Source organism: Elaeis guineensis, chromosome 6 (genome assembly GCF_000442705.2).
Source record: "Elaeis guineensis isolate ETL-2024a chromosome 6, EG11, whole genome shotgun sequence".
Lineage (NCBI taxonomy): Eukaryota > Viridiplantae > Streptophyta > Magnoliopsida > Arecales > Arecaceae > Elaeis > Elaeis guineensis.
The window spans coordinates 3,320,781-3,454,418 of NC_025998.2; the positions used below are offsets into that span (position 1 = coordinate 3,320,781).

At 38.8% G+C, this 133,638-nt stretch overlaps 7 protein-coding genes and 2 non-coding genes across 39 annotated transcripts; 3 read left to right on the forward strand and 6 right to left on the reverse strand.

Annotated features, from left to right (window-relative positions):
• The first annotated feature begins 17,149 nt into the window (after positions 1 to 17,149).
• LOC105047627 (ras-related protein RIC1) lies at positions 17,150 to 24,313 on the forward strand. 2 transcript variants are annotated; one of them, XM_010926639.4, is made up of 8 exons: positions 17,150 to 17,393; positions 20,887 to 20,959; positions 22,903 to 22,950; positions 23,031 to 23,078; positions 23,163 to 23,234; positions 23,321 to 23,476; positions 23,624 to 23,727; positions 23,965 to 24,313. In XM_010926639.4, the coding sequence occupies exons 1-8, from the start codon at positions 17,380 to 17,382 to the stop codon at positions 24,056 to 24,058; spliced, it is 609 nt and encodes a 202-aa protein (XP_010924941.1). In that variant the 5' UTR covers positions 17,150 to 17,379; the 3' UTR covers positions 24,059 to 24,313. The 2 variants fall into 2 exon arrangements, with proteins under 2 accessions (XP_010924941.1, XP_073115012.1); XM_073258911.1 differs by lacking the exon at positions 23,031 to 23,078.
• Positions 24,314 to 25,303: 990 nt separating this feature from the next.
• Positions 25,304 to 28,890, reverse strand: LOC105047626 (large ribosomal subunit protein eL28y). The gene is made up of 4 exons (XM_010926638.4): positions 28,751 to 28,890; positions 28,014 to 28,166; positions 27,741 to 27,904; positions 25,304 to 25,683 (listed from the first exon to the last, which is right to left on the reverse strand). The coding sequence occupies exons 2-4, from the start codon at positions 28,159 to 28,161 to the stop codon at positions 25,549 to 25,551; spliced, it is 447 nt and encodes a 148-aa protein (XP_010924940.1). The 5' UTR covers positions 28,162 to 28,166; positions 28,751 to 28,890; the 3' UTR covers positions 25,304 to 25,548.
• LOC114914340 (small nucleolar RNA R24) lies at positions 26,225 to 26,315 on the reverse strand. The gene has a single exon (XR_003801232.1). It is a non-coding gene; the product is annotated as a small nucleolar RNA R24 (small nucleolar RNA).
• Positions 26,577 to 26,669, reverse strand: LOC114914339 (small nucleolar RNA R24). Its single transcript, XR_003801231.2, has one exon. It is a non-coding gene; the product is annotated as a small nucleolar RNA R24 (small nucleolar RNA).
• Positions 28,891 to 30,068: 1,178 nt separating the features above from the next.
• Positions 30,069 to 44,406, reverse strand: LOC105047625 (uncharacterized protein At1g51745). Of its 4 annotated transcripts, none has more exons than XR_832479.4 (4): positions 43,377 to 43,569; positions 36,307 to 37,388; positions 31,021 to 32,334; positions 30,069 to 30,461 (listed from the first exon to the last, which is right to left on the reverse strand). XR_832479.4 is itself a non-coding variant. In XM_019851491.3 (4 exons), the coding sequence occupies exons 2-4, from the start codon at positions 43,565 to 43,567 to the stop codon at positions 31,115 to 31,117; spliced, it is 2,493 nt and encodes an 830-aa protein (XP_019707050.1). In that variant the 5' UTR covers positions 43,568 to 43,569; positions 44,023 to 44,406; the 3' UTR covers positions 30,749 to 31,114. The 4 variants fall into 4 exon arrangements, 3 of the variants coding, with proteins under 3 accessions (XP_019707050.1, XP_010924939.1, XP_073115013.1); XM_019851491.3 differs by lacking the exon at positions 30,069 to 30,461 and adding an exon at positions 44,023 to 44,406 and having other exon boundaries at positions 30,749 to 32,334; XM_010926637.4 differs by lacking the exon at positions 30,069 to 30,461 and adding an exon at positions 44,023 to 44,406 and having other exon boundaries at positions 30,749 to 32,334; positions 43,377 to 43,676.
• A 2,282-nt stretch (positions 44,407 to 46,688) lies between these two features.
• On the forward strand, positions 46,689 to 62,012 carry LOC114914306 (retrovirus-related Pol polyprotein from transposon TNT 1-94). 17 transcript variants are annotated; one of them, XM_073258924.1, is made up of 14 exons: positions 46,689 to 46,835; positions 46,947 to 48,007; positions 52,124 to 52,397; positions 52,486 to 52,551; positions 52,703 to 52,770; positions 53,492 to 53,525; positions 53,732 to 53,801; positions 54,031 to 54,088; positions 55,092 to 55,220; positions 59,741 to 59,832; positions 60,255 to 60,339; positions 61,307 to 61,408; positions 61,512 to 61,628; positions 61,769 to 62,012. In XM_073258924.1, exons 3-14 carry the CDS (start codon positions 52,391 to 52,393, stop codon positions 61,805 to 61,807), a joined length of 867 nt encoding a protein of 288 aa, XP_073115025.1. In that variant the 5' UTR covers positions 46,689 to 46,835; positions 46,947 to 48,007; positions 52,124 to 52,390; the 3' UTR covers positions 61,808 to 62,012. The 17 variants fall into 17 exon arrangements, with proteins under 17 accessions (XP_073115025.1, XP_073115022.1, XP_073115026.1 ...); XM_073258921.1 differs by having other exon boundaries at positions 61,774 to 62,012; XM_073258925.1 differs by having other exon boundaries at positions 61,793 to 62,012.
• Positions 62,013 to 63,006: 994 nt separating this feature from the next.
• On the reverse strand, positions 63,007 to 87,090 carry LOC105047622 (uncharacterized). 9 transcript variants are annotated; one of them, XM_010926625.4, is made up of 17 exons: positions 86,942 to 87,090; positions 86,653 to 86,789; positions 85,662 to 86,435; positions 83,642 to 83,771; positions 83,305 to 83,506; positions 81,195 to 81,281; positions 81,041 to 81,100; positions 80,824 to 80,910; positions 80,108 to 80,179; positions 79,704 to 79,759; positions 74,987 to 75,072; positions 74,168 to 74,258; positions 73,918 to 74,075; positions 73,733 to 73,824; positions 68,673 to 68,756; positions 64,262 to 64,335; positions 63,007 to 63,450 (listed from the first exon to the last, which is right to left on the reverse strand). In XM_010926625.4, the coding sequence occupies exons 3-17, from the start codon at positions 86,233 to 86,235 to the stop codon at positions 63,375 to 63,377; spliced, it is 1,929 nt and encodes a 642-aa protein (XP_010924927.1). In that variant the 5' UTR covers positions 86,236 to 86,435; positions 86,653 to 86,789; positions 86,942 to 87,090; the 3' UTR covers positions 63,007 to 63,374. The 9 variants fall into 9 exon arrangements, with proteins under 9 accessions (XP_010924927.1, XP_019706897.1, XP_010924925.1 ...); XM_019851338.3 differs by having other exon boundaries at positions 85,662 to 86,269; positions 86,896 to 87,050; XM_010926623.4 differs by having other exon boundaries at positions 86,896 to 87,050.
• A 4,726-nt stretch (positions 87,091 to 91,816) lies between these two features.
• Positions 91,817 to 99,581, forward strand: LOC105047621 (DEAD-box ATP-dependent RNA helicase 15). Of its 3 annotated transcripts, none has more exons than XM_010926619.4 (12): positions 91,817 to 92,071; positions 92,154 to 92,269; positions 92,954 to 93,054; positions 95,420 to 95,592; positions 95,710 to 95,941; positions 96,074 to 96,192; positions 96,853 to 96,909; positions 96,986 to 97,170; positions 97,926 to 98,070; positions 98,160 to 98,243; positions 98,327 to 98,390; positions 99,250 to 99,581. In XM_010926619.4, the coding sequence occupies exons 2-12, from the start codon at positions 92,154 to 92,156 to the stop codon at positions 99,258 to 99,260; spliced, it is 1,287 nt and encodes a 428-aa protein (XP_010924921.1). In that variant the 5' UTR covers positions 91,817 to 92,071; the 3' UTR covers positions 99,261 to 99,581. The 3 variants fall into 3 exon arrangements, with proteins under 3 accessions (XP_010924921.1, XP_010924922.1, XP_019706945.1); XM_010926620.4 differs by having other exon boundaries at positions 91,821 to 92,071; positions 92,146 to 92,269; XM_019851386.3 differs by lacking the exon at positions 91,817 to 92,071 and having other exon boundaries at positions 92,148 to 92,269; positions 95,295 to 95,592.
• An 11,841-nt stretch (positions 99,582 to 111,422) lies between these two features.
• LOC105047620 (dof zinc finger protein DOF3.1) lies at positions 111,423 to 113,154 on the reverse strand. The gene has a single exon (XM_010926618.3). It carries the CDS (start codon positions 112,322 to 112,324, stop codon positions 111,650 to 111,652), a length of 675 nt encoding a protein of 224 aa, XP_010924920.1. The 5' UTR covers positions 112,325 to 113,154; the 3' UTR covers positions 111,423 to 111,649.
• Between the last annotated feature and the right edge of the window lie 20,484 nt (positions 113,155 to 133,638).

The window sequence follows — 133,638 nt, forward strand, 5'->3', positions numbered from 1 at the left end:
TATAATGACAACGTAATCAAGATTTCATTTGCGGGGAGTTATCCGAGCATTCCTTCACTTCTTTTAGAAAGCAACGGTGCTCTTCCTGAAGAAGAACCCATTTTATCAAATGTGCCGATTTAAATATGCAGTTCAGTGGTTTATAATGCAATATAAAATCCCCACAATCCCCCAAATGCACAAGCACGATTCATCTTCTATGATGTATGTTTGCAATGAGAATTTTTGACCTTGAAGCGCTCGTACTCAAATATTTATGTAACCTCAAGATCTCTGACTACATCAATATATTGAAACGGTGACATAATTTATCAGTATATATGAAAATTATCAATAATTTAGATTTGGTATGCCATTTTATAATTTTTTTGTCGGAATTGATGATCTAATATCAATCAAACATCGTAGAAGTAAAAATCTATCGATGTAATAATTATTACAGCGGCATATGATATATATATATATATATATATATAAAGTAATTATAAGCTTTTTTTTTTTTATTAAAAGACTGACTCCTGCATGCCTCTATCTAACTAGTATTTTGATTTCAAGGCTGTGCTTTGGAGGGTTAAAACATTACCTGGGAATCTTGTAAATATTACTTCTTACTTAACACGGAAGCAAGAACAGAACACTTAAAGTAGCCCTTAGCAGCCCTTCATTCCGGGGCTTTACCAACACAGCATTATAAGGTAGAGAAACTTTCTTGCCTTTTTAAAGTAGAATTGGTTCTGTTTAGATATTGACATTTAAATATCGTAATTAGCTTATAGGTCCTCTTATGGCAAAACTTGGCTTAAAAAAATAAAAAAGAAAGATGAGATGCGGATTTTAGTTGTTCGACAAGACCTGAAGATGGGAGCTGAAAGATTGCTTCTCAATGTGCCCGTAAGACACTAATTAATAAATTTGTCACCATCAATGCCAACATATGCCATTAATTCATTTTAAATATTCTTTTGACCATATTGTTTTTGGCTTTCTTAGTTGAAGGACTAGCTATTGGTGCCCATAATTAATTATCCTAACCTTCCACACTCAGCCATTTTTATTTTCTCGTCCCTCTATAAATTTTAAAACTTTAATTCATTGCTCCCTTTTAATCTAGAGTTATATGCCAGATAACGTGATGCCCGGGGGTAATTACAGCCCTACAAAAATAAAGAACGACCTCTTGCTGCCTCCTCAATTTCCATCAATTTCAAAACTTGTTTCTGTCCTGTTACACCATGGATTCACAGAAAAACGACATGAAATTGAGTCGAATATTGACGCACCAAAATCGAAAAGCATAAAATCCCACGCAGAAGATTTCAACGAAGTTAGGTGCTAAAGGGGTTTTGACCCAAGATGAATGAAATTTTTAAATCGATTGGTCTACTGAAAGCTAGATTAAATTCCAAGATCCAACGGAAGCATGGATTTGATCATGGAGAGAAGAGATGATTCGGGCCTTCACAAAATTAGACTCCTTGTCTCAATCCGAAAATTTAAAAATAAAATTTTTAGTCAGGGTACTTGACCCGGCAAATGCTTCAACAACTTCCGACACAAGAAAGAGAACAAACCTTTTTGATTTGATAATTAGATCCAAATATAATATCAAAACAAAAGATTGATTGGAAAATCCAATATATCTTCCAAATAAAACAGTGTCACATCATCTGAAAAATTTGATCAATGATCCCGAGGAACAAAGCCCGGAAGGATTCAATAAAAGAAGAAAAAAGGGAAATGGTGCAGATTTTTCGCTCCAAGTTACCATCAAAATCATCAATGACCATTGGTTAACAAGCACCTTAGATTAAAAAAAAACGGATCGACGTTGAGAGGAGACAACGGATAGACAAAAATAACAGTAGAGTAAATATACTCTGAATTATATGTTTTCTTCGTTATTTAGTGGGTGAGATACTATGAGGTTGACTCCTTTTGCACCTCTAAATTTTTCATGGAACATGGCCATGATATCCCAATATGTTACTGTCACCTCCTGAACTCAACATTTGGATCGGATACGTGATGGCTGCACATTTTTTAAAGCAAATCCTAAAAAATATGCAAGGTCAAAATTAAATCATTACAATCTTAACATCCATAATATTTAATTCTAATAATAATTAATAAAACTTGTATAATTACAATTAAAATTCCTTCAATCCTCTGATCAGGTATCAATGGCACTCTATCTATGCATCCGCTCACTCACAAATTCATACCATAGCCAACTATGAACATCCTATAACTCCGAGAAGAAAAGAAAGATGGTGGGGGTGTGAGCTTTATAGCCCCGTAAGAATTCTCATATCACACCAATATATTAATATAATCTGAAAAATAAGGATAAGCAATAAAACATAAAATCCGAATGTCCAATGTCCAAAATAATGCAAACATCCACAAATTATCTATCTTATCAAAAAAGATGCATCATCATATGTTAATAAGTGAAACACTTTTGTTCAGTATTAATTTCATGTAAACGATTGTTTCATGTCTTATCTTTCTATTTTCTTCTATTATCACATCATATTTAATTCTTTTCTTTTTGGCTTTGGTTTTGGACTATCAGGATCATGCGACGATTTTTTATCGGATCGATTTCTGTGATCTTTCTCGGATCGAAATATTCACGATCTTTCTCAGATCAAAATAGCCACGATCTTTTTCAGATCAAATTTTTATATACGTAAGCCTGTGGGGGCTGTCTCAGGCATAAGCTCCTGACAAGCTATTCCAGACACAAGCTCCTGACGGGCTATTCCACATGATAAGGCCAGTCCAAACCATATATCTGTTTCTTTTTATTTTCATAAAATTATAATATTTTGACTTCATTAATCAATTCAAATTTTACAATGTAATCAAAACAAATATGTCATACCCATATAATCATGCCATCAATCATTGATACATATATATATATATATATATATATATATTGACATAACATACTCATGCTCAAACATCATATAAGCAAATAACGATGTCTCAAATATAGCAAATTCATCAATCTCAAATTTAACGATGCAAAATCAATGATGCAAGACCAACGATAAAATAGCATATATAATGGTGATTATGTACAAGGATTCTTACCTTTATCGGTGACTGATCCAAGTACAAAAATCAATATTCTTCTTTGATTTATAAATTTCGTAAATAAAATATTCTACTCGACATCTTAAGAAGACAATCATATCGCTTCATAACCCTGATCAAATATAAAAATTATATATAAAAAAATTATCGATAATCGATCCTAATAATACAAATCTAGGATCTCTCCTAGGATTAACCAAAATTAAAATTTGTTTGAGTATCTAGACCCTCCATTGATCCATAAGACTTCTAAAGAGAGAAAATTCATGAAGAGAGAAAAAATTTTAGAGAGAGAAAGTAGAAAGAGAAAATGCAGAGAGAATCTTCATACCTCTCAGATGAGACAATCATGATCGAGATCATCAGAGGTCCTATCAGGATGACTCTTTATGGATTAACCATGATTGATATTATAAATTTTGAATAAGGATCGGATCGGATCCAATTTACTGCATAAATTTTGGAACAACTCAGATCATCATATTTTCATCTCAAGTTTATCCTAAGATTCATGATGTGACTAGAGAGAGAGAATAACCCTAGAGAGATAAAATCCATAAAGAGAGAAAAAAGGTCTAAAGAGAAAAACAGAGAGAGAATCTAGAGAAAAAATTTTTAGAGAGAAAATAAAGAGAAGCCGATAAAGAGAAAAAATAGAGAGAGAAGAGGAAAGAGAGAGAAAACTCTCTCTTATTTTTCTCCCTTATTTTTCTTTTTTTTTCTTTTTTCTTTTCTTTTCTTCTTCTTTCTTTTCTTCTTTCTCTTTCTGACCAAACAGAGGACGGACCGAGGGGAGGCTCAATGGCTCGGCTCCGACGAAGAGCGGCGGCATGGTCGGATGTCTGGCAGCAGGTGGAGGCGTCGGTGGAGCCAAAGATGGCCGGCGGCAAGGTTCGACCGGCAAGAAATCAAGAAGAGATCGAAAAAATAGGAGACCGTCACTTTTTCTTTTGTTTTCTGGTCATTGACCGATCACCGACGGTCAAGACCCTCAAGGAAGAGGGATCGAGAGATGAAGTCCTATCCTATGGGTGAGACGCCACAGACGACGGCACCGGTGGTCCGAAAAGAGGAGGAAAAGGGTTCGGCCAAACAGAGCAAAATAGAGGTTCACCTTTTCATGAATTTTTCGACAATCCTGACAGTCGGTGAGGGTCGACGAAGCCATGGGAAGGAGGAAAAGAAAGAGAGAAAGGAGGGTCGGGGCTTACCTCCAACTTCGGTGAGGTCTCCGACGAGAATTTGAGACGAACACGATGAGAACATTCACAACTTCAATGAAAAATTTGAGAGAAAAATAAGAAGAGAAATCCAGTGCTCGTCGTGGCTAGCCATGAAGGAGGGAAGGAAGATTTTATAGAGGTCTTCCTAAGGTTCCTAGTGGCCCTAGGAGTCCTTTTCCTGATCAGACACGGGAAAGAAGAAGAAGACTCCAACGGGAGTCTTCTGCCAGATTTTTTTTTTTCATATGGGCTTTGATGGTTTGGGCTTGGTCCAGGGCTTAAATGGGTTGGGTAATTACATTCTCCTCTCTTAAAATAATTTCGTCCTCAAAATTAAGTTATGTTATTGAGATACGTACTTAAAAATATACACTCATCATGTCATTCTCATACTTTCGATAATATCTTACATATTATTTATTTCTCATTATCTTGATTTAACAAAATTATATAAAATCTCAAATTTATTTTTTTATATTAATTTCTCATTTTTTTTCGAAGAACAGTAACATTTTGACCTTGTATTAACATACCATAGTTATTTGTCCAATATATTCCACTCGAAATTCATAATTATCTCAGACTACCTATGATAGAAAATAAAGAAAGGCCAAACATTGGGTACTCTTCACAATCATCGATTTTTTTTTTCTCTTGACCTTTCAACAAATTTAACAACTGGACTACCATCTTAGAAAAACCTCAACCTTCTACATCAGTTCGAGTAACAATAATAAATCTAAAAAAAATAAGATTTATGTCAAGATATTCTAGGTTTGAACTAATAAAAGAATTATCAAGCTATTAATAAAAAATTTGAGATGTCTAGAATTCTTCTTGGTATTATCTGCAATGAAATAACCTACTGGCAAAAATTATCCGGCTATGATCAGATTAGGTCAAAATCTGTAGCATTCTTTCATTATCAATAAAATTTTTTCTTATTTGCAATTAATGTATTTCATAATATCTTTTGATTTAAAGGATTAATATTTCTAATCAATTTAAATCACCATGCTTTTGCTGCACACTCTGATCTTAACTTATCAAATTATATAAGTCTATCAAAGATAAAAATATCCTTGTAAGTTAGATCAATCAAAGGTAGATCCAACTTTCAAATTTTATATAAAATTTAGAGCAAAACTTTAAGTTTTTTTGTCATTACTATCTCTTAGACATAGTACATCAAAATTAAATCTTCATCCATCTTCTATGTTTGAACTCATTACATAAGCTTCACCACTTTTCAAAAATTCAATATATCTAGAATTAATTTGAGTTAATCTTCGATTTATCTTACCATCATTTAGATAATTTTCAAATCAATCTTCTTTTTTAAAAAAAATTAACTCCAACTCAAACAAATTAGAAGAACTCAAGCCAACATCCTTGTAAATAGAATCAACTTGATTATTTTTTGCAGAGCTCTCTTCATCACAACCCTTAATATTAATTGATAAATCCATACAAAATCTTATCCCTTGTATAAGTCATTCAAAATTTAACACTAACAAAAATATCTTAGTTCAATTAAGAAATTCGAACTTTGATTTGAATAATTAATATACTTCACCATCTTCAACAATCACAAGAAAAATTAAAGAATCTAATCCAAAAATGATAATACGAATTATTAAAGATTTCATCATAACGTATATACCATATTCTAACAAAACTAATTCTTTTATTCAAATCATCAAAATATCTTAGATTCATTTAGAAAAACAAACTTTTGACTTAAAATTTAATATAATTTAAAAGATCAAAACAATCACATTCAAATATGATACTTTGAATAACCAAAGATTTCACCAAGATGTGTATCTCATATTCTCATAATAAAGTCCAAGTATATTTTTCATCTAAAATTGAGTTTCATATATGACCTCTTATAGGTTCAATGCTCAAAAATATTTCTCTCTCGTATGATGTAATTTCTTTTTAGACCACATCCTAACTAACTTTCTTTTAATAAGTCCAAAATTTATAATGCTCAGACAATTATCATTGAAATTAGGAAAGTTATCAAGATCTTCACCCGTATAAGTTTCGCATTCAAAAATCATCGAGTATACTTAATACAACATATTAATATCTCCCTCTTCATTCTAAGGTCAATACTTCTCATACTTAGGTCAACCCTACTAATTGAAATATAAGAAATAACTCATCAATTTTATTATCATATGCCATTTATGCATAAATTTCATCATAGTAGCTATTGATTCAAAATCCAAATATTGAATCTTTTCTTTTATGTCTATCATGTTCCTCGTGATCATAATCTAAATTCAAATATCTCTAAAGTCATAATTTTAAATAATTATAACCTTAAGATCAAATACCACTTAAGTCATATTCTCTACTGATTATAACCTAAACTTTTCACCTCCTTAATGATTATAACCTTAAACTCTGATATTATATATCATACTCTATTGATTAAAATCTTAAAGTTGTCACAGTCCCTAGTGACTTTAAAGTCTTGATACCATTTCAGTCATATGCTCTGATATCACTCTATCACATCCTATTGATCATACATAAAGCTTTGATATCACTTCATAATTTTTAATGATTTTAAACTTAAGTTCTGATATTATTCTATCATATCTTAATCATTTATATTATAGTCTCTAAATGATCATAACCTAAGCTCTAATATCACTCTGTAATATTCTAATCACTTATATCATAACCCTAATGATCATAACCTATACTCTGATACCATTCTGTCGTGTCCCGAACCCAACACTTAGGTCGGATACGTGATGGCCGCACACTCTTTAGAGCAAGTCCTAAAAAATATGCAAGACCAAAATTAAATCATTACAATCTTAACATCCATAATATTTAATTCTAATAATAATTAATAAAATTTATATAATTACAATTAAAAATTTTTAATCCTCTGATCATGTATCAATGGCACTCTATCTATGCATCCGCTCACTTACAAATCCATACCATAGCCAACTATGAACATCCTGTAACTTTGAGAAGAAAAAAAAGATGGTAGGGTGTGAGCTTTACAATTCTGTAAGAATTTTCATATCATACTAATATATTAATATAATCTAAAAAATAAGGATAAGCAATAAAATATAAAATCTGAATGTCTAATGTCCAATATAATGCAAACATCCATAAATTATCTATCTTGTCAAAAGAGATGCATCATCATATGTTAATAAGTGAAACACTTTTGTTCAGTATTAGTTTCATGTAAATAATTGTTTCATATCTTATCTTTCTATTCTCTTCTATTATCACATAATCTTTAATCTTTTTCTTTTTAGCTTTGACTTTGGACTATCAGGATCATGCGACGATCTTTTATCAGATCGATTTCTGTGATCTTCCTCGGATCGAAATATTTATGATCTTTCTCGAATTAAATTTTTTTACACATAAGTCGGTGGGGGCTGTCCCAGGCATAAGCTCCTGACATGCTATTCCAGACACAAGCTCCTGACGGACTATTCCACATGACAAGACCAGTCCAAACTATATATCTGTTTCTTTTTATTTTCATGAAATTATAATATTTTGACTTCATTAATCAATTCAAATTTTGCAGTGTAATCAAAACAAATATGTTATACCCATATAATTATTCCATCAATCATTGATACATATATATATTGACATAACATACTCATGCTCAAACATCATATAAGCAAATAACAGTGTCTCAGATATAATAAATTCATTGATCTCAAATTCAACGATGCAAAATCAATGATGCAAGACCAACGATAAAATAGCATATATAATGGTGATAATGTATAGGAATTCTTACCTTTATCGATGACTGATCCAAGCACAGAAATCAATATTCTTCTTTGATTTATGAATTTCATAAATAAAATATTTCACTCGATATCTTATGCAAACAATCATATTGCTTCATAACCCTGATCAAAATATAAAAATTATATATGGAGAAATTATCGATAATCGATCCTAATAATACAAATCTAGGATCTCTTCTAGGATTAACCAAAATTAAGATTTGTCTAAGTATCTAAACCCTCTATGGATCCATAAGACTTCTAAAGAGAGAAAATCTAAGAAGAGAGAAAAAATTTTAGAGAGAGAAAGTAGAGAGAAAATTTTCATACCCCCAGATGAGGCAATCATAATCGAGATCATTAGAGGTCCTATCAGGGTGACTCATTATGGATTAACCATGATCGATATTATAAATTTTGAATAAGGATCGGATCGGAATCTAATTTACTATATGAATTTCGGAGCAATTCAGATCATCATATTTTCATCTCAAGTTTATCTTAGAGTCCATGATGTGACTAGAGAGAGAGAATGACCCTAGAGAAATAAAATCTATAAAGAGAGAAAAAAGGTCTAGAGAGAAAAATAGAGAGAGAATCTAAAGAAAAAATTTTTAGAGAGAAAAAAATAAAGAGAAGCTGGCAAAGAGAGAAAATAGAGAGAGAAGAGGAAAGAAAGAGAAAACTCTCTCTTATTTTTCTCCCTTATTTTTTTTTTTTTTTCTTTTCTTCTTCTTTCTTTTCTTCTTTCTCTTCCCAACCGAACAGAGGACGGACCGAGGGGAGGCTCAGTGGCTCAGCTCCGACGAAGGGTGGTGGCATGGCCGGATGTCCAGCAGTAGGTGGAGGTGGCAGTAGAGCCAAAGATGGCCGGCGGCAAGGTTCGGCCGGCGAAAAATCAAGAAGAGATCGGAAAAATAAGGGACCGTCGCTTTTTCTTTTGTTTTCTGGTCATTGGCCGGTCACCAGCGGCTAAGACCCTCAGAAAAGAAGGATAGAGAGATAAAGTCCTATTCTACGGGTGAGACGCCGCAGACGGCGACGCCGGTGGTCAGAAAAGAGGAGGAAAAGGGTTCGGCCAAACAGAGCAAAACAGGGGTTCACCTTTTCATGGATTTTCCGACGATCTCGATGGCCGATGAGGGTCGACGAAGCCATGGAAAGGAGGGGAAGGAAGAGAGAAAGGAGGGCCGGGGCTTATCTCCAACTCCGGTGAGGTCTCCGGCGAGAATTTGAGATGAACACGATGAGGACATCTGCAGCTTCAACGAAAAATTCGAGAGAAAAATAAGAAGAGAAATCTGGTGCTCGTCATGGCTAGCTATGGAGGAGGGAAGGAGGATTTTATAGAGGTCTTTCTAGGGTTTCTAGTGGCTCTAGAAGTCTTTTCCTGATCGGACACGGGAAAGAAGAAGAAGACTCCAACGGAAGTCTTCTTCCAGATTTTTTTTTTTTTTTTCATATGGGCTTTGATGGTTTGGGCTTGGCCCAGGGTTCAAATGGGTCGGGTTATTACAGTTACATTGGTTCACGTTTTGCACCATGGTGCCCAAATCAAAGCAGCTATACAAGAGTAGATTAGACAAAAAATTTTTACATGATACATACTCTGATCGATTCAAAGTAGAACTAAAACAGACAAAGGTGCCGACACACAGAGACAATTGCATAGAGAAAACACCATGCATGTGCTCTTATTTAATGACAGGGGAAACCATGTACGTAGTAGTGCTAGTAGAAGTTGCTGGTCAACAGCAAGTTGAGAACGGTACCAATGATGAAGATGAAGTATGATACCGCCAGTGTAACCCACATGATGCTCTTCACCATCCTGGGGACGACTGGTTTCATGGCGCCGGTCAATAGTGCCAGGAGATGGACCATCAGAACAAAAACAAGGGTGAAATTAATGAAACTGGCCAGCTCGCGGGGCTCTGATTCGGCAGCCGTCCCCAAAGATTTTAGAGCTCCAGCGAGGCACAACTGGAGTATTGATGGCTAGGCCGCTTCGAGGAGGTTCGTTTTGGCAGGAGGGACGTTAGAAGGCGCAGCCAGTAGTTCCGGTGCCTCCATAACAAATTGATCATCTGGTATTGGGGTTCGGGCAAGTACCAGTGACAAGGCCGTTCCCAGGAGGTTCGTTTGGGCAGGAGGGATGTTAGAGGGCACAGCGAGTTGTGGTATGTCTATTGCAAATTGGTTATCTGGCATTCGGATTCGGGCCATTTTCAGCTTCTTTTTCCTACATTGTCATAGTTGGATATTATCATCTATTTATAGATTCGTCAGAGTGGATGACACTTTCATGGATATTACATGGATGATTTATATCTATTTATATGCATTTATATGTCACTTTGATGATATATCACTTTCATATATATCACTTGATGGATGATTCCTATTGTCATCTATTTACTTGTTGGCAAGTGTTGTCGTCTACATTGTTGGCAAGTGTGAAGAGTACATCGTCTAATGGAACGATGGATTCACTTTGACCATGGAACCAGAGTACACTGTTATATTGGCATCTACTTTGACTATGGAACGCGTCAAGAGTACCATGGATTCACTTTGGCTATGGAACCAGAGTTGCATTGCTATATTGGCATCTACTTTACTATGGAATACCTCACTATGGAACCAGAGTATATTGTTATATTGGCATCTACTTTGTTGGCAAGCGTCAGGAGTACCATGGATTCACTTTGACTATGGAACCAAAGTAAGAGTTGGAAAGAGGATTGTCATCTATTTATATATTGGCAAGAGTTGAAAAGAGGATTTACTTTGATGGATTCACTTTGTTGGCAAGCGTCAACAGCACATTGTCATCCATTTATGAGGAAAGGAAAGGAACCAAACCCCAACGGCTCAAACCGCGTGACAGGATGGCGCCCAATCTATAAAACCCATACAGGACCTCTTTTGTTAGTCAACGTGGGACTATAGTGCAAGCCTCCCTTTATCTAACCAAAAAAAAAAAAGTATGATATGCGAGGTCTTTTATACCAAAATAATGTTTTATATTTTATATATTCTTACGTACCTTTAGCATGGGACTAAATCAGTTAATAGCCATGTTTAAACCCCCATTGTCTGTGAAGAGCATACTTCTACTGCACCTGAGGACCAATTTCTATAAAAATACTGCAATTTTTGACCTATGATGCTTCTGCCACTCTCATTATATCTTGGTTAAATATGATGACATGCCCCCTCTTTAGTTTTGATCTTCTTATCTTTTGGAAGTGAATACTTTTAAGTTCTTATATTGAATATTTTTCATGATCTATTGGGCATTTTCTTTGATTAGAGATAATGATGAAAGTATGACAGCATGCTGATTTTTTCATGATCCAGTAGCTGCTGATATGTTTTTGAGATTGGATACTATTTTTTTTGAGTCTTTTCTTAAATTTTGATCTCACTATCTTGTGGAAGAGATTATTTTTGAGCTCTTATATTGAATATTTATGTACTGTCTGTTGGATACTCTATTTTTTATTTTTTCTTTTTATATATTTTTATTTTTTTATGATATTTTTTATTATATTTTTATAATTTTTTTCACCTATATATCTGAATAAAACTTTGAATACTTAGTTGGGTTCACCACTATCTTTTTTTTACTCAAAAAAAAAAAAAATAAGCCCTGATACCAGTGGGATGTTTTAGCGACTTGGGCACATGCATTTGTGGTCAGGATATTATTTTTACAAGAAATTTTTTATGCACCACACGTGGTGCACGGGGCCGGCAAAAAAAAAAAAAAAAAAATTTGTACGCTGCCTAATCCCGTGCGTGACTCAATCCCCTTTCGCACCGCATGTGGTACACAAAGGATCTCTTTTTGTTTGATCTCGACCAGCCACCATCCTTTCCTTCTCTTTTGCCTTTGCTCATCTCAATTCCACGCTCTATTAGATAGATGTCTGACCAAGATATCACTTTTCAAAATTTTTTCAATACTGTATAATACAATAGAAAAAAATAAATAAATAAATAAATAATAATCAAATACATAGATCAGTCAAAAAAAGACTCGTCTCTACGAGACATGCAAACTTCACTGTGAGAAAAAAAAATATTACAAGAAAAGATTTCATCCTCAACCCTAGTACATCCAATTTCTCTCTCATAGAAAGTTCTTCCTCACAAAAGCTCTCTCTAAGAAGACTCCCTTGAACCTCTGAAGCGACCGCTATTCGCTGTCTAGGAGTCCTGCTCCTTCTCTCACAGCGTCACGCGTTTCTCTCTTCCTTCACGGGTGCTCTCAGGCTCTCTGCAGCGAAAAATCGAGCCACAAAACCTTTTATGCACGCATCAGGCCTTTTAAAGGCTTTAAACACTCAATCAGGAAGTGATTAGAAGTCCTAAACAAAGCCAAATAACCTTTCCAATCGTTGGATCAAGACCGCAAGCTACCCACGCCCTCCGATCGTCCGTCGGTCCATGCAATAGTGCCATGGATCGTGCGAAATGCATGAAAAACACCCACGTGGTCCATGCATCGGCCTGTAGACCGCTCGATCCATCATGGACCAGAGAAAATGGGCTTAGCAGCGCACCTGGGCTGGGGCCGCGCGGGGCGCACCCAGGTCGGGGCCGAGCCCGCCCGCTGGGTCACACCAAGCCCACGCGCTGGCTCGCCTGGGCTGCGCCCCACCACGCACTATCGCACCACCATCACTCCGCCGGCCCACCGCTGGCCGTCCTCCGTCATCTCGGGTTCCGTGCCGACTTCAAAAGTGCGTATCTCCTCCGTCCGAGCTCCATTTGGGATAATCTTGATCTCGTTGGACTCCGTTTTTTATTGCGAATCTCGTTGTAGACTCAATATGGACTGAATCTCGAGGCATCAAATCCTAACAATCTCTACCTCGACTCGATATTCGACCTTCTCCTAACTCCGAGAGCTTCTAGATCTCCTCGCCCCCATGCCCTAGGACAATCACCTGTTGATCATGGATGGGCAAACATGAGAGTCGAGCTAGGCCGCTCGATCCCATCTTTGTCATATGCTATACTTCTCCTAACCTGAGACTTACTCGGAGCATCATCCTGTGGCAATAGGAATCTCACCTTGCGACGTCGCCTCTCGTCCTCTCGAGTCTCCTGTCTCGTGCCCGATCCACCTCCACTTTGAGCTCCACCTTGCTCTGGGCTCCACCTGGCTCCTGAAGCTCCACCTCGCATTGGGCCCTCTGTCAGATAATAATGTCTTCTCCTCCTCTTCTTTCCCTCTAAAGCAATCCTATCGTCACGTAGCACCTTCAGGATTTCTCCACCAGCTACCATCACATAGCCTCTAAAATTCAGTATGCTCAGTAAGATAAGATTCCACCTAAAATTGGATATGTATCGGATCTTTCCCAATCTCCTCACTACATCATGTGTCCTCCAACTGGTCATCCCGATGCCTTTGATTATACAACTCGATCCATCCGACAGGTAAACAGTACCCTCACTGTTCTCTAGAGAGTCAAACTACTCCTCTCTGCAACATACATGATAGGTGCATGTAGAATCTAATATCCACTTCTGGGAAGAAGTAGACACCTCGTCAGCTATCTCCAGGACATCTTCCTCTGAATCGCTACTGACCGTTGCCACAACAGCCATCGTCCAATCTTTGAGTTGAGAGCAATCTCTGACTAGATGTCCCAACTCGTCACACCGATAACATCTGCTTTTGCTCAAGTCCCTCCTGGACTTGGACCACCCTCGTCGCGATCTCTAGTCACTCCGTCAACTGTCTCTTGCTTCTCCAGAAGCTATCAAAGCTGAGCTACCGCCACCTGAGCTCGAAGCTGGATTCTTCCTCCTAAGAACCTCATTCTGAAGTATCGCCGCGGTGACTTCGTCCATTTTAATGGTGCTCTTCCCTACTAGAAGAGCGGTCACCAAAGACTCATACGAAGGAAGAAGCGACGCTAGCAAAACCAGCGCCTTGGTCTTCTCCTCAACATTCTCACCAATGCTGAGGAGGTCAGTGAAGATCTTCTGAAAGTGACTTAGATGCTCCTGCACGCTGTCCCTCAACCATCCGTAGTTGGTAAAACTACCTCTAGAGGAAAAGCATATTGGTGAGAGACTTCGTCATGTACAACTCCTCGAGCTTCGACCACAGCACCGTCGGAGAAGTTTCGCTAAGTACATGGATCACTACATCATCCGCTAGGTATATGCGGATGGTACTCACCGCTTGTATCTGTAATCATTTTCAATCCCGCACTTCCATAGTGATCGGCTTCTCCTCGCACAAGAGAGCATCAATCAACCCTTGCTAGATGAGCACGTCCTTCACTCTTGCCTGCCACAAGGAGAAATTGCTCTTTCCATCCAACTTGTTGATCTCCAACTTGATTGATCATGTCTTCTCCATCTTCAGTCTTGCTCACCACGACTACAATCTGCATTCTTGTACCATCTCGCTCTGATACCACTTGTTGGATGAATGTCTAGCCAGGACACCACATCCCAAGACCTTTTCGGTACTGCACGATATAACAAAAAAAAGAAGAAATAAATAGAAAACAATCAAATACGTGGATCAACCAAAAAAGAGCTCGCCTCCACAGGGCATGCAAACTTCACTATGAAAAAAAAAATATTACAAGAGGAGATCTCACCCTCAACCCTCGTACATCCAATTTCTCTCTCACAGAAAGTTTTTCTTCATAAAAGCTCTTTCTCTAGGAAGACCTCCTTAAACCCCTGAAGCGACCGCTGTCCAGGAGTCCTGCTCCTTCTCTCACAGATCATGCATCTCTCTCTTCCTTCACGGGTGCTCACAAGCTCTCTGCGGTGAAAAATCGAGCCACAAAACCTTCTGTGCATGCATCAGGTCTTTTAAAGGTCTTAAACATTCAATCAGGAAGTGATTAGGAGTCCTAAACAAAGCCAAATAACATTCCTAACCGTTGGATCAAGACCGTAAACTAACCACGCCCTCCGATCGCACGTCGGTCTATGGAATAGTACCATGGACCACACAAAATGCATGGAAAACACCCACGCAGTCCATGCGCTAGCCTATGGACCGCTCGGTCAACCGTGGACCAGAGAAAACGAGCTCCAGCAGCACGCCTGGGCCTGGGCCGACCCGCACGCCCGGGCCTGGGTTGGGCCCGCCCGTTGGGTCGCGCCCTGCACACGCCCAGCCTACGCGCTGGCTCGCCTAGGCTGCGCCCCGCCGCACGCGGCCGCATCGCCGCCGGCCGTCCTCCGCCGTCTCGAGTTCCATGCCGACTTCAAAAGCGCGTATCTCCTCCGTCCGAGCTCCGTTTGGGATGATCTGGGTCTCGTTGGACTCCATTTTTTGTCACGGACCTCGTTGTAGGCTCAATGTGGACTGAATCTCAAGACGTCAAATCCTAATACTTTCCATCTCTATTTTGGAGAGCTTTCTCAAGATCACCTTCTCTATCTATGATGGCATATTGCTGCAGGTGCTCCGACTCCAATATACCTTCATTCCCAGCTCTCATTTTTTTCTTGAAGATACTTGGAAAATGCTTAATAGTGAATCCAGAAACGCAATGAAGAATCAGTCTAGAAAGTTTAAGGTGCTTACCATAACTTCTCTGGTCCCCTCATTGAGATCTTCATCAACCGAAATGCTGTGAGGGATCATTTCAACCTGACGGAAGAATGAGGAGATTGAGCTGATGGGCGTCAAACACGGATGGAAAAGAAAAACACCAGGAAAAGAAGAAGAAGGTAGGGGGAAAAGATGTACCGAGCAAGACAAATGGAATGAAAAAGAACTGCTATTTTAACCATCTTGACAGCTGAATCGATCAAGTTCATGATGAAATATCTAAGATTTTGTGAAACAAATTTAGTGTGTGATTGAATAAACAGAGCACTTCCACATTTTACCCACGAACTTGTATTACCAAATCCTACTTGTGTCTTTAGTATCAGAAGCATGGACACTACCATCAATCTATCTTATGAAGTGAAGAATTCGGTAATCTTTGGTTGACCAATGTTCATCCAGGAAAGTTAGTGAAAGGCGTGAATGGAATGTCAGATATGGAGCACTGCAGCTCATGCTCTGACTTAGGAACAATGCAGTTTCAAAACTGACAACATACCACGAAGAACCTTACTAATGTACAAGTAGTTGTGAACATTATAATATTCTCTCGTTGCCCCTTCTCGAAAAATAATGGTTCTCTTAATTTAATCTCTGTAATATGACACAGGGCATGGTTCTCTTGATTTAATCTCTATAATATCATGCAGCACTTTCTATTCACAGGAATTGAAAAAAATAATAATAAAGTTTTGCTTTACAAACTTGCCAGTTGCGAGCAAAAAACCTGCCAGTATAAGACTAAAGTGGGGGAAAATTGATTTGCAGAACATCACATCTTTGATTTTTTTTTTTTTTTTCTTTTAGTAATTTCAATATGACTTGAACCATGAAAAAGCCTGGACTGGTTCTCCTTATCCACCACTACTATGGAGATTTTGGCTGCCTGAGACAAAGGCATATGACTGAGTTGACTTGTTTTCCCCCCAATTCATTGATCAAAACTGCTGTTATCACCTATCAAAAGCATTGTAAGATCATATACAGTAAGGAACATGAGTATTTAATCAGAAAGACCACAATGTTTGGTTTTTTATTTGACCAGTCCTCATTGCCAATGCTTAACTTGCAAGAAAGAGAAAAAGAACAGCGGAAACTTGAGAAGATTTACAACCATTTCAACCAACAGGCAAACAAATTAAACGAGGGTCTGAATTTGGAGAGCCTGTCTTTCTATTCAAAAAAGAAAAAATAAAAAAATAGACAAGGGTCCTTCAAAAACATTTATCGTGTAAATGTAGCAGCTTCCCATTTATTTTGGAGGAAAAAAAAAAAAAAATGGTCCCTTGGAAACTCTATGCTCGTGTCCGGAAGATATTATGACCTGCCGGCTGTCGCCACTGTAAAGTTAGTGTGTGGGCTGGACTCACATGGTTTCCTAATTCCTACCTCGAGGCTCGGGCAAAAGTGCTGGCTCCACCACAAGGTATCGCGTCCGGGGACGAAGCCTCGAGGCGACCGACCGAAGCCGTGACTCCTCTTCTGTTTACAAATACCTCCCAACCCCTATTCCCACTTTCCTCTATTGTATTCCCAGGAGGTGGAAGGAGGGCTCGGCCCCTGGCTTTCGTTCAATTCCTTTCTCCTTGGTCCTCAAAAGAGGCTTTCTAGGGTTTGAACGGTCGATCTTGTTTCCAGCTCCTCCGCCATGAATCCCGAATAGTAAGTTCTTCTCTTCTTAATGAAAGCTCGATCGGGAGATTATGTCTAGGGTTAGCCTTAGCTTGCTGATTTTTACCTGTTTCCTTGTCGTCTTAATCTTTTTCGATTGCTTTCTTGATTCATTTTGTCTTTTTTTTTTACCCCCCCCTGTTTGGTATGTTGTACTGGATAAAATCTTTGGTGATTTTGATTGAGGGTTGGGTTTGATGCGATTCTAATAGCTTCACTTGTACATGCTTGATGTAATGGATTTTTAGAAGGGTGCTTGGTGATTTGATTCCTAAAACTTAATATTGGTATCTAAACGAGCAAAAATTTGCAAAAAGAAAAGAAAGAAAGAAAAGAAAAGATTTTGAAAGGCGTGCTGATGAAAAGGACGCCAATAGTGGCATATGGTTGAATCATGGGTTTGTCTTCCGTTTCTACTTCAAGACTGGGGAGGAGTTAAGCAAGCGGTGGAGGAGGATAACTTTAACTATCATACGTACAAACACACTAGAATTATAGGATTTTGGTGTTTTTATTTGTTCCCATGAAGATTTTATTGGTATACAGAAGTCTTTAGATTACTCTAGTAAGTGTGATTTTATTTGTGACCCTGGTGATATTGCAAGAAACTAATTTATCTAACAAACTTCTTTATGTCAACCCCCACTATATAAATAAGAAGTGGAGAACCTATATATAACACACCTAGCTGTAGTGACATCGAACATGTTTATTTGATCACAAGAAGATGGTTAACTACTTGTACCAGGGTCTCATCATTGACAAGAGGCTTCGTTGACAAGAGGTACCCCAGCCCCAGCACCCCCCCCCCCCCGATCCACACAAACACAAAAAAAAGGGTTAGTTTCTTGCCTACAAAGTTCACATTAGATCTGGAGATGCAAAACAACAGGATTGAGTAATGACAATGCAGACCAGACCACTAGCCACTGACATGGGGTTTCTAATCAGATTTTATGAATCGTACTAGAGCCATAACTTAAGTTGTGGCAATTAGACAAGACGTGATATATTCCTGATTCTTAAATGATGATTATTTGCTTTAAGCAGTTTGAATTTGGACCGGGTTATGGAAAGAAAGTGAGACCTGTTGTATCCGTCAAGTTCACCACCATCACCTCTTTTCCACAATTGTTGCCTCAAGATTTATGCAAGTTCAAACCCTGTTGTATCACATCAACGAGCTTGAAGGATCCTTGATATTGGCAAGGCTCACCATTGCTGCCTCCTCTTTTTCACAATTGCTATCCTGACATTCACATGGTTTGCCACCATAACTAACTTATGGGGAACAGGCAAATCACACATTTTAGTCCTAACTATACAACAAAAGAATTTTGCTTATTAGGCTTAAAAGGTGTCAAAGATGTAAAAATTGGTTTCATTAGTTAATGCAAAGAGTGATGTTCTGATGTCGTCTTTTGATTGCTGGAATAAAGAGGCTCGACAAGCAGTGGAAACAAAGTTTGGGCTGTCTGATTATGCATTCCAGGATGATACAATTCAGGCAATGATAGGTTTCTTGCCAACAGCCTGAAGGAATTGATCATAGCTAAACATGTGTTTTCATATTAGAAAAATGCAGTATCTTTTTTGTATGGATGTTTTAGATGACTTCCTAATCCAAAGTAAGCCAGTAAGGATGGAGATGAGACAATCTAGTAACTAATGAACTGCATAATGGTGTTTTGTAGAGCTCCAACGGTTGCTAGGTTTTCTCTAAACTCCTTATTGCTCTTTCTTTGGATTCTCAAGGAAGAAGAAAGCTAGCACGCACGCATGCACATACACACACGCGCGCACGTACACACACACACACTCTATACGTGGCTATGCATTATGGTTCTCCCTGATGCTCTCAAGGGGACTGACCACTATGCTTCTGAAGGTGAGAACATAGAAAAAGACGCACTGATTCTGTCAGTAAAACCATCTCCAGTTGGAGACCCTTAAGTTTACAAAACAGCCTTAATAAAAAGGCAGGTGGGTTTTTTTTCACCTTTTCCCTTAAAAAAAAAAAGATCACAAAATAGCTAATTGCATGATACAATGCATTTGCATAATGAATATTTCTCTAATCAAGGCAAAGAGCTCCAAAGAATATAGTTATTCACTAGAATGCCATTCCATGTTCACAATTGAATAATTTCCTTGCAGTTTAATTTATCATCTTCACCGAACCATGAACATTTCTGAAAATAGCAATGGTCATACTATCAGATTCATTACTGGTATCTTATGACCTCTATCAGGACTTGGGAGGAATCAAATACTTGATAGCAGACGCAGACAATGTGAAACCATGAGAAAATGAGAAAATCAACTTGGATCTTTAAATTTATGTTCACTTGTGTCACCATCCTAACAGTAACATGAGATGGTGGATTCCTTATTAGAAAACCATTTCCGCTTCTAAGCCAATCTAATTGTTTAGTGAACTATGTGCATATTACTAGATGCAGTGCTCTTATTTGGCACTAGTATGACTACACTAGAACCAAAAGTAGGTGGCCTGAACATATAAATCATGTATTTGATGTCTCTCAACCATCATATTCCCCCCAGCCCCAACCCAACAAAGCATCTTCACAACCTTAGGATCATTATATTTGAAACACACTTGTTTTTATTGAGGGCTTTCACTGTGTTTTGCCTGGTGAAACAGTTGTTCTCCTATTAAGGGATCCCATCTATCATGACAGCCTTTTGACTATAATGCTCAGCTAAGCAACATATCTATTGCAGGAGTAGATGGATTATCCTCTGACTTGACCTTAGCCATCACAGAATATGCAATGTCAAAACTCTCTCTTTGCATAAAGGCCAACGTGTGATAGACGGGAAAATTGTATGAATGCAATGCACGAAAGTGTTCGAAGCATAACTTCAAATACTTTATTATTAAAGTTATTTGGGTTTCAGGGCATACAACTTCAATATCCAAGGGCCTGTGCCTTTAGCTATTCTCTTATCTCACAAAAGGAACTTGCTTAGCTTGTTGAAGTAGTAACTGGAAGTGAACAAAGTGGGGTGCTTCTCAAGAGAAATGGGCATGGTTGTCACAATTGTACTTGCGACAAGAAACTTTGTCTTGCAATTTTTTCTTGTAATTGGATCTCAGGATAAAAATGAATTAAAGATCATTTCCGTTTTTCCTGTTTCTTGGACATTTTGTGAATGATGAATTGTACTCAGCTGGTGTTGATTAAGGGATGCCAGTGCCCCTGTTCTTATGTTCATGTTACTTTCCTTTTATTTTATTTTTTTTTTTCATGTTATTGATGGCAAACACTTTATACATATGGTTGGCTAATCTTAATGAATCTAGAACTTAAAGGTCAGTATTCTTTGAAAATTGGATAGGAAAAATGTAAGTCTTCCCTCTTCTTTTGTCAGGCTTTCAAAGTAAACATACATTACATCTTCTTTCTGTTAGCTAATAATTATATGACGAGCAACTCTAACCAACTTCTATATTTTGCAGTGACTATCTTTTCAAACTTCTGCTTATTGGAGATTCAGGGGTTGGAAAGTCATGCCTTCTATTAAGATTTGCGGTGAAAATCCTTTCTTAGTTTTACCCATACTTATGGCACATGTCATTTATTAAGATTTACAGTAAACATCTTTTCTTATTTTTATCCACCTTTATTATTTTTGAATCTCACTGATTTCATTGCTTTGGAATTCCTGTTTTTCTGTTATCTTTTAGCTTTAGTACCCCTTATCTGCCTAAGAAATTTCAGAATGGTCTAGGAACATCTGTTAACATGTTAAATCAACTAAGCAACTTAAGTGAAAGGTTGATACCCACTGCGAAGTGTGCTTCAGTGATTCAGTTGCGGAAGACAATTTTGAGTATGTGAATTTTTTGATGTTAAGTTGTTGAAATATCTAGAGAATCAGCAAGTCACCAATCATTACCTTAGCAACACCTTTTTATGGTTCTATAATAACTTTAAGAAAATAACATGCTTGGCAAGATTCTCAGGTACTGGCCCTTCGTTCGATATGACTCACCCAGTACCTGGTATTGGTAGTAGCATCACCTTCCCTACCTTGATAGTAGTTGACAGTCTCACCCCGCCTTGATAAGAGTTTAGGGTAGCAAACTTTAGAGTATAACACAGTCCATTTCTGCTTAATCTGACACCTTTTTCTTCTTTTTATAATCTTCATTTTTTTTAAGGGGATTGTTATCCATGTTTATGAAAAGACAAATTTGGGTGCGGCATTTTTATTGGCATATAATTGTATCATCTTTTGCAAAAACTTGAATTATTTTTAAACAACTCTGGAAACTGTATTTGGCAATTCTTTGATAACAAATTGTAGTTTTATCTCCTCTTCAAATCACTACGTTTGGTGTGCATGTTTAAATTTTTCATTAATACACATGATTTGTCCAGGTAAATTTGTTATTGGACATTGGAGTAGGAACTACATTCTCTGTTGATCAAATATTCCCTTGTAAGTTTTGTGCCTGCTGCCAATAAGTACAGGGGTAATTGATGCTAGGAGAAAACATGATTATCCATTGATCAAATCATGATAGAAATACTAAGCAGATATGTAGCGTGCATCAGGATTTTGGTGGTCAAAGCTGTCTTTGATGATGGCAGCATGAGTTTATTTATAGGCCAATTGAAGGTATTTTAAAGCCACATTCAAAGGGCAAAAAACTGAGAAAATGGCATCTTTATAAAATTTTAAGCATATGCCTATTTACATGATAGAGGGCGAGCCTTGTCAGAGTAGTAAGGTTGCTCTATTGTGACTTAGGTGTCATAGGTTCAAAATATAGAAGCAGCCTCTCCTTGTGCGGGGCAAAAGTACGTACATCTGTCCCTCCCCAGACCAAGCAGTGATGGAAGCCTTGTGCACTAGGACAGCCTACTTGTCTTTTTGTGCTTCATTGCATGATTTGGGATCTTGCTCACATGCAACAGGGAAACAAACTGAATTAAGAGAGACATGTGGGTAGAAGGGGGTGCATGTGGTGGTGGTGGTGGGGGTGCCTGCTTATGGTCCTAACCATAGTTGTGCTTCGCTGCTGAGATCTATGTACTAAATGAGCTTGGACTTTGAGTTGTGAATTTTAATTCTAATGTCTATTTATGATGCTTTTGAGGTTGTATGCTCAAATCTACTTACCATAAAATAATTTGGCAATTTTCTTTGTTTTCTTCACTGGTCATAATCTATCAGGTATTAAGGCGACAATATTTGTTTCTTCTATTTATACAATTGAACACATTGTTGCTTCATGTATATTCTCAACATCAAAAGTTGACTAATGTGTTTGTAATTGCATGATGTGTAGTTGTTTAATGTATGACAGGGTGGTTTCATCTGTTGATTTCTGATGGGTATGCATGTCCATGTGAATTCATGAATCATCATCACTTATTTCTTCAAAGTGCTCTTTAATATCTGATTTTAATGACGGTTGCATTAAGTCTGTAGGAAGGAGGTTTACCTTTTTTCTCCTTTTGTGCAGGATGATTCATATTTAGAGAGTTATATCAGTACCATTGGTGTTGATTTTGTAAGTATTGTTTCATGCTGTAATGTCTTACTTTCTCTCTCATTCTATTATTGTAGTTACATTTTCTTCTGTCTCATTAGAAAATTCGCACAGTAGAGCAGGATGGGAAAACCATAAAACTTCAAATTGTAAGTAATACATTTGTTAATATCTCCCATGAAATATTTAGTGTCTTTTCGATCTTTGATTTCTTTTTTCTCTTGGGGGTTTAGTGGGATACAGCTGGACAAGAGCGCTTCAGGACAATCACAAGCAGCTACTATCGCGGTGCCCATGGCATAATTGTGAGCTCTGTCATCATTTATCAATTGTCATGTACTTGCATTTCAATGCACCAGAAACAGTCTGGATTGATGGTCTGTTTTTGCAGGTTGTTTATGATGTAACTGACCAAGAGAGTTTTAATAATGTCAAGCAATGGTTAAGTGAGATAGATAGGTATGCAAGTGACAATGTGAACAAGCTTTTGGTAGGAAACAAATGTGATCTGGATGCCAATAGGGTGGTTTCCTATGAAACCGGGAAGGTATATGTTGCTCAGGTTTTTTTGGCTAATATTCTTTATATATGCACCTTGTTCTAGAGGATCAGGCAAAATCTGCTTGTATCGTCTTGCACAAGATTTCACAAGATTTATTTGCAACTAATACTGTCTCGTGTTGCTGGTTCTAAGGCATTTGCCGATGAGATTGGGATACCATTCTTGGAGACCAGTGCCAAGGATGCTACCAATGTAGAGAAGGCGTTTATGACCATGACAGCGGAGATAAAGAATCGGTGAGCTTCTACCATTTTTTCAGTTTATGTCAGCAACCTCTCCTTCTCTTTTGAATTGGGGTTCTAGATGGTCTTGGGATACTAACACAATCCTGATCCATCTGAATTTGAAGTCAGCTGACCATAAAAAATGCATCATCAATAACAACTCACAAACCTAGTGATGCCCGCGGAATTGTCATGTCCAACTGTAAATACTCGACTGCCTTACGAACCCTGCTGAATTTTTGGATGCAGGATGGCGAGCCAACCAGCTATGGATGCCAGCAGACCTGCTACTGTACAAATGCGAGGTCAACCTGTTGCCCAGAAGAGCAGCTGTTGCTCTTAGATTTAAGTTCGTCCAGCACAAATGTTTGTGCTAATGAACAAGTCCATAAAGTTGCCGCGTGGGCGCAGCAAACGTTGTGGGCTATTGGCTGCTTCCTTTATGTGTACATGTGATAAAAGTTGTTGGAAATCATGCACGGTTTGCAAGTGTGAGCACAAACACGTTTACCATGTCTTTTTTACATATAGAAGGAGCCTGTTCAACATGGAATAATTCTCCTAGATTCCTAAAAATGATTATATGCATTATTATGAAGTGCAAATTGCCTTGTGCTGCCTGCATTGTCAATTTTTTGGACACGTTCAAATCCTTATACCTATTGTGACAGAGCCTGCTCTTTCGAATGCACATAACATGTCGATGGGTCCGCCGGCCTGCATCTTTGTAGCTGTCCTTGGTCGACAAGTGTTATTTAATCTGAACTAATTTCCTAAGATGCTTAAGTTCCTCCTCGAGGTTTTGCACATGATGAACAAGTCTGTCAAGACACAGCAGTGAAACAGTCATAGGGTGTGTGCTTGGTTATCATAAGAGAGATACCGCTTGCAGCAAGCTGTTTTGCCACAGCTTCAAATGTTTTTCTGGAGGGAAATTCTTCAACAGTGATTTCACGGACCAATCACGATGTCCTGTTTGGCAGGGCATGGCCTATCCTATAGGCGTGGTCTTCCTACCCGCAGTTTTCTACGCTCTGGTGATGCCGTTGGCCGCATTTTTCCTGCATTGGAAATTTGTAATCTATGGATTTAAAAAAGAAGAAGAAGAAGAAGAAGAACCCATGGGTTCATTCCTCCCTCCTATCCGAAAAAAGCACCAAATCACCATTGTTCTCCGACCATTGAGTTAACCATGACTAGAAGATTTGACGTATCAACCAAGCGCAGGCATATTGACAAAATGCCCTCTCGGAGGGCTTCGATCAGGTACCAAGACACCTCCCAGTTACTCTTCAGTGGATTTTACTCTTGCTTCCGAGGGAAAAATAAGCCTTCACATACATTACTAGTTCAGGAAAATGCTACCTTCGTAGTTAATAGGAATAAGAAAAAGCTAATAAATTTCCAAGCATATACCAGAAAGCTTTGCATGATAAAATCCAGATGTGCTCCATTCAACATAACGGTTGCTCATACTCTTCACACAGTATAATGCACATCCATTCCTGATACTACCCTACTGAATGCAAGGCGCAACATTCCACTCCATATCTTCACGTTACATAGAATCACCAAGTGATAAGATGGATTACCGATAAAAGAACGGAGGGCTTAAAATCATCTAATCATGAGATTGTTTCCAACTTAAAATGTGCCAAAGCAGATAAGGCGTCTCGAAATTAAACTAATTTCCCAGAAAACGAAAGGTAAAATTGAAAAGGAAGAAAATAGTCTCACGATTCTACTTGAGGAGTCTTCAACAAAACTCTTCAGAACAAAAACATAAATGTTGGAGAACACCCCATCAAGGCAACTGGAACACCATCCAGAAACCTAGTATTTTACTTTAACAGCCTGCCTGTTCCTCTTCTTTGCACCAGACTTGGCAACCTTGAGGCTGCGATGTACAGCACTAAGCCTTGCAAGAGCTGCTTTGGTCAAGTCTGGCCTGTAGTAGTTCTCCGTCACCTAAAGACAAGAATAAAACAAAAAGATTAATAGGCATGTAGTATATGAACACTCAGAACAGGAATCCAATGCCAAAAATAGATCTTTGAATGTGAATAAATGATCAGCCACCAAATGCTCCATGACAACAAGATTAAGGGGAAAACAATAGTGATCACAGTCTACAGGTGGGTGTGTGCGAACATTTTTAAAAAATAATCATCAGAGAAAAAGCGACTAAAAACTAAGACTCATGAACTTATGCAGCTACCCTTATTTTGATTTTACTAATCTTTGCCACAATGATTATAGCAAGGCAAAAGCCAACAAAAATTAGACAACTGTTTGTAAAAACATTGTGTGCATTAGTAAGGCAAATAGAAACTAAGAGTATGAAAAACAAATCCATGTCTAACTAAATTCATAGAAATGCAATAATAACTAAAAGGGAAAGGATGACTACCCCCTAGAAGTTGATTTGATTGCCTACTAGGGATAGAGAACCATGAACTTGTTATCCACTATGACCTATAACAGTAATGCGATTACATGATACAGGGCAAAAGCTCAGAAGCCAGGTATGAAGTATATTTCATTCGAGGGCCGATTAGTTGAAAGGATCTTCTTACGTGTTAGAAGCTTATCATTGCAGTGTTTTATCAATACTGGACTTAAAAGAAAGAAAGAAATTTTGTAATTACACTACTAGCTATAAAAGAAATGGTCCATGGGAAAGAGTGAGTAAAAAGAAAATAAGAAAACAAAAATCCAAACGCTACTAGCTATAAAAGGAAATGGAAAGCTACCCTCTAGAAACAAACCAGATTGCCTAGTAGAAATAAAGAACCATGCACTTAATCTCCACTATCACTTATAATAGCAATGAATTAGAAGGGAGAAAAAAAGGAAAAAAAAAAGCTCAGAAGCCAAGCGTAACAAGTATATTTCATTGAAGACCCAATCAGTTGATCAGATCTTCTTACATGTTAGCAGCTCATCATGGCACTTGAACATAACAATATTGATTCCAGAAAACCCAATAGGTCCACACAGCTAACAGGAAAGAGCAATAAAAAAAGCATGGACATCCAAACCCTATTACTATAGTCTTGCTTACTCCAACAAAGCATTGTCAGAGAGAATTAAAACAAGTACAATAGAAGTGTGACAACAAATGCTTGTTTGACTTTGTGACCATCAGATTTACTTGGACATATGGTTTATGCAGATAAAACCTTGACATTGTCATAGCAGAAATTAACACTGACAGTAGTCATGTCAGAATCCATATTACTAGAACATCATCAAATACAAAACAACTTTTTCATTTAAACTACATAATTAATCAGGCAAAAACAATGAAATATGTTTGCAATGTTCTTTGGAGCCATGAGATCAAAGTTATGGGGTAAGAAAGAAATTTTGCCATTGGTGCTGAAAATACTTCCGTGAAATGGAGGTTTTTAGTTCTGGAATTATAGAATATCCCAAAGCTAAGTTAACGAAAAATCATTTCTGATCAGAACATCGATTTAAAGAAGCTTCCAATAAGTTCTGTTCCAAGATTCCATTTTATGGTAGTTGCTAAGCTGGGAGCTTATAGAGCAACATCTTGCACAAACCAGCATTGGAAACTAATGATTTAAGAAATTTAAGTTCAAGACTAGCAACTGATTTACTGAGCATAATCCCTTAAGAAGTGGACACGTGCTAACAAGGGGCATCATAAACACTAATCATCTCAATATTGCTTTCTAATTTTCTGCTCATTCCCCTCTGGAACACAAAAAAGATAAAAGCTTCACTTCCCAGAGTAACCCAAAAAAAAATAAAAGGGTATCACATGGAGTCCAATGTCCATTGTAAAAAGATGGTAAAGAAGATGACTATAATCGCGCTAAATAAAGTGACATTTGAAAACAACAAAATATGGATGAAATAACTGCAAGAAATAGATGAAACATATATGCATAAAAGAATTTCATGCCCAAAAACCAAACAAGAAAAAACATCACACTAATTAGAAAGGCAATGAGGTAGCATAAAACAATGCTAAAAATTAAAAGAAGAAACTGTACCTGGTTCATGACTGCCTTTGCCATCTTACGGAACTCTTTCTTCATGGCTGACTTGTGGTACAGATTCGCAGGTTTGTTTTGCTTCTTTGTCTTCGTTGTCGCAAGAACGACAGAGAGGTCCTTCCCTCCTGGCTGAATGGAAACCGTTTTCTTGTTCGCCAAACCTATAATTTTTAAGGTGGCATGACCATTATGTGCACTACAGATCCATGAACACCCCGCCCACCCCAACAAAAAGGAAAAAATAATAGAAACAAGATCTGAACTTTTTACCAGAGTGCTTGTAGGAATTCACATTGTAGAGATTGTTGGACTCTTTGCTGAACTGCACGGTGGCATTGCCGTTACCGAACTGCTTGACAAGAAAAGCATTGTTTCTCTTCACAATCTCCCAGACAAGTGGTCCAGGAACCGTAGCCATTTTGACTGCAAGAATTAAAAGAAAAACCAAATTAAACAAAGAAAAACGAAGATAGAAGGATGAACCAGGAGTACCTCAAGCTACTTCAGGTCATAGAAATTTTTTTTTAAAAAAAAAATGAATGGCGAAAAAGATCAAACCCTAAGAGTGCCAAATTTAAAACTTAATAATCATACAAATGTCTCCTTCAAGAATGATCTTAAAGACATGGTTCAGAAAATATAATCTACCGCCAAAGAAGAAGATCAGCTGGGGAAATTTTTAAGTAAGCGTACCAACTCATAAATCCAATTAAAAGTAAACAAAATTCAAACATGGGTCAGAACTCTAAATTTTAAGCAAACTTAATCTACTAAAGAGATTTCTGGTATCATACAAACGGATCAAAAGCAATCAAACAAGTACTTGTTAAATACCTTCAGATATTACAATCGTCGGAACCAACTAATGAAAGATCTGATCAACATACAATGATCAAAACCCTAAACCTTCGAGCATTCGGAAGATAACACTTGACTGCAGACTAAAGAAAGCAAAAAAGAAATGAAACCTCCGCAGATAACGGAGAAGAAAGTGAATTTCTTCTCACCGGAGAGAAGGAAACGACGAAAGGAGTCCCGATCCCGTCTCTCTTCAGCCTCGAAAGGGTTGGCGCGGTGAGAAGACTCGCAAACCCTAGAAAACGTTTTTTATGGCGATCTGAAAACCCCAAGGCCAAATGGGTTCCGTCGAGTGGAATGACCGAAATAGCCTCGAGAAGGCTTCAGTCGGATCCACATTCATCAGTTGGTACTGGCTCGCCGATGCGGACCGTCCGTTTGATAGGACCAATTTGAGACAGAGACGATCCGCACCTCATTCTCACGATCCAGCGCTAACAACATTGAACCACTTTTTACGTGCTAGCATCGTAAGGAAAATTTTCCTTTTTCTTTTTTCTTTTCCAGTTCATTTCCACTAAAAATAGGCCCATTCAAAATCTTCTCTTGTTATTTATGCAAGAACGGCGCTATGATGGCTCGCTCAATTTGTTGCAGTTCTACTTATTTGAGGGGGGAATAAATGTATCGATGTTGAACCATTGGCCATGCTATTCTTTTAATCCGCATGGAGAATAATTTGTTCAAATTTATGTTTATGTTTTACCTAAAAGGAACCTATGCTTTATAATACTAGTGACAGATTTCATAAGCATTTGAATTCCCAATAAAAAAAAAAAGCATTTGATGTCCTCTAGCTTATTTCACACAAAAATATATTTGATTAGAAAAGAACAAAATTATTAAGAAGAATACACCTCATGGTCAATGTGCACAAACACATATAGCCAGGTGAGAATCAGATCGATTTAATTTACATTCAAATCTGATCAGATCAAAATTCTATAATAGAAATTCTACATCAATGATCCAGATCGTTGGATATGATATACTATCTCAAAACTACTTGCACACAAAAAATTATATGATTTAAAAATTTCTAACTTATATATCAAATAATCAAAAATTAAACAGTCTACATAAAATTAAATTAAATATATTTTTTGATCACTTTATGCATAGATTAGAAGCTTACAAATCATATGATTTTTTGTGTGTAAATATTTTTACGATAGTAGATTATATCCAATGATTCGAATCATCGATGTAAGATCTCTATTATCTAGTATTGATCTAATCGAATTTGAGTCCAAATCCGATAAATCTTATCCAAATCTGCCTCCATATATATATATATATATTTAAGATATATCTGTGTGCATTGTTGCCATCCTGTACATGGAACCAGAAACAAAATTACAAATGTATCGTCCTCTGAAATAAAGAAAAAAAAAAATTGAATATGTATCAACCTCTGAAATAAAGAAAAAAAATTGAATCTGATCATTGCTAACAAAATCAACATATTGAATAGATATTTTATGCAAAATCCCATTACATCTCCTTTTGTTCAGCAAGGACAGACATTTGTAGACGTGCCTCTTTTTTTTCTGTCTCTTTACATGACTGCTTATGGGTTATCACTTAACCAAAAAAAGAAAACAAATAAACTAAATATAATTGAAGAGTTGCATTATATAGCCGAATTTGCGTAAAATTCTCGTGTGGTGATCTCTCAACCTTGAAAGAGCTTGGAATAAACAGCATGAAATAACAATTAACCTGCGATGACCTGCAGCAACACAAACACCAAGCGTGAAGCGAACGTGACATGCACGGCGATGGGAGCTCAGCACTGTTGTCCCTTCCCTCGTGGTGTGGCCTGGGAGGGTGCGATCACCATGACATGCAATAGCGCTCCTGCATGAACATTGTTCAATAAGTAGCCTGTTGCCATGCATCATCACAAAATGAAATGACCATTTCCTAAGTATGTTCCGAAGTAATTATAACTTAGCCCGCCATAATCCATACTGAAACCATATCATATCAAAGAGGAACAAAAGCATTAGCAAAGCCTCTAGCCAAAGCCACTCGACTCTTGAAGAAATCAAGCAGAGGATGCGCAAAATCAGCAGTAGGGGGATCAAAGAGGGGAAGAAAAGAAGAATGGACATATTAACAAGCATAATGCAACTTAATACAGGTAAGTCCGTAAAAGTGAACTTAGACACGGTTTTGATTGATTCATGTATTTAAAATGTCAAAATTTGAAGCATCATTTATCATCTTAAGCTACACATATACAGCCACCATAACCTGTGAAAGCCAAAATATCCAATGATGTAATTTTCTAGACTAAATGCTTCAATGCAACTACAGGTGATACCCAACAATTTCCTAATCCAGCGATGGACTGCAAACTAATACAAAGGATATGAACAAGATCTGTATGTCTAATTTCAGGGACAGAATTTACAATGTCAGCAACTGCGGTGTACTGAGCAGGCAATGGCACCAATTCATCACTTCAGCAAGTTTCAAGGAGAAGAGTTGTTATAGTCTACTCAGTGTTAGCTAATATTTGCCGGTCGTGCTGAACAGCTCAATGCTTCATTAATCCTACTGAAAACAAGTCTGAGAGGTACGCATGCAACAGCAGGTCCCTTGATCTTTTCCACCATTGGCTGTCTCTCTTCTTTCTTGTCTTTCCGATCAACAGCAATTGATGATAGCCTGCGAATCTTTCTAGGAGAGAACCCTGACCTCTTATTCTTTGAAGACTTCTTTTTCATCAAAGGAGACTTGACCTTTGTATGATCAGCTTTCTTCCCTTGAATATTGAGATGTGATTCCTTCGGCTGCGATTTACCAATAATATTGATTCTATTCTTGAGTGAATGGTCAATGTTGCTTATAGGTGCGCACCAGACATTTCTAGGCACCAGAGCAGCAGCAGCACCATCTTGAAGAACCTCTACAGAGATAGGGTGACCTACAATGGCCTTACCGTTCAATTTACTCATGAAAGAAACAAGAGGGATGTGTGGACCCTGGTAACTTGCTTGAACATTCAACTCAACATCAAATAGAAGAGAATCCATCGACATGCTTCTACTTGGCTTTGGGACCTGGTGCTTGGAGAAAGCTGGGAGATGAACTTGGTAGTTTGCAAATAATTGTTGGAGTGGAATAGTGGAGATGGGCACATCAACCATGTTCGCTGAACCTCTACCTCTTGCATATGATAATGAGTTGGAGAGCTTGTTTCCAGCTTCAACTGACCGGGCAGCTTCTAGTTCCCTACCAAAACTTGATCCCACATCATTCATGCAAGACAATTTGGTAAATTTGGAAGCTTGAGCTTGAGGAACATCACCTACATCTGAAACTGGCTCGCATTTCACGAACTGCACATGATTCAGGGACTCGCCACAAGAATTGTAGCCAATTTTAGTTTCAGAAAACACAAACAACCTATCCTTGTGCATTGTATCCTTCAAGGAATTCTCGGACCGATCAGCCCTGTCACCAAAACTTTCTGAATCTGTGTTTCTGCTCAGCCTTAGATATTTCAAATTCTTTTTCCCATTTGGATGCCGTTCTGAGATCCTCTTGTCTATCCTCTGTCTGACATGATTAACCTGAGTTCCAGATTCAGTAAAGCCACTTTCACCAAGTCCTTCACTAAACCGTGAAATTACCCTAGCCCGACTGCTTTGATTATATTGCTTATTTGCTGCATGAATTTGAAGGTTTCTGGATCCATAAGATTCAAATGTCTGTCGATAATCTGGAAAGGTGGAAACATTAGGTAGGAATTAGTGAGATATATCTACTACTATGAACAATGCACTAGTAAACATATAAAAAGTAGTTTAAGACATCTTTGATTCCAGATCTCTATATAATATTTCCCACATTTAATAATTGGAATAGACGATGCACAAAGTTGTTCTTTTGAGGCTATTGAGTTTCAATTTGGCATGTGCCTGCACAAAGGCTTTGGGCTCATCTCTCTCTGCACTTACAAAAGATGAATTAATTTCTGAATCTTTATACCCTATGAAGAAGCCCCATATTGCACGCTAGTCACTACTGAGTTATGAGACAAGACAAAGATGAACAGATCTAAAGATGTTATGATCTCATGTTCATGGAAAAAGATCAGTTCAAACCAAAACATAGTAAACGCCATGTAAAATTGGCATATATTCACTAATCAGGTTTCCATCAAGAACAATTGCCAACATAATACCCTAAAATGATTAATTGCATTAGCTTAATTTTATTATATTACAAATAACTAAAAGCATTTCAAGAAAAGGTGATATCTGGCAGATATAGTGAAGGTCATGATTACAATAATGTCATGTGACAACCATATGGAGACTAAAGTTAAAATAAGACATTTTCACAGTAATAGGGACAGCATTCTATGGACTATGATGTTGATGACTAAATAATGCAAACCAACATAATCAACATAAAACTACAATGGAGACCCAATAAGCATAAACCATGAGGGTGAGATAATGTAGCCAAAGACCCAAAGTCCAATAATCATGAAATAAGTGTATGCCTAAGAAAACTTGCATAAAAATCATCAGAAGTGATAGCCAAAGGCTTGTTTTGACCATGACTAAGGTAGGCAACATAAAGTTTATAAAGTCCACCAAAATAGATGGGATATTGCTTGTTGATTATGGTCTTGACTACATTTTTTTGCAAGCTCAACATGACTGAGCCTGCAGAAAAATTGACATTATTAATCTAAAGAGATGCAAATTTCACTGTTGTAGATTTCAACTAAAGAACTATAAACTAAATGTTTACAAGCTGTTTTCCTTTTCATACATTCAAATTTCATGGTTTTCAATAGTCAGTACACATTTTGCACTGTTGATCTTTCAGCCCTTAACTAAAGAGTAAGTTGTCGTCTCCAATAAAGCATTCATTTTTCACTTTACAATGCCACTACCTGTAAAGCTGATTTCCAAGCAAAAGATAGTCCATCCAATAATGGTCTATTGCGTAGGATCACTTGTAAGCTTTCATCATTAGAGCCCCTCTATTAGTCTTTTGACCAAGTAAAATCAGCTTGCATCTAATCTCTTTTGTAACTTTCTATAAAATTTTAATCAAGATGGGAGAATTCCCTTGGAAGATCATGCAAGTATTAATTTACAAACAATTCCTTCTAATACTTATAAACAAATTCCAAGAAATCGAACCATTCCCATAAGAAACTCTCAGTATGAAATATCAAAAGTCCCACATGCTATGCACTGACACAAGGCAAGTAGCCACAACCAATAAGATTTCATATGCAATACTGAGTTTTAAGTTCGATATTACTTCAGAAGGTGTATGGTTTCTTGTTTATAATGTGTAAAAGAAGCAGGGATCTGTAATTGCTTCACAAAATATTTAATGTCTTCTATGTCATTTTGATCTTTTGAAAATTTCATGCCAAAGTCCTTAGCTATGGAAACACAAAAAAAACATTTGAGGAAGTCTAGAGTTCCAGCTTTAAAATGTTTGCAGTTCAGTCTACAAAAGTTGAGAATAAATGGAATATAAGTTGAAGAAGAGGAAGAAGAAGACATCTACTGCATTCAGATGATAAGATAGTTTGTTCATTACGTCATCAAGTAGAGCAATAACCTGATCTCCGCTATTTGAACACAATGAATAAAAAAGAAGATTTACATAGAATAAAACCTTTCATCATATTAATCTCAACCATGGTATTCCGTACCGGCCCAAACCGGCCGGTACACCCCGTACCAACAGAGGCGGGTACACTCCGTACCGTACCGGTGGGGAACCGACACGATTCAGACAGATTTTTCGATAAATGGCCTGAACCGGACCGTACCGATCGGTTGGGTACGATGCGGGTCCGAACCGCACAGTATGGTATGATGCCGTATGGGCCGATACAGTGCAATGTGGTACGGGCACCGGTACTGTTTGGTTTTCTCGATTTTTTTTTGCCATTGGGTGGATTTTTTTTTTTTTATTGTCGGTACGGTACCATACCGGCCAGCAATCGGCATAAGGTGCAGTACCGATATTTAAAATCTTGATCTCAACCATCTAACAACCAGATTATTAGGCATAACTTACACCTCACCTTAAATGTTGCCGATCTCCATAGACCGATTTTGATCTAGTTAGATGGGAATGTTACATAAAATGAAACCCCCTACCAATTATTTCCTTCATCGGTTGAAAATGTGTTGTGCATCTAATCCACTTACATAGATAATCTCATAACAGTTTTATTTTAATTTAATTAGCACAAAAGAATTTTATAATAAAAAATCATAGCAACTTTTATTTTCTAACAAATACTTTAATATTATTAAACAGATTCAACAATCACACACACACACACACGATGCATGCACCTAAAACTAGAAACCACAATTAACAAGCCTTCATAACCAGAACCAAGTCCACTTTTTGAGATAATATCCACTTATGATCTTTATTGATTCAAGATCTATAACACATAATAGGCATGCACAAGTGCACACACAACATTCTTACACAAAACTTGCATGTGTGTGGTATCTTTGCAAGGTGTATACCTGCAGTAAGTTTAATAAGGTAAAAGAAGATGGGCTTACTAACAGTTCTGCTGAATGTTCTATGCCATGGCCCATTTTCCTTTTTTTTTTGGAGAGATTGCCACAAGCCCTCAACTTTGGAAGAATCTGAGCTTCCACTTTCCAGTTTTCCATTTCCAGTTTTAATGCTTACCAGTCTAACAAATGGATAATGATATGAACCATGACTTTTGAAAGAAGGAGAAGGAATCTGCCATCTATTGATGATAAGGAAATTCCTTTGCTGTATCATCAAGCAGAGCCAACAACCAACTTACACTAATCAATCATCCTTAAAGAAAAAGGAGTTTTCATGTCAAAAATATTAAAGCCTCCACCAGATTGATCTCTACCAAAGTTTTACATCCCGGTGGGATGGACAGTATTCCTGCTGTCCCATCCCGTTTCTATGGAAAAATGGAACCGGAATAGGGTCAGGACTCCAAAACCCATCCATACAGAAAGAGAAAAAGAAAGAGGAAAGAAAAAAAGGGAGGTGAAGGAAGGAAAAAATTAAAAGAAAAAGAGAAGAAAAATGAAGGGAAAAGGGAGGGGAGAAGAAAAAGAAAGGAAAGAAAGAAGAAAAGAAAGATAGAAGAAGAAAAAGGAAAAAAAAAAAGAAAGGAAGGAAGGTAGAAGAAAAGGAAAGAAAAGCAATGAAAGAAAAGAAAGATAGGTAGATAGAAAGAAAGGAAAGAAGGGGAGAGAGATGGATGACATCTACTAGGATGCATGACCAGGACGGGACAGGACAGCGCGGCATCCCGTTCCATGGAGATATAAGGATATCTCTGTCCCATGGGATTTAAAACCTTGATCTCTATCTACTTCCAGATATAACCCACATCTCTTGTCACATCAATGACTTCAAACACCAATTTCTATGAAGTGAGTAGGAGTCACAACCCACACTAATTGTCCAATCACAAGTGCAAGTGCACATCCTCAACACTAGTTTATTTTTTATAATTAGCTGAAGTAACCTGACTTGCACCACTCTCAAGAAATCAGAAAGTTTGGACATTGTGTAATTTAATGATGTTCAAATATATCAACTATGAAGTGTGCAAAGAAAAGGATAAGCAGGTCACCTTTCAGAACAAACATGAATATAATGTATCACATGATAGAGAACTTTGATAGCATACCTCCACCAATGTTGTCTTCCATGAGAAGAGGAACATCAATAAGGCCATCAGACCAGTCATCATCGATGAATTCTAGCATGCTTGAAAGTTCACTGTCCTTAATTTCAGAGTGAAGATAGGCGCCATTGACCATGTTACAAGTCTTCTCACAATCATCGAACAAAGCCTCCTCACATGAAGTGCCTGAACAGTTTGGGCTGTTATCATTGACCGCTGAAAACTCTCCCTTCCTTGCAGTAGATCTAAAAAACCCTAATTTGTTTTGTGTCTCTCCCAGGAGAGATGACCATCCTGTGAAGCCAGCACCCCAATGGCAATAGGATGGAGTTATAATCCTTGAACCCTTGGAAACCTTGGTTTGTGGATGATGATGGTTTTTCTTCCTCAAATTTTCAGATGATAGGACCACATGAGATCGTTTTTTTTTCAGAGATGAGCAAGAATCTTTGCTGCCATTTATATGGCATACACTAGAAAAACCATTATCAGTGTTTGATTCGCTGAGAGAAGCATTGTCAGCAAAAGCTAGCTCGTCGAACTCTTTTGCATGAAAACGAATATTAGGCTTTCTTTTAGATACTGTCTCCAATCCTATTTCCTGAAGATCTCTCATACGTTTTATTCCTTCAGTGGCATCATCCTCAGAATCATTTGGGGTCCTCCATCTCTTTTTCAGCATATATCGCATGTCACTGGCCATTGGTTTATTTGGTTGTTCAAATGACAACACAGATTTAGATAACTCCTGCGCAGAGTTTTCATCAAGAACACTCCGTTTTCTGGCAACATAACCTGGCTGTTTGTTAAGAGTGTGCATGTTTTTTGATTCGATAACCAAACAATTATTTGTTTTAGCCACAGAGTGATTCATCCCTGAGCTCATCTGATTTCTGTTAGAGAAGTGAGCCTTTTCAAGCTCAAGAGCATGCAGGATAGCATCTTCCCTGCGAACATATTTTCCTGCATTGGCCGGCTTTTTTTTAGAACAAACTGCAGAAGCCCTGGCCCTTTCAATGCACTCATCATACTCCCCACAGCGAAACGGTTTCACACGCTTGGATTTTTCAAGGTTATACCAGTCCCTGATTGCCAGTTCAGAAGGAAGTCAGCATAGAAATTATAGTGCCTTCCTGGCTTTCTAAGCATATAAACATGAATTTCATAGTAAACAGTTCAAACTCATCAAAAAATCAACTACTAAATGCAGTTCTTTAAAAAGATGATCCTTGTGAAACTATTTGGAGAATTAAATAACAATAATCTAATAATTATGGGGAAGCAGGGAAGGCAGCCACCCGTATCAGTTCTAGCTACAAAACATAAGTTCAAGAAATATTTTGAATTGATTCTTCTCTATTAAAAGCACAGTCTTTCATGTTCACACTTCTTTTTCACCTTCACACACACACACAAAAAAAAAAATACTTAATCTTGACTACTGATTGTGATATGTAAAGCTGATAAGAAACAAAGGGTCTTATCAGTGAGGGCACCTGGGGAACATAAGCGCATTTCAAGACGGTTTCAGAGAGTAGGTGATACTTTACAGCAAGGCTTAGAAACTTGATTTCAGTTTCCATCGAGCCAGTGGAGTTTCTGTTTTTGCAGTTTCGCTCCAAATATCAAAGTTTCAATAGAAAAATTATGAAATTTCAAAAAAAATATAAAGGTGGAGAAGAACCTAGACAAGTCATTGTGCAACATTTTAAAGTATTTTGTTTCATATATGGCCATTATTTGTCTAACTGCAGTAGTTTTAACTTGAAGCTAATATCGTGCGTAAGTGAAAATTACATAATAGATGTATATGTTGTATTGTCAACATATATATTATTTTGTTATTAGTTTTCGATATTTCAAAAAATCATTGTATTTGGTGATTGATAAACTTTTAGCTGCTTGTTGCATTATAGGCTCTTTCACCATTTTCAGACAAGAACTACCAAATTCTTGAATCTGGCATTTTTCATCATACTTATGAGACTAAATGGCCAGAGCAGTTCTGAAATTGAAACCAGAACCGCCAATTTCAGCTGAAACAGGTTGATTTCAGCAAAAGCTTCACACCTTACTTTGCAGGATGTCACGGATCTCGCAGTGGATTGTCAAAAAAAAGAAAATTCTTTTGCTTATGATAATTAGGCAATTAGGAAAGTTCATCATTTGTTAAATTGGAAGTATTTCAATTATCTTCAGAAATTTTAAGATTTGGCCTAGGAAAGGGAATCTATGAAAACAATGCCCAAAAGCTTCCATAAAATTATTTTTAATTATAAGAAAAAAAAGTAAACAAATAAAATAAAAATAATTCACAAGATTTTGTGCAGCTTACCCAAATTGGGCAATGACCACAGCCTAAAGGAACCAAGAACTTATGCCAAATATAGACAGAAATACTTGCACAGAAAAATCCCCATAGCCTTCTAAGGAAATCACTTCTTTTTCACCCAAAGATCAACTTAGTTGAAAATCTTGAGCAAGTTTCCAGAACATCTAGAAGTTCTTCTAAGGGAACATCTTTAATCAATGCCTACTGAGACCTACTCATTAAGCACACTTTCATTTATAGAATCCATATGTGAGAAGTGAAAACACCTTTTGTGTCATTCTTCTCCCTAAAGCTTTGCTTTTTAAGTCTCTCTCAACTTCTACATCTGACATATGTTATTTTTTTCTCTTGAACTTCATTTTTCAACTCTATCACTCTCTCTACAAACAAGCCAGACATCTGCAAATGCACCATCAAACATGCAATGCATGCATCCGTCCAAGCATTTCAAACCCTTCCTATTCCCTTCTTTCTACAGCACTCTCCTTTTTGCTTCTTGATCCTAACCTAAAACTATTCGCTATGGCCTTCCTCTAGGATATTCAAGACCAAGATTTTTCTGAAAAGAGTGTTCTAATAACCAAGCCTCAACCTTACAAGAGCCAACCAAAAACACCTTAAAAACATAGGAAATAGCCACTTTCTAAGAGCATATACATATATGTATAGATATTTATATGTATGTATATAGTTTAGGGTTTAAGGTTTTAGGGTTTAGGGTACATACCTACATACATATTCCTCAAGCCTCAACCTTACAGCAGCCACAGGAAATAGCCACTTTCTAAGAGAATATACATATAAGAGTGTGTGTGTGTGTGTGTGTGTGTCTGCGCACGTGTGTCTACATATATGTGTGTGTGTGTGTGGATGTTATGTGTGTGTGTGGGGGGGGGGGGGGGGGGGGGGTTCATATATATATGTGCGGGCAGGTGGTTAGGCATACTTGCTCTAAAAAGAGTATTTTAGTGACCAAGCCTCAACCTTATAGGAGCCCTAGGAAATAGCCACTTTCTAAGACAATATACATATATGTGTGTGTGCGCGCGCGCGGCTATATATATATATATATATATATAGAGAGAGAGAGAGAGAGAGAGAGAGAGAATTTGACATAGAAGTTGTCACTCCCAAAATGATAAAGAGGCAAGTTTTTGCAAATCTACTAGCCCAGAACCCAATTATTGAAATAAACCTATGCTTGGTGAAGGTGAGTTTGAAGACAGAACAATTCCTTCTGTCGTGTATATACATACATACGTACGTACGTACGTGCATATGTATGACATATGTGTGTGTGTGTGTGTAGATAGATAGATAGATAGATAATTATCAACAGCATCATAAATTTAAAATGCAATTACTGCTATAAATCCAAACCATGATTATTGCATGACTTGTGCACAGATATTGGAAATATGTGGTGTAGCTTTGTTCCATTGGAAATCCCTGTTCCCAACTTTTGTATCTCATCCACAAGCAATAATATTCCTAATTATTACAAAAACTTCCAAAAACTCAGACTAGGGCTACAATGGCTCTAAGCTTGTACACCTCCATAAAAACTTGTGACAGAAAGACCCAGAACAACCCCCAACCTCAACCTCTTACATGATTACTTGTATACATGTTCATAAGCATATTGATTAGTGAAGGCATCAACATCTTTTCATTGTTATGTGTTCAGCTGTGCAACAGCTGTCTTTTTGTGCATATTGGTAATCCAAAAGCTACCCGATAGTTACCATGGATATGTCTATGCCTCAACACATAGTTCATCACAAAATCTTAATCCTTACTTTTTTAATATGATCATGCTCCCAAAAACTATCGGCTCTGTGATTGTGGGTTCAGATGTGATGGTGATTGAAATCTTGAAGCCAACAATCAAGTAGCTCCTTTCCAACAAAAAGATGTTTTCCCTTGATGTTCCATTGGTTGGAAACTGCACCTCAAGGCCATAATTGGAGCAATTCAAGTATGCTGCATTACTGAATACTTGAATGTGATGTGTGAAGGCAATAAAATGCCTACCAAGAATTTCATAACCTTGGTGCAACCCAACCTTGTAGCCAAGTCAATGACCAAGATAATGACCTTCATATCATTATAACCTTGGTATAAATATCCAGCCATAATGAACTTTAACAATTGTGCTATCCTCAAACATTGTTTCAGCACTAACTTAGTAGACATGAGCCTTATGAGCTACCCCAATAATTGAAGGCCAACTTCCTTTTTTATTTGTACATGTTATACTGGTGCAAAGGATATCCTGCTTTTTTCCACCATTCACTGTCTTGACATTAAGAATGTTGCCACCAACATCTACATGCACATAGTCATCTGCATTGTCCTTGTCATTGTTGTCACCATGTCCATCTGCCTCTTTGCATTTTTGTTTTGCTAGACTAGAACTGGGCTTTTAATGACACTCGAGCAACATCAATTTGTGCACTTGCACTTTAAGAATCTTAAGACGTTAGCTTCCTTATTTAACATTTTACTGGAACACTTGTAATTCTGTCTTATGACGATGAAACATGGCCAAAAGCTTTAGCCTTTAATCAAACCATACAAAATTAAAGCACTTATCAAGTTTTCCTCAAATCCTGCAACCACATAATAGAGGGAAGTATCATGATCCAAACTAATGAAAGCAGATGGGAGACTAAAGAGAGTACACAAAGTATGTTGAAATGAAACAAAATGCTCACTGCATCTGAAGGAAATGGAAGAAGATGAATAGTCCTCAACAATCTACAGCTTGAATCAATTGAATTAATCTTTAATAAATTTCTTGAGACCACCCTTTACCTTCTCATAAGCAATTTTTAGACTCAAACACTCTAAAATTGTGGCTTTTTTTTTTTTATTTGATATGAGCAATCTACTATCATTTTCTCTTGTTAATTTAAATTCTGAACTTGAGGTCGAGTTGGGTTTCCATAATTCATTTGCGGTACTCATTTAAACTTTCAAACTTGAGATGGTATTATGTTTTCATCCATATATGAAAGTTTGAAACTCGTATAAAGATGGCTCTTAACATCATTGCATGTAGTATTATCATAGCAAATCCACTTATTAGCAGCCACAATCTCATTCACCACGTATGATATCCCTTCAGCTTTGGGTCATGGATACGGACAACAAGCAAGGACCTATGAACATGGTTCGCCGAACCGTCCCAAATCAAGTAGTTCAGAGCATTCCGAGCCATATCAGCCACAAAAATAGGAATGGTTCAGCCTTCTGAATCGGAACACCGGACGAGAGAGAGGGAAGAAAGGAAAAGAGAGAAAAAAAGAGGAAGAGAGAGAGAGAGGAGGGGAGGGAAAGAGCGAATGATATCGCCAGAGGGCCATGGAGCCGCCGCGGCTCCGTGTTGCCAGATAGGACATTTAATCGAAAGAAATAAAGGGAAAGGAAACGAGGGTACCAGAAGAAGGCATAGCCGGCAGAGAGACCACCGAAGGATGCCGGATGGCCGCCGTGGCTATTGAACAGAGCCGCAGCCATGGAACAGAGGCGACCACCTCTATTCATCACCTTTTTTAAAAACAATAACGAATAGTGAAGCCGGCAAACCCATTACCAGCTTCACAATTTCAAATTTTTTTCTAAAAAAAAACAGAGAAACAATGAAGCTAGCAATGGATGTGTTAGCTTTACTATGGTCGAAATTTTTTTAAAAAAACCCATGAAACATGGGCGATCGCCCCTATTTCATATCTGCGGAGCCGTGGGTCGCAATTTCGCTATCCGACAACCATGACGATCAACCGGAGGCCCTCCACCAACCTCTCCGCCGGCTTTCTCTCTCTTCTTTTCTTTTCCTCCCCTCTCTCTCTCAGCCGCGATTTGGCGAAGGAAGCAAAGGCCTTGGCGGCCCTCTGAGTGTGCCCGCAGCCAGCCTGTGGCCATCGCCAGCATCTTCTCCGACATCCCTCCCCCTCCCCTCTTTCTCTCTTTTCCTCCACCCCAGTTCTTTTCTTCGTTTCTATGTAGGTTCGTGCTGGTCCAGTCAAGTACAAATCCATACCGACTCGTACCGCCGGCCGGCCAGCATGGATCTTAGTACCAGTTCTGTGGATCTTGCCTGTGGGTTTATGTGCTTGTGCACAAATCTGCAAACATCTACATATATCCATATGTTGCTTGATACATGGCCATGACTAGATGAGTATAACTCCACTGCCCCCTGGAATCTGGCAGAGGGTGCTTCTTTTACTGCAAGACTTGCATTAGATTAGGGTACATGTCATACCGCACAAAATTTTACATGTGAGGTCTACATGAGATCAGCCACCATTCCTCCTCTTTAGGTCAAGTGGCATGCCCAAGCACATAAATGCAAATTTACAGATAGGCATCTATAAGTGATCAAATTCTCCTCCAAACTAGTATAAGGAACCCTCAGGGAGCCTTGGCACGTCAATGTAAAATATTACTGGAGCATTTAAATTGAGATGAAAAACAAGACGAACAACAAGATAATTAAAAACATGCTATGTTGCATGCACTATAAGCTAAGGGCATGCAATGTAAATGGATACTCACCAAAAAGATGAAAAGAAAAGTAAATCCAACTCACGAAATTTTCAGTTACTTTGCAGTATAAACAAAAATCTGGCTTTCAAGCAATGTTGCGATGAACAAAAATCAAGAGAGGGTTATATCTTAAAGCAGATTCTTGTACCAGCTAAAAAGTAGGAGATCGGCAAGGCAGAATACTCACATGCTCCCATCTTCCCTTCCAAGAAGCTTGATGGGAGTTCCGGATCTCGGTGGAAGCAAGCATTTCGCCGGCAGCTCATCCCGACCAAGTATGCGGCCAGGCCACCACGATCCATTCCGACGACGGATCCAAACCAGCCCCCCAGCTGACACATCGATCCCCTTCAAACACCCATCTTGATCACTGCCCATCTCTAAATCCAAAGCCACGAGAACACAATCAGAAGAAACCGATCAAGGATCGCCACTCTTCCCTCTAGGTGGCATTGGGCTTCCAACAACAAAGAAAGATCTCACCCTTCTACCTACCAGAAAACATCGAGAAAATAAAAAGAAAACATCAAGCGTAAGCGAAATATCAGGTCTTCTCGACTATTTCTTCAAGCCTGTATAAAAGATTCTTGACAGAAACAGAGGGCAAAAAGAAAAAATGAAAAATAAGAGGAAAAAACCCAAGAATAAATATAACTAGCGAAAATAACCATTTTTCTATGAAAAAGAAGTATCACGGCGAAATCTTTCTGGAAGGAAAATGTGCATTGAAATCTCCTCTATAATTAGAAAAAAAAAATACTCAAACAAAGAAACTGTTCATCAAAGAACCCGGGAAGAGAAAGGAAGAGAGGGAGACAAACCGAGAAACCTACCTTCAGATGGAGACGGGGAGGTTTGGACGGAGAGAGAGCAGCAGCGACCCGTACGAGCAAACGAGGTATAAAGGGGACGAAAGATAAGGGAGTAGAGGGGCAAAAAAAACCTAGAGCGCTCGAAGAAATTTATCTCCAGAAAGGCCGAAAGGGAGCACTCCGATTTTATTCGCTTTTTTTTTTTTCCGTCCCCTCCCTCCACTTGCCGCTGATTCTTGGTGGACGAGTTCTTTGATCTCCCTTTTTTTCTATTTCTCTTTGTTTTTTTCTTTGTGGTCGAAGAGATGGATAGGAGTGGAGAAAGCTTTAGATTTCTCTCAGAGATGGAAGCTTTGAGTGCTGAGAGAGAGAGAGAGAGAGAGCCCGGTTTGGGGATTGGGGAGGTGAAGACGGTATTTTGACTCGGGGAAGGGGAGGAGCCTCGGGACGGGACGAATTGATTTGAGCCTGCGTTGGGCTCGGACTGCGCTTGACGTGGGTCCGCTTCACTCGGTTCCGGCCCCTTGGAAGGGAGGGAGATGCTTGTTGTCGTTGGATGGAATCGATGGATTCCAAAGGGAATCGGGCACTTATTTATCTCCCGTTAATTAGCGGATGACGCTATTTTTCTGTCTATAGTAATTAGAGTTGAGCGCCTACCATATATATATTACAAATACAACAACCATTATTAAAATAAAATAATATTTATTCTTTTATGATGCGGTGGACTTCTAAATTTAGATTTACTCTATCTATTTTAAAGAAAATCTAAAAATTTGATGCACTAAAAGTCCACTTAAATATCAACTAAAACACATCACTCTGGGAAAAAAAACATAAAAATTGTTTAAATGAGATAAAAAAATTGAAGCATGGGCCAACCGCCTGAGACCGGCAGCACGTTTTTTTCATATTTTTATTTTTTTGGAAAGGAACTTTTGGTGTTAGAATCAAAACTAGATAATTTTTTCTTCTTCCTTTCTCATCATGGTTTGAGATATATATTGCAAGTTCTCTAACTTTTTTCTTTCTTTCATATAAAGAAACCTTTCAGGAGTCCAAAATTTATGTTGTATATCTCTATTTTGAACTTCTAACATTGTTAAATAAGAGATAATAATTATTTTGTTGGTAAAGCAAAAATAATTCTGATGGTAGAGCAAAAATTATATTTGTTGTTGCTGCCAAAATTCAGACCGACAAACTCGAACTAGTCCCTCTAAAAGAAAACGATATGAAAAAACCCTCGATAAAAGATGAGGTGAAGAGTCCTTGGTCGGAAATGAGATACCAGTAAAGATTTAGTCTCTCAAATGCAAGAGCTAAATCTGCGAAAAAATCTTTCATCAAAAAATTTTTCGATGAGGATCTTTCGACGCCCATTAGATAAGAATTGGAGAACAGAGAGAGAACAGTGTGGTGGAGTATCTTAAGACTCTCGACATTTTATTTAAGGTCCCTTTTCTCCCAATTTATAGAGGATGAGCAAATGTTGTGTACGCCATGCGCGTTAGCCATTTTCAAAAAATACACATGAATCGCACCAATGAGGATCACGCTTCATATTTGTGACATGGAGCATAACAAGTAGTTGCCATTCTAAGTTATGATCAAATCATGATGATTAGGATTTTTTCATTTCATATTTTATTATTGTGATTGTTTATCTAAAATAGTCGACTAATCAAATTGGGGCAACCCGATGAATTAGAATTATACTTATCATATTGGTTATAATCGATCCTTACATACCTCAGCCAAAATCGAGGTCCAGCTCGATTGAAATCGAGATGAAGACTCATAACATTTATAATGAGAATGCTTGAAAATGACTCCATATTTTCCAAATTAATATTACAATACATGAAATTCAAAATTTTCAATATCATCATAAGATTTAATCATTGTAATTTAAAATAAAATATAATAATGATGAACAAATATAAACATTCGGATCACAGATTCACAGGCCAAAGCATTGAAAAGACTCATAGCAGGGGAGTTTTTCTTGATAATTTAGTGCAAGTATATTTTATGGTTACAGGCTGATTTTTTTATGTGTATAACTAAATCACCATGATGCATAATTTCATGATTCTTATTTGATAGTATAAATGTTTCAAATTTCATGGATGTAGTCTTGACCATAAAATCAGGTGAAATTAAAAAAACAGCTGACCATCCTTCGACAATTATATATATATATATATATATATATATATATATATATATATATATATATATATATATATATATATATATATATATAGAAGGTGAGAGAAAATAAAGTGATCAAAATTTTAATATCCATAGATGCCATGTGGATCAAAATCAATTTTATATATGTTGTGTACCATAACTCTTTTGTCTAATCATTTTTTTAGTAGTAAATGCAAGCATTATGTCATTAATGGATGGCATGAAAATCTATTTATGTATATTTAATTAGATAAATAAAATCTGCTGTTCTAGATCTTCATAATATGGATAGATATTATTTTATTATTTATTTAAAATATTTTTAATAAATTATTTTTTTATTATATGATCAACGATGTGATTTTATAGTCATAATGTGTGGGATAATATATATATATATATATATATATATATATATATATATATATATATATATATATATATATATATATATATATATATTGGTTGGACTTTTGGCTAAATGGTGAAACAGTGGAACCACAAACCAACGTGCCCTCTGGCATCATTTTTTTTCTTTTTTTCTTCTCCACGTCCGCTGTCCACCATCAGGAATTTCTCCTCCGGCAGCAACCATGACAACTGGAAGAGTGTTATTTTCAAGGAATACAAATGTTTTTTCTTAAAACATTCCCTTGTCTTCTCTTATTCAGTATCTGTTTTGCTGCAGCAAAACAGAAGTCCATTTTCATTTGCTGAATTTTCAATATTTTTTGTGGAATCAGAGCGAAGATCCGATCAGATCTGGACGTCATCTTGAAGCAGAGGAGTGTGGCTGCAGCAGAGCATTCTTTGAAGTTTGAAGTTTGCAAGATTGAAGCTTCAAAGAGAAGTAAATTCATCCTGCATATAAGGTGTTGGACAAAAGGTTTGTTAGAGAATTTTTATCATGGCAAATGGTATGTCTCCTCTTAATCTCTCTCAATCCTTAGTACCCATATTCAGTGGACAAAATTATGAGTTTTGGAGTATCAAGATGAGGATTTTTTTTTATTTCTCAAGATCTTTGGGATCTAGTTGATAATGGTTATGCATAGGAGAGACAAAATGAGTTGAGGGAACTCCGAAAGAATGATGCAAAAGCTCTTTTGGTGCTGCAGCAAGCTGTGTCTGATGCTATCTTTCCTCGGATTACAAATGCCACTAAATCACATGAAGCTTGAATCATCTTGAAACAAGAATTTCATGGAGATAACAAGGTAACAATTATGAAACTCCAAACTCTTAGAAGAGAATTTGAGACATTTTTTATGAAAAATTCAGAATCTATCCAAGAGTTTTTCAGTGGAGTTTCTGTTATTATCAATCAAATGAGGACATTTGGTAAGGGTATTTCAGATCAAAAAGTAGTAGAAAAGATCTTGAGAAGTCTTCCCCAAAAATTTGATCACGTAGTCACCGCCATTGAAGAGTCTAAAGACCTATCTGTATATTCTCTCAATGAATTAATGGGTTCTCTTTTAGCTCATGAACAGAGAATCAATAGGTCATCTGAAAAAAAATATTGAGCATGCATTTCAGTCCAAAGTAGAAATTACTAACAAATCTCAGAATGGTGAAGGAACTTCACAACAAAGAAATGCAGAAAAAGGTGGCTATCATGGTCGAGGCCGAGGAAGAGGAAGGTCATATTGGAACCATGAAAAAGCTGATAACAGTGACAAAGCAAAATCCAATTACAAAGGGAAGCAATGCCGTTTTTATCACAAATATGGCCACATTGAAGAAAGCTGTTGGAAAAAGGCAAAACAACAAGCAAATTTTGTTGAAGAACAGGAGCAAGAAGGTAATTTGTTTTTTACCTTACTTAATCCTAAAGAAAGTAGAAAGATATTTGGTTTCTGGACAGCGGGTGTAGTAATCACATGTCTGGAATGAAAAGCCTTTTCCGTGAGATTAATGAATCTGTCAAGCAAACCATGAAATTTGGTAATGACAAAGAAATTCAAATTGAAGGCAAAGGGATTGTTGCTGTAAAAACTAAATCAGGTACTGAAAGACTTATTCATGATGTTCACTATGTACCTAATTTAGCTCATAATCTATTGAGTGTTGGTCAATTGATTCAAAGAGGATATCTAGTTTTGTTTCATGGTGATATATGTGAAATTAGAAATATGAAATCTGGCATGTCACCTATCAAAGTTCACCTGACAGAAAATCGAATGTTTCCTCTTGAGCTTTCATGCATAGATAATTATGCACTTGTCACTAGCATGAAAAATGATTCATGGCTTTGGCATTTCATGTATGGTTACTTGCATTTTAATGGGCTGAAATTGCTTAGTCAAAAAAATATGGTAAAAGGCTTACCTTCCACTACTTGTGTTGATGATATTTGTGAAGGATGTATATATGGAAAGCAACATAAGCTTTCTTTTCCTGTTAGAAAGTCTTGGAGAGCTAAGAAGCTTCTAGAATTGATCCACGCTGATATTTGTGGTCCAATGAATACTCCATCATGGAACAAAAGTAGATACTTCTTGTTGTTTATTGATGACTACTCTAGAATGTGCTGGATGTACTTTCTAATCCAAAAATCAGAGGCAATTGAAAAGTTTCAGAAATTCAAAGCTATTGTTGAGAAAGAGAGTGAGCATATGATAAAAATTCTTAGAACTGATAGAGGGGGAGAGTTTTTATGTAATGACTTTGACTCCTTTTGCAAGAAAAATGGAATTCGTAGGCAGCTCACTGTGCGGCATACTTCAGAACAGAACGGTGTGGCTGAGAGAAAGAATAGAACAGTGGTAGAGATGGCTCGGAGCATGCTACAAGGCAAGATGCTGCCAAATGTACTTTGGGCTGAAGCAGTGGCAACATCAGTCCATCTTCTCAACATATCTCCAACAAAGGCAGTGAGGAACATGACTCTCTTTGAAGCTTGGTACCAAAGAAAGCCTGAGATGAGTAATTTAAGGGTGTTTGGTTGTATTGTTTATGCACATATTAGTTTTGAAAATCGAAGTAAATTGGATCAGAAAAGTGAAAGATGCATCTCTATTAGATATAGCAGTGAAAGTAAAGATTATAGATTATATAATCCTTTGACAAAGAAGCTAATCATTCGTTGAGATGTTATCTTTGATGAAGGCATTTTCTGGAATTGGTCAGATGTATGCAAACGACAAACTACTCCCAGGTATGAAGATTCTCAGCTTATTTTTTCAGATCAGGAAGAACTTCCTTCTACTCAAGTTTTTGGAGAAGATTTTAATAGCCCGATAAAAAATCAGCAAATCAGTTCAGTAGAAGCAAATTTGGACTCAAGCACCCCTCCGAGAAAGATAAAATCTCTTAGAGAAATTTATGAAACTTGTAGTTTTGCTCTTATGGTTACAGAACTAAATTCATTTGAGGAGGCAAACGAAAGAGAAGAATGGAGGAACTCAATGAAAGAGGAGATAGCAGCAATTGAAAAGAATGAAACATGGAAACTTGTTGATTTGCCATTTGAAAAAGATACAATTGGTGTGAAATGGATCTATCGTGTCAAGCACAATACCAATGGAAGTGTGCAAAAATACAAATCAAGACTTGTGGCCAAAGGGTATGTGCAAAAGTATGGTAAAGATTTTTTTGAAACATTTTCTCCTGTAGCAAGATTTGAAACTGTTAGATTGATGTTAGCACTAGCAGCTCAAAAAGATGGATTGTGTATCAGTTTGATGTGAAATCAACTTTTCTAAATGGGTATTTGGATGAAGATGTCTATGTTAATCAACCACAAGGCTTCATCATTCAAGGCAAAGAAAAAAAGGTCTACAAATTGAAGAAGGCATTTTATGGACTTAAACAAGCTCTAAGGGCATGGTATGATAGACTTGACACCTATCTCCAACAAAATGATTTTCTTCATAGTGAAAGTGAAACTACCTTATATGTCAAAGTGAAAGATGATAATATTCTTATTGCCTGTGTTTATATTGATGATATCATCTACTCCGGCTCCTCTATTTTTCTCATTGATAGTTTTAAGGAAACCATGATGCATGAATTTGAAATGTCAGATTTAGGACAATTGCATTATTTTCTTGGTCTCCAAATTCAGCAAACTGAAGATGGCATATTTATTTCTCAAGAAAAATATGCTTTAGATTCGCTTAAAAGATTCAATATGCTGAATTGTAAGACTTGTCCTACACCTATGAATGCAAATGAGAAGCTGATCATGAATGATGGAACTACAAAGACAGATGCAAAGTTGTTCAGAAGTCTGATTGGAATGTTGTTGTATTTGACTCATTCATGACCTGACATAATGTTTGCTGTTAGCTTGGTTTTGAGATTTATGCAGAATCCTTCATCTCATCGTCTTGGAGCAGCTAAAAGAATTCTACGCTACATTCAAGGAACAAGCAACTATGGGATATGATATAAACAAGTTTCTAACTCTAAATTAACTGGTTTTACTAATAGTGATTGGGGAGGTTCTATGGATGACCGAAAAAGTACTAGTGGCTTTATGTTCAATCTTGGATCAGGAGCTGTGTCATGGGCTTTAAAGAAACAAAGCACAGTTGCATTGTCATCATTTGAAGCTGAATATATTGCTGCATCAGCAGCAACTTGTCAAGCTATATGGATGAGAAGAATTTTGAAAGATATGCATCAATAATAAGAGCAAAAGACAAAGATTTTCTGTGACAACATGGCTACAATTGCAATGGCAAAAAATTTTGTATTCCATAGCAGATCAAAACACATTGAAATCAAGCATCATTTTATTCGAGAAGCTGTTGCTGAGAAGAAGATAATGCTAAAAGTCTGTTCTACAAGTGACTAAGTTGTAGATGGTTTCACAAAAGCACTACCTCACATGAAATTTTCAAAGTTCAGGAATTCTCTTCTTGTAACAGACTTTGCATCGAGGGGGAGTGATGAACTTTAATGCAAATCTGACCATTAATCTGAAGGAGTTTGTGAATAGACCTGGTCCTTATTTTTCAGTTAATAGAAGTCCGAGTCTTTGGGAGAATATATAGTAGTTGCCCATGTTGTTCTCTATGTTCAGAAAAAAACACTTGATTACTGTAACAACTAATCCTTATTACCGTAACAATGGTAATTTCTAGAAAAAACACTTGCATTTCTAGAAAATAGAAGAGTGTTATTTTCACTTTTACATGAGACATCACTATTTAAAAACACTCTAACAGGCCATAGCTGCAACCCACGCGAGCAACACACTCCCCAATTAATATCTGCCACGTAGAAGAACTCTTTATCCTGCCACTAACAGGGGAACAGCATACAAAAAGAATCTTATCTAAGAATTTTTCCTGGCCTCCATTTAGGGATGGCTAAATTAATCCGATCTGATGGATATATATTTTATCCAAATCTATTCAAATTTAAAAAATAAAATTTGATTAAATTTGAGTAAAATTTGAAAAGTGTAGTATGGATATAGATAGAATGTGGATAGTACTGTTTTCTATCCAAATTCGAATCCGATCCGAATCTATGAGTATTGATAATATCCGAATCTATATCCAAATATATATGTTTATAATTTTATTTTAGTTAATAATATGTATAAAATTATTTTGGTTGTTTATACACTCTACATTGAATTGTAATTTTATTTTTATATTTGATTTTTATAAATCTGAACTTATAAATTATATTTTATATTGAATTGATAATTCTATTTTAATTGATAACATGCATAAAATTATTTTGATTGTTTATTTTTTTAAATATGGGATGGATATGAGATAGATATAGATTAGATATGAAAAAATGGATTATCTATGGATATCTTTGAACTCATTGAATATGGAGATATATATCTTTTTTTTTTTTTATCCGATCAAATATTTTTTTATCGAATAAAATTTAAATATAAAATATTAAATTTAAATTTTAAAATAATATCCGTTGTTCGCCGGCACCGCAGCTGCTGCACTGCACCTCTCATCTCCATGCGAGCAAAACCATCCCCAGTTAATATCTGCCACGTAAGAAGAATTCTTCATGCTTCCACTAACAGGGGAACAACATACAAAAAGAGCCTCGTCTAGGAATTTTCCCGAGCTTTCTTCTCTCCCGCCCCCCGCCCCCTCCCACGGGCGGCCGCTGCAACGCGCCTCTTTTCTCCAGCGCCGTCCCCCGAGCCGAGTCTCCAAAGAGAAGCGAAGCAGAGAACCCAAGAGCTGCAGCAGCGATGACCGGTAATATCTCTTAACTAAGTCCGTTTAAATTTTACATAATCTCCTTCCTCCCTTTCCAACGCCTCCCTGGCAACGCCCTTTGTCACAGACTACGCTCAGGAGCAGGAGATGGAAATCGAAGCGCTCCAAGCCATCCTGATGGATGACATCCAAGGTTCCCCTTCTTATAAACTACGAATTTATTTATGTTTATATCTTGTAATCGACCATGCACGATTAACTTAATCAGGAGCTAAGCTCGTGACACTATTACTCTTCATCATTGTTTCAAATAATTATCACTATTTTTTTATAAAAATCCACAGAGATCGATTCCAGTGAGAGTGGGCTGAGCAGAATCAATCGGTGCTTCCAAATTATGCTGTCTCCACAGGTCAAAATGGCCAATCCTTCAACTCCTTGTTATGGCCCAGAGATTTGTTATCTGCCTCTTATAATTAAGTAGTTAAAAAATTCTCATCTCTTTGTCTTTTTTTTTTTTCCCGATCCTTTTCTCCGCGAGTATGTATCAGGTATAATTCTATTATTTTTTTCTGATTGGAAGATGTTTGTAGCAAACCATGTGATATAGAATAAGTTTAGAGATTTTTGTTTTCATTAATCAGAAAAGCATGATTTGCATCAATGACTCCCATGAGTGATGAACAGTCTGTTGTAAGCCAGTAGTCTTAATTTTTTTGTTTTCCTGAAAGCTTTCTTATAGCTCTACAAATTTTATTTGTTATCTGATCATCAGAGGCTCAGGGACCATGCTGCATGTCCCCATGCATCATGCTTGCTTTCTTCCATTCACCTCGATCTTCTCAGTTCCTTTTCATTTTCCTTCTTCCATTGATGCATGGTGGAACTGCACCTTTGGTTTAAATCTCGAAAGCACATGACCTTTTCTCCATTTTCGGAAGTCCATGCATCAGTATTTGGTTGAAGGGCATCAATTTGAGCTCTGTTCTCTTCTGTTTTATTTGTTGCCAGCCTTCATGCTTTATAGATGTTAATATTTCAAAACAAATGCCAGCATTTTTCTTTGCTAAAATTTTATCATGGTCTCTTATTTCATGTTCTCGATGGTATTAATTTGATTTCTTCTTCAACAGGATGATGATGTGGATGAGTCAAATTATACTCCAGGTTTGTCAGTTCATGCCTATAATTTTTGGGTGATGCCAAAAAGAAATATGAATTATATTTTCTTCATATCTAAGTACATTAGTTCTATTTCGATATATATATGTATATGTATGTATATGTGTGCGCGTGCGCGTGTGCAGGTTCAAGGTGCTCGATAATCTATTCATATTCCATACTGTTAGCTAAAGAATAGTTGTCTCTTGCAGTTAAATTGGCTTTGATATTCTCTCATACTGAAAAGTATCCAGATGAACCCCCACTTCTGAATCTTAAAAGGTTAGCCAGAGAACTTTTATTTGTAAATATTAAGTAGATTAACATTTTTTCTATAAATATACATTTCAGCATTGGCTTGTTCACTTCATTTTCTGTTGTTTCTATACCCACACAGCATGGTTTTTTATGAGGTAGCTTTGATTTTTTTTTTTTTTAAATATTTCTTCCTTTTTGTCTCTTCTCTTCTTCTTCGTCATCTGCAACTTGCAAATGCCACTACTACCTGCAGTGTACGAGGAATTAAACCGGAAGATCTTTCAGTACTAAAAGAAAAGCTCCAGAAAGAGGTAGATTTTTAAAACACTTCTTCTTCTTCTTTGATCATGAAGTTGTATGCCTACTTGCTATTTCTCACTTTTCTTCCTTTTCAGTTTCTTCCTCATCAGCAATTTTCTTTTATACTTAGATTTTGGTGATCTGTGGACTATACTGGTGATGTGTGAAAGTTTGATAGCACATATTCTGCTTAAATCCGTGGAAGTGATAGCTTGACTGACACATAGAAACCTGCCTTTTGCAGGCCTCCAGCTAGTTGCTTGCAGAATTAGGCTTATTATGCAGTCCAAATTGTTAATCTTATGGAATGCTAGGAAAACTACTGTAGCCTATTCAATCAAAGTCTATCAATAGATATTATAAGTAGTCTATTTATAATTAACATCAACATATACTGGCGGGCAAACTAGTCCTGATTGGAATAACATGTTGACTACTAGATGTATGGAGCATCAGGACCTTCACTGTTAATAAATATTAAAAAAAATCAGCTGGCTGGATCATGCAAAAGGCCAAAAGCAAAAAATGAAAAAGGTTTTGCACATTGTTCAGCATCATAATGTCATACGTTGTGATTTTTTTTTTTAAAAAAAAAAGAGAAACTGATTTTTTTTTTTTAAAAAAAAAGAAAAACTGAGGACTTTACTGACAACTGGTGAGCTTAGATCTAGTATTTTTCTGGAAATCTTTGCTAGATTAGCATTCTTAGATGTCCCCCAATTAGATGGTGTGAGGCTTCTAGACTGTGGTTACCATTATGTCTGCAAATCAATTTAGGATGCAACTCATCACAAGACATGGGATATACTATACATAACTTGAGTTTTTGAAATTGGATGCTTCAGAGGTACCCTGTGGACTTATTTTTTCTGTGGGCAATATATGTTTCACAATGCATACTCAGATATATTTCTTCTCTTTTCTTCATTGTTTCATCATGCAAGATATATTTTATCTTTTTCTTCATTGTTTCAGCAAGTGAGATGTTCCACATTTGCGATTTATGTTTTTCAGGTGGCTCAGAATCTTGGCATGGCAATGGTTTATACACTCGTCACATCAGCTAAAGATTGGTTGAGTGAAAATTTTGGGCGTGAGGTCGTAGTTGAGGAATCTGAAGAAACTGATACAACTAAAGATGATGTATGGTTGTTTGTTTCTGGCTATGATCCCACTGCTTTCTGATAATGTGTTTTTAACTTTAGGGTCCGCTGTTGGCTTGTATTATCTTCTTCTATAACTATTTTCTCTGCATACATAGGTTTGTTTTTTTTAACTATAGGATCTGTATTTTAGTTGCTCATTCATTAAATTTTTGCTGGTGGTGGAGTCATGGTTTTGCCTGTGCTTATCCATTAATACAGACTTTCTAATTTAAAAAATCTGCTAGTCAATAAAAGGTCTTACATACCTATTTTTTGTTTACACTTTATACTTTTGAGTAAGCTCTCTTCTTAGGGATTCCCCCCACCACCAACCCCCGCCCCCCCACCCCCCCGGTGATCTTCTTCATCCCTTACAGGAAGTTTTGGCATTCCAGTTTTTATGCTTATTTTGATTTATCTAATGAATCCAATGACACACTGGTATCCATCTGGATTTCACCTTTTTTGCTGCAGAAATCCATCTATGCTTTGGAAGATTCCCCAGCACCCCTCCACCTCTCTTCCCCCCTTCTTCCCAATCAGTGATAAGGATTTTCGAGAAGAACAATCCAATCTTTTTATGTGACAAGGAAAAAAGGGATATGGAGTGGGAGTTTGTAGTTGTTGTTTTTGTTGGAGGGATCCTTTTTGACAAGGTTGGTAAGGAAAGGAGTGTCTGATCCACCTATTGTTTTTGAATGATTGAATCATCATATTGTGAGTCAATGATTACAATATATTCAATGGAACTTTTTTTTTTTTTGGGTGTTTGTGCTTTGGTATGCTTTTTTATTTGGACCACCTTTGAACCCTTATTAGAAGAAAACTGTCTTTATGTGGTTCTTTTACCTTGTCAGGATTTGTTTATTGTATTTTAAAATGACTTGACCAAGCTCTAACTAGTTCCACAGTTTGAAATACAACCATATTACATATTGAATACTATATTTCTACGTCTAATGTACCCAAACATTTGGATCAAAATAAATGGGCATCAGGTTGGGGATATTGAGTACAGTGTAAGCTACAACCATGAACAAGTTTGAAGAAGAGGGGGTGAAATGCGGTTTTGTTTATTGTTGAGGTTCCTCTTTTGCTTATTGTTGAGGTGGGAGAAAACCCTGGAAACAGATGAATTTTGAATATATTCTTTTCAGTGATTCTGGCCATTATCAGATTGATATCATGATGGGTTTTTTCACTTTTGTACATAATGGGGCTTCATTAAGGGATGTGAATGCCACCTTGATACCAATCTTGAAAAGATTGAAGTTTGCTGCATAAAGCTTTTAGGCCTGCTAGCTGTATAAATAATGCTTTCCTGATTATTACAATGATTGTGGCAAAGGAGTTGAAGATCAGTAAGGACCATCCTATCTAACTACAAGTCTTTCACCATGTTGCCTGATACATGAGCTGTGAATGCAAGGCATAGGCATTAGATTACACAAATTTCTGTTTAAGGTTGACTCAGAGAGGGTGTACCAAACATTGATTTCCATCGCAATTTCTCACTTCTTATTCTTGTAAGGTTTCTCTGGCAGCACTAACAGGCTTATCAAAGGATTCTATTCTCTGACTGTGGTTACTTCTCTTTTATAGAGGTTCTTAGCAGGAGATTTAATGGAGCAGAATAGGAGGTAACATTTTGGATGTTTGATAGTTGTAAATGATAATCAATCTACATTTTCAATATTTTTATTGTATGATGCTTTCCAATCAAAATGACTTGGAGAAATGAAAGGTTATAATGCTTCTCATGCAAATGGTTGAGGTTGGCATGTAACAAACTAACAATACTTTAAAGTGGAAAGGCAATGCTTGTACGGCATCCACCTTGAGGCCTTTCTTCTTCATGGCAGAGACATGTGATGTATGGCATGCATAGTAAAGGAAATCTATGGATGTATGGGCCCTGTATGCTTCTCTGAACATCCAAAATTCTCTTGGCTGGCTTCATGGAGCATTCTCTGACCTATTATTGTATTTGCCATGAAAGATTGAAGCATTTTGACAGTACCTTCTTCTTCTGCAAGGCAAAAGATGTCTGTCTCATCTACCACTTTCAGTCAATTCATTAGTTGGCTTTGTGTATTTCGATGTTGATATACAACTTTCTTTCCTACCTCCACTTCCACAGCAGTTTGGCTCAGTGGAGTAACTACTGCCTTTCCCAGTTGAAGTTTGTTGAAAATTTGAGAAAAGAATGGGCCCAACTCATCTCTAGACAACAGGCAAAGTGAAGAATCAATCTGCAGCTTCATTAGCATTAACACCATATCATTGGCAGGCAGACTTTTTTCCTGCTTACTTGGAAGATCATTTATATTGCTTTTTATAATATTTTTATCTTGTTGGCTTACATATTGCTAACTGTCTGGGGCTTGTCACCTGTCCTTCATTTGTGCCTTATCTTGATTTGAGCGAATCAATTCTTTGGCTCCTCAACTTAAAATTGCAATTGCATAGAAATAGCAATGATGATTTTGTTCCTGCTGGTGTGCTTATTCAAAATATTTGAATTATTTCCAAGAGCATTGTTGGTGCGAAAATCTGCTTGCGCCGGAGAAGCTGGAGTCGGGGAAGCCGCGGTCGCCGTCGGGACCTGCAAAGGAAGTCTAAACCGGAGGTGGGGTTGCTCCGGCAAGACCCTCCGACGCTCAAGTCAGTTCTCTGCCTCAACAAGAATGGAGTGCTCGAACGGAGAATTTAGCAGAGTTTTGAGATAAGAAATGAGCTTATCGAATAACGTATCTGAGTCCCTCTTTTATAGGCGGAGGAAGCAACGAATTGATGGCGACGTTTGTAACCGTCTGGCAGTGGACTGCCCAGGGTCAGGCGGAGTTTGCTGCGAAGCGTAGTGGAACGGACCCGTGGCTATCGCTGGGGCGTGCCACGTGGAGTCTGTCGCATGAAGTGGGGCGGCGTTTTGCCGTCGTGACTTGCCAGTGGATGAGAGAATCGCGCAGTATCCGTTGCAGGAGGTGGAGCAGGATCGTGGCCGTTTATCGTGGCTGGTCAGGTAGTAATGGAGCCGCGCGGGATCCGTCATGGGGAGTGGAGCAGTGCTGCGATCGTTACTGCGGCCTGTCAGGGAGTGGTGGAGCTGCGCGGAATCCGCCGCAGGAAATGTAGCAGAATCGTGGCCGCGATCGTGGCCTGGGAGTGCTGATACTGATCTGTCGGCTGAAGTTCGGCAGTGGTCATAGTCCGACCACCGTAGAGGTCCGGATGAAGACTGTCTGCAGCCGTTGGAATCGAGGACGGAGCCCGGCTCCCGTAGGAGTTCGGACGAAGTTTTCCTGCAGTCAAGGTTAAAGGCGAAGTCCGGCTCCCGTAGGAGTCCGGACGGGGCTTACCAGCAATTAACGTTGAGGACGGAACCCGGCTCCCGTGGGAGTCCGGGCGGAGTCTGCTCGCAGCTGAAGTTATCGGCGGAGTCCGGCTCCCGTAGGAGTCCGGTCGCAGTCTGCCTTGCAGCCGTTGGAGTCGAGGACGGAGCCCGGCTCCCGTAGGAGTCCGGGCGAAGTTTTCCTGCAGTCAAGGTTAAAGGCGAAGTCCGGCTCCCGTAGGAGTCCGGACGGGGCTTACCAGCAATTAACGTTGAGGACGGAGCCCGGCTCCCGTGGGAGTCCGGGTGGAGCTGTCCTGTAGTCGATGTCGGCGGCGGAGCCCGGCTCCCGTAGGAGTCCGGGCGGAGTCTGCTTGCGGCTGAAGCTGTTGGCGTCGAGGATGAAGCCCGGCTCCCATAAGAGTCCGGGCGAAGTCTCCCTGCAATTAAAGTCAGAGGAGAGGTCCGGCTCCCGTAGGAGTCCGGACGAGGCCTACCAGCGGTTGATGCTGAGGACGGAGCCCGGCTCCCGTAGGAGTCCGGGCGAAGCTGTCCTGTAGTCGATGTCGGCGGCGGAGCCCGGCTCCCGTAGAAGTCCGGGCAGAGTCTGCTTGTAGTCGATGTCGGCGGCGGAGCCCGACTCCCGTAGGAGTCCGGGCGAAGTTTGCTTGTGGCTGAAGCTGTTGGCGTCGAGGATGAAGCCCGGCTCCCGTAGGAGTCCGGGCGAAGCTGTCCTGTAGTCGATGTCGGCGGCGGAGCCCGGCTCCCGTAGGAGTCCGGGCGGAGTCTGCTTGCGGCTGAAGCTGTTGGAGTTCTCGGTGACGGAGCCCGGCTCCCGTAGGAGTCCGGGTGAAGTTGTCGTGTAGTCGATTCCACTGAGGACTTTGGCTGTGGGTATTTTATACCCAACAAGCATGAAAATCGCTTTTAATTATTCCATATTTTTTATACATGGTAATGCTCTTTTTGTTGGGATCTGTTTCATCTCTTTGAAACCTTCTGCTAAATGATTTTTTATGGATAAGTTGTATGCTAAAAATTTCAGTTGGCTTAACTCAGTATGCTATTTATTATGCTATATTTCCATGCTTTTTATGCCTTTATTTTTTTCTATTTGAGACAATGTTGATTTCTGAATAAGAAATTTCTGTTTTGTATTAATATTGCCTATTTGTAATTACTTCCAGATAATTGTTCCTCACGGAGAACCAGTTACTATTGATACTTTTCTTGCTTGGAGAGAACGATTTGAAGCTGAATTAGCACTAGAGCGAGCCAAGTAAGTTACTTATCTGTCATTCATCCCAAGCATAAGGAATCTGGATTTTTTTTTTTCCAATTTTTGCTAACAAATAACGAGACTAGAATGGTAATTATATCATTAGGGCTCCACTCTACATTCTTGATTGTAACATTTGCAAGGCATGTATCTGTCTAAAAAGGAAAAAGGTCCAATCCTTTGCTTCCCCACATTAAGATACATTGGATGTGCTTAAAATCTATAGGTGGCCCATCATTTTAAGTCAGCAAAATATGCTTATCTTTGATTTTCAATGTCAACTGCTTTTGTTTTTTTCCATGCTATTATGGTAGATCTTTTGTTTCCAATTCACTGTATACAGTCTATTACAAATTTTGATATTTTTAATCCAAAAATTAGTTTGGAGCTAAAGTTTATAAATAAACCCCTCTATCATACAGTCTAATTCCAGAGTATGCACTTACAGCCCCCAAGGAGAAAAAGCTTACGGGAAGGCAGTGGTTTGAGAGTGGAAGACATACAGCGGTATCTCTTTCCTATGCTTTCTCTAAGTCTAAAAAAGATTGTGTATACAGTGTTGATTAATCTTGTATCTTATGTGGTTACTTATTCCACCACAACTACATTATGAAAATGGAACAACCCATACCACTCCATAAAAAACATGACTAGTCTAGCCATGGTTTGCCAAACCAGCCCGAACTGTCCGATTTGGGGCATGCCGAACCGTACTGGCAGCCTATCGGGATGGTTCTAGTATTCAAAATAAGAAACCAGCAAGGAGTGGGAGAGGGAGGAGGAAAGGAAGGAAGGGGGGGTGGAGGAGAGGGAGAGAGGGCCTTCGAAGGCTGTCGAAGGGCAGCCAAGGTTATTGTGCCACTGTCGAGCTCGATGAAGGAGAGGGAGAGGAGACCCCTAAAGGCCTCTGGAGGACCGGCGAAGCTACCGCACCACTACTGAGGTTAGTGAAAGCTAGAGGAGGGGTTGTACCCTCTTCTTGATCAAAACATGGGCTTTACCAGATAAATCCAAAAAAATTATGAACTAGAGGCCAAAATTCTTGTTTCAATCGGAAGGAGGGCGGAGCCCCTCCTCCGGCCTTCAGCTGCCTCAGTGGCGGTGCGGGGGCCTTGCCGGCTGTCTGGAGATTTTCTCTCCCTCTCTCCCTCTCATTCCCTCCCTTCGCCCTCACCAAGCTCGGCAGTGGCGTAGCAAGTTCGGCTGCCCTCTGATGGTCTCTGAAGGCTCTCTCTCCCGCTCTTTCCCTCCATCTTCTCTCTTTTTCTCTCTCTTTATCTCTCTTTCTCTCTCTACCCTCTCTCGGTGTCAATTCAGGCCCAATACAGAATGGCACTGGGAAATTACCGAATTGTACCACCGGCCAACCAGTTTGGGCTTCAGTACTGGCATAGTGAACTTTAAGTCTAGCTATACTATTTTGTTTCTTTCTGATTTAACAGTAGTGTAACATCAGTGTGTGGGATTTTTTCAGAAAGGTGTGGCTGCAGTTGCTGAAGAGTCTGAGGAGGAGGAGGAGGACATCGACCTTGATGATGACTTTGAAGGTGATCCTTTCTTTCCTGAAGTGTCATCTGTTTGAGCCACCGAACTTGATCAGATATTCTTGAAATATAGATATTAAAATTATCCAAAGTTTGTCATTATATATTGAGCATTGGAACCTTGTCACGTTGCAGATGATGAAGAAGATATGCTGGAGCATTATTTGGCAGAGAGGTCTGATAAATTATCAGAGGGACCCAGAAAGTAAACAGGATCACAAACATGCTATGTCTGAGTTTGGGCCTGAAATGGTATGTTGCTAAATAGGATCATAAAGTATAAATAATTACGTTTGAATCCTCTCCTTCTGTTTATATTTCCAGAATTGTTCTTTTGGATTTTGATGGATACATGATATTTCATAATTACAAAATCGATGTTTATTGTGTAGCTAAGGTTTCCCCACATGAACCAGCTTTTCAGATTTTGATCAACCAGAGTGAGTTCAATTCCAGTCATCTTAGAAGGAACGGGTAGTGTTGTGGAGAAATCCGTTGAAGCCTAGCAGTATCGGTCATTAGTGTACTGGAATGTACTATCTGAAACTTTTTTTTGATATATTTTATATTGTTAAGTACGTGTTGTAACAGCAACATCTATCATTACTAAATAGTGGCATACCATTCACGAATCAATTTAGATACGTTACGAGCAGATAGATTGAATCTGGTTCATATCACTGCACGAGATTTCAACAGCTACAAGTTTTTGTACTTGCTGTAGTAATGTTGATCAATGGAGAAGGATGAACTGAATTCAGCAAAAGCCAACTCTAACAAAGGAGTCGGAACATTTTAGTGCCAGATGCTAAAGCCTTTTTGGAAAACCAATCAGCGGGCGGAATGCTACATGTTTCAAGCTTAATATGTTTTGCCCCTATTACAGTTCACGTTTAGAAACTTTCAACGAACCAAGATGTCTTCATCCTACCAAATTAAAAATTAAAAAATTAAAAATTAAAAAAAAAAAAAAACAAACACATCAAGATGTCATCAGTTTCTAATTGAAGGTAAATGATAGGGCTTCGCGTTGTGGAAACGCCATGCATTCAACGAACGTTTTTCCTGGTGGAAATGGATTCCTTGCTAGTGAATTTAAAAATAGAATTCATTTTCTCATTCTCTCTCTTAGCCAATGGATTTCAATAGACCCTTGGTGGGACATTCAAGCGGACCGTGGTATCAAATGGGAACTTAATAAGAGCCTTTACAAATAGCTGCTTCGTAGGCCGTCAGGCATGCATGCCTCAAATAAAATCATGGCAAATGAGTCGAGTTGGTTGCGGTTTAGAGTCATTACTTGAACTCCAATGACCAGCAGGCTCCATGTTAGGCTTCAGGCCATGGAAATGAGATTCTTTCACACGTGCACTGGAAGTCTCAGAGATTTCAATCTTAAGAATTTAAATACTCCAGAACGACCTAGGATCTGCAAGGTTTATATTCAAGCTCTATCAAATTCAAATGGGTTATATAGGGCAATTAATATAACGTCAAAGCCAGGATACATGGATGTAAGGTGTACTGGTCATACAATCGTGCCCGTATGGTTTAGAAACACAACATACTGGAATCCAGGTTCTCGGTCATCATCAAATTTTTGAGATCGGTTTTACCAAAAAAAAAAAAATTTGAGATCGGTAAAGAATAATGTACTTTATTCTTAATCACCTTTACATTTTCACAATAGTGAATATGTGAATTGGATTGTTGCATACACTGACAGCAACAGATCTCTCAATGATTTTTTTTTCCACCAAATCTACCACACATTTATGTCTATGTTACAACAGTCTTAGCCACTTATTGCAGCATCTTCCATTCCGTTAAGCTGAAACGAAGACTTTCAGCAACGTGGAGTGACACAGGATTTCACCTGTGCGCGCTGAATACCCGGTGGAGTATTTTACATGCTTAGCATATATGCCTGCTCCTCTGAGGCTGAATGCTCCACTTGATAATCCCATTTGATGACTATAAGATCTTCTGAACCTTGAATCACGTGCAGCCTTGGTCGATCATAGCCTGAGCAAGATTAAGGAACGCACAGATGTTTCCCCCATGAACCAAAACTCTGCAACAAAACTAGAAGCTCAGTGGGGACCTGGACAAGCAGGAACTGCAACACAAACCATCAACAATTTGCAGAGCAACCATAAGCCAGAAATAACCAGCAAAAATACCAAAGAATTAAAACACAATTAACATTATAGTTGCTCTAATTTTGCATGATGAAGATCATGATTTCACAATTATATGGACGAGACATGTTAACAACCACATATAGGAAAATATGCAGCTTCCATACAATTATTACGATACAAATTTGGCTTTTAACTATTTCTAGGCATCCATTCAAAAAACACTATTTCTAGCCATCAAAAGCAAGGTTATGCTTAGTGTGAATTTATAGAATATGGTCTACTAGCGAACAAGACCCATCAAAACAACGGCCATAATTACTCCCACAGGCCAAAATTTATGGCACTATGGATTTTTTTTTCGGGAGCGATTCATCCTTCCCGAACGCAGCATACAACTCTCTATTGTACTGCGCTCTTCAAGTATGCCTGTTCCCCCTTCTCCCTTATCATGGCAAATCTTTGTCAAATAACTCCGATGGGAAGAAAAAAGAAGGTATTAAGAGATGCTCCTGACCCAACCCTAGAAACTCTAAGATCTTTTTTTAAACCTGTTCTCATTTTGAATCAAGAGATAGATAAATAGACACATCCCATTGCACTGATTGGAGGGGCACTCATAGTGACCCCAGTGACAGATTCACCAATCAAGTATCCAGAAAATGAAGCAGGCAGAAATGTACATAGAAAAGTCAGTACAAGTCATGAACCATCCACATCTCCGAGACTGCTCATAAGACTTACTCTGGGTTGTCTTTTGGAAGTTCATTATCATTTGCAGCTTTAAGTGATCTCTCATATGTCTGCTTCATTGTATCCTGTAATCAGTGACAAAGGAAGAGTCAGAAGGTATGAGATTACCAAGACAACAATCAAAAGATCATTCCGGCAGTTATCATACTAGTTTATTGTCTATTCATGATGATCTGCAAAGATCACTCATTGAACTGATGAATGCTTATAAGCTGAGAGATCTGAGAAATGTTGGGATTTGAAGTTCAAAAAAAAACTATTCCAGCATGGGATGTGACTGAACGAATAAGATATTCATCCTGATTACATAGCAGGGTTCGACATACACATAATTTCCACAGAATAATAAATCGACAGAAACATGAAATGACTGGATAATGTTAACAAGTGACTATAATTCAATCAGCGGCTTCCGGGCAATATTACCTCTAAAGAAGGGTTATATTTTAATAAATATTTATTAGGAACCCAAACAAGCAGCACACAGCCTGGGGGCAGTGGAATTGACTAAACTTTTTCAACCAAAAGAGTTTGTGAGTTGTGAGATCATACGAGGCTAAGTAGAAAGAAGAATAAGATAGCACGATCACCGGTGATGTTTTAGTAGCAACACAGAGAAATGATTATGTAAGCCAGCTTTACATTTGCATATAAAGTTATGTTTATAATTTCTTATCTCAGTACAATTTGAACTCTTCACGATCAATCTCTCAAAAAGAAATACAACTCTAATATACACACACACACACACACATGTAATACCCTGTTCTAATAAACCAGCCCACCCGATTTTGGCCCATCAAGTCCATAGAGGGGAAAAAAAAAAATTGAACGAAGACTCCCGTTGGGAGTCTTCTTTTTCTTCCCCTTGTCCAATTAGATCAAGGACTCCTAAGGCAAATAGGAACCCTAGGAAGAGCCCTATAAAACCCTTCCTCCTCCATGGCCGGCCACGACGAGCACCGATTTCTCCCTCTTCTTTCTCTCAGATTTTTTCGTTGAAGCCGCCGACGCCCTCTTTGTGTTTGCCTCAAATCCTCGCCGGAGTCGGAGGTAAGCCCCGACCCTCCTTCCTCTCTTCCTTCCCCTCATTCCCACGGCATCGTGCACCCTTGCCGGCCGTCGGGTTCGTCAGAAATCCCATAAAAACAAAAACTCTGTTTTTGTCCCTGTTTGACCGAACTTTGTTCTCTATTTTCTGGCCACCGGCGCCGTCGTTTACAGCATCTCACCCCTAGATTTGGACTCCCCACCTCTCTACCTATCTTCCTCGAAGGTCATGACCATCGGTGATCAGCCAATGACCGAAGAAAATCAAAGGGAAAGGGGGTGGTCCCCTATTTTTCCGATATTTTTCTATTTTCTTTTGGCCTGCCGTCGGCCCTCCCTTCGTCGCCATTGACCAGATGCCGCCACCTGCTGTCGGACCTCCGACCGTGCCGCCGCACCTCGTCGGAGCATGAGCCACCAAGCCCCCCCTCGTGCCCCTCCTTTGTTCGGCCAGAAAAAGAAAGAAGAAAAGAAAAGAAAGAAGAAAAGAAGGGAAGAAAAAGAAAAAGAAAAAAAGGAAAAAAAAAGAGTCTCCTCTCTCTCTCCCCCTCTCTAAAATTTCTCTTTCTCTCTCTAAAATTTCTCTCTCCTCCTTTCTCTCTATAAGAAAGACTTATAGATCTTGTATCGGACCATCTTTTCCTCTTTTAGAAATCCATCTTGACCTCAACAAGATGATCTCGAATCGATTTAGTGCCCGAATGATCTATCGGACTGATCACCCAATCAACCATTTTCTTTTATTATTTAATTTTATTGAATATATAAAATAAAAATTGATCATAATTTAATATTTTAAATAGGATTATCTGATTCATTTAAGGAAGACTAAAGATCTAGGGCGGTCGAGGTAAGTGGATCTTACACTCCTTATTTATTTTTAAATAATCATATTTTTCATGCAAAGAATTGTTATTGATGAATCATATTTTTCATAAAATAAAGATCAGCATATGTGATGTGAAAAAGCATGTTTTATTATGAGCATTGATTTCATGAATGTGTTTTATGAAAATAGCATAATTATGAGGCATGAATTTTATTATTTTTTCACCTATGTATATTTATGTTTTAAGAAAAAAAGATGTAAAGATTTCAAAGGCTCCCAGATAGCTATGAACGAATCCCTATAGGAATATCAACATCCGGAACTAGCATCCATAAGAACACAGGCCCTGCCAGCGAGAATAAAGTTGACATATGAAACATGAACTTGTCGATTAAGAACACTGGCCCTGTCACGGATATAAAATGACCACAGCATGAATATCTGCGAGCAAGATTTAGAAACATGATATGGACACATGACAAGAATAATTTACGAAATATGTTTATGAAATGTTCATGATTTATGTATGCATAATTGATTTATGACTTGTTTTATTATATGTTCTATGAAATGCTTTATTTTGTATTATCTATTATTTTCTAAATATTGCATTATCATGAAAAACTTATGCTTGATCTGATAAGGAAGTGCAAGTTCTACTTACTGAGCTAGTGTAGCTCATATTCTTTTTATTTTCTTTTTCTTTTACAAAGGAATAAAGTTAGAACTGACGGAGGATTCCGGCTTGGGGATCTACATAGCAAGTTTGAAAATTTTGTAGCTGAAGTTTAGTTATTTGATGATCACGAACTTATAGTAAATAATTATAAATTTTGAACATGGATTTGGTATTTGATTTTGGATTTAGATGCTCTGAACCAGTTTTAGTTTAATTAAAAATTTGAATTGAATCTTTTTATTTCTGTTATTTATAATACATTTGTTATTATAATTAAGAAAATGAATGTGGCTTCGTGTTATCGAGGGCTGCATCCCTTGATAGCATGGCCATGTTATGTCCTAGATTTGGGACGTGACGGTACATGTATATATGTATATGTGTATGTATGTATGTGTGTGTGTGTGTGTGTGTGTGTGTGTGTGTGTGTGTGTATATATATGTATGTATGTATGTATGTATATAATCCAACCAGAATCCCTACATAAACTCTAACATATTCCTTAATAAATTATCCATTTAGAAGGAATCTGATAACTGCTCTCATATTAGGGCATGATAAGCTCTTAATTACTTAGCATTATTACACATGGTTCAATCTACCAGCCTATACTTGCACTATGCTCCGGCTTCACCAGCATGAACATATTGCATTTTGAAGATCTTGTATAGATACTGTATTAACTCAGTACTGGTTTGCATCAATTTGTGCTGTGGCTTATTGATCAGTGTGTTATACAAGTATTGATACCTAATAGCACACAATATGATTGAGAGACCCCAGGGCATCCTGATGCATGAGGTCCACACCACTACTGGATCCAGAGAGGGTTGGATGCACTCAGCTTTACACCCACCTGCAGAGAGGCTGTTTGCATGTTTCAAAACCATGACATCCAGATCATAATGGAGCAGCCTTACGGTGCATCAAGGACTGCCCTCATTATGAACAGATAACAGCCATTTTGCAATATTGTGCTTTTGAAAGATATGCTCTCCTTGAAAATGTGACTTTAGTGTTAATATGTGGTTTGTAGTATAAAATGGCATGGCACATGTATCTGTAAGCAGTGCTTATCAAGAACGTTCATGAGGATTCCTTTTGTCAATGTTCAACTTACAGTTCAAAACTCGAGTCATCTTAAAGGACCCATTTGTCACTCTGTCCTTTTCAGTCAATACACACCACCAAGTATGAAAACAGTGTGACAAGGTATACATGCTATTATGACTGCTCACCAATAAGCCAATATTCACCTACTAGTGTTAGGCTGTTTGATTGTCAGCATCCATTTAATAAGAAAAGGATCATCCAAGAGAATTTATTGGCTAAACATTATGGGTGGCCCACTTAAGTACTAAAGTCGAGGTACAGAAAGTAAAGCTCGGGTAGACCAAATAAGACCGGGGTACTTCGAATGACCAGCTATCAGCTGGATGTTCAGAAACAAAGTTACTGAAATTCTTTCATTATCGGTCTTTGGAGACCATTAGATGTCCTGTTTCAGATGGCTGCATTCTGGCATGCATGCGCAAATGGCATAAGAATTTGCTTAGTGACCATTAGCAAAGAGCGCTATGGCGATAATCACGCATTGATGGTGAAAAGGCATTTGCTTCTCTGGACAACACGGGATATGCAAAAAGTGAGATGCTCATATGAAGGGGAAAAACCATCACTGTAAGATGTAGGTTGGAGGTCACTGTTTGTTAGCCCACAGACTTCCAGGAAGCATAGTTTGGTGACACAGAGAAAATAGCAACCTACCAGATTCTTAGATAAAAACTATAACCATCTCTTTGGAAGAGAAATGATGCAGTTATATGAGAAGGGTAGAAGCCACCTGTAATTTAGTCTCAAAATCCTCAGCTGACCACTGCATTAAATTGTATTCATGATTAAGTTCAAGTTCTCCAACAGCAACCTGCTAGAGAATAAAAAAGTGCGAAAATATAAGATTATATATAACACTATGTGATCTGCAAGTAAAACCACTAGTTTAATACAAAAAAGCAAATCATTAAATTAATTATGCCCTTCATCTTGATAGAAAACCTACATTTTACCATATATTAAAGGTCCACATCAGGCAACAACATAATATATGCTAAAAGCAATGCAAAGTTTTTCCGTGGCTCCTGATCATTCATGAAGTATACATTAAGCTTAATGCTGTCAAACGAGCAAGCTGTTTGTCAGCACCAAGAAGCTCAGATTTGGCTCAAAATTCAGCTTGATATTGGTTCACTCAACTAATAAACTAGTCAAGCTTGAGCCATGATTTTAGGTGTGTCAGTGGGCCAGGCCAGCCAACCTGGAAAAAACAGGGCCATGGGGTTCAAGTCTTAGGGCTGTGATCCACGCTTGGGCCTGAAAAATGAGATCTGAATCAATTCCAGGCCAGAACCAAGCCTAGAGTTCTAAAGAAATTCGGGCCCCAGTGTCTTATGTTCAACACACCACCTGCCCCTTCTGAAGACACACTACTCTAAGTTCGCACTCCATGTGTGGTAGACTCTAAACATTAGGAGTACGCCCAACATCCTACCAACATCTAAGAGAAACCCAAACTGTAGAATCCCAATCCTCTCCACTCTCCCTATCCTTCTTCCCCTCAACCTCTTTCCTACTGTTCATTCCCATGGATCTGGAGAGCGCCTTGGCAGTGGCACATGCAGCAGCCCTCTTTCCTCCTCTTGGAGGTACTCGAGGTTTTGAGACACAAGGCTTTGGGATCTCTTCTTGTAGATTTAGTAGCCCTAGCCTCATCCATGGATTCTCTGTGATTCTAACAGCACCTCAACATCGATTTGTAAGCATATATCTACTCCTTAACTCTCTCTTTGGTTTTTCTTTTCTTTCCTTTATATATGAAGATATCTACATATCCATGCGGTGTGGGGAGCATGTAATGTCATATTATCATGTGGAAGTAGACTCATTTTTTCTCCTTCTTTCTTTTTAATCATCTAGCTTTGATTAAGTCATGCCCTTAACTTTTAAAAGAGCAATTCTTAATTCATATTCTTGTTAGCTTTGTTTGACTAGCAGCTTGTGAATTTGCTTCTTAGTTATTATCCCTTTTTTTTTAATGCTTAGGTATGTCAAATGAAATGAACTTGTTGATCAAAATATGGAAGAAGAGGAAGAGGATGATGCTATTGATAATTTTGTTTGTAGAACAAGTAAACAGGAAAGTATAAAGCTCAGAATGATTTTCAAAAAACCTATGTTACTGGAGAGCTTCATAGTGCTAAATGCAAACACCATATTAATGAGTATTTTGCAAAAAGCAATGGAGGGACAAATCATTTGCAGAGACATCTTGATTTATGTCCTGAGCATGTAGAGGTCACCAAAAAGCAGTGTATACCGTCATTTGTCAAACAACATCCAATGTGGGGGCTACATTAAAAATTTGAAACTTCGATCAAGAAGTTTCTTGGATCTTGCAAGGATGATTATTTTACATAAATATATTTTTCAATTATACATAGAACACAATGGGTTTTGAAGGTTTGTTGCAAGTCTTAATCCACAATCTAAGATGGTGTCATGTAATTCATAAAAAGATGATTAAATGAAGTTTGTTAGGGATGATAAAGCAAGCCTTACAGGAACATTTATGTGGACTTCAATCAAACAATGGGATATTTATCACTTATGGTTCATTTCATTGATAAAAATTGGAAACTTCAAAAGAGAATCATAAAATTTGGCAAGGTAGAATCTCCTCACACAGCAATTGCCTTAACCAATGTGATTTTAAAGGCAATGAGAGATTGGAATCTTGGATTCTTGATGGCAAGGTTTTAGGTATAACCTTGGATGATACTTCAGTAAATGATTCACTTGCTTTGTTCCTTAAGGAAAAATTTTCTGAGAGGAATTAGCTTTCAGCCAAGGGAAAGTTATTCCATATTCATTGTGCAGCTCATGCACTTAATCTCATTGTTCAAGATGGGCTACAAGAAATCGAAGATATAATTATTAATGTGTGAGAGATTGTAAAGTACATAAAGGGCTCATGAAAGTGCCTTGTGAGAAATGTCCTTGCTTACATGTGCCAGCATGTTGGAACTCAATGTATCATACGTTGGAAAGTGCTGAGTCTATGACTTTCAGAAAAGCACTCTCTTCTTTGGCTTCATTGGACCCTACCTATAAATGTGCACCCTCTCTTGATGATTGCAGAGTGGCTGAAACTATTTACATTTTACAAGCTTTTAAAGATCTTTTATCATGCCACTAAAAGTGAACCATGGATTCAATTGTCCAACCTCATACTTTCATGACATATGGGAAGTAAGGAACCTTTACAAATTGAAGCATCAAATGAAAATCATTCAATTAGTCTTATGGTGATGGAAATGCAAAGAAAATTTAACAAATATTGGAAGGCTTCATAATTGTATCTAGTAATTACAATTATTTTTAGATCCTAAATTCAAGATAACTTCTGTAGAATTTCCTTTCAAGCAAGCATTTGGTAGTCAAGCAACAAAATATATTGGAGTTCATAAAGTTCACCAGGCTTTTCAATGACTATGCTAGTACAAGTTTGCTCAACATATCGTGACTTCTACTTTGAGTAGAGATGATGACAGTGAGAATCTAAATGATGACCTTGATTTATTATCAGATTTGGATCAACATGCAAGTAGGCAATTGAGTAATCAACATCTGAAAGAACCTGATAGATACTTGGAAGGGTGTACGGTGTACCTTTCCTCAAAAAGATGATTCGACATTATTAATTAGTCGATGATAAACACACCAAAGTGTCCAACACTTCCATGCATGGCACATCATTTGCAAGACACCCACTTCAACTGTTGCATCTAAATCAGCATTTGGTACTGGAGGTTGAGTGATTAGTCAATTTAAAGTTCAATGAGTAGTGAAAAAGTTGAAGCCTCATTTGTGGTCTAGATTGGATTAGAGTTGAAGACTTGAAGGTATGTTACTCTGTATTGGTACTTTCATTTATAAGTTCTGTTAGTATGTTTACATTGATTAATGATTTCTTCTTGTGTCGCATCTTCTAGAACTGCAATGGGATCTATCAATGACTTCGAAGACAGCTCTGCTGATCTTCAAATATGATCTTCATACATGACACAATATGGTAAGCTTTATTCCATGTCATCTAGTTTAAGACCTTGATATAACCATACTTGCACTCTCTTCTATTGTTAATTTTTTTTTAGCATACAAATGAACAGTTGGGACTCTGTCCGCTTGAAAACCACTCGTAATACTACAGCTACTTGGATCAACGCTCTAGCATGCTTTTTGATTGATTAATTTTATTTTTTGATTGTGCCCTGAAGATTTGTATCATCTTAAATTTGTTGATTCTGGAAAAGTGTGAACTTCATGCTAATTAGATACAATAATTGTTGTAATCTGGCTTAGGAACACAAAGATCCAGTTTTAGTTGTTGGTATGGTTTTGAACATGAATTTCAAGGTTAATATCAAGAATTTAGTATGCAATTTAGTCATGTTGTGGTCAGCTTGCTCTGCTTCTAAAGATCACATATCGACATTTAATTTTTGTCCATCCCCTTTAGACATTATTGTTGAATGTCTTTAAATATCAGACAATCACAGATTATATTGGTTTCTGTTAGATATCCATAAGCTGGACCGAAAAACTATGGATTCAGGTCAGGTCGGGCCTCACAGATTGATCCTGGCCAAAATTGAGCCAACTTCGGAATATTTCCTTTCGAGTTGGACTCAGGCCTAAGGAATATTTCTAAGTTTTATCCATTAGATGGATACGTCGCATATGGGACTAAGAGAGCTAAGACAATGCAAAAGATGCCATCCAACTCCCAATGCCTCAAATTTCAACTGATGCCTCCTCTTGGTTTTGCCTTCATTCTTTCCTCTCCCCTCCGTTCCCTTACCAATGCGCTTACTTTGCTGCACCAGTTTACCCTAATATCGTAAGTTGTTGGCCAATGTACTGAGGCTCTTGATTGCTTCATTTAATTGCTCACCAGTCACCGCTATCTCGAACGATAACACCACAACAGCAGTTCTTGGTGTTCACCCTCACCCCTCATCGTCTCTCCTGTCCTCAAGGTTGATCCAAATCCCAAAGTTTGACAGCATTTCACTGCTAGGTCGTTTTGATCCCTATGGGCTGCTGCTCCTTTCCTGAACCCTTTTCCCATATCCAAGTCTGGCCACCACTGCTGCCGGTCATCTCAACCATATGCTCTCTCCTGTGCCCCTAAATTTAACTCTGTCTAAGCATGCGCAATTTCAGGCCCAAACAAGCGGAGCTTGAGCTAGCTCGACTTCAAACAGTCAAGGTTGAGCTGGGCTCTTTCTCCAGCTCATAGAGAGCTCAAGCAGAGCATGCCAATTGTCAAGCCAAGCTCAAGTTGGCCTTAGTTCGCCCAAGTTTGGTTCATTAGCACCCTTAGTCAGGCATAGGATAAGTTGATAAGAAGTTTGCAAATTGGAAAAGCTAAAGGGGGGTGGGGGGGGGCGTTGATCAGATTATGTTGATCAAAAGTGAAAAGGTCATGGTTTACATAGGACAGTGCAAGCAAAACCATTAAATATTCCAAAAATTTTGTTGGATAAGGACGTTGTTAGGGTAATAAATATGGGAGATCTACAATTGTTAGGTTGCAAACAAGTGAAGCCAAGCCGGGCTAAGTAGCAGGTTACTTTAATCTGGCATATTTTATGAAGGAGCTGTTTAAGCTCAGCTTCAGCTCAAAAGGAGCTTAAGGGACACTGTTCAGGCAAGAAAATGTGCTATTTCCTGGAAACTGTATAAGACGAGGAGCATCAAAATGCAAAAGATCATTATATCATTCTCGTTGATGATGAAAGTCTATAGGCAGCTATAAAGAGAACCAAGTGCCTAGTACATTACCCCACCAGCACTTGCTGCCTTTGCTGGAGCAACCAGAACTTTGGCCTTTCTCAGAACATCAATTGCTTGAGGGGTACAGGGCATATTTGAACCTGCTCATGAAGAAGGAGGATTTAATCCAAAGCAAGATAAAGAGCAAGAATGCTACAAAGATCTAGTCAGTACCTCACACTGAAAAGTCATACCTTCGATCACTATGCGGCAACCGGAATTAACTAAAGCAATGGCATCAGATTGGTCTATTTCATTTTGTGAAGCACAGGGGAATGCAATATCACACTGTTCGTTCCAAGGCTTTGCATCCTCAACATACTTAGCCCGTGCATATGATTTCAAATAGTCTCTGTTACATGACAAAGAAAAAATGTCACATTTTCTGCAAAAACCAACACGGCAGGAAAATGTGAAATACATATAAAAGTAACATGTTCGCACCTCAAACTTCTTTGTTGAGCCTTGATGTCCCTAAGCAGTGAAAATTTTACATAATCAAATCCATCTTCATCTAATAGATAGCCCTTGGAATCTGTGGAAGCATGAATTAAAACATTATGTAAACATTTAATGGTACGAAATCTCCACAAAAATTCCAAGTTTTTCACAAATTAGTATTTAAGAAAAAAGTACTTGGAAGCACTATTTTCAACCACACTCCAAGGACAACTAGGCAAAATTTTGCAAAGCATATTTCTTTTACCACTTCTGATGGTGAAATAGGATATATGCCTCAACTTCATTCTAGAAAGAGATTTTATCCTAAGACACTATCTAGTCACCAGCTGACATTGGAATTATAGTTATCAGGCTTTTGTGTTAAGCTAGTAGAGATACTTCTGCAGAACTTATAAGCTGACATGTGAGTTTCTTCCATTCGTTTCTGAAAATCATGAAGACAGAAAGCACAAGAAACCGAACAAGCATCTGCACCATTTATAAATTTTGGAGTCTCAGATAAGCTAAGAACACAAAATTGACTTAAGCAGGATGCCAAATACCGAGCAACCTGCAATAAACAATCGGACAGACTTTGGCTTCTACATGGCATATGCTGCCTACAACTGACCCCCATCTCGGCCATGTCTTAAAAGTAAAATAGAAAACATAAAAGACAAGGAACCAAGTTTAGCAAATAACCAAGGACAGTAAGAATGGTGAAGTCCAGTATGTCATATTGGTTTATATTGCAAAAAGTTCTGAAATTCCATGAATAACACTTGCTCATCTAAGCAATGCTAACAAGTTGCTTGCAGGTACCTGATATAGTGATTGGGATGGCACCACATGATAGAAGCTTCTCCAGTACATGCATTGCTATTTTCCCAGCACCACTAACTACACATCTGTGGACAAGAAGATTATAGTGACTACTATATTCCATATCTAGGGCACATAATTGTGCACATAAATACCATCATTTGATGAGTCATCAAAGGAGACAATTCCATGCTTAAAGGAAAATCATGCAGTCATAACCACATCAAAGATGAAACCTGATAAAAGTGCTGCTGCTAATAAAAAACACCTTTAGATCATGGAGAAGAGGTCTGAATGACCTGATTACCAAGAAATGACTTCATTATCTTAAATATTCATATTCATACTATGCTTAGAACAATCAACTAATGAAGTCATTGAAACATGACAGCCTGAGTTAATGGAAAGACACATAATCAGCTCTCCTCAACTGGACTCCAAAATACACATAGATTTATTTCATTTATTTGAGGCATAAAATACTGCAGAAGACCATCTATCATTTGCTTGCATCTTTTATGTCAATAACATATAATTTTTAGGGCATTAGTACACAACTCACCCTGGAATCTGATCCAAATCACATCCTCCAGGTTCAACCTCATTATCAGTGGGTCAGCTTCCTTTACACCAAAAAAAAAAAAAAAAGGGGATCTTAGAGATGGACCCAGCCTAAACATGAGCCATGCAAAACATGTTTGAGTCCACTCCAGTAACTAAAAAATTTGATTCAACGATGTCTCACCAATTACTAATCCACAGTTGCAGGCCCAATATTTCATGAGGGCATTATCTTTCATTCCAGAGCATAAAACAGTAGTAAACAGTGCCACAGATAAAGGCATCTGATCATCTTTGGCAATCAGCCAAAATATATAATATATCCACGACTTCTTTTCTCAATAACAAGGTCATGTTTATCAGAATTTAGTGTTTCAATATAGTCATCCATCATCATGAGAAGCCATACTCAAACTAAAAAGGTGTCAAAAATTTAATATTTCTCCCATCAGAAGGTTGGTTAGTTCAATACACCAAGACTTGGCTCTTTCCCCTCTTGTTGGCAAGCTCCCCCTATCAGCCAGCTGGACCTACAAGTCTGGTCTGAAATGCATGGATGCTTGCACAAAACTTACAATGAGCAACTCTACAAAGGAATGCTTTTTGATTTTCAGAAAGTCATCACCTTTAGCTGCGAAGATTATCATCATTTGCATGAAGGCATTGATGGATGCAACCAATCAGTGGCTATGACATCAGTATAATATGAATAATGCATTTCTTCACTTCGAAAAGTATATGCTAACTCCTCTTGCTCATATATTGGTCACAAACACCTGCAGGAGAAGCTCAAACAAAGTTGTTTTGCCAGCTCTAGCTGATATGGTCATGGTCTATCTCCATGACTCTGACTTGATGTACCATGCATAAGACTCCTCTAAAATTAAGCTCTAGTAAAAGCTCTACACGGCTAGGAAGAACAGATACTTTAAATCATAGGCCATGTCCATATCAGTTATGTATTGAATATCGATATTTGTCAAAAATTCTGGGACATGTGCCCCATACTTAACATAAATATCCTACTTTTTATTTTTCTAAAAAAAGCTCTGGTACTTCCTGGATATGCTCAAGATACTTCAAGGATACCTCCAAGAATGAGAGGAAGGTTTTTTCCTGTTTCTTAATGAGTGTTAATCTTTTAACAACAAAAGGTTAATTTTTGAGTTTGAGATGTTGATATTAAAGTATGAAGCATGGATTATAGTCTATGAATCTGAATGACAACCGATGATGAGTTTGCGGAAGTTGATGCTAATACATAAAGTATGGACAGTAGTTTTGATGGCATTCCATGCTTTATTTATGCTTTTTTACATATATATGTAAATTTATCCATATGTTTGTTGTCATATATTAGCCACATCATACCCCATTTTTTAACGATTTGTCGTATGAGTGTATCATTATCGTGTTGTATCCACATCCTGTATCCATGTCCATGCTTCCTAGCTCTATAGTAAAGGACAAGTCGCTGATGGTAGAATCACTACCATCAACTTGCTAATCATTTAATTCATCCTTGTCCCCAATCAAATACTCTCTTGCATGTATGTTCAAAGTTTCTTGCCATAGCCAATTCTTGTTCTGTGATTGGTTAAGCTTCAACTTTTTACCAAATGGAGCTCAGTATCAACATACCAACCCATGTTTTTCAACTACCTATGCACCTCATAGCAAATACCAAAATCCAGCCTCTCAATGTACACAGCAGGTTAAGATTGGTTTTTGATATTTGTCACGACAAATGTATGAAGTGCCTATCTCATCCATTTTACAACATTTCGACTTCTTTACAAAGTCACAAACCATGCCCTGTTCCTCCAGCAAACTTGTCAAACTATCTATAAAATGCAACATCTGGAGGTACGGTGTCAGGTAGCATATATTGTTCCCCATGAAACTTGTGCATACTATGCAAATGGCAAGCTTACCACTATGTAACCAAAGAATCATATATCATATGTACATATTCTGCAATTGCCCACAGTGGGCATGACATGACCAATTGCATCTTAATTCATCTTTCACTTTAGTTAAAGAAATAGTATAATAGGAGTATGAATGTCTGTATCAGTCTAGAAACCCTCATGAAGCTTCATCGAGCTGAGTGGTAGATTATAGAGTCAGCCAAAAAAAAGTTCTAATTACTTTAGGCCTCCCTCCAATTACACTATAACCAAACTAAAATTATTGACAATTAACTTGAATGAGACTTCGAAAGATTCTTAAAGTATGACAAGGGGAAAAAACTAAAGCAAAACCTTCTAAAGAATGTGAGACTACTTCACTATTACAAGAACTTCTCCCTCAATTAAAACAACTACGTCTCTATTCCATGTTTTTTTGCTAGTTACCAGAAAATGTGAAAAATGAACTAAATAATCACAGTTCAAGGTTTAGGCCAATGTACCAGAATTGGATTCTGATAACTATCAATTTGAACAAAATCCCAAAATTAAGAGAAATGCTAAATGGCTCATAACCACTTCAATCCTGATTACTGTAGGACCACCCAAATCCAATCATCAACAAATTTGATATTACAAATAATCTTACCCAAAAATGATTTTAAAAAAGCTAAATGACAATAAACAAACTCAACATAGGATTTCAAAAGATTCTAATCAAAAGGTTTTCTTCCACTAGTAAAGCAACTATGACTCTTAAAGATCTTCTTATGTTCACCTCTTTTAATAGAGATTTTTAGAGCATCCATAGGTTGTTTGGAATTGCTAGCATTTTCAATTAGATCCCTAAAAAATGAATATACACAATGTCTACCATACCAACATGTACCAACTATACCTTATCATACATGTAAAGTACCGATACAGCACTAATGTTCAGTTTGGTTTGAGTCAAACCAATCCATAACAGTCCAAACCAAGCGAAACCATCCCATACCACCCGAAATTCACATGCGTACCATACCGACTTGTGCCACTTGGTTCAAGCATCACCATGATAAAAAGTGAGAAAAAGAGAGGCCAGAAGCTATCTCAGTACAGGATGCATACCATACCATACTGAACTAGTAATATACTAATACAATACCTAGTACCGAGATTATGGACCTTGAATATACCTATTAAATAAACAAACCACATGGTTGTATACAAGATTCACAATCTCTACACCAGGTCCGTATCAATATATGTTAATACAATGTTAGTAAGCCCAATATGATGGTTGGTTTGGCATATCAAGGCTCGGTATGCGGCCCATAATAAGTCCCAATTTTAGTGTTAGTCATGGAATATCATACCGCCCGTAACGTACCCTACCGGTCTCGTAATGATACGCTATTTCGGAGCGTACCAACACCTACCATACCATACCAAACTACATACCAACATTATAGTAAGATTTTACCAGTACGGGATCTGACATCGAGATGGCGAACCTTAGTGTTAGTATAAAAAAGTATAGTATGCTCGATATAGGACAGTATGCACCGGTACCATGAACCTTGGTTGTATATATAGGAGCATAAGTCAGATGTAAATTATTATTTATATCACAAAGTCAAAATTATGAACCACCAACGAGAAATTGAGGAATAAAATAAAAGAAACAAATCCCAGAGCCAATTCAACTTATGCTAAAAAGACTAATATTGAGGCTAATGTTTCACTTTAATCACAAGCAGTAAAGTCCTGAAAATGACAGAAAGTGTGCAAGGTCTTCATCAATTTAAACACATGATATGTATTACAAAATGAATATGGAGAGTGCAGAGAGAAGAAAGTGTGTAAAGTATTTGTTGCTAATCCTGAATGGGACAAAAATCTCGATTTGGACCTTGTCCTCCCCTCTAATGAAGTTAATACACCAAAATTTTGCTTGAAAAAAGAATTACTAAAGAACGAGAATAAAAAGCTTTGATGGCCACCTTTTTGTGTATAATATATAATTAACCAAAGCAACTTGTCAACGCAGCAATGGGTGATAACACCAAGTAAGGGCGACTGTGAACATGAAACACAGTCGCAAGTAAGGATCTAAAATTTAGTAAGAGAGTGAAGTATATGAAATTATTGACTGATTATGAATTATGATCCTGCACTTCATGTAACGCCTTCGATAGATAAGTCAATGCAATTCTAAAGTTATATGTGTTATTTCTGCAAAAATGTTTGACAAATTTAAAAACCTTAATCCTTTGAGTTCCTTGTTCATGTCTGCAAGAATAAGGCGTGCAAAGAAAACCTGCAGAAAAATTAGGATGTTTTGAGACTGCTAGCAATATAAAACATACAATATATACCACAATTATCCGGAGAGAATTTAGGAACAAGCAAAAGCAATAAACATATCTATTAAAAAGAGTGGCCCAGTGCACAAGACTCCCATCATTGCAGAGTCTGAGGAGGGTCATAAGTACTTAGCCTCACCCCCGTGTGAGATGCTATGGCTGTTTCCATGTTTAAAACCCATGACATGTAGGTTGCAGTAGGGCAACCTTACCATTGAGCCAAGGCTCAATCTATAAACATTTCTATTATATAAAAATAATAAAGTTCAAAAATTTGAAGTTAATTGGAAAAAATAACGTACCAGTCCATATCCAGTAGCTTCAGTTCGAAGACTAGAACCTGACCAGAAGATCTTTGGTCCTGTAAAACTTCCCTGCATAAGCATAACAATAAAATCTAAAGACAAGAGAGTCAAAGCCCAAAAGAACTTTGGTTTAAAGACCACGCAAACACAGACTCAGTTAACTGGGCATGGGAGAGAAAAGGTTTTGCAAGAAGAATGAAAAGGTAACACAAGCCCAAGTTTACAAAGCTCACCCATTCTGAGATAGCTCCTGATCTCAAAGTACATCTATTCAGGGGTTTAAAATTAACATGAATTATGAAATTCTAAGGCATTAAAAGAATGGTGCATAAATCAAAGTCTGCAATCTTTGTATCAGGTATCGTATTGGTACGTGACTGATTGGGAATGGTACAGTATGGCACGCACTCCATGTTGAGATAGCTCCTGATCTCCTTTTTCTCACCTTTTATCATGGAACAACCACCTGAAATCAGGCAACATGGACCAATGCACTATGGTACACACCCCGATTTCGGACAGCATGGAGCAATTCAACCAGTATGGACTGGTTCAACTCATATACAAAACCAAACCTCAGTATCGTACCAGTCCCTAACCGATATAGCACAGTATGGTCGGTACAAGTTTGTACAGGTCGATATGTTAGACCCTTGGCATAAACCAATTGGTCTCAATGCACCTTCCATTTACAACTGAAGATTCTTTAATACCTGAAAGTGACCAACAATGCGTCTATATTGCCCAAAGAGGTAACCCATTTCCCTTGGACCAACACCCATATCTTCTGCAGGAAGATCCTACAAGGAACATAACAAGTAAACATAAAATTGTACATGTAGGTGACCATTTAATAGGTTGAGCATATAATTGTTGTAGACTGCAGGATCAAATGAAACAAATAAAACATGTTCAAGGCATTTCCATTACCTGATCAGGCCCCAAATATCGATATAGCTCGTTTATAAAGCTTTGACAAAAACGCATTATCTGCCATCATGGCATACACTTGAAAAATCATCCTACAGTATAAAGATAGACACTTGTTACAAAAGGAAAGAAATCCAGACAAAATGGTCAATACCTCACTCTCACTTTTTCCTTTTGCATCAAAATCACTCCCTCCTGCAGCTCCTCCAAGTTTATATGGTGATAGAGCATTCTTCATAGTCTGCAGAGCAGTAAAAGGTCAGTAAGAATTAGATGTCTCCAGCATGTCAATGTGTAATAAACCAGCAATCTCATTTTTTCAAGTCATACTTTACCTTAACAGCCGACATTTATGACAATAGCAAAAGCAACCACATAACCCTATAGATATTCTTAGAGGAAACAACAATGGAAGTACGAAGACATGCAAAACCTCCTAAAGTAACTGCACTGAATCTAGGCTCACTCTGTCCAATAACTGTTTTGTTATACTTCAAGGGAGAAGGCATTAGTGATATTTGTTGATAACTTTCTCAATAATACACAGTGAAGATGTGGGGACATGCTTATTTAAACTTTCACCAGGCAGCAAATGGTACAGCTAAAGACTAGAGTTTTATGGATCCTTGTGCTAATGTATTGGTCTTTCAAACTAACTTCCTTTTTTGTGAGGGGACGGCAAGGTCAATTGCAAAGAGGATACCTATCCACATATCAGGATTAAAAGACAATGGCACACAAGAATGTAAAAAAAAAAATCTGAAAGGTGAGAAAAGGAGAGAAAATAAGCTGTCTTTACCTTGGGAAGAACCTCATTGATCTCCTTCCAGATTTCCCACCTTGGGGGTGAATCAGTTGCAGACATGACTACGCCCAAGTCTTCAATAGACTCGATTAGGCTAGTAAATCCGAAGGGCAGGCATACTTGGCGCAGTTTTACTAAGGGTGGCAATTTTCAACACGACACGAAATTTTCGTGTTAGTATTGGGCTTATACAGGTTCATGTCGAAATCGTGTCGACCCGTTTATGACATGAAAAATTTCGTGTCATGTCACGTGTTAACTAGTGAACCAGTTTATGACACGTTTAACCCATATATGAAAAAATATGTAATTTTATAATTTTTTACAAAGTTAATGGTTACTTTTGTCTTTTTATTAGAAATCCTAAAACAAAACAAACATATGAGCCCCCACACACAGCCACCAAACTCAACTCTCTCTCTCTCTCTCACGCGCGCGCGCGTTTTATTGTGTATTTATATGATATTTGTGTGAGTTGTAATTTGCTTGGTTGTTGTCTATATATGTGTAGAATATGTTGTTTAAATAAGTTAGAATAAATTTATTCATTAAAAATATATATTTTATGTAAAACAGGTTATTCGTGTTAAACGTATCGTGTAAACGTGTTAACCTGACACGATACATTTAATAATCATGTTAAATAGGTAACATATTTAATAAATAAATTTGTGTACATGCTGGAGAATCCTGACAAGTTTATTAATCGTGTCGTGTTCGTGTTCTCCATAATTGTGTACGTGTCGAAATCCTGTCGACATGATTACGACATGCGAACACGAATTGCCACCCCTAAGTTTTACCACATTATATACTACTCACATTTATTACACTTAAAACTAACGCACCAAAAGATCCTAGCCTACTGATGGATTGAGATTAGTCTAAGTTATGTACATAATTAAACATTTTTACACTAACATAAAATGTCCCAATGTAGGCCAGACATGATGGATACTGAGCTGAGCGAGCTTAAGCACAATAAATAATTGTTTAATGCTCTCAATTTTATATTCACATTTTTGCTTTTGCAGTTCCAACATGTTTCAACATAGACTACCATAGGAAAATAAATGTCAATTTTAGTATGCGTGGAATAAAAAAAAATCAAACAAATTAATACGAAATCCTAATCAAGCGAAGATGTAGCACAATACTCAATTACATGCAAAAAGCAGCTGACGATCCCTTTGTATTGTCCAAAGCCTTAACCAAGTCACATCCTAATCAAGCTGCCATAACCTCAGATCAATCATCAATGCACCCCTAATTGTTGAACTAATGAAGGAATCAACTAAAGAAACAGATATTTTTCCACCAACTCTGATCTACCTAATGTATCTGCTAATTTATTGGTGAAGGAAAGCATTAGCAGCAATGCTATTGTACAGACTACAGAGTATCAACAACAACTACTATGCATTTAAGGTAGAACAATTTTTGAGCTTTAAAATGGTACCTGCTCAAAACCTAAAAACTTGGCAATGCTTAAGTTCATGGATGGATGAAAACGAAGGCCACCCCTGCATGGGCCCAGCACCTGGCTGAATTGCACGCGAAAGCCACGGTTCACATGCATCTCTCCCCTGTCATCAACCCATGGCACTCTGAAGACTATTGCTCGCTCAGGTTCTAACAAGCGCTCCAAGATGTGAATGTACCTGAAAAAGTAACAGGAATACTTTTGTTCAGATATTATAAAACCTTCTAAATGCAAACAGTAAATTTCATGTTAAATGGTCATCTTATTCTTGAATAAATTGTACTGATGACCTTTATTTGACGAAGAAACTTACTGAGAGTTCTTCTCCAGCACAGGATCTAAAGAATGAACCACATCTTGTACATACTGTATAAACTCAACTTCATGAGGATCCCTTCTCAAAATGGATTCAAGAATCGACCCAGCACTCTTTGACATTAATGCTGAATGTTTCCATGCCACAGTGAAAAACAGCAAGCTAATATTTAGTATGACATGAGGACAAAAGTAAATTGCTTCAGTTTCGTTAATAAACTAACATCTAAGTTTGATGTTGAGTAAACTTATTTGAAAATATATGCTACATTAACTCCTTGATTACTTAGAGGACAGATTATCTTTTATCTGTTGCATTACAACAAGGATGATCTAAGATGTTTAGAAGATAAGAAACCTGGAATCTCCTTTCAATACAGCTGGTAGACCATTAACATAGAAAAAAGAAACTGGATATGATTCAATAACTTAATAGATATTAGAATTCAAAGCAGGTATTGTATGTGATCTTCCAAGATGAAGAGATTATCATAGCAACGGAGAATGGGGGAAGCAAACATCCAGACATAAGCGAAGGTGTGCAAAGAAGTTACAATTATTTACAAGGACTGGCCATATATTTGAACAAAGGACTCCAAAGTTTTCACATTGCTAATAAAATGAAAAAGTGGTGAGCCATTCCACAGTATGTGTCAGCTTGCAGTTCAGTTGCCAACATGATGAATAATAAAATTAAAGAATCGTTAGTTGGAAGATAGAGAACAGTGTAAGAGTGAAAAGGGGGAAAAATAGAAGGGACCTTCTTGTTGAAACATTGAGTAAGGTGTCAGTCTGGTCAGAAGAATACACTTTTTTCCAGTAGCAGAGGATACAATACCATGCCAATATCTGTGTTGACTAATTTCTAACATATATCTATCAGAATTATGTCAATACGAATCAACTATTGATCTTGCAAAGATTAAAACAAGTAAATTTAGAAGTCCATATTAAGTTGGAGCACAGTTTTTACGGTACAGAGAGGAAGGAGATTTATCCATCAAAACATAGGCAGTTAGGAACATATGCTTGTGCGATGATGGGAAGTAGTCATGGTATTTAGGAACTAAAGAAGACTCAATAGAAAAGAGTGGTTAAAATGGATGCTGGAGTTTAATATGTAAGCCTAAATAAAAGTAGATGAGAAGGCAAGAGATGCTCCATGTGATGTTGAAGACCAAGGAAGCTACTAAAGTTAGATTCTGAGAAGACATTATTAGACAGAGAAGCTTGTCCTTATGTTACTTGTGTTTTATGATATAGCTTTTGATCCCAGTGCAGGAGTTTGGTGTAAGTATCTAGTGAGGAGCATCCTTTGATCATCAGGTCAGGAAGGGCAAGAACACAACTATGGCATAGGACCTTGATGAGGACTTTGGATAATATAGAAATCAAGAAAGTGAGCAGTTTCCTTTGATCTAAGATAGGTGAAATTGGAAAGCTTGGTGAAGAGATAGGAAAATATTCTTCTTCTTCTTCTTCTTCTTCTTCTTCTTCTTTTTGTTTACCAGGTTATGCCTGGCTTACTAAAGGAGATGAAACTTAACTTTTATGAGCGTTCAATCATTTGTTTATATGTTATCTCTTGTCAGAACTAAACCTAATTCCTAAGGCTATGACAACCTAGTTAAAGGAGCAGTAAATTGGTTAGGAAAATTTCTACCAAGTAACCCAGCCATTGCCCCTCACCTCATTCCATTACGCATAGAGCATTTAATGTCCTGAGCTTCAAACTTCAAAGAGTTATTAAGTGAAAAATAAGCCAGCTGTTTAGTAATTGAATCGGGGCATTAACCAAGTAAATTGTTTGTTTATCAGCTAGGTGAATATAAGGCTGTCATTTAGTAAGCAAATTTTCTATTCAAAGTATCAGCCAATATAGATTCAATCTGTCTATAACTATAATTTACAGAGGCCCTGAAGCATCAAGAATAAGTATGGAGATGAAAGCATAAACAGAAACGACATACATACATACATATATGCATATATATAGATATAAATAAACACACACTAACCTTTTACATAGACAGGTCTCTCGACAGCAGGCAGACCCTTGTCCTTGGATGCCATTTGAAGCCGAAGAGCTTCCTTGTGGAGCAAGCTATTATTATGTTCTTCCAATGCACTCATCTGCATATTTCTACTTCCCTCATTTCCATATGGATTCCTCCTGTGCTTCCTCCCATACTCTCTACAAACAGAACAAAATATCCTATTCATGCCATCGACAGAATCAACATAAGCCCACTTATAGGTATCCGCCCACTCCTCCCTCCACTTTTTCACCACCTTCTTCTTTCTCTTTGGCTGTGGCAGCTTCACAAGCTCCTGCTGCCCTTCATCAGGTGCCTGAGAGGCCAAAAGAAGCTGCTTGTGGTCTTCTTGCTCTCCGGGAGCAGCAGATTCTTGTGTGTGTACACCAACAAGAGTGGTGCTGGAAAATGAAGGGTCATCATCACCAGGCCCTATCTCTAAATCAATTTCCTCCCCCATCCCCCTCACCACCAGATGATGGCGCTGGGCCTGGCGAAGGAGATTGATCTCATCCATTGTGGAGTTCATCTCTACACCCCTCCCCGATGCCAACATTCAGTCTAACAATGGCCCTCCCTTTGCTAAATTCCTTGCAACCAAATAATTTACAGCTTCGATAGCATCATTACTAGATAAGTTGGCACAAGTATTCAAGAACGAATCAATCTTTATCAAGCGCTCAAATATTCAAGAATGCAAGATGACATCCACTTCTTTTCCCTCCTTGCAACCATACAATGATGGATTTATTGCTTCTGTTTTCAAAGGCAAATTTTTTATATTCTTAGAAAAGTGAAAGATGAAAAAAAAAAATGGAGATCAACTTGCCATACAAAACTTCAGCAAACCAAACAAGAACGATCCTTGAGAGAAGTTCCTATTTTCGATCCCCAGACGAAGTACAACCCCGTCTTTCTCAGTTCAAAATAAATAATATATCAGAACTACCGCTCTATGAAGCCAAGAACCAACCATAAACCCTCATTCGATCGTTCGCTTCCCCCGAAACCAGAAAACCTTCTCGATTTGAGGCTAAGCTTTGTTACTGGTGATCCAATTAATGATTTCGACCATCGACGAAACAAAAGCCAGGAATAATTCAACAAACCCTAGAAGAACCAAGAATCAAAGGATCAGCAGCAAGAAATTGGCAGATAATGCAAGAATCTGAGAACGACTCGGGGTCGAAATCGTGGGAAACAGAGGAGAGCGTACCTTCTTTGGAATTCAAATACGAGAGAAAGGAGAAGGGAACTCAGACCTGGGGTTTTTATCGATGACGCCAATAGACTACTGAACACCGCCCCGCGATACCACCCTCGGATGGGCTTGCCTCTTCCCATCGCGATCGGATGCCGGTCGTGACCAACACGCATTTAATGCCCTCGGATATATCTCCATCCTATACTGACCGCTTAAAACATATATGCGATGTTTAAAATCAGCCGTTCGTTTCTCTTATGATAGAATCGTGGGGCGTTGATATGACTTTCGTACGGGATTTTCATGTCTTGTACTGATAAATAGTTTTGTTGCGGAGCAAGTGAGGTGGTGAAATTACAGAGACGAAGGCTGGGGGACTTCAATAAGTGACCGCTTTTGAGGCATGCCCGCTGACATCGTAGAGGTAGGGTGCAGGGGTTCTGCGGTGGGCTCCTGAATTGGGTCACGCTACATTACTGTTGCGGGATGGTAGAGCCCGTGGGCCGTCGGAAAGACACGTGGCGATCCCGTAGTCTGAAGTTAAAAACGCTGTATCAGAAAAAAAAAGTACTTGGATTGATCATGATTGCGATGGTTCACTTGCAGCTTTTAATGTAATTATGTATCGACAAACTTAGCATATATGGTATATTTAGAAGGGAGACTATTGGACGAGTGATTATGATCGTAAACTATAATTTTGATTAAATTAATAATTAAGATTTATATTTTAATTTATAATTTTTTGATAATTATTATTTATTTTTAAGTATCCATTTAGATTGATTTGAATAGAAAAGATGAAAAATCGTAGAGTAAAAACAACTTCATCACTTAAATCAAACTGAAGTTCTAAGTATTTCAGTATCGTCGTCATCATACATGTCATGAGTGCTTAAACTGGCATGAATGATGTTTGGGAAACACAAAATGCATGTAAGAAAGCATGCATAAGAAAGTTTAAACGCCAGTGATTTTGTTGGAAAGATGGTTTAAAGTGGCTGCAGGTTGGCATATATGAAACAAAATTTTTGATGGTGTTGATTTTATATTATGATTTTATTCGATGAGATTTTTTGAAATATTCAATAATAAAATAAAAAATTTAAGAAACAAATTTCAATCCTTGCTTCAAAGATGGTCATAGCTAATTTTAACGATACTTCAAAAAAATAATTTGAATAACTTTATCTCGAGATGATATATACTTATGGTGCTATGATATGAGTTTTGGGCTTGTCTATATGGACAAAGCATGAAAGAGATCCTTCTCATGTACCTTTTATTTTCCACTTCGTTATCGATCTTATGTATAATTCATAGAGCTACAATGATAATATAGGTTCGATGAAATGACATAGGTCCATGTAATATTTGACTGGCTTAGAAACTTGCTTAAAATTACAATTTGTATTCATACAAAATAGTTTAGTTCAATCATATCTCTATACCGATTTTTAGAAAGATCCCCATCCATTTTGATTTTTCAAAGGGAGAAGAAAAATGCTTAAAAAATAAATCAATGCATAAGATAATGCATATTCCCAATCATTTTGGTTTTTATTTTGTTTACAAATATATACATGCGCAAAGAACTCTAAATGAAATCCTTGCAGCTCAGGTGTATTATCGAGCTTTGATTGACCATACAAAAGCTTAGCAAAATTCTTTTTCCATCTTAAATCAATCATTTCGATGCATAAAATCTAGATTTGCATTGTACAACTAGCATCACCATGTCATATATTTAAATTACATGATATTCTACTAAAGTTATTAGGGGTTTTAATTCAGATGGGTTTATTAGCCATATCATGCAATAGTGTATCCCAGAAAAATAATTTAGTGTCAACATATATAAGAGCTAGAAAAGAGGAGCACCATTCATCTATCAATTATAATTGTGTTTGAGAAGAAAAAACAAACTATGGATCAGTTGGGTTTCTGAACTAAGTCACGCTAGTATATTACCATTCATCTATCAATTATAATTGTGTTTGAGAAGAAAAAACAAACTATGGATCAGTTGGGTTTCTGAACTGGGTCACGCTAGTATATTACTGTTGCGGGATGGTAGGGCCCATGAGCCATCGGAAAGACATGTGGTAATCTCATGGTCTGGATGCTGGGTTAAAGGAAGTTGAGGGTGCTGTATCAGAAGAAAAGAGCACTTGGGTTGATCATGATTGGTATGATTCACTTGCAGCCTTTAATGAAATTATATAATAGCAAGCTTAGTATATATGGTATATTTAGAAGAGAGACTATTGGATGAGTGATTGTGATTGCAAACTATAATTTTGACCAAGTTAATAACTATGATTCATATTTTAATTTATGATTTTTTTTTTTGGCAATCATTGTTTATTTTTAAGTGCCCATTTAGGCTAGCTTGAGTAGAAAAAATGAAAAATCGAAAAGTAAGAACAACTTGATCACTTAAATCAAACTAAAGTTCTGGGTATTTCAGCATCATCATCATCATACATGTCATGGGTGCTTAAACTGGTATGAATGATGTTTGAGATATACTAAATACATATAAGAAAGTGTGCATAAGAAAATCTTAGTGCCAGTGATTTTGCTGGAAAGATGACTTAAAGTGGCTGTAGTTTGGCATACATGAAATATAGTTTTTGGTGGTGTTGATTTTGTGTTATGATTTGGTTCGACGAGATTTCTTGAAATATTCAATAATGAGATAAAAAATTTAAGAAACAAATTTTAACCCTTGCTTCAAAGATGGTCATAGTTAATTTCAAAGATATTTCAAAAAAATAATTTGAGTAACTTTGTCTTGAGATCATATATACTTAGGGTGCTATGATATGAGTTTTGGACTTGTCTATATGGACAAAACATGAAAGAGATCCTTCTCATGTACCTTTCATTCTTCACTTCATTATTGATCTCTATAATTCATAGAGCTACAATGATAATATAGGTTTGATGCAATGACATTGGTCCATGTAATATTTGATTGGCTTAGAAACTTGCTCAAAATTACAATTTGTATTCATACAAAATAGTTTAGTTCAACCATATCTCTATACCAATTTTTAGAAAGATCCCCATCCATTTTGATTTTTCAAAGAGAGAAGAAAAATGCTTAAAAAATAAATCAATGTATAAGATAACGCATATTCGCAATTGTTTTTGTTTTTAGTTTGTTTACAAATATATATACGAGCAAAGAACTCTAAATGAAATCCCTGCAGCTCGGGTGTATTATAGAGCTTTGATTGACCATACAAAAGCTTAGCAAAATTCTTTTTCCATCTTAAACCAGTTATTTCGATGCATAAAATCTGGATATGCATTGTACAACCAGCATCACCTTGTCATATATTTAAATTGCATGATTTTCTACTAAAGTTATTAGGTGTTTTATTTCGGATAGGTTTATCAGCCATATTATGCAATAGTATATCATAGAAAAGTAATTTAGTGTCAACATATATAAGAGCCAGAAAAGATGAGCACCATTCACCTATCAATTATAATTGTGTTTGAGAAGGAAAAACAAACTATGGATCGGTTAGCTAGTCATGTTATTTTTTCATAGTCTATATAATATATTAAATATCAATATAGTTTCATCTGATTTTGTTCTATTACAGAGAAGGATAAAGGAGTATAAATTTTATAAAATGTTATAATTAGCATAGCAAAATGCTATATAGCTCTTGCTAGATGCCATAGACAACTATCAAATGGTTAATCTCATGTATCATACACAATATGTCGCAGAGGTTAAAGTGGATTGGATATCATCCATCCAGATTTTTATATTCAAATCCATTTAGATATAAATAAAAATTTAAACATCTTATAAATATTTGATTCTATCAAAGAAAAATGAGAATGGATATGTATAGGCAACTATCCAATTTATATATAATTATTTTATTCAAATTATAATTTTATTTAATTTTTATACAGCAGTCATGAATTTTTAAAAAAAATATGTCACAGAATTAACATATTATTAATATTTATGATTCTATGATCATAAAATTTAATTATTTGATCCATATTTATATTTATATCAATATTTTTAATATTTAAATTATATTTATCTGAAATAAATATTATTATAATTTTTTATTTATATTTTATCAATTTTTTATCCATATTTATTAAATAAAATAAATATAATATACTGAAATTTTTGATTTCAATCATAATATGTCGCTGTTGATGGCTATTCAAACTGGGTAGCGCACGTCACGGATAAAGCCGGCTTGCCTCTATCTCTATCCTCTCTTACCCACAAAAAAAAATTATTACACGATCAAGAGCCGCTGGTTTTAGTGGACCTTACTCATCAGATATATATATTTCAATACATCATTATAAAAATTAATGACGATGATTGGCTACATACACCAGCGTGGCGGTGCATGCGGTGGGGCAATAATTTCTCCTAACCTGCACATGCAAAAGGGAAACAAAAGTAAAAAATTCGCGTGAAAAGCTGTGGCCGCTAGTCCCGGATCCCTCTACCTCCCCCTCACCATCCGGAGAAAAAAAATCTCCCAGATAGGAGCAACCTACCGCCGTATCGTAGTCGGACACAGATCATGCGGACATATGATCTATGCCGTTGGATTTTCTTGTATGAAGACATCTCGCCTGTTGGCGCGCAGCGTCATGCCGAACAAAGCGACATCTAGCCGAGACGCCATTCACGAGCGGATCGGATGCCTCAAAACGACGGCAGATTCTGCGTCGCATAGAAATTTCTAAACGTAGACTCCGGAGGACGGGAAGCCAGTTTCATACTGGCGAGCTGTCCGTGCAGTGGCAGAGAAGTCAATCAAACGGTCCCTACTGTGATGAACCGCCGCATCAACGGTGTATACCTTGACGTGCCTCTATCATCAAGCCCTAGCTTTATTTCAAACCCTACGATCCGACTCTATAAATTCGTCATCAACCCATCTGTCTCCGCTCGTTGCCGATCTAGTATAGCCACTCGAAACCCTAGCCGAGGGTTTTCGATCTCCACTCCGCGCCCCCTCTTCCTCCTCCTTGGAAACGTTAGGAATTCTCCTTCTTTCCTCCCCCCTTCCTCTAATCCACGCTCAAAACTCTAGCCTAGGTTTCCCCCGTCTTCTTCTTTTATCTTTCTTGCAGACGTCTCGCATCCTCCCCAAACCCTAATCCGCGATCTCCCAATTTGAAGGTGAGTTTTGGTGATCTACTTCGGTTATTTGTCTTTTCGTGAGGTGTCTAGGATCTTGATTTGATTTCCTCTAGCCGTACAGATGGGTGAAGCAAGGGAAAACGATGCTTACGAGGAGGAGCTTCTCGACTACGAAGAGGACGAGGAGAAGGCCCCCGACAGCGTTGCAGCCAAGGCTAATAACGAATCAGCGAAGAAGTATGACAAATCTCATCTTTTGATCATTTTCCTCGGTTTACCTGCTTGGTTCCGAGTTATTTACTGTCTGTATTTAGTACTTTCTATATGTTTCTCCCGAATTGTCCGCTAGTTGTGTCTTTTTTCCAAACTTTTTTTTGGATTTCTGAAGTTTTTACTGATTTTGTTCTGTTGTATTTTCAATATTCGTGCATTTTCAACTTTCGCAAGCACAGTTTCCTTTTTTTGAATGTTAAATTTTAGTTGGATGTTTTTTGCACCAACAGTACGTATCTTTGAGTCTGTAGTTTGACTCTAATTCGATTCCGGTCAGGAGGAATTCATATCCTATTAGTTTTTTCCTCCCCTCGAGGTGTTGAGTTTATGGGAATTACATAACTGCTTCTTTAAATTTCTGCTCCGTTTTATGAAAGATATATTCTTTCTGCTCCGCTTTATGAAAGATATATTCTTGCCATCCATTGATGACATGTTCTGTATTTTACCTCTTGAGCTGATTTTAGATGTCCATTAAATTCTCGGCTGATGATTGCCAAAAGAAAAGCTTCTGTAAAGTATTAACTGTTTGATGTAATGCAATATAATCAGCGGTATTTTTATCTACAAAGTCATGTTTATATATTTCCAGCCTTTGTTCTGGAAAAAAAAATTGGCTGCTTACTTTCATTGTTTTGCGCAATGCAGAGGATATGTTGGAATTCACAGTTCTGGATTCAGAGACTTCCTATTGAAGCCAGAGCTTCTTCGGGCTATAGTAGATTCCGGGTTTGAGCATCCTTCTGAAGGCAAGCATTTTTTTGCAATCATCGTTGTTTTTCACATTGACATGATGTTGTAAGACAGTGATTCGGCTTGTGGTATTCCTTTGGTTTGGTTCACATATGCTGTGAACTGTCTCCACTGTGGCAAATGATTGTGTGCGGAAGGTGTTGGTGTTTTTCCTATCAATTAGCATCTGTTGCGTATTACTTGGTCTTACTTGTGGAGCATAATTGATCTGGCACTTGCATAGCATTAGCTTTTATTCAATTATCCATTGTATGATTGTGTGAGGGAAAGAGTTGATGTTTTTCATACCAATAAGCAATCTGTGGTGTGCTACTTGGTGTTATTTGTTGAGAATAATTGATCTGACACTTGCATAGCATTAGCTTTAGCTTTAATTTAATCATCCATTGTAACAATGTGGGACTGCTGGGCTTTGTTAACAGCATTTAATCAGAGGGATGACATTTAGCTTGTAGGATGTCATGTCATCATCCTGTGATGGCGACATGCCACAAATGCAAGGACGAAAAGAGTTGTGTTGGCATCTCTTTTCAAGTGACTTATTGATTTTTCTTTTTTTCCTTTGATTGTTTGCATCCCCTATTGTTCACATGTTGTTGGAATTGCATCATTTGTTGATCATTTGTGTTTTTTTAGATCCACTTTTGGCTTTTTTGTTGTGTTTCCTGGGTAATGTTTCTTTTGGGATGAGTTGGTTTCTGCAGTACATAATTTTTTTATTAACAAGAGTAGTAATGGGTGGTAAATTAAGGATGAAAGGTGTTGGATTATTAATTGCTCTATGTTAGATGATTCTGTCAAAGTGTGGGGCTGTTTTAAGGGGTATTGGTTATCATCAGATGCTTGTTGAGGGATTATGTACAGATTGAAAATATAATTGATTAGTGCATGAGATTGGTTTGTTAGGTTTGTGCCAAAAAAAAAAACAATTAGGGCATGAAATTGGTTAAGATATTTATCAAGTTCATGTGAAAAGTCTTGATCTGGTTGCCAGAACTTAGGTGTGTAGTGGTGGTACATATGGGTCTCATGTGTCAGAAGGATTCATATTTGGAGACGTTCTGGTGGTTTCTTTCTTGTTTTCTAAACATTCAAATTGATGGTGGATTGCTTTTGGGGGATCAGTTTTTACTTTTCGTTTTCTGTTGAATGCATTGATGGATAGAGAGGTGCGCGAGATTTTGAGGTTGGAGATGATACAACTCTTTCTTTTGATGTTATGACTGAAGAGATCTTAGTTGCCATTCCTGATGGTGTAATGCTAGTGGGCACTTGATCTGCATAGAAGCAAAGTGTGAATCCTTGAATAATTTAAAGATAGAAGCTGTTGCCTTGATGACTTCTTTAATTCTAGAATTATTTTATTGAGGTTTGAACATGAATATTTGGTGTTGGAAGCAAAATGAGGTCAATGTCTTGCATAATTTTGTAGTGGCTTAAGGTATCACAGTGATCAATAATCTTTTCTTTTCCATGTATAAAGCAAATTGAAAACTTGCATGCTGCATGAATTCACCATCAGATTGAGACAAGAAAATCTTCTTCTTGTTTTGAGTACAAACTGTATTGGATGTTGTGTTGTATTGAGCATCATTGATTCCCTCCTGGTAATTGGAGGCAAGCATGTATATGAGTCAGACATTCTTTTGGATTTTTTCCTGTCTGTCTGAAATCTTGAAGGTATAGTATACGGATGTACGTTAGCAACTGTATATCTGTAAAATATTTTAACTTTAGTTCTTACTTGGCTCTTGCATGCTGTCTGTTTTATGATGGGTGCTGTATTGGTGCGATGGCATCAAATGTGATTCTGTTCTATTTATACAAACTTACACTTGTGCAGCTTGCTCTGTTTGCATATACTTCTGCTGGGAACCTTGAAATTTCTCTTTATTTGGTTTTTTTTATTTTATTAATGAATTACTGTCTTTTGATCGCACACATTCTGCAACCCGTTTCCAACTCGTTTCTAATATCTCAAATAATATGAAGGAGTTCTTTACATAGGGAGGGAAAATTGAAATGGTAAAAGAATTTAGAACCTGGACAGAACTTGTGAAAGTAAACCTTACTAGGTTGAGGACTTTTTTCGCAACCATTATTTTGTGTATGCCTCTCACTTTCCTAAATGAAAGTATTGTTTGAAGTTGAATTTTGCTTTTACATATTTCTGAAGAAATCTTTTATCATGTTTAAATGTTTCTTGCAGAGGATGACATATTTTGTAAAATTTCAGGTAAACACTACTTCCACACTTTGATTTTGGAGGAGAATATGGTAAACCTTTCCATTAAAGGACCCAAGAAGCTTATTTTTTACTTACTGAGGGTACTGCTCCAATTTTGTATGGTTCTCCATCAGTACAACATGAGTGCATCCCTCAAGCTATTTTGGGAATGGATGTCATCTGCCAAGCAAAGTCTGGGATGGGAAAGACTGCTGTGTTTGTTCTCTCCACACTTCAGCAAATCGAGCCTGTTGCAGGCCAAGTTGCTGCACTTGTTTTGTGCCATACGAGAGAATTAGCTTACCAAGTTTGTTCTTTGTCCCTCTTGAAATTTTATCTGTTTGCGTGGATTTCCATCTGTTTCCCTTGTTGTTGATGTAGATGTTACGATTCATGTTTCATAATACCTTTCTACATCATTCAGATTTGCCATGAGTTTGAGAGATTCAGCACGTACTTGCCTGATATTAAAGTTGCTGTGTTCTACGGAGGTGTTCACATTGCAAAACATAAGGATATACTGAAGAATGAGTGTCCTCACATTGTAGTTGGGACACCAGGAAGAATACTGGCACTAGCTAGGGATAAAGATCTTTCTTTGAAGAATGTGAGGCATTTTATTCTTGATGAATGTGACAAGATGCTCGAGTCACTTGGTATGCTTTATTTTTTCCCCATAATTTAGGTTTTGGGGATTTTGTTATTTGCATTTACTGTTGAGTTGCATTTATTCTACTTTCCTTTTTATTTATTTTATTCTTGCATTTCACCTTTGTGTGTTTCTGTAGACATGCGGAGAGATGTGCAGGAGATTTTCAAAATGACACCTCATGATAAGCAAGTCATGATGTTTTCAGCAACACTCAGCAAGGAGATACGTCCTGTTTGCAAGAGATTTATGCAAGATGTAATGTCCTGTAGCCTGCTCAAATATAGAAGTCAGCCTTTTTTATGCCCTACTTTACTCTGGATATGTTTCTTCTTTAGAGTGTTTATAGTTGCTGCTCCTTTTTTTTTTTTTTCCTGAACCTATTTTAGTTAGGTTGGTAAGATGGTGTGGGCAAGAATGGAGGTTTGTCCTTTTTGTTTTTTATTTTCTGGGGTTGAGGGGGAGGGACTGATGTCATAGCATTGTTAGTGGTCTTTAAAAAATCTGGTTCCCATGAAGGTTGTTTGCAGCTAGGTTGTTGTCTGCCTTTTGTTTTGGACTGATGGTGCGTTCGTACGTGCATGGTCGTGGTTCGTTTGTTTGCCAATCTCTGCTGCTCTCAGGGTGGCCCTAGTTATTCTTGGTTGGGGTTCCTGCTGTATTTTTATGTTGCGATCATGATGTTGGTAGACAAGGCAGACGTTGCTAATCAGGAATGAACTATGGGCAGCATCATAATTTCTTGTTGGGCATGCTAAAAAAATTGATTTATCAGCGATACTTTTGCAAGTTGCCATGAAGAGGCTGTATATGCCAAATCAAGTCGACTGGAGTTCATGCGGTCATTCATTTGGTACTGGATTCAGTTTGCTTGAAGAAAAGGCCCTAATATTCTTTCTGACATTTGTTGCCTTTCAGCCGATGGAAATATACGTGGATGATGAGGCCAAACTTACCCTGCATGGTTTAGTACAGGTACGTACTATCGTATGTTGCATGTTTGGCAGAAAATTTTTGATATGCATCCTTCTGACATTTATTCCAATGGCAGCACTACATCAAATTGAACGAGTTGGAAAAGAACCGGAAATTGAATGATCTTTTGGATGCGCTGGACTTCAATCAGGTTGTGATTTTTGTCAAAAGTGTTAACAGAGCAGCGGAGCTGAACAAGTTGCTGGTAGAGTGCAATTTCCCATCAATCTGCATCCACTCTGGAATGTCACAGGAAGAGAGGTTTGTGTCATGCTGAACTTTTCCGACAGAACTAAAATGGTCATTAATTTCAAATGTTACTCCTGCAAATTGTCTAGTCTTCCTCAAACAGAACTAAAATTAGCAGGTTGTAAAAGAATTCTCATTGCATGTTCTACCACAAAAGAAACATCTTGTTGTTTGTTATACTTCAAGGGGCAATCATAGTATCTGATTCAGTTCTATCTTATATCTCTTCTTATGGCCTCACTGTTCTCAAAATGTAGTAATCCTTGGAAAATGTTGTTTGTCACAGATGTCTGATATATGGAACATTTTTTTTTTAAAAAAAAAAAATTGCTCTCTCTGGAGCTGATACTTGACCATTCTTGTACCTTTTGCATAAATTCTATGCTATGTAAAATGTATCTTTTATTGATTTCATTGCTTCGCACTGTTGTTGTTTTTCTGCTGGCTTATTCTGCTTCTTTTGGTTTATAGACAATGACATGTATTTAATATTTCTCCTTTTTTGAGAACTTTCTAGCATCTAATGCTTCTCTCAATACTGGTGGTTGTGACTGGTAACAGTTGTTATTCTTGGATTGTAGTCTGTTCTATGATATCATGTTCACTTGTCTTATCAGAATTTTTTTTTTTTACCAATTTACATTTGTTATGCATCACATGGAGGCATAATGAGACTAATGTTTATGTTATTTCTATTCATTTTTGTTAAATAATTGTTTGCCATTTACATTGAAATGTAATGTGCACTTTGTTATGCTATATTACAGATTGACGAGGTACAAGGGCTTCAAAGAAGGGCACAAGAGGATTCTTGTTGCTACTGATTTGGTTGGCAGAGGGATTGATATTGAGCGTGTCAACATTGTGATAAATTACGACATGCCAGATTCTGCAGATACATACTTGCACAGGGTCATGCTCTTTATCCATTGATTTATTGTAGATTAATTGAGTCAGCTCATCATTGCTTGGCTAACTGCTCCATTCTTGTTTGTTTGCAGGTTGGCAGAGCTGGTCGATTTGGAACCAAGGGACTTGCTATTACATTCGTCTCCTCTGCCTCTGATTCGGATGTTCTTAATCAGGTTTGTTTTGTTTGTTATGTATACTCTGTCTTGTGTTCTGGGATTGGATTTGATGCTAATGATATTTGATTTATTATGTGAAGGTTCAAGAGAGGTTTGAGGTGGACATAAAGGAGCTGCCAGAGCAAATAGACACTTCGACATACAGTAAGTTTCTATGCTTGTGCCCATGAAACCACATGAAGGATCTAGCTCCTCGAAGTTTTTGTTTTTGTTATATTATTTGTGTCTATTTGTGCTGTGCTTGGTAAGTGATTTTGATGGGAGACAAATAGGTCAATCGCATTCATGATTGTGAGAGATAATTTAGTCCTGGGAAATTCCTCCCTATTTGCGAGTTTCCTCTGTTATATTTGACTCACAAAAGAAGAAGAAGAAGAAGAAGAAGAAGAAGAAAAGAACAGAGAGAAAAAAACTCACTATGAACTGGTGCCTGGGTATTATTGCATGTTTGATGCAGATGGGGAAGCTCATGTGGCACTATAATTACATTTTACTGTTCCAGGCACAATGTCCTTGCTTACCGTCCAGTGTCAACGTTTTACTTTAGCTATTTAATGTTCTATATCTTGATCGAGCTGATTGTCTTAGAAGCACTTGGGCAATGTAATCTGCTTATATTATCATTGGTTAACTTGTTTCATTATATTCTGGTGACCATTTCACCATGTTCAGGGTGCTAGCTTAATTGAGTTTGTTGACCTTTTTGGCTTTCTATCACATCTTAATGGTTGTTAGCTATCTGCCAGCACACATTCTCTGGTTTTGCTCGACTGCTTTTAGTTGGTGTGCTTGGTTGCTTGTTCTCATATGTGTGCCTAAAGGCACCATTTGCATTGTGATTATTGTGCTAATTCTCTATACCAGTCACTAAATTACATCAGATTTGTGTGATTTCTAATGTTGGAGTTGATGTATCTGGTCATTATGATTGTGTAATATTCTCACATTGGCCTTTTAATATTTGCTTTAAATCCTGACAAAATGTGGTTTCCCTGTTTTGTAGTGCCATCTTGATGATCCTAGTGAGACGCTTCGGTGCAATCCAGAAATCGAAATTGGACATTAATGAGCATGGATAAATGTGATGTAAACAAATGACTATTTGTTGAGGGCAGCCCCTGGCATTAGTTTTGGAAGACTTTTTGTTAGTGACTACTTGAATAGACCATGTCAGCGCCGGTTGCTTATGCGTAGACTGACGGTACAGTGTTAACTCCTATCAGATGCAGCTTGTGTGGAAGAGGATATATATCTGATATTGTGTTAGAATCTTTATAAATCCTTAGATCTAGTATTTATGCTGCTTCTATATATCTATGTTTGGATTTTGTGATCTATATTGCTAGTGATGATGATGGATAAATTTTGTTATTTTGCTTTTTGAAGAAATTGAGTAGCAGTTCGTGCCCGTGTTTTTCGATCATTCATGTGTTGAATCCGTTTTTGTTTAGAGGCTTTTTGAAGAAATCCGTTTTGAACTCCAATGGGGTGCCGCTTGTTTGTTGGATATCCGTCAAAACTGATCTGGTTGCGTTCCATTGCAAGTTTTTCGATTCGTTTGAGGTTTAATTTTGCTATACTGTTTACAGAAACCGTGAGGTGTTGAAGGGCTTACGGATGGTGTGGATCAGTGGATGTACCATTGTGGGATGTAAATTTGGTTTCTTTGAGTTTCAACTGTGGCTTTAGTGGGATGCTGACATTCAGAATTACCGTCTGCGCCAGCTTGGTATAATCGGTTCATATGTGACAACTAGCTCAAATGTGTCAGCACGTTCCTTCTGGTGGCTGAAGTACAAATGTAGCTACGGGCGTCTAGGATCCCTCTAAGGTTCTGGTTTGTTGATGGTCTTAAAATTTTTCGATGGTATGACAAACTTAAAAATTTCGATAGGCTGATTTTATAGGAAGTGAATCAATATTTGTGATCATTTTAAAAATTTCGATAGGCTGATTTTATAGGAAGTGAATCAATATTTGTGATCATTTTAGGACTTTAAGTATTTGTTTAAATTTAGAACAGAAGTTCTTGGCATGCTAACACCTGATCCAAGCTCTGTGTAATTTAATACAAAAGTCTTCTCTCCGATTCTGACAGCAGCAAATAACACCTGCAACTTCCCCAGGACCTTGCCGATGTAACCTATCAAACAAAAGCTGCGGCCATAACAAAGATAGAAAAAAGAAATCGCCTTCTTCACCATGCATGCTTATATTGATTTTTGATTAAGAAGTAAGAAACTGTCCTTGAACCAAAGGAAACATCTATAGGCGTGCATGGTGAGGAAGTAAGAAACTGTGATCAAGAGGGTATACATTTCTTCAAGACAAAAGGAAACCGTCTAGATTCTCAAGGCTGACAAATATGCTAAACTTCCCACCAGAGAACTAAAACAACGGATCAAGGTCAGCAACAACCGGTCTTCTAGACCGAGGACGGTGGAACATCTAGGCCAATGGCATTGCCCGTGGTCTCAGCAAGTCGATTGATAAAACCTAAGCCGGCATTATTGGATAACAACAAACCTAAGCCGGCGTTATCGGGTAACCATCAACGATGCAGCTCTCGAGTACATCCAAAGGGCTTATGGAGCATAGTCCCATTTAGAATTGAGTGGTGTTAAACTTGCAGACGTACTATCTAGATGCTGCATGAACCATACCCAACTGCCTCAGATCACGGGCCCCATGTACGTTGGACGTAGGCCACACAACATGAAAGGTCTTGTTGTGGTTCACGTCTCGCATTGACCTACGTGCCTACATGTAGGCCTCATGGTCCTCTTCAACACTCGCAAACATCATCATAGCAATTAATTTCTTGATTTAGACAATAAATTGGTTACATGAGGTCGCACATACAAATGCACACACTCGCACACACTAATCTGGGTGGAGTAGGATGACTCAAATGTCTTGATTGTTGCTTACTATGCATCAATCCATTATAAAGGACCATTTTTAATAACTCAGTCGTTAGACTGTAGTTTGCTTAAGCCAAGCCACATGTGAGAACTAAATACAGTGGATTGATTCGAGATACCTTGGTGCCTAGATGGATTCGTTGACTTCAGGTGCATGTGTCACACTAACACGTGTTGAGGATGGAAAGGGAGCAAAAAAAAAAAAAAGGAAGCATAGAGATCAAAGGGAAGAAGAAGGGTAGAGGAAAGGAGGAAAAAGGAGGGGAGGGAGGAAAAGAGAGGAAGGAGAAGAATCATCAGGAGGGGCCATTCAATATTCTCAAATCTCAGTGGGGCAAAACTTGGATTCTCAATTTTATATCAGTGGGTTCTTCATTGTTTGTATCAAAAACGTGTATAAGCAAACCATGCCTCAAAATTGGTGCTAGGAAACTTTATTCGTGTAAATAAATAAAATAAATAAAAAACTTTATTTGTCCTCCAATTTTTAGCACCAACCTTTATTCCAAGACTCCTAAAAGCGGAGAAAATTACAAAAATTTGACTGAGAGAACAACTCATACAGCCGAACAGTCAAGTGTGCAAATATGGCGAATTAAATGCCCCTAACAAAGTCACACTACACCAGACCTACTTTCCTTGCTATTGTTCAGCCCGGTGTCAGAATAGCATCATTATTATATCTATCAATAAACCACTAAACATTATACGTGATCACATAGGATCAATATTATGGAATTCTTGGACACGTCTTTCTATGGCATTGTTAAATATTTTATTTATTGATTCTTATGGATGTACTTATATTCATTTGGATTAGTTTGTAAAAAACTACTAAACATTGGATTCTTCCAACGCTCGGCACGGTGCCAGTCGGCAAAGTTGACACGCCTGGCCCGTTGTCAACAAACTGGCCGGTTAGTCGCATGAGCACGATCACCCATGGATGTTGAGTCCAATGCAGGCCTCTGAGGCAAATGATGGTGCGTGGTGTGGGTGCAATCATCCTGGTTGGGGAGAACGATGGGCTTCCTGCTACTTAAAGGCAGTCTATGTTGTGGAAAATCTTTGACATGCATCAACCATCCTAGATCTCAAAAAGGGATTTATATTCCACTGGTTTTTGAGACCCTTCTTCGCCCACATTTCAATCACGATTCCTTCCACAATAGTTATCAACTATTGCAATTATAAAATCAAATTGTTTTGCTAGTAAATGTGATAATAAGTCTCGTAGTCAATGTTCAAATACTTGATGCTCCTGCGGAATTGAATGATAGATAGTTTTCTTTCTTTAATAGCTGAGTCGGCTCAGCCTAACTGGACTTTGTATATATATATTGAAAAAAATGCAAGATCTAAAGGCTCCATGGGCAGAAGGGTAAGGAAGGTCAGAAAAGCTAGCAAGAGGAAAGTAGTAAGGGATGACAGTTGGTAAGGTTCGGTTCAGCACGGTAAAAGACATCCAATGCATTGGTTTTTAAGATTTGCAAAGCCAAATTTATCTATGACCAACTTTACAAGTTGTTGCAGGTTTTCTTTATTAAAAAAAATTATTATTATTTTATATGAAAAATATGGGTGCAATTCATTGAGGACATGAATGGTAATGAAGTTGAGATTTAAGTCGCTGCTACTTGGCACTTAGGGATTTTACTGATTGAACTAGTTGGCATTCTTAGCTGTTGATACTACTTGATGAGGTAATTAAGGATGCTCTGGTTAAGCTATTTAGTGGCTGCTTAGGGACAGAAGAATGTCTTAGGACCCATAATGCTTAAAATTTAAACAACAATGCATTGTTAAATTAAATTACTATTCATTTTATCAGCAACTACAAGGTTTTTTTAGCAAGGATATGACATAACAAATTTCACACGTGAACAAGTTATATTTTTCATTTACATACTAAAATAGTAAGAAGAGGTTTATTATTTCATCTACACTTCATGGATCCCTAAATCCACACCCACTTTGAGGTTGTGCAAAAAAGGTATTTAAAATCTTTTGAGTGGTTTCACAAACCCCACCGGGTTGTGTGATCATCAATCAAGTTTATTGTATAGTACAATATATGGTTAGAAAAAGGTGGTCTAGCATACAAGGCTCCAGCTATTGTAAGATTGGGAGATGTCTCATTTAAAGAAACTAATTCAGTGTCTTGAACTCTAGACCATGATGGAGCAACTTCAGCATTATGCAAGACTCACCCTCTTATATAGTGCAACATAAGCTACACACAATATCCAACATGCATTATGATGTAATCATGACATGTTCTTTGAATGTCTTCATGCCACATGATACACACAGCTTATTTGCTGAGGTACGATTTTGCTTAACTTGATTATATTGTGTGGTTAAATGATCCAATGAGCACCATATACACCTTGCCTCTCCCATCTCTAGATATTGGAGTCGCTTTTGATGCTCTCAGTCATGAGGGCGTGCACCCACCAACAGGCTTTGCCTCTCGTCGTGGATCAGAAGAGCTGATGTGTGTCTATGGGCCCACTCAGCAGAGCTATGAAGGAAGCAGGAAGGGCCGTGATGATGCCTGGCCTGGCCCACCCACATGGCCCATCGGTCAAATCAAATCATGGTCAAGAAACCAATTAATGCTGGGGTAATCTATGCTTCATGCCACCACAAAAGAAAACCTTCCCTTCAACGAATAGTCGAATACCCTACAATTTATCTCTGGACATAGGTTCGCATACGGAATTCTCCAAAATTTTTTTGTATCGTTTGGATCTTCCAACCTGGAAATTTAGACAGCAGGCCTCACGTCAAACCCTCTATCCTCTGTATCTCACCATGAACTCCTTGTATCGAAGGAGACATCCACTCCTTGTGATGTACCATGGAAGGGTTCACTTAACTAACCAAAAGAGTAAATATCAGGCTTATGTCATAGCTTTACCTTGGATCTTATGTCATCTTCACTATATACAATGAAACATATACACATGCCAAGTAAACGTGTAACACGTGTGGAGTGCTAGTTATATCTAAAATAAATATTATACCAAAATATTTATAGTCACCCATCCAAAGGACTCTAATTCAAGCACTCACTGTCACATGAGACTCTCCCGTGTGACTCACGTATATATGTTGCATGCACCAAAACCTTGTGGTCAATATCCCCGAAGCCCTCGCTGCTTTCCTTGGTCTCGAACACGAAAAAGGCACCTACTTTGATCCAAGCTTGGGGCCATCAGTAACCTGGCTTCCATCTGAGACACGCGGGAACGAGCCCAGGAGACGCTTTGGATTGCCGCACGTCTCTCACTTATCCTCTAACCGACATGTATCGAGAGACACGGCGCTGGAGGTCCTCACCTAACGGGCTACTAAACCCACATTTAAACCCACGTCCCTTTGATAGATAGGTTACTACCATTTTTCTTTTGGATAAGTTATGACCCTAACCCTTAAACTATACCAAATTTTTTAAAATAATTTTTAAACTATAAAAATCTAAACTTTAGTCTCTAAATTTTTTAAACCATTTTAATATTATTTTTTTAATAATTTTCGACGACTTTCTCTCATCAGTTTACTTCTTTCGCTTTGAATCGGTGCCTATATAGATAATTAAGCTTGACCGTCACCTCGTACGAGTCGCAAAGCATCTAAAAACAAAATGAAAAAGACTTCTGTAAGAAGTCTTTTTTTTTCTCCCGACCGATCCCTCTGGCCGCACCCCCACCCCGCACCAGCACCGATGGGTTGTGCACTGGTGCCCTCCCCGGCCCCTCCCCACCCCGCCCTCGTGCGCCCCGCCGGTTCCCACCGCCACCCCCCTCTGGCGTCGATGGATTGTGCATCAGCCCCCACCCCCTCCCCCCCCTCCCCCCATCTCCTATCACCATCGGTGGGCTCTGCAACCCCCCCTCCCCCCACCCAAGGCTCAATAGGATGGAAAGCTTAGAGCGACGAAATAGGAACAGTCGATCTGGAGGTCCTGGAGTGCATCGGCAGCCAATCCTCTGCCCTCGGCCTCCACTCCGACACCGTGCATGCCCGTGGTTCCCACCGCTATCTCTTGGGCCTCCATCTTCAACTATGAGGGCACACTGGAGTAGGATGGAGGAGGGAGGGTGTCAGCACACAACCCATCGGCACTGTAGTGGACCAGGATGGGGCAGAAGCCCTGGACACCAGAAAGGGGGGTTGGTTGGGTGGGGGGCCGAGGGAAGAGAGAAGAAGAAGAATGAAAAAAAAAAATAGTTTCAGTCAGCACCGGTGCCACCTGTTCAAATGAACGGAGCCATGTAAGCACCGGTGACTGCTACGTAGGATTTTCAGTATGAGAAAATTATCAGAAATGAATGAAGAACAACATTAAAATGGTTCAAGTTCGAGAATTAAAATTTAGGTTTTTATAGTTTAAAGATTATTTAAAAAAAATTGATGTAGTTTAAAGGTTATGAACATAATTTTTTTTTTTTTAATTTTTTATTTTAATGAAATTTGGATAGGGACAGTAACTGCAACGTAAGGGAAAGACTTGGGACAACTCAACGTGAATCCATGCCGTTCTCATTTGAAAGCTATCCAGAGAAAAGAATCAAGTCTGTGATGTTTGGTAGTGGTTAATTATGATAAATCCAAATGAGTTTTGGAGAGTCAATTCTGCGGTGTAATCCAAGAGCTGACTGTAAAAATCCCATGCATGCTTACCGGGAGAGAACGGACCAGCCAATATTAAACCTTCCCATGATGCTGCTAGGAACGGGCAGGGCTTAAATTGCCCAGAAACAAATTGAGGGGAAGCAAGACTCGAAGAGCCAAGGTTACCATGAACCATGAGTTAAGGTTCCAAATCCAAAACCAGACCATCATATCTTTTTTGTTTTTGTTAATTACCAATGGACTTGAAGAATTCATCCATCCATCCATAGGAATACAAGATAATAAATAATAAACTACAGTAAGAAAAAAAGAGAGGAAAAATAGGAAAATGAGAATAAAAGAGTATTGTAAGAAGAGATGGGAATAAAATTACATGACAAGGAAGCCACCGCCAAAAAGCCTGCTCCTTCTCACGAACCTCACTCCAAAATATTATACAAGGCTCTTCTAGAAACAATGACCCAGAACAATTCTTATCCAAAAAATATTCGTCAAACTCTTTCTTGCCGCATTCTCACACAAACAGCCGACACAAAGTTGGTCCCAACCTTTTCTCAAGCATTTCTTCACCCCCTTCGAAACACATACACGGCTTCGCAGCAACTCATGTGTTCTTGCTAACAAAGCACTTAACATACAAAAAAAAATATATATATATATATAATAAAAATTCATAAATATGAATATAATCCAAAAAATCAAAAAAAAATTCAAAATGATATTAACAAAAAAGACACATCAATCCAGCTATATATCTTCTAAAATGATCAACTACAAAACTCGCAACCTAGTCGGCTATGAAATTCGTCTCTCGATAGACATGTCTAATGTTAACAGAGGCACGTGCTGCAAGCAAACTCCAGATATCTTGGATCAACGGATTGAAGGAAGTAATGCCCCCCATCCACGAATCCAGCTCATGTACATAGCCAAGTCTCCCTCCACCATCAATCGATCAGCTCTCTGAACCAGACGTGCAAAGGAGATGCCCTTCCATGCGGCTTAAAGCTCCGCACCAAGAACAAAGATCTCAAATAAATAGACCTCGCCGATCACAATAAGTCTAGAGTCCGAGCCCTTAGTCATAAAGCTCTCTCTACTACTGCCACTAGTCACGCTGCCATCAAAATTGATCTTGAGAAAGATCGAGAATGGAGGCTCCTAGGTGATGTAAATCCTATGAGACGCTGCAAAAGCGGAAAGGGGGTCCCCGATGTCCCAACTCTTCAAGGTCGACCTTGACTATAATGTATCCACAATCTCGGCTACCTGAGATGAAGTCCTCTCAAACACAATCCTAATCAGCTGTCATCTCATCTCAAATAAACCAGTATTTCGGACCAGCCAAATATGATAGGCAATGTAGGCCGCTTTGATGCCAGCAAATCTTATATCCTCAGACTCTCTACTCTACCATAAAAACTCCAAAAAAATCTGAATAGGAAGGAGGTTAGCCGGCTGCCACATTCGAGCCACCCTCGAACAGAAAAAAAGGACATGCTCAATCGTCTTCTCTTTGGATCCGCAAGATGGACATGCAGAAAGAATGTCCATCCCGTGGGCCCTCAGTAAAGATCTAGTTGGAAGCCGACACCAAGCGACTTTTCAGATGAACACACTGACCCTCGGATGAACTTGAAGACCCCAAATCCAAGCACCATCTAAAGTTCTGACCAGCTCTCCCACATAGAGATCATACAGGTCCCCAGTTGCCACTTTGGATATATATGAGGATCGCCAAATCCTAACATCCGGACCTTGAAACAAGAGAATTGACTGGGACAAAATCATCTCCACCAACTAACCACCAAAAAGCCAATTCACCACCTGAACATTCCACCTCCTCTCCTCTAGCTGAAGCAGATCATGAACCTACATTATATTGCCCACTTTCATGCTGATGAAGGTAGATTAGTAAGAAAATGAAATATCGACCATCTATCGATTCTAAATAACATCAATTGATTATTGTCATGCACCATCCAACTAGTCGGAGCCGTCACATCAAGTAAGTGAGAGCAAATCTCCTTCCAAAGGAAGGAACTTTGACAGACGTGGGCAGCTCCCTCAGGAAGCTCATGACCAAACTTAGCTTGTATCATCGAACTCCAAAGATCATTAGGCTGAGTCAATAATTGCGCTACATGTCTAGCCATCAAGGCCTTCCATTCGATTAGCAGAGAATGAACCCCCAAACCCCCCCTCCGCCATACGAACTCCATAAGTTCCAAAAGAGTTGCTCAAGCTTCAAGAAGAAAGACATCGGCAAAACTGTATGGGACAACAGGTAGACTGGGATGATGCTGAAAATAGATCTCATCAAAACAATTTTGAACATTATCGAAAGGCCCAAGACTGCCAGCCCTCCAAATGCTTCCTGATGATGGCCTCCATCTACAAGCAATCATACCTTCGAAGTCTCTACCCTATGATTGAAACCCCCAAGCATCAAAGGGCTCCGACCTACTCCGCAATGTCTAGGAGATTTTGAATCACCTGCCTATGCTACTCTCTGATCTTCGGACTGAAGTGTCCTGAAGGCTTTAGGAGATAAAAATCCCTTTCAGCTGCAGTATTATACAAGGAAAATGACTACCCAAACCTTTTATGCAGAGTACACACCACCAGTATGAATGCAATTTTTGATCACCAACCAAATAAACCAAGGGATAATTTCCAAAGTTATCAAATTAAGCAGCCTCCCTCTCACAAATAGAACTGACAGAGATTGATATGCAGTGAGCTTTCAAACAGGCTTATCATCACATCTCTAAGGCCTCACCAACCGTATCAGTGAGATTATAGATTTTGACTACAGAGAAAGCATGGCAGTTTAAAGACGATAATGTGAAATAATGATCTAAGAATGCTCTCTGAGATCTAGGATTGAAAAGAAACCTGTTAGGATTTGATGCCTCAATATTTAGCCCATATTGAGCCCACAACGAGATTCGCAATGAAAAACGAAGTCCAACGAGATCAAGATCACCCAAAACGAAATTTGAACGGAAAAGATACAGACTTTTGAAGATTGCACGTAAGTCAAGGTGATGAAGGATGGCCGGCGGCCGGCGGTGAGCTGGCGGAGCGGCGGTGGTGCGGCTGCAGGCGGCGGAGTGCGGCCCAGGCGGGACCAACGCGCGGGACGCGCGACCCAGGCGCACGGCCCAACCCATGCGCGGGCCGGCCCAGGCAAAGCGCCTGGGCCCTGTATCCTGATCTACCGTAGATCGGACGGTCCATAGCGGACCGCATGGACAGCATGGGCATTTTCCATATGTTTCTCGCAGTCCACGGTATTATTTCATGGATCGAAGTACGATCGGAGAGCCCAAGAAGCTTCCGATCATGATCCGATGGTCCAGAGACTTGATTTGAGCTAATTAAGAAATCTTAAACTTAATCTAATTGGATTTAAGCCTTATAAAAGGCCTGTACGTGGAACAGAGAGGTAAAGTGATCTTTTTGGGCTTTGTTTTTCATGGGAGAAGGTCGTGATCTCGCGAGGTGCAATAGAAAACCAACAAAACAGAGGAATAGAGAGAGAACCGCATAACTGCTGAGAGAAAAAAAGTAGGAGATTCTTGGACAGCGGACGTCGGTCGCTTCAGGGGTTCAGAAAGATCTTCTAAGAGAGACAGTTTTTATAAGAAAACTTCTAGTAAGAGAAAAATCGGATGTACAAGAATTGAGGATGAGAACTTCTCTTGTAAATTTTTTTTTTATAGTAAAGTTTGCATGCCCCGTGAGAACGAACCCTTTTATAGTTGATCCACTTTGATTGTTTTTGATTTTATTTATTCTTTCTTCCTACTGCATCATGTGGTACTGAAAAAATTTTGAAAAATGATATCCTGATCAGACATCCATCAGAATTCACAGAATTAAGTACGATGACTAATAAAACCTAATCTGAACTTGACCATATTGTAAGTTTTTTATTGAAAGAATTGATAAGTTAATTAAAATGTCCTGGTCCATCTCATTATTAAGAGAGGGTCCTGCATATAAATATAGCTCGGGTATCATGAGAAGAAGACAATTTTGGGGTCTTCAAATTATCGATTCTTTTCCCTCAACCCATCCCCTTCCATATGCTAATGCAAGCTGAGAATAGCTCGTTTCCTATCGCGGACCAAACCCACCAAAAGTTGTTCGCTTGGCGGCTTACACACACCAAGCATCCATCACCTTAGCATACATCGTATTCCCAACAGTTCAAAAGATTATCCCATCACATCAAATCCATGCTGCTGGCGATCGGATAATAAAATATCCTTCACAAGGGCCCCCATCCATAATGCTCCCCGTCCATCAAAAGTTTTCTAATATGGATTCAAGAATATAAGATGACACAACATCAAATGCAAACCTTCCACGCCTTTGACTCACTGAAAGGATGGGAGACCACCACAGCAATCTCACAGAAGGCCACCAAACAGTGCCGGGAATATGAGAGAGCATGCCAGTGGCCAAGTGAAGGAACTATGATATATAATTATATGGTACAGAGAACATTGGCCAGAGTCATCACAGTATATAAAATGATGGCATGTGAGATGGAATTACATCCACTAGTTCATGGAATATTATCCAACTTAAACACACAAAAACCAAGATAACAAGTGTGACCATTCATACAACATACAAAAGAACACAGAATACTTATTAAATTGGACGGGGATGAGAAGATGGAACTTATACCGCATCCCACTAATATCGCCAATCCCAACAACTTACCATCAATAGAATCATGGAACCTTTGGCGTTCTAACATCCACATGTTTGCATTAATTCCATTCAATTATCAAATCCCTATCACCACCTACATTCTTCTCCGAAAGGCTAATTAAAGGATGAAGAAAAAAAAGAATCCCAGACCGGGCAGAGTCACCAACGAATGGCAACGTTATTAAAAAATAAAAAGGCTACCTTCTAAGAAAATGTGGCTCAAAAGAACTCCAAACAAAACTACCAAGCTCCGTGCACCCCCTCCTCTTTTTTATACAGAAACTACTGCGCTCATTTACTCATAATCATATTAAACATGATCATGTTTCCCATTTATTCATATTCCCTGCAACTTGTCATTGATTTAATAGAACCTTTAACCTTCTATGTTTGGACATGCTTACGCTAGTACTTTATTCAATTATCAATCTAAAACATCATCAACGTTGTCCTCCAAAAGATTAAAAAGAGAGAGGGGACCAAATTTTCTTCTTTTTTTTTTATCACTCGCAACCCCCAAACGCATTAAAAAGGCTACATGCTATGAAGAGATCACCTGTTAAGAGATATGGCACAAACAAGCAGTCAGAAAACCAGCAAGCCCTGAACTCCTAATAACAAGAAACAATCATGCAACCCATTTATCAATATTCCAGAAAATTACCATAAAATCTTCACCAAAACATACCATCAATAAAACCTTAGTTTCCTAACATCCACAGGCTTACAGTAGTCCTACTCAATCACCAGACACCAACCATCAACCGCATTCCCCTCCAAAAGATCAAAAAGAAGCAGAGGAAATTGTGGCACAAAAGAACTCTAATAAAACCAATGAGCTCCTTGACTCGCCATACTTCAATCATGCAAAGAAGCCAAATCCCAAAAGAAATCTAGAAAATTATTCAAACCCAAATGACTAAGTATATGTCGATCTGTACCTCATCATACTCTATAACTAATACATATGCCAGAGTTTTTAGAAACAGTTCCACAGAACGATATTAAAAAGCCATGGAAAAGATAAAGAAGGAAAACATTACAGAGAAAAGAAGAGAGTTTTCTTTTGCTTTCCCTTTGCTCTAAAATTCTCTATTTTTTTCTTGATCACTGGAAGCCCGAACCTGGAGTATAGATGCGGAGATCGGACCAGCCATTAGCCCAGCCACCGGAATCCCCCAAGAAATTCTCCAGCGCCGCCGAGTTCTCATTGCCGTTGCTATCGCTGGAGCTCTGCAGCTGATCCATCCCCCCCTCGATCGAACTGTTCGGACCACCGGAATTCCGCATACCCACGGTGGCGCCGCCCGCCGCGCCGGAGCCGAAGCACTCTGGAAGGTTGCCGAAGCCTCCGCTGGAGGCGAGCAGCGAGCTGAAGCTCCCGGTGATGTCGAGCAGCCGGTCGTCGGGGTCGGTGGCTGGTGGATAGAGGACAGAAAAGGGCTCCGGCTTTGGGAGGTGATCGGAGGGTGGAGGTGGCGGCGTGGAGGTGGAGGGACGTTTGGAGGCGGTGGCGCCACCGGTGGCGGAGGCAGCGGAGCGCTTGGAGTTCTTGCGTGTGCCTCCGCCGACGGGGATGTTGCGGAGGGCTCCGCCCTTGGTCCAGTAGCGGCGGCAGTCCTTGCAGAAGTGGCGGGGCTGGGAGAGGTTGTAGTTGTTGTAGTAGCAGAACTTGGTGTTAGTGGAGTCGCATCGGGGGCACTTGAGGTGCTGCTCCGGCTCCGGTAACGGGGGCTTCGCCCCCCCCTGGACCGCTCCAGCCACCGCCGTCGTGCCCTGCATCGCGTCTACGGGTGAAGCCCCTCGATGTACTCCTTCAGGTAATGCGATCGTAAAAATTGGATCTTTATATCAACTCTTTTTAGTTCAAGATCGGACTTTTTTCTCTACTGTTTTCGGCTGGGAATTTTCAGAGAATCAAGTTTTTTCAGCTTCCAAAACACCAACTTTAATTAGAAAGAAGAACTTTCCTGTATGTTTTCCCTTCAGATACTGAGGAAAAATGAGATCTTTCTTCTTTTTTTTTTTTTTCTAAAAATAAAAAGAGATCTTTTTGCTAGAGACAAATGGACTTTGGATCTTCTAAACGAAAAGCAAGAAATAAAATAAGAGACAGAAAGCTTGGGTTTATTTGGCTTTCGAGATATAGAAGAGTGGGCCTTTCGGAAAGATTGACAGAAACGAGATATTTCCCGCAAGAAAAGTGCCCTCTGAAAGAAAAACCTTCAAAAAAGAAGGGAAAACTTTGCATACCTTCGATCCATCCAATGGAACCTTGAGATGTCTACAGAGGACACAAAAACTAATGGAATACTTTAGATTTCAACTAAGAACTCAGAAGGTATCACATGCATCATCCAAAACCTATATTCCCTACCAAGGCAAAAAGAAAAGCAAAACAAACTCTTCGTTTTCCACACAACACCAAAAGATCAGAGGAGAAGATATACAGATGGATAGCAGGAAGGGAGGCAGGAAGACAAGGAGAAAAGAAGAGCTGAGCGAGCTACCCTTCTTGGTTCCTCTCTTTTCAAAGTCCTCTAAAGTCACCCTACACAAGCTCCATCCCTTTTTTGGCTGTTGGAGTGCAATAGGAATATATAGTCCGGTCACGAGAAATCGTCCACCACCACCACCCTCTGGTAATTTAATGGGTTTTTCCTTTTTGTTCCTATTTTTGTAATTTTCCACTTCCCCTGTGACGTTGCCACACAGTTTGTTTGTTTCTGGTAACGCTGGGGAGGGAGTCGGTTTGTGGGGGCGACGCCGCGGGTTTGTGGTGTCGTGTTGTGTTCGCTCCGCGCTTACCAAGACAAAATCCTAAGAAGATCTCCGTGATGGAGAAACATCGATTGGTGTCGCTCCCATACACCGCATCTTTTTGTTGGGATCATGCTCGATCTTCTGCCGCTGGAGGAGCATCGAACGGACTGTGTTTTCTCACGCGCTTTAGGGAAGTCCGGAATCTGGGACGCGGTTTTTTTTTTGGGGGGGCGTTCGACTAGCCTGTGGTCGCCATGGCGTAATTGCGGTTGGTAACGCCCATCTAAGGTCGTCTGGGGCGAGGAATTTGAATGACAAACAATGTTTAGCAGTTAATCTGCTATATATAACTCCGAGCCATCTTTTTAGAGATTCTTTTGCTTTTTATTTAAATCAGCATTAGATTATGTAATTTAAAGGAGATTTAAATTATCCTGGTTTAGCTAGAACAAAAAAAAGCTGATGCAAACAATCCGATCGGAAAATTAAAAAAAAAAAATCTATTTGCCAGAGTTTGTCTAACAACAAATTTTTCAATACTAAGTTAGACAACTTTTGAAAGCAACAGTAGAGTAGAGATCCAAGAAAGTTAATAGCAAAGAGAGGAAGCTTGGTAGGATATGTTTCGAGGTCCTTCTAGCATTATTGGTTTATAGAGTGAGAATTGGTATTCATTACCAAACAAGATAGAAGTAGATCTTTGATTGATAATAGCCTACATATCATGCACATCATGAATAAAAATATGAATTTTGTTATTTTTTATCTCTGCATTTGAGGTCGGACAGTCAAGATGAAGATGGCCAAGATACTACTGTTGGAGCTCTACCTGAAAATTTGTAAAAAATCCTCACTGGGGTATTCTCCAGTAAAGATCTTTCGACGCTCAAATCAGGAGATGGAGAATGATAAAAAGAAGAGAATAGGAGTGGAGAACTTACTTTGAAAGTCTTTATTTCTTTTTGTTTATAGGGAAGGAGTCGGAATCGTATATGTTCAGAGTCTCAATTGCCTTCCAAATTTTGCGTATAGATTATGTTAAAGAGAATTCTTTTTTTTTGAGAAAAATTCGATCATGAAAGGATCATTATCTATCTAGTCTTTTCCAATTTGATAGAGAAATAGATTCTATTAATAGAGATTTGAAGACCGTAGCTCGATCATGATCAAACTTAATAGTTTGTTCGGAGCCGAGATGAATACTTAGATCATAAACCGATGAACACTTAGATCCGACGATCTAGCTACTATTTTCAGTTTGACATGAATGCCGGGCTATCTTTAACTTGAAAATGTCGTATCGAATCCTTCTTGAGGAGATCGATAGATCGGAGGATAATTCTAATCGAGATCAAGGTGAAGATCCACAACAGATCTTATATTAATTGTTGAACTACATAGGACGAGCTATAATCATCCTATAACATCTTATAAGTACATTATATCATAACCATCTATGTAATGGACTTCTTAGCCAATCTATTTGGGTTAGTATTATGGTTCACTGGGTTCAATAGTCTAGCAGGCTGTCATGGTTGGCAGCTTGGTTGATGTCGAGACCGCCAGCTCGATTGACTCAAATTATTCTTTTATTGACTGCATCTTACTTTAGGCTATAAATATTAACATCAATTAATAATAAACTTCCAAGTAAATTTTGCAAAAAATGATCTAAGAACATAACATTTTTTGTTTTTTGTTTTTTTTTTGCAAAATAGATCTATCTTCTGATGTCTTATTCTTTAATACACATATAAACATCATCCAAATGTTGCATCTACTAATTACTGGACATGAATTTAAATATTGCATTAGTACTAGCTAGATGTTTAATCAGCTTGCTCCCCTTTAGTGTGGCCCACATATCATTATTTGGAAATAGTAAATCCATTAGCAGATTGCAAATCACCATAAAATTAGCTATTCTTCTTTACATGATTTAGTCAAAAGCAGCTTATTTGTAACTAAAAGAGCGAGAACATATCATTATCTTATTTACAATTAATTCTTTTCTATGCACGTAAGTTGTCAATAAGCTTTCAAGTCACTACCTAGGTGGCGTCGTTACTTGCATCTAGACAACTTATTATATATCTAAAGCAATAATGAACATGTATCAGGCTAACCGCGACCGTCCCCGAAACATTAATGATGGTTGTCATTTTAAACCCTGGACGGCAGCTTTCCAAGTTCCTTCGGTCGCACACGGAATGCCCCGTCCCGGACTCCGTCCTCTCTCTGAGAGCACGAAGAAACGTAGCCGGCTCGGCTTTGGAGCCGGGAGCCGATCATCGGCAAAAAGTTTACGTGGTTTATATTTAAGATTAATTAAGGCGAGTCTAATCTCGTCTCATCTAATTGGCTGGACTGTGGAGCCGACCGTACGAGTGGCGCGGCAGAGTTCGCGTGCTGGACAAGGGACCCCGGCCGGCCAGAACTCTGCGTCCAGGGCGATTCGTGGCAGCGATTCTCTGCCGGCCGTCCGTCTCCGGTGCTTCTCGAGGCGCGAAACCGCAACGCTCGCGGGTCCACCGTCAAAGCCCCCAACGTTGTCCCCGTCTCGGAATCACACGTGTCCTAGCTCGCCTGCTCCCTGTACGGCTGCTCTCAGCCATCTTATCTCCACCTTCTAGGAAATCTCGCGCAGCTTGACTTCAACTGGCACGACCTTCAACTCGGACAATAGATTGGGACCGGGAATCCAGACCGTCGAGCAGGCGCGGAAGCCGGCACCGAACGGTGCAAGACTGTCCTGTGAGGGCCATACACGAATTCTGCGCCACATCGGGAAGCCGCGATTCAAACGTAACGGGACTGGTGAGACGGAGTGGGGCCCATTGTCGATTCGGGGACGACGGACGATAAGTCCAATCGTGTCTGGAGACCGGGCCCCACATAAGCGTGGGGTCTCGGGGAATGTTCGGGTCCGTTAGCAATTTTCAAATGTTCTGATAATAAATGGGGATGCGCATCGGACGCTTGTAATGTCGTGACGTCCGTGTGTGGGTTCTTTTCTGGGTGTGCTGACTCTGGTGGAGGTAGGAAAATAATAGAAGATAGATGAGAGAGAAGAGGAAACGGTGCAGAATTCGGGGCGTAGGCGACGCAGGGGATTTGGGGCGGTGAGAGAGATGGCAGGGAGGCGTGGCGCGGATTCGGTCCGGGTGTGAATGAGAATTAGGTGGGATTTCTGGGAGCTGGTCGTGGGCGACGCACTACCCACGAATTTCGCAATGTTGGAAGTCGCTGTCTGGAACGTACCAACTAACGCACCCGTCCCCACCAGCCATGATAGCTAGTGATGTTTAATGGGTCCAAGCCATGGTCCCACGCGAGTGGGGCCTACGCCATGGTTTTGGCAACGACCGTGGAGCTATTTTTTCTACGGCCAAGTATTTCACGTCGATATCCATCTTGCACGTTTTTTGGATATATTTATATTTCCAATAACATATATGCATGTATGTATGTAGGTGTGTGTCAGTGTGTGTGACTCTTCTAATATATAATGTAGAAAATAAAAATTATGATATGAAACATTGAGAAGATTAATATCCTATGTCAATTTTCATAGGAATTGTTTGCTTACATGGACAGTCAACCTTTGCACTTTAAGAACAGAAAGAGGTGGTCGGACTACTTATCCCTTAACTTTAGAATATAGTAAATTATTTTTAATATAAATTCATATCCAATTTTTCAGGGATGATGGTATCATCAATGAACTATTCAAGTTCTCTTTCACTGATCTTAATATTCATGAAATCTACGAGTAGTTTTAATCCACTTAAGTTGATTCAATGTATTATAAGTTGGTTTGGATAATCTATTTAATAAAATGAACAGATTCTACAATTTTTTTTTACATTCTGTCTAAATTGTAATGAGATTTATTAAATAAACCTTTGATTATTATCGTTCCGTCCACTGTAAGGTGCAACACCATCATTTGCCAGACACCCAAGACCTAACCCATTCTCATGTCAACTTATAGTACTAGTTTGGTGATCAATTACGCTATGGCAGTGGTTTCCCACGTTGGAGACTATTTGCTTGAGGCTACATCCTAGTCCTCTTCGGCTGGTGGTGGAAGAGTGAACTTTATCGGCCTCTCGGCTAGTTTTTGGCCAGTTGCTCGCTTCTTTTAGAAAAACTGCATCAATAAATCTGCAAGACAATTGGTGTTCGTGATCCATCAGCCAATGTTTCTCTATATAGAATTCACTCGCTCTATCGCGCCATCTTTGTTCCAGCATTGAGAGTATGAAGCATGGTAGATACCTGTTGCGATCAATTTTTTACTGCATCTGTCATCGGTGAAAAGCACCTACAAAATAAAATTCATACTGATTGAAACTGTATCTGATGGAGATCTTTCGATGCTCAAGTTAGTGAAGAGTGCTAAACAGCAGATAAAAATTTTAAATGACAGAATCTCAGTCCAGAATTATCTTATCAATGCTGTTCATTTATCTCCCTTTTATAAGTGATTCAGATGTAATCATCGAGCATGTGGTCCTACTTTTTATGACACTAAAAGATAATTATCGGACCATAATCTTAGAGTTAATGGACTGTTTATGCCCATTAATGATCATGACATGTAGTTGATAACCGTTTATAACAGTTAGACATGTGGGTTTCGCATATTCCGGCATTATGTGATCGTAGGATAGGTGGTTATACCCACCACTGATCATGTTCTGGCCATTATGCGCTTTCTGTGCTGGTAGTTTCAGATAAGCCGACTATATGTCGGTAATAATAGTATGCCGGTAGTCGTGGAGATCCGAATGAGCATCGATCGGTAACTCTGATACATTGATGGTCATCGATCGGAGATTAACCGAGTTATCGTGGTTGTCCATTGATGGCTGAGAATAGCCGACTGTCGGTCGGTCAACTGATTGTTAGCCAGCATATTATGATTATGAGGCCGATCTAGAGTCAGAATCGGAGGTCGGTTGAATTGTCCCAACAGTTATCCCCCACTTTCAAGTCTAAGGTGACCTGACATGCATATTGTCACATGGTCTATCACATTGGATGAAGGGAGTTGTCACATCACGTACTATCTCGAGCCCCAATTCAGCTACTGGCATTAATAATTTTTGAAATACGAGAGGTCTTCAGCTGTTTTGTTGTTTCGATATCTGCGAGATCATCATTGGGATATCATTTTGGGAAGATAATTCGGTGTCTGAAGAATTTGGATGATTTGAGTAGATCTTGACCACGTGTCTAAACATCATTGGCTCTGAGCTGTTCACACGGATAATGGTGAGGTGGCATGATCTGAGAATAGGTACGTCGAATCATCCGATCAATGGTTGATCTTGATATAGCCACGTGTCGACATCTGAGGAGATCCTGATTTGAACGATTTCATCTGGACCGTTGAGAGGTCCTATATATACAAAGTCATTTTTATCTGGACTTTACTTTTGCATTTATTGCTTTCCTCTGCAATAGAAAGTTCTGTCAGAAGGTTTTGCCCCAGTACTAGGAGTTTTTCGAGTTCTGTTCCTTGTGTCATCTTTGGCTCCAGGTCGAGTTCTCCTTTCCCTCTCTTAGAGTTTTCTTTCTTTTAGGATTTTTCTTCTTCTAAGGTTTTCTTTTTTCTTCTTTAGTTCTCCATTTTCAATAGTAAATAAGAAGGCTTCATCTTCTTGGGATAGTCGATTGGGGAATCCGGTCGACGATTCTCCTTCGGGTTCGAAAATAAAAGTTTCTTCTTTATCTGGATCCAATATTGAGTGGCTCCGAAAATAGTACCATATCCGAAAGTAATATCAACTTTTCGTTCTTGATCCGGACGATCGGGTGAACTCTCTTCCTTCGGGCCAGGTCGCATTTTAGGTCGAGGACCTTTGGATCGGTCTTCGATTTTCGATTCCGAATTTCATCCGAAATTTTCTTGATTATTATGGTCTCTGTCTTACTCAGTTGGCTCCAAACTTCATTCAGCTAATCATTAGTTTTGTCTTATTATATCATCTTATCCCGATTGATCCTCATCCCTCTTTATTTCAGACTTTTTTATCCACACTGATCCTCGTCCATATTGACCGAAATTATGTCTGACGGAGACCCTCTGATGCTTAAGTTAGTGAGAAGTGGTGAATAATAGATAAGAATTTTGAATGGTAGAGTCTTAGCCCAGAAATGCCTTACTAATACTGTTCATTTATCTCCCTTTTATAGGTGATTTAGATGTAACCGTCGAGCACGTGGTCCTGCTTTTTATGACACTAAAAGATAATTATCGGGCCATAATCTTGAAGTTAATGGGCTGTTTATGCCTATTAATGATCGTGACATATGGTTATAACCGTTTATAATGATTAGACACGTGGATTTCACACATTCCGATATTATGTGATCATGAGATGGGTGGTTACACCCGCAACTGATCATGTTCTGACTATTATGCGCTTTCTATGCTGGCAGTTTCAGATAAATCGATTATATGTAGGTAATAATAGTATGTCGGTAGTCGTGGAGATCCGAATGAGCATCGATTGATAACTCTGATATGTCGATGATTATCGATCGGAGATTAATCGAGTTGTCGTGGTTATCCATTGATGGCTGAGAATCGCCGACTGTCGGTCGGTCAACTGATTGTTAGTCGGCATATTGTGTTTATGAGATCGATCTAGAGTTTGAATCGAGGGTCGGTTGAATTGTCCCAACAGTTGCCCCCCACTCCCAAGTCCAAAGTGGCCTGACATGCATATTGTCACGTGATTTATCACGTTGGATGAAAGGAGTTGTCACGTCACGTGCTACTTCGAACCCTGATTCGGCTGCTGGCATTAATAATTTTTGAAATACGAGATGTCTCCAGCTATTTTGTTGTTTCGATATCTGTGAGATTATCATTGGGATGTCATTTCGAAAAGATAATTCGACATCCAGAGAATCTGAACGATTTGAATAGATCTTGGCCACGTGTCCAAACATCATTGGCTCTAAACTGTTCATACGGATAATGATGAGGTGGCATGATCTGAGAATAGGTACGTCAAATCGTTCGATCAATGGTCGGTCTTGATGTAGCCACGTATCGACATCCGAAGAGATCTTGATTTGAATGATTTCATCCAGACCGTTGAGGGGTCTTATATATACAAAGTCGCTTTCATCTAGACTTTACTTTTGTATATGTCGTTTTCCTCCACAACAAAAGGTTCTGCCAGAAGGTTTTGCCCCAATACTAGGAGCTTTCCGAGTTCTGTTCCTTGCATCATCTTTGGCTCCAGATCGAGTTCTCCTTTCCCTCTCTTAGGGTTTTCTTTCTTTTAGGGTTTTTCTTCTTCTACGGTTTCCTTTTTTCTTCTTTAGTTCTCCATTTTCAATGGTAAGTAAGAAGGATTCATCTTTTCGGGATAGTCGGTTGGGAAATCCGACATTCCGTCGGAGGTAGCCCCCGAGCCAGTCCTAGCATTGTCGGCCCCGATAATGCTTCTTCTGACTGAAGCACCGTCTGCTGGAGTTGAGATGGCGAGAGATAAAGAAGTCGCGATAGAATCATCAGTGATTCTATCAGTGGGAGTTCGAGCCGAATCAGCAGTCGTGGTCGAACCCGAACAATCTGCTACTGCGCCAGCCATTCCTCCAGTGGAGCGGTCTCGGATGCAGTCAAGTACTGACTTTTCGATGATCTCAAGTGCGCGACCGTCGACTGGAGATCGGGGGAAGGCACCGACTGCTTCTAGCGACGATGGATCATTTGCAGTTCTTCCCACCTTCTTCGACATCAGAGTTTCTGCTGGTGAGTCGGCTTTGGCCAATCCGATGTTGGCAAGCGACTCATCGAGGCTGCACTTCTCTAGCCAAATAGGGAGAATAAAAGAAATCGGACTGTGTTCGAAATATTTTCGTCTTTTTACCCAATGATGCTTGGGGTAATTTTCTGACACTTCTCTTTTTTTTTTTTGATTCTGACTTATCTTTTCTTTCCAGTTGGCACACGATATGTACGACTTAGAAAGTGGATATCAAAAAATCACTGACCTTCATCGGGCTTGGATGGACAAGGTGGCGGCCATCACCGTCGAAAAGTCTGCTGCCGTCGAATAACTTCAGGCAGCAATTGAATGGGAGAAAATGCTTCAAGAAAAAATCTTCCATATGACGGCCGACCTACAGTCATCCAAAGCTGAGCTTGAATTGGCTCGTCAAAATATTACATCTCTTGAATCTCGGATCAGGAGCAAAAAGCACTCCATCCGTCAGCTCTGGAGAGAGAGGGATAGATATATTGAGGAGTTGGAAGTGGAGTGTGGGAGGCATCGGGCCACCATAAAAAGGCTGGCACTGGTCGATGCTGAGTCAACCTCTGCAAAAGCTGAAGCTGAGTCGGCGAGAGACATCCTGAGTTTGGCTGTCAGGAACTTTAAGAATTCAAAATAATTCAAAGAGGAGATTCTCGAGGATGGATTTGCCTCCTACTGCATCGGATATGAGGACGGTCGAGATGCGATCAAAAAATTATATCTGGACTTGGACTTGAGTAGCATCGTTCCTCCTAGTTCGAAGAAGAGACTGCTGAAAAGGATGCCGCACCGGCTGAAGAAGATGCACCGACTGCACCAAGGACTGCTCCAACTATCGAAGCTATGTTGGAGTAAGATGATAAAGAAAACGATCGGTGATCAGTATAATATTTTTTTTTTGTAATCAGACAAATTTTGTAATAGAAAATTGGTCCAATTTTGTAACCATCTCTTCGATGAATGAAAAGAAAATTTTTTTAAGCACAAACTCTTTTTGATATTTTTCTCTTTGTACTTTTAATGTTGTAGAATCATAGTCGAACAATCGATTATCCATCGTTAAATTGGATGTTCAATAACAACTGTAGTGGAGTTTTTGTTAGTCGAGTGTCGGTCGACATACCTTACCTTTTAGGTATTTGTATAGATGGTGATAAACTGAATATCCTTCGACTAACCATAATCAAATCGATATGTCTAGATATTTGATAGACGGTGGTAAGTCGAATATCTTTCGACTGATCATAGTCAAATCGATATATTTTCGATTTGATCGAGATCGAATCGGCATAATATTTTGCTTAGTTAAAACTAAGTTGGCATAAACAGTCATTCGACTGGAGTCGATTTTTACAGTGAAAAATCAAGATATAGTCGGTATATCAGTTTTTACAGTGAAAAATCGAGATATAGTTGATAAAATTGATCGATTATTTATCGATCTAATGTCATTTTGTAGATGTAGTTGATTAAAATTTTTACAATTCTGAATTTCAATGTTTCATTCTGGACATTGTACATGTGAACAACTTTATTGATAATACATCTTCAAATTATCGACATTCTAAGTCCGAGGAATAATTGTTCCATCAAGAGTTTCTAGCTAATATGCATCCAATCGAAGCGTCTCGGTTATTCTGTTGGATCCTTCCCAATTTGGAGACAACTTTTTCTGATCCAGGGGCTTTGAAACTTCTACCTTTCTTAGGACCAGATCTCCTAGACGGAAGACATTTGGCTTAACTTTTGCATTATAGTACCAGACTATTCTTTACCGATATGCTGTCATTCAAACTTGAGCTTGCCGTCAAACTTTCAGAAGTAAGTCTCAATTGACTCTCCGACATTCTGAATTGCTCGACTCATTACACTGTTTAACTTTTGTTGATGGTAATCCGATCTCAAGTGAAATCATCGCTTCCATTCCATAGGTCAGGTTGAACGACGATTCTTCCATCGATATACGAGGAGTTGTCCGATATGCCCATAAGATTGGATATAGTTTTTCTATCCAGAGGTCTTTAACTTTATTCAGTCTGGTCTTAAGACTATGTAGGATTGTTCGGTTGGTTACCTTCATCTCACCATTAGGATTGTCGAATTATTGACCATTGTCAGTGATGAGGGTGTGTGGCAGACCGAATCTACATATGCTTGACTTCTGAATAAAATCTTTCATCTTACTTTCAGTGATTTGTGCCAGAGGTCAGGGTGGTGACAATCGGATTGGGTCGGGTCATAAATGGATCAGGTCAAAAAATCGTCAATCCAAACCTGACTTGTTTATTAAACGGGTCAAAAATTTAAACATGAATTCGATATATTTATTAAACAGGTAACCCAATCCGATTCATTTAATCTATTTATTAAATAGATCAAATTAGGTTAAATGGGTTAAACAGGTTGGCAGTCCACCGGATAGGTTTGTTTATCCTTCAAGTTTTGAGTGTCTTCTTAAATAAATGGGTTAAACAAGTTAAACAGGTCAGATTAAATGGGTCAGAAACAGGTTAAACAGATTTTAAACAAGTTAAACAGATCTTAAATGGGTTAAACAGGTTAAACAGGTCGGGTTAAATAGGTCAGAAATAGGTTAAACAAGTTAAACAGGTTAAATGGATTATCTGACTCAACTCGACCTGAATATTAAATGGGTTAAACAGATCAGATATCTAAAAATTTAATCCGACTTACTTATTAAACGGATTAAACGAGTTAACCCGTTTATGACCCAAACCCATTTAACCTAAACTTAAACCTGTTTATAGCGGATCGAACACGGTCGGGTTGGCGGGTCGGATCATATTTTGTCAGCCCTAGCCAGAGGTTCAGCTTCCATCCATTTGATGAAGTAATCAATGTCAACCACTATAAACTTTCTATGATCAAATGTTAGAGGAAAAGGACCAAGTATGTCGATTTTCCATTATGTAAAGGATCATGATGCAATAATTGATGTCAGCTGAATGACCGGTTGATGTTGTATATTTGCATACTTCTGATATGATTCACATCTTCGGATGAGTTCTGCTGCATCTTTCTTCATGGTGGGCCAATAATATCCTTGTCGTAAAATTTTATTAGCCAAAGATTTGCTCCCCAAGTGATTTTCATAAATCTCTTTATAAACTTTTCAGAGTGCATAGTCAGCATCTGCTGGTCTCAAACACTTTAGTAAAGAAAGAGAGAACGATCTTTTATAAAGTTGGTCATTCATCAAAATATATTGTGAGGCCATCCATCTAAATCGTTTGGCTTCTGAAGAATCTGTGGTTAGAGTTCTATCAGTCAAGTACTGGATGATCGGATCCATCCAGCTTTGCTCATTATTGACTTGTAGCACTTCTTCCATTTTATCGATGCTTGGTTGTTCAAGGCATTCGATGAATGTTCGACCCAACGAATTGAATGAAATAGTTACAAGTCAAAAAAGTGCGTTAGCTTGAGCATTCTCTATTCTTGAAATGTGAGAGATCTCAAAATATTTTAGAGTCGATATAAGATCTTTCATCTTCTGAAGATACTTCATCATGATGGAGTCTCGGACTTCAAACTCGTCCTTAATCTGCTCGGTAATCAACTGTGAGTCGGTGAAAACCTTCAGACTGTCAATATCAAACTCTTTAGTAATCTTCAAACCGACTAGGAGAGCTTCATATTCGACTTGGTTATTTGAAGCTTTAAAATTAAATTGAAGGACATATTCGGTTACAATCCCTTTGAAATTGGTGAGGATGAGACTAGCTCCGCTACCCTATGCATTGGATGCTCCATCAATATGTAGACCCACATTGATGTCAAGTCAGGCTTGGGAGTTTTGATTTACTTTATTTTATTGTTGGATTCATCCTCAGGATTATTATCAGGTATGGTACATTCGACGATGAAATCGATCAAAACTTGTGCTTTCATCGACGGACACGGGCGATATTGAATATCGAATTCACTGAATTTTATTCTCCACTTTACCATTTGACCTGAAGTATCAGGTCGGTATAAAATCACTTTCAACGATTGATCTGTCAAGACGACAATGGGATGTACTTGAAAGTATGGGCGAAATCCTTGCGATGATATGATTAAGGCATAGATCATCTTCTCCACCTTTGAATATCTTATTTCGGCATTATAAAGTACCTTACTGGTATAGTAAATAGGTCGTTGAATTCGATTTTCATCCTCTTAGATGAGTACCGAACTAACTGCCTCTGTTGAAGTTGCCAAATAGAGATACAAAGTTTCTCCCATCTTCGATTTTGTAAGTAGCAGTGGAGATACTAGATGTCTTTTTACATCTTCAAAGGATCGTCGGTATTCATCTGATCATAAAAAATCTTTTGCTTGTCTCAGGGTCTTGAAGAAGGACAAATATCTTTCTGTCGACCTTGAGATAAATCGACTAAGTACAGTGATCCTTCCGTTGAGTTGTTATATCTCTTTCTTGGAGCTTGGATGCTTCATATTGATGATGATTTTTATTTTTTTGAAATTATTTCAATTCCTCATTGTGACACAAGAAATTTAAAAAAATTTTCAGAAGTTACTTCGAATACATACTTGGTCGGATTCAATTTCATCTGATGTCGTCGAAATATGCCGAAAGCTTCTTCAAAATCTCGAACATGATCAGAAGTTTGGATGCTTTTCATTAGCATATCATCCACATTGACTTTCATATTTCATCCGATTTGTGCCTTGAATAGCTTATTGACTAGCCATTGATAAGTAGCTCCAGCGTTCTTTAAACCTAATGGCATTACTTTGTAACAGTAGATGCCTTTGTCGGTTATGAAGGCTGTGTGCTCTTCATCTTTAGGCGTTATCTGAATCTGATTATATCCTGCAAAGACATCCATAAAGCTTAGGAGTCGTCCCAAAATTGCATCAACTAGTTGATCGATCTTCAATAAGGAGAAACTATCATTCGAATAGATTTCATTTAGATTTGTATAGTCGATGCAGATTCTTCATTTTCTATTGACTTTTCTCACCATCATTATATTGGCGAGCCAATCAGGATAATTAACTTCTCTGATGAAGCCAGCTGTGAGGAGCTTGTCGACTTCTTCGTCGATGACCTTCTGCTTTTCGGAAGCAAAAGGTCTTTTCTTTTGTCTCACCGACTTAACTTTTGGATCAATATTTAGTCGGTGGGTTGTTATCTCTGGAGGAATGCCTTGCATATCAGTAGCCGATCAAGAAAAAATATCGACATTTACTTTTAGTAGATTTATTAGTTGTTGTCGCTTCGGATCAGACAGCTATGATCTAATTTGGACCATCTTCTCAGGATCTTCTTTTTTTAGCGGGATAAAAATTAGTTGTTCGACTGGTTCACCCCTTCCTTCATTTTCTCTTTGATCCAATTTATCGACGGACAAAGAGTCTTCAAATTGATTTATTTTATGTAGAGATAAGGAAGCAACGTCGAGCAAGCTGTTGATCTTCATACATTTCTTTGACTCTATTTTTTGTTGAAAATTGGATCAATAAATGGTATGTTGAAACTACTGCTCTGAGGACATTAAGTCTAGGTCATCCGAGTATGGTATTATAAGTCGAGAAAACTCGAACGATCATGAATGTCAAGAGAACAATACTCTATTGTGGATCTGTTCTGACGGTTAATGAAAGAGTGATTTCTTCTTTCACAGTAACTGTATGTCCAATAAAATCGACTAATGACATCGAGATTCTTCTAAGTCGATCAGTCGGTAGTCATATTCGAAAAAAAGTCGAGTAAAAAAGAACATCAGTTGACTTTCCATTATCAGCTAGAATTTTTTTTACATCATAGTTTGCTATCATCGTCGAGACAACGACAGCATCATCATGGGGAGTTTATATTCTCCAGACATCATCTTCTGAAAAAAAATTATATTACCAAGTCGTCGTTTCTTCTCTGACTCTTCTTCGGAAGTTGCCCCTCAGTCCTTCTATCATCTAAAAATCATATTGATGACTCTCGTCATTGGTCGATTATTGATCATTTCCTCAGCTTGTGGCTGAGGCTGTTGGTCGGTGGGAGGTTGAGTCGGACGATCTCATCGAAACTTCTCGAGGTAGCTTCATCGAAGCAGAGCCTCTATTTTGTCCCTGAGTTGGATGCACTGTTCGATATCATGTCCGTGATCACGATGAAACCGACAGTACTTCTTCCTGTCATGGCTCCTCGATGGTGCTTTCATTGGTGGGGGATGTCGAAGATACTCCTCTCCTTCGATCTCCATCAAGATCTAGCACGAAGAGCAGAAAGAAGAGTATAAGAGTCATACCTGCCATAGTTGTTTGGCTTTGGATTCTGTCGTCGAGGTGAAGCTCGTTTGTTGGTGGTTGGTCGACTTGATTTGATCGGAGCTTTAGTTTTCTTCTGCTTCTTTTTTTGACCTTTTCCTTCTGTTTGGCATCGGTTAGAAGCACCTTCATCTGTGCGGATATACTTGTATGCACGCTCCAAAAGTTCAGCATAGGTTCGGAGAAGAGTTTTGTCCAGAGAATTGATGAATCAGGATTCCCTCAGACCCCTCTTCATGATCGATATGGATAAATTTTCATTGAGGTCCCTGACCTCAAGTGTGACCGTGCTGAAACGAGCCACAAAATCTCTTAATATCTTTGTCTCGCCTTGCTTAATAAAGAAGAGACTATCTGATGTCCGTGGCACCTTTCGACTAGTGCTGAAATGGATCACGAAAGAATGCTCGAGCTGCTCGAAGGAGTTTATGTTCTCCGACTAAAGTCCAAAATATCAAGCTCGAGCAGTTTTCCGAATAGTCATCGGAAAGTCGATGTATAGATGGGTGTCAGTTGCCCCCTATATCATCATGAGGATCTTGTAGCTCTCCAGGTGATCAATTGGATCAGTGGAGTCGTCATATGGCTCCATTTGCAGTATTTTGAACCGAGATGGAATGGACTCATCTATTATGCGGTGAGAGAGAGGTTGGGAGGTGAGAAAGTCATAACACTGAAAGATTTCCGACCTTCCACCTACTGTCGGACAAGTCGACGGTCGATCTCTCTGAACTTACGCTCGTAGTCATTGAGCCGTCGCTATTGAGACAATCTGGAGATAGAGTCCCCCGAAGAATTTGAGAATGGAGAAGCAGAAAGTGTACGCGGCCTTTTCCCCTTTTTGATACTATGTATACGGGAAGAAGAGGGAGAACGCTATGAAGGATGGATGGCACGATGCAAGTGCCGAGAATGCGATTGTTTATCTCAATGAGAGTGCCGACACGGTTGCCGCTCTGAAGATGAGGAGGATGAATACCGTGAAAGATGGCAACTGTGCCTAGATGGCACTAAATGAGCCACCGACTCCTCCATCGGCAGCAGCTGCGGCTGTTGTGCTTGTTGCTGTTAGAGACTGTGGACCACCTCCGTTAATACCTTCATTTGCTGTATTAGGACAGTAATTTGTGCGTCCATAATGACTATAAGACACGAAGAGCTAGGCTCTGTCAATGGAGGTGGGGAAGGAATATCTTCTCGACGGAAAGATTGCCTCGCAAACCCTGTTGAATGTTGAGCTCTGATTTTTGCCATAGTTGCTCGTATTGCTCTCCTACCTGACGCACCAATCTGTTGCGGCCAATCTCCTACTGCGTCTGTCATCGATGAAGAGCACCTGCAAAATAAAGTCCACACTGATCGAAATTGTGTCCGACGAGGATCCTCCGATGCTTAAGTTAGTAGAGAGTGGTAAACAGTAGATAAGAATTTTGAATGGCAGAGTTTCAGTCCAAAATTATCTTACAAATGCTGTTCAGTTACCTCCCTCTTATACGTGATTCAGATGTAACCGTCGAGCACGTGATCCTACTTTTTATGGCACTAAAAGGTAATTATCGAGCCATAATCCTAGAGTTAATGGGCTGTTTATGCCCATTAATGATCGTGACAGGTGGTTGATAGCCATTTATAATGGTTAAACACGTGGGTTTTGCACATTCCGACATTATGTGATTGTGGGATAGGTGGTTATACCCGCTACTGATCATATTCTGATCATTATGCGCTTTCTGTATTGGCAGTTTCAGATAAACCGACTATATATCGTAATAATAGTATGTCGGTAGTCGGATGATTCGAATGAGCATTGGTCGGTAACTCTGATATGCCGATGGTTATCGATCAGAGATTAATCGAGTTGTCGTAGTTATCCGTTGATGGTTGAGAATAGCTGACTGTCGGTCAGTCAACTGATTGTTAGTCAGTATATTGTATTTCAAAATTGGAGATTGGTTGAATTATCCCAATAGTATCAATTCATCAGAAAAATGTCGGCAACTAGGTCATTTAGTTTACTAAAAAATTCTTGTTGCACATATTTCCCTCCAAGTTTTGCTTCTCGTTGGACCGGGGAAGAAGGTGTTTGCCTGTTCTTGTCCTTTTTTTTCCAACATTAAGTTCCTATTTTGTCATGGAAGAAGGTGCCTAATAGGTTGATGAATTATATCCTGCACGACATACGCCATGTGATCATGCACACCACCAATTCACTCGCCAATCACAGTCAATTCATTCCTACAGACTTATTCATCAAGGATTCATATCAAAGCATTACAATAAAAACCCGTGCTTATGATTGACAACAGACACGACCGTGTGATGCATATCATGTAGGACATAATTTCTCCTAATAGATTCCATTCCAGACCAACAGCCCTCATTTTGCATCATATTGACCTGTAGATTACTCAGGTCAACACTATATTGTTTTAGCTTATTGAGGTTTCAACTCCAAGAGTAGTCCATGCCCATGATAGGGTGGCGCAACATCACATGTAAGCAGAATCGGCTAAAGTGGCAATTGAGTCAAGTTGAGCCGAATAGTTGGAAGCTCTAACTTGACTCGATTCAAAATACTCATATCCAAAATGTAGTTTGAGATTAATTAAGCCTTAATATCCTAAGTTCGAGATCGGCTCAAAAAAAAAAAAGATAAAACTGAAGATCGATTTGACTCAAATATCAATTAAGCCATACTCGAGTTCGAGCTTGAAATTGAGACTTTGTTTACTACTATATATATATATATATATATTATAAATAAAAATAATATTATTAAAAATATATATATAACTTAAGTTGGTTCGCAAGTTTTCGAACTGAGTAAGCTGTTCGAGTTCAATTCAAGTATTTATTTTAGTAACCATTATCGAAAAACAAAGCATATAAGACTTGGCATTTGATGTCTGGACTTGGGATGTTGTGCATCTTCACACTAAGAACATTGCATGTGTCATTTTCTAACGTATATTCATATGAACAATGTTTCAAATACTTATTTCATATGAGCAACATCGTTTTCTAATATACCTAAGAAAAGATAGCCCCTTCTTTGAAAAAGATAAAAAGATACCTTCGTTCTTATTCTTTGAAAAAGAGATTAAGAGGGGCTGATGCCAATTTTCTACCTTACACCCATCCTACCCATGATGGGTTGACTCTGACCCGAATTGGGACCCGCTCTTCAATTAAATATTATTTCTCAAAAACTTTTTTTACCTCTGTCAAAGAAAACGTTTTTAGCATCTATATTAATTAGATTGACTAATAACAGAAGAGTCATTGCCAGGGATTGCGTTGATGCCAAATTTTTATAATTTGGGAATATGCCATATGTTATGGAAGAAATCAACCATCCGATCTTGATATCTCCTATCTTGAATTGAGGCCCAGTATTTATGTTGGATTAGTATTGATGATCCATATGGGAGCTACATCGACCTCAAAGAATCTCAGATGGAGTACAAGATCGAAAGACCAGATTGTCATGCCAAGATGATTCTTCAACATTGGTTATAATCCGATTCCATCCTTGGATGCGCACCGATTCTGAAGATTGGCCGGATGAAATCTTTCAAAATCTCGAGTGGTTCCCTTCAACCTCAGACACGCAAGTTAAAATTATATATGTGTTGCGGCCAATCGCCTCGTCGTCCGATCGCCGGAGAACGTGCGCCTGCAAAAAAGGGAAGTCCACACTGACCGGAGGCGGCTCCGGCGGGGACCCTCCGACGGTCAAGTCAAAGAGGTGACTGGGCAACAGTGAAATGAAGACAGAGAGCTCAATCGAGAGAGAGAGAGGAGCGAGCCTGTGGATTCAAAGTCGAGAAGTGGCCAGATCCCTTGCACTGTTGCCTTCTCCGATTTATATAGTGGAGCACGGTATGGCGCCGTCATTAATGGCGCGGACAATTTAGGAATTGTCAACTCACTGTAGACTGTCAGAGTCGCCGTAAAAGTGTCATGTCGCCGTGAGGCTGTCAAATCACTAGGGTTGACAATGCCCTAGGCGGGACAATGCTCCTAGGTGGCCGTGCCGCATGTTGCTGTCAGGACTGACAAGCTCTGACGGCTGTACGACGATCTGAGGAGTCGACCGACCCTAGATCGGCGGCCAGCTGAGTGGCGTCGGGTGGAGATTCGGGCCCCTCTGTTGGTCGGCGAGTCTTACGTGAGTCGGCCATCAGACTTCTAGGTTCGATCAGTCAAGAAAAGTATGCCCGACCGACACATCCTCAGTCGGTTGTGGGCTGTTAGTTGGCCGGTGATGGCGCCCGTCGGTCGGTCGATAGGTCCCTCCGGCCGTCAGTCGGTCGGTCGGTCCCTCCGGCTATCGATCGGTCGGTTGGTCCCTCCGGCCGTCAGTCGGTCGGTTGGTCCCTCCGGCCGTCAGTCGGTCGGTCGGTCCCTCCGACCGTCAGTCGGTCGGTCGGTCCGGCTGTCAGTCGGTCGGTCGGTCCCTCTGGCCGTCAGTCGGTCGGTGGGTATTCCCTAACAGTTGCCCCCCTCCACTCCTGAGTCGGACGGTGAGCTGGCCGATGCTTTTATTTGGGGCAGCAACTCTGGGCGAACAGGAGTGGATTCGTCGTATGCCAAATTCCGACCGTACCGAGGGCTGATCCGATGTCAGGCGTCTCATGAATGCCGAGCGATTCGCTGGCATCAGACGTCTAGTCGGTGTCAGGTGTCACGTCGGCGTCAGGTGGTCGGGTGCCGGATGATTCGGTGTCAGACAATCGGATATCCGGCGCCTTCTGGGGAATGTAGACCGTCACCCGGCGTCGATTCTGGGAGCGCGGGGCGCTATCAGACGTCCCATCGGGAACGCGAATCGACGCGGGCTCTTTAATGCGGAACCGCGGCCCCGTTTGCCGCGTGTCGAAGGTGGTTGGGCCGGCGCCCCCCGCATTTAATATGGACGGTGCGGCCGTCCTGGGATGGGCACGCCGAATCATCAGGCCGCCCGGAGGCCGCCACATGTCGCACATCCGTGGGTCTTCGGTTGGTGCGGAGGCATCTCGACTGTCGGACGGCCCTATATATATAGGACCATTCGGACCCAGGTCCTCACTATCGACGTTTTGCTGCCGAAACTCTGTCCGGGCGATTTCTCAGTCGTCGCGGGCAGAGCCTTTCCTCCTGCTTCCAGAGGGGTTTTCTTCCGGTTCGTGGTCTTCCTTTCCTCCTCTTCTTCTTCTTCTTCGCTTCTTCTTCTTCCTCTTCGCTTCTTCTTCTTCTTGTTCGGTTCTGGTGTAATGGCCGGAAATCCGACTCGAGGAGCTCGGTCGGGAAATCCGACCGACGACTCTCGGTCGACTCCGAAAGTTGAGGTTTCCTCGCTTTCGGGGCCGAACGTTGATCGACTTCGGGAGCAGTATTGCATCCCGGAGCAGTTTCAACTCTCCGCCCCAGGGGCCGGCGGTCGGGTTAACAACCCTCCGCCTGGCCAACTGGCGTTGTATGTCGAAGACCTTCGCGCGGGTCTTCGGCTCCCGATTCTGGAGTTCGTCCGAAATTTGTTGAATTATTACGGACTTTGTCCGACGCAATTGGCGCCGAACTCCGTCCGTCTTATAATTAGCTTTGCGCTGTTGTGTCAGCTTTTGCCGACCAACCCTCGTATCTCGCTCTTCCGGACCTTCTTTGTGCTCCGACCCCACCCTAAAGCCCGAGGGTGGTGGCTTTTCAACCCCCGGAAGGGCCTTTCCTTCATCACTGATCTTCCATCCTCCATCCATGGGTGGAAGAACCAGTTTTTCTTTGTATCATCTCCATCTTCTTGGGGCTTCCCTTCCCACTGGGGCGTGCCCCGAACCGAAGCCAATGACAATAGCCGGGTGGAGGCGGACGACCGGGAGGACTTCCACCGACTCAAAGATATGTCGGTCCCGAAGCAGAGGGAGCTTGTTACCGAACAAGCTCTCTATGACGCCGGCTTGAGCTTGGTCCCCCGACTAGGTATCGCCCGATCCCCCGGTCCTCTTTTCATTCGGCCTTTCGGTAGCTCTTTGATTAACACTTCTGTCGGTATCGCAGGGACACCTCCAAGAATGCGGTCGACTGACGCCGAGATTCGGCAATTTGCAACAAGGAAGAGGCCAACATCGGGGGCAGGACCTTCGCGCCCTCCGAAGAAGCCTACTCCAGCGGCGCCGACCGTCGAAGCATCGGCAACCGATCAATCGGAGCCGGTCATAGCGCTCGCGGCTCCGACGGCGCGTACGGAGGAGAGGCCGGTGGAAGAAGCGGCCGAAGGAA

Coding starts and splice junctions, on each gene's coding strand:
- LOC105047627 (XM_010926639.4), top strand. Junction 22,951..23,030: donor GTACCATTGGTGTTGATTTT/GTAAGTATTGTT, acceptor CTGTCTCATTAG/AAAATTCGCACAGTAGAGCA. Junction 23,235..23,320: donor GCGGTGCCCATGGCATAATT/GTGAGCTCTGTC, acceptor CTGTTTTTGCAG/GTTGTTTATGATGTAACTGA.
- LOC105047626 (XM_010926638.4), bottom strand. CDS start 28,161: ATGGCTACGGTTCCTGGACCACTTGTCTGGGAGATTGTGAAGAGAAAC. Junction 27,905..28,013: donor GAATTCCTACAAGCACTCTG/GTAAAAAGTTCA, acceptor TAAAAATTATAG/GTTTGGCGAACAAGAAAACG. Junction 25,684..27,740: donor CAAAGGCAGTCATGAACCAG/GTACAGTTTCTT, acceptor TCTTGTCTTTAG/GTGACGGAGAACTACTACAG.
- LOC105047625 (XM_019851491.3), bottom strand. CDS start 43,567: ATGGGCAGTGATCAAGATGGGTGTTTGAAGGGGATCGATGTGTCAGCT. Junction 37,389..43,376: donor GGAAGGGAAGATGGGAGCAT/GTGAGTATTCTG, acceptor ACTGGCAATCAG/GGACTGGTATAACCTTGAAA. Junction 32,335..36,306: donor GGAAGACAACATTGGTGGAG/GTATGCTATCAA, acceptor CCACCTTTCCAG/ATTATCGACAGACATTTGAA.
- LOC114914306 (XM_073258915.1), top strand. CDS start 48,087: ATGTCTGGAATGAAAAGCCTTTTCCGTGAGATTAATGAATCTGTCAAG.
- LOC105047622 (XM_010926625.4), bottom strand. CDS start 86,235: ATGTTGGCATCGGGGAGGGGTGTAGAGATGAACTCCACAATGGATGAG. Junction 80,911..81,040: donor GATATTTGGGGCCTGATCAG/GTAATGGAAATG, acceptor TGTTCCTTGTAG/GATCTTCCTGCAGAAGATAT. Junction 68,757..73,732: donor AGGCAGCAAGTGCTGGTGGG/GTAATGTACTAG, acceptor TTTATTCTCTAG/CAGGTTGCTGTTGGAGAACT.
- LOC105047621 (XM_010926619.4), top strand. CDS start 92,154: ATGGGTGAAGCAAGGGAAAACGATGCTTACGAGGAGGAGCTTCTCGAC. Junction 95,593..95,709: donor CGAGAGAATTAGCTTACCAA/GTTTGTTCTTTG, acceptor TACATCATTCAG/ATTTGCCATGAGTTTGAGAG. Junction 95,942..96,073: donor CAAGATGCTCGAGTCACTTG/GTATGCTTTATT, acceptor GTGTTTCTGTAG/ACATGCGGAGAGATGTGCAG.
- LOC105047620 (XM_010926618.3), bottom strand. CDS start 112,324: ATGCAGGGCACGACGGCGGTGGCTGGAGCGGTCCAGGGGGGGGCGAAG.